The 144179-nt window shown below is 45.6% G+C and overlaps 3 protein-coding genes across 6 annotated transcripts; 2 read left to right on the forward strand and 1 right to left on the reverse strand.

Moving 5' to 3' along the window:
* Window positions 1–26580: 26580 nt before the first annotated feature.
* On the reverse strand, window positions 26581–47100 carry mettl6 (methyltransferase 6, methylcytidine). Of its 4 annotated transcripts, none has more exons than XM_085989038.1 (6): window positions 46902–47100; window positions 37005–37367; window positions 34761–34895; window positions 34003–34173; window positions 28274–28415; window positions 26581–27633 (listed from the first exon to the last, which is right to left on the reverse strand). In XM_085989038.1, exons 2-6 carry the CDS (start codon window positions 37341–37343, stop codon window positions 27476–27478), a joined length of 945 nt encoding a protein of 314 aa, XP_085845164.1. In that variant the 5' UTR covers window positions 37344–37367; window positions 46902–47100; the 3' UTR covers window positions 26581–27475. The 4 variants fall into 4 exon arrangements, with proteins under 4 accessions (XP_085845164.1, XP_085845162.1, XP_085845163.1 ...); XM_085989036.1 differs by lacking the exon at window positions 46902–47100 and adding an exon at window positions 38163–38263; XM_085989037.1 differs by lacking the exon at window positions 46902–47100 and adding an exon at window positions 37724–38149.
* On the forward strand, window positions 38276–51176 carry eaf1 (ELL associated factor 1). The gene is made up of 6 exons (XM_085989039.1): window positions 38276–38485; window positions 42855–42949; window positions 46259–46395; window positions 47876–48042; window positions 48892–49194; window positions 50123–51176. Exons 1-6 carry the CDS (start codon window positions 38383–38385, stop codon window positions 50167–50169), a joined length of 852 nt encoding a protein of 283 aa, XP_085845165.1. The 5' UTR covers window positions 38276–38382; the 3' UTR covers window positions 50170–51176.
* A 6057-nt stretch (window positions 51177–57233) lies between these two features.
* On the forward strand, window positions 57234–84151 carry mturn (maturin, neural progenitor differentiation regulator homolog (Xenopus)). Its single transcript, XM_085989040.1, has 3 exons — window positions 57234–57698; window positions 75489–75611; window positions 81910–84151. The coding sequence occupies exons 1-3, from the start codon at window positions 57537–57539 to the stop codon at window positions 82018–82020; spliced, it is 396 nt and encodes a 131-aa protein (XP_085845166.1). The 5' UTR covers window positions 57234–57536; the 3' UTR covers window positions 82021–84151.
* Window positions 84152–144179: the final 60028 nt, after the last annotated feature.

Genomic DNA, 144179 nt, shown 5'->3' on the forward strand with positions numbered 1-144179 from the left:
AGTGGTATTTTGATAGAAAGAATGAGGAGAGGAAATATAAACTAAAGGGTACAATCCTAAAGGGGGTGCATGAATAGAGAGACCTAGGGGTATACGTGCACAAATCGGTGAAGGTGGCAGGGCAGGTTGAGAAAGCAGTTAAAAACGCTTATGGGATCCTGGGCTTCATGAATAGAGGTATAGAGTATAAAAGTGTGGAAATTATGATGAACCTGCATAAAACACTGGTTCAGCCTCAACTGGAGTATTGTGTCCAATTCTGGGCACTGCACTTTAGGAAGGACGTGAAGGTCTTAGAGAGGGTGCAGAAAAGATTTATGAGAATGATTCCAGGGATGAGGGACTTCAGTTACTTGGATAGACTGGAGAAGCTGGGGTTGTTCTCCTTAGAGCAGAGAAGATTGAGAGATTTGATAGAGGTGTTCAAAATCATGAAGGGTCTGGGCAGAGTGAATAGAGAGAAACTGTTTCCATTGGCAGAAGGGTTGAGAACCAGAGGACACAGATTTAAGGTGATTGGCTAAAGAACCAAAGGCGATATAAGAAAAAACTTTTTTACTCAGCAAGCAGTTAGGATCAGAATGCACTGCCTGAAAGGGTGATGGAGGCAGGCTCAATCATGACTTTCAAAAGGGAGTTGGATAAGTACCTGAAAGAAAAAAAATTGCAGGGCTACGGGGAAAGGGCGGGGGAGTGGGATTAGCTGAAGTGCTCTTGCAGAGAGCTTGCACGAGTTTGACGGGCCGAATGACCTTCTTCTGTGCAGTAACCATTTTATGATTCTATGAAAATGGTTTTGTTGTAACAAGTTACTGTGGATTTGATATGAAGTAAATTGACCCCTGACAAATATATATCTATAAATATATTAATCTTGTGTCTGCACAAACTTCCTGTCAATTATTTCCATTATTATAGTCTCCTACATTCACATTTATAATGGAAACTTCCTATGTAAACTACAGCACCACCTCTGGCAGGAGGGCATAATTACAGTATGACAAGTTGACATAAGTGGAACATAGAATTTGATAATGGAAATATGAAAGTAAGGGAATAAATGTATGACTTTGTAATGAGGATTGAACTACATCAGTGGCCCCTGGTTCGATTATCCCCACCCTCTAACCTCACTTGGTCTTGACTCCCCGTGAGTAACTCAGTAAGATTGATTAGTGGTAGTAATCAGTAAGGAACTTTTCCAAGGAAAGCATAATCAAACTCTACAACAAGCATAAGCAGAATTCACATCCTGTTTTAATCTTACTTCTCAAGTGTTTTTTTAAAAAACATTTTTATTCGTTCATGGGATGTGGGCGTCACTGGCAAGGCCTTTATTGCCCATCCCTAACTGCCCTCGAGAAGGTGGCGCACTCTGGACCGCAGAGGGCAGTTAAAAGTCAACCACATTGCTGTGGGTCTGGAGTCACATATAGGCCAGACCGGGTAAGGACGGCAGATTTCTTTTCCCTAAAGAGACATTAGTGAACCAGATGGGTTTTTACGACAATCCGGTAGTTGAATGGTCACCATTACCGATACTAGTTTTTCATTCTAGATTTATTTAATTAATTGAATTCAAATTCCCCAGCTGCCTGTGGTGGGATTTGCACTCACATCTCCGGATCATTATTCCCAGTCTCTGGATTACTAGTTCAGTAACATAACCACTATGTTACCATACCCGCAAAGTGTCCTGGAATTAAAACCATATTAGAGTTGCTGTTTTGTAAGGCCTCACTCTTTTTATTCCTGAAATCAGTTGCGTAGAATTACAAAGAATTTATAGCACAGAAACAGGCCATTCGGCCCAACTGGTCTATGCTGGTGTTTATACTCCACACGAACCTCCTCCCACCCCTCTTCATCCATCCCGATCAGCGTAACCTTCTATTCCTTTCTCCCTCATGTGTTTATCTAGCTTCCCCTTAAATGCATCTATGCTGTTTGTCTCAACTACTCCCTGTAGTTGCAAGTTCCACATTCTTACCACTCTCTGGGTAAAGAAGTGTCTCCTAAATTTCTTATTGGATTTATTAGTGACTATCTTATATTGATGTTCCCTAGTTTTGGTCTCCCCCACAAGTGGAAACATCTTCTCTATGTCTAGTCTACTGAACCCTTTCATTATCTGAAAGGCCTCTGTCAGGCCACCCCTCAGCCTTTTCTTTTCTAGAGCTAATCCATGGAAATGCTTGCTGTAGCTTAACAAAATAGTGTGTTCTGTGATTTAGTTTCTAACCGGTGTCATGTAATATTCCTCACAGACTAAATAAACAATGTTACAAAACCAAAAGTCATACTGAATATTTCCATTACTTAATTTTGCACTTGCTGCTGCTAATGTGTAAATCATTTTAAATAATGAAACTGTTTTTGAAGTGCAAATCTGTTGGACAGTAATTTTCTTGTGTACAAGTTATTTCTAAATAGCTTATTTAGACCAGAAAATTGTCTGATACATGCTGAGCGATTCAAACAATTGACCTTACACTTTCAATGCCAAAGGATAATCTGAAAGAACGTCTCATCCCAAAGACAGCACCTCTGACATTGCAGTGCTTCCTCAGTACTGCACTGGAGTGTCAGCCTGGGTTTTGTGCTGAAGTCTCTGGAGTGGGACTTGAACCCACAACCTTCTGACTCAGAGGTAATAGTGCTACCCACTGAGAACATAAGAATTAGGAGCAGGAGTAGGAGTAGGTCATGCGGCCCCTCGAGCCATGGCTGATCTTTGACCTTAACTCCACTTTCCCGCCCGATCTCCATATCCCTTGATGTCACCCAGAGTCCAAAAATCAATCTATCTCAGCCTTGCATATACTCAACGACTGAGCATCCACAGCCCTCTGGGGCAGAGAATTCCAAAGAGTCGCAACCCTCTGAGTGAAGACATTCCTCCTGAGCCACGGCTGAGACAATGTTCACAAAATATGTTCAGAATAAATTGTCACCACAGGAGCTCCTGTTTATTCTGAACATATTTTTATTCCCAACTATCAGTACTGAGTTAAAAGAAATGGGGAATGTGAGTGATAAATCCATCCATCAGATATATTCTCTGCAGTGATCTCTAAAGGGAAACTTTTTGGCACACGTGAGGACTGGTTCATATGGACAGGCAAACATCTGAACTCCTGAGAGTGTCACTTATTTTTTTAAGAGATGTGAAGAAAATACTGAAAATGCAGGAAGTCTGAAATAAAAACAAAAAATGCTGGAAATACACAACAGGTCTGTCTGCATCTGTACAGAGAGTAGATGGGTTAATGTTTCGGCTAGTCTGCCAGAATCTGTTCCGATGAATAGTCCCTATATGAAGTGTTCACCTGTATTTTCTTTTTTCAGATGCTGAAGGACCAGATTCGCATTTAAAGCATTTCCAATATTTATGTCTGTTTTTATCCAATTTGCCTTTCCAACAAGTTCCTTAAATTTCAATTGTTTAATTGGAACCACTATCAGAGTTCAACATTGTTTTATCTGCAGAATGATGATTCCTTTGTTGTCGTCACACTTGTAGATTTTTTGACCATTTGTCCATGGGAAGGTCCAGGTATGAGTTATCCTAAAATGCACTTTTCAGTTAAAGCTTGCTTTAAGGGGACTAAATTCACAGGACAGCAGAGCTTGTAGGTGTGTATAGGTATTCAGACCGCGCATCTGAAGCCAGCGTCCTGTAGACAACAAAAGATAATTTGACATTCCTGCGACCATTTAAACCTATCGCTATTGTATTAATCTGAACTCAGCAGGGTCCATAGCCGAGTTAGGCTGGTGGACTCTCCCCTCTGGGGGCAGGGAGTTATTCAGCTTGGAATTACAGCTGACACTGGTGTCAGATTTTTTTTTTTTTTTTTTTTAAAAGGAAACAGACACTAAAAAGTCAAAAGCACAATACTGCGGATGCTGTAAGCCTGAAATAAAAACAGAAAATGCTGGAAATACTCAGCAGGTCAGGCAGCTTCTGTGGAGAGAGAAACAGAGTTAACGTTTCAGGTCGATGGCCTTTTGTCAGAACTGGAAAGAAAAGTCGGCCAGTGAAGTGATGCAAGAAGATTATAAAAGGACAGGAAGATGCAGGGCGAAAGTCCTGCTCTGGGTTGTAGGGCAGGGTGCAGCGTGATTATTCCATAAGTAAGATAACAGCAGCGTGGCATGTTCTTTATTTTATATAATTATGCAAATATACATTGTACCGATTGAAATAAGTGATTCTGAGCACATATATTGGTCTGTACGTTTCACTTTACTGTAGCGTAAAGCAGCTTACGATTCAAACTGACCAATGTCTCATTTTAGCTCAGCCCGCTTTCCAAGATATTGGAGAAACACCCTTGCAAAAGACACTAGTGTCCAGTACGGATCGCAAGGGAACGCTATTGTTACACACCTGGGTTATGCTATGATACAAGGGCAGTGAGTCAGCTCCCATAAACACACAGACTACTTGTGGGAGGAAAGGTCTGAGGCAAATTAAACCATTCCCCAACATCTCCTACCTCCTTGACACCGAGAACAAGTTACCTGGAAGGGCAATGGGGCACACAACTTAAACAAAAGGAGAAAAATAAAATAAAAAAGAAATTAAACATTTGTATTAAAAAAAAGATTGCTTTTAGTACCAGATTAATGCGTTCTTAGCATGCAAGACTCTGGAAAGAATTGTACAATCAGTCCCTAGCCTATTTTGTGTGTCCACTTTATCTTTGCTTCAAAAGTTCATAATCCCCAGTATAATTTTCAGAGAATGATTTAACAATTGGTCACTAAAATTTAAGTTCTCAGAAACTTACAAAACAGATACCCCTAAGGTTCTCGCAGTTCTTTCTTTCTTATCTAACCAAGCACACTGACCCTGTTGTACTGCACTTCTTGCAAGAAGTGGCCTTCATTGTAATGCCAACTAGGAAAGGTATTCCAGCAAGTTCTTGGCTGGTGTTTTGGTATATTTGTACACAACTGTTTCATTTTATTTCCATTGGTGTTCTGGATTTTAAACATTCCTTTCTACTTGTAAACAAAGCCCAATGTGCTTAGAATTATTGAGCAGGAATCTGTCAAAGCTCTTAAAAAAAAAGTGAAACATTTTCACTTCACTGAATGTCAACAGTGTCTTCTCTAATTGTTTCCTTTCCTCAGCCGTGGCTCAGTGGTGTTATTTGCGCTTCTTAATCAGAATGTCGTTGATTTGAGCCCCACTCCAAAGACAGATTTAATGTTTTGGGCAAGAGATACAGGGTGGATGTGAGGAAAAAAAAATTTACACAGCGAGTGGTGATGATCTGGAATTCGCTGCCAATGGAAGTGGTGGAAGTGGAGACACTCAATGTTTTCAAGGGGAGACTGGATAGCCACTTGAGGGAAATAAACTTGCAAGGCTACAGGGATAGAACAGGGGAATGGGACTGACTGTATTGCTCTACAGAGAGCCGGCACGGACTCAATGGGCCAAATGGACTCCTTCTGTGCTGTTATAACTCTATGACTCTATGGGCTGGATTTTGCCAGCCGAGATGAGTTGGGGGCGGGACTGTTGCCTTCCGGGTTCTAGTCCCGCCCCCAGCGACGTCTGACGAACAGACGCTATTTTCCCTTGATTTTCCCTGCGGGCTTGCCGGCCAATTGAGGGAAAGCCGGTGTCAGATGACGTCAGTGCATGACGCTTCATCTGCCAGTTTTCTTAAAGGGACAGGCCCCATAATTTTTTGACAGATGAATTGTCAGTGTTTGACAGCACTGAGGTGCTGTCAAACACTGTCCAAAGCTGAGCCCTTGCACCCAGGCTCACCAATGACTCTCTCCTTAGGAGAAAACAGATGGCAGCTGCATGTGAGATTGCAGAAGCCATCTGTCAATTCTTCCGACCAGATGAGGCTTCATAGAAATATCAAATCTTGTCACTTGCAGATACATATAAACAGAATAAAAATATTTCTCACTACATTCTCTCACCTGTCATACTTAGCTGTGCACAATTGCACCCATCACACTACCTCTGCAGCTGTCATTTACACACTTACACTGCAGCAGACCCACAGCTCGCCAAGCTGACCCTGGAGGGGTTTCCCGCCGTCGGGAAGCCTGCATCAGCAGGCTGAAAATGGGGAAAAGCCTCTTAACTGCCTAGCAGTTAATTGGCTGTAATCCCCTTCCCACCGCTAGGAGATGAGTCCCTGCGTGAGTCGGGGACCCGCCTCCCAGGAAGATGGTTTGGAGGCAGGTTGGGACCGCTCCCAATTTTTTCCATTTTCCCAGCAGTCCTGCCTCCAAAGGTCTGGGAAAATCCAGCCCTATGACTCTATGATCACATAATCCAGTCTGACACACTACTGCGGTACTGAGGAAGTGCTGCACTGTCAGAGGTGCTGTCTTTTGGACAAGACATTAAACTGAGTCCGTCTGCCCTGAGTCCCCGTCTGCCCTATCAGGTGGGCATAAAAAATCCCATGGCATTTTTTGAAGAGCAGAGATGTTCTCCCCGGTGTCCCAGCCAATATTTATCCCTCAACCAACATCACTAAAAACAGATTCTTTGGTCATTATCACATTGCTGTTTGTGGGAGATTGCTGTGCGCAAGTTGGCTGCCACGTTTCCCTACATTACAACAGTGACTACACTTCAAAAGTACTTCATTGGCTGTAAAGCACTTTGGAATATTCTGAGGTCATAAAAGGTGCTGTATAAAGGAAAGTTCTTCTTTCATACAGCAAAAATATGTGAAAGAACAATGATGAAGGAATCAATTATACTGCGGGTATCAGTCAAACGTTCCCGAGCCAGCCAATGAGTAGTATTTCTGGCTCCTGGGTCACACTAGCCCAGGAATAATGGAGCTCTTCTCATTCATTCTTCCACCCACTAATGAAGCTTTGCTCACTAGCTTCTGAACACTGGTTACATTTTAATATTAGTGGAAAGTCAATGGGAGTGATGATTCTCTGACAACAATATAAACACAAGCATAAACTGAAGTCCAGTGGACCACCTGGGAACACTTTAAACTTGGCTATGCATCGGCTGCAGTTATACTGCACCTGATGCGAAACCCACTTTCAGGAGGTGGCCTCACACCTCTTGCCAAACATTGTCTGCAGTCAGTTCTTCGCCAAAATCGTTTTCACACAGAATCACAGAAACCCCACAGTGCAGATAGAGGCCATTTCGGCCCATCGAGCCTGCACCGACAGATATCCCACCCGATCCCCGCAACCCCTACACCAACACATATCCCACCCTATCCCCGTAACCCCACGTATTTAATCCCCCTAACACTAAGGGTCAATTTATCATAGCCAATCAACCTAACTCGCACATCTTTGGACTGTGGGAGGAAACCGGAGCACCCGGAGGAAACCCACGCAAACACGGGGAGAATGTGCAAACTCCACACAGACAGTCGCCCGGGGCCGGATTCGAACCCGGGTCCCTGGCGCTGTGAGGCAACAGTGCTAACCACTATGCCACCATCAGTTTTGCACTGATCCAAAACAGGAAGCAGAACTGGCCTAAAAACAGAAAATGCTGGAAATACCCAGCAGGTCAGGTAGCATCTGTGGAGCGAGATACATAGTTAATGTTTCAGGTCGATGACCTTTCACATTGAATAGATTACTGCTAGTAAAGCATCACTCTTGCCCAACACTGACTTTTCTCCTTTTTTAACACTGACGATGCAATTTACTCGTGACATTTGACCTTTGAAATCTACTAAAGAAATCTTTGTGAATCCCTGACTTTTATTTGTAATTCTGTGGGTTGTGTAATAACTTAAGAGTTCTCAGTGGTAGAACTTTTGTTTCTGAGTCAGAAGGTCATGGGTTCAAGCCCCACTCCAGAAACTTGAGCACAAAATCCAGGCTGACACTTCAGTGCAGTACTGATAGAAAGGTTCTGTCTTTCGGATGAGATGTTAAATCCCGTCTTCCCTCGCAAGTGGATGTAAAAGATCCCATGGCACTACTGAAGAAAAGCAGGGGAGTTCTGGTGTCCTGAACATTATTTATCCCTCAGCTAACACCTAAAACAGATGATCTGCACATTTATGTCATTGCTGTTTGTGGGAGCTTGCTGTGCGCAAATTAGCTACTCTGTTTTCGTACATTACAGCAGTGACTACACTTCAAAAGTACTTTGTTGGCTGTAAAATGCTTTGGGACGTCCTGAGGTTGTGAAAGGTGCTGCAGAAATGCAATCTCTTTTTTTCTATCACAGCTAAACGGTGAATGGAAAATTGTGTTACATAAGCTGGTGAGCTTCCAGAATAAACATTCAGTGCCCATATGCTTTTATTGTTGTGAGGTAATAAGGTTACAAAAACTGTTTAAAATGTTTGACGTAGACCAGTATATTAGTTCAGTAGAATTCAGTACATTGGACCTGCAATGTGCTGTGCACTGGAATGGTAGAATGTAGGTTCCTTTCCCTCACCCTCATATGTAAAGTGCATGCTTCAGTGTTTTGCCAAAGGGAATGTGCCAAAAGATTAGATACTGTTCCAAAAGGTAGAAATTTTAAAAACTTGCATTTATATAGCGCCTTTCACAACCCCAGGATGTCCCAAAGCACTTTACAGCCAATGAAGTACTTTTGAAGTGTAGTCACTGTTGTGATGTAGGAAACACAGCAGCCAATTTGCGCACAGCAAGCTCCCACAAACAGAAATGCGATGACCGGATAATCTGTTTTTCAGTGATGTTGGTTGAGCGATAAATAGTGCCACGGGATCTTTTACTTTCAGCTGAGAGGGCTGAGAGGGCTGACAGGACCTCAGTTTAACGTCTTATCCAAATGACAGCATCTCAGACCGTCCAGCACTCCATCAGTACTGCACTGGAGCGTCAGCCTGCACTCAGGTTCCTGCAGTGGGATTCGAACTCACGACCTTCTGACTCAGAGTTGAGAGTGCTACCCACGGAGGCCCAGCTGACACAAATAAACAGAACTTAGTGAGAACGAGGCTGAAGTGTGCTAACTGATTCATCGCTCATCATGTCCAAACAGTGTGAAGTGGTAATAAAGAAAACAAATAGGATGCTGGGTTATATTGCCAGAGCAGTTGATTTCTTAACCCCACAGGTCATGCTGAAGCTGTACAATCCCTTGATTAAGCCGCACCTGGAATATTGCAAACAGTTCAGGTCCCTCTGGAGTAAGGCAATGTAAATAACTTGGAAGTGGGGGGAAAAAAACAAACCTCTCTAAGTTTGCAGCTGATACTAAACTGGGAGGGACTGCAAACAACAGGGGCCAGGCTGATTAAATACAGAAGGACCTGGATAGATTGGGGAGCTGCCAAGTGGCAGATGTCATTGTAATGTGGACAAATGCAAAGTCATGGCATTGGGCGAGGATAACAAACATTGGCAATGAAAGTTAAATGGTATTATTGTGCAGGACACAACACAGGAAAGGGACTTGGGGAGGTTGCGGTGTATTGGTGGATAGATTGCTAAAGAAAGAAAAAGGAAGGAAGAAATAAATGAATGAGGAGATTCACGTTCATGAAGGGCGGAAGAAATAAATGAATGATGAGATACATGCTCATGAAGGGCAAATTTAGGACTGAAATAACAAATTATTTCTTTACAAAGCAGTTGATGAACAGCTGGAACAGGAAGGAGATAAAGGCGAAGATACTGAATTAATTTAATAAACACTTAAATGGTGTAACAGGTAGATGATAGGGTTGGTTATTTTGGAAGGACGAGAGCAAATGGGCTGAACAGCTTTCTTTGTCTGAACCTATCTTGTAACAATGTGAAATATTTATAATGCAGAAAAGCTACAGGCAAGGGACTACAAATGTATTTAGATTTAACTCTGAAGCTATAATACAACTTGCTTAATAGAAACCCAATTATCTTGAGAACCATCTGTGCCGTTCAGCACCTTATCTTATCGCCAGTTACTGATACTGAAGTTCTCATTAAAGAGAACAATTTCCAAGAATTGAACGTGACCATTCCGACCCCTTAAGGCCGGCTTAGTGACATGGATACAAAGCCTCTTCTCAGCTGTTAACAAATAATCTTGGCTGGTTTGCCTACTCGTTGGCAGCTGTTAATTCTTAGCTACTAGCAATGATAAATATATTGGCAAATTGTTCTTCCCATGTTCAAATGCTTTTTTCATTTTGACATGGCATTAAAGAGGTAATTATTTCTATTACATTGAATATTAAAGTTCCTCTATAGAATAGCCAGTGAAGCTTAGTTTACAAACAAATGAAGCACCAAGTGACTGGACAGGTGACTCATGACTCAAAGTTAAATGAGTTACAGAGACCCAACATATTTGGTCATTTAGGGGGAGAAATTTGGTATTGCCCTGTTTGGGGCGCAATTATCAGCCGGCCGCAAAGTTTAGTGCCTGGCGCTAATTATTGCCCCCAGCTGCAAACTTGGCTTCTATCGCCCCTGGAGATGATTGGAGTGCTAAATCAGGCGCTACACACCTCTCTTAAGGTGCCAACGCCGAGGAGCGAGGCACTACCTCATAGCGCTGGCGGAGCTCATGTGATGTCAGTCAGCACTGGAACACAGACACACTGGTGCTGGCCAGTTCTTAAAGGGGAGGGTCGATCTTGCTCTCCATCCACACCCTGCTCATTGCAGCCTTGAATCTCGGCCTGGAGAGACCTGTACATCAAATCTGCTGGAAAGAACAATGGAGAGGCCCAGGGAAAGAGCTCAGAGTGCAGCCCCCATAGTCTCTTCTAAATCGATGCAAGGAAGATCAAATCAAAATGAACCTGCAAAGTGCTGCTCAGTACCCAAAACTCCTCCAGAATATTGAATATCTCCAGAAGTGTGTCTCTCACTCAGAATGCGTGGTGCACAAATTTCGCCGACAAAAAAAGGCAGGAAGTGGTCGCCTTTAAATAGCGCTCCCCCAGCCCCTTCCCGACTGCAAAATGCTCCCCTCAACCTGTTGTTTCTAGCGGCAGGCGGTAAGGCAGGGGGCGCCACTCAATATCCGGTCCGGGTCGCTGCACGCTTAACTGACATCACGATCTGCAGGCGCAGGAGATTGTGGCGGTCGTGTTTAGCGCCGCCGCAAAATGGCAATTTCACGAGCGGCGCAAACATCGCTGCGCCTGGACGCTATTTGCTTTGCGCCCCATTAGCGCCCTCTTAAGGCGCTAATGGGAGGCACAAACCAACCAAATTTTTCCCCCTTAATTTTTCACTCGCATCCCATTGGGTATTGTGTTTATAGCAGATGACTAGCGAAGCTTTGTGTAATACTTTGGAAATATGAAAATGTTGATAAGATTTGTAAGCAGTATTTATCATCACAGAAAACTTATACTTTTCTTCATTGCAGTAGAGTTGCTGTTCCGTGCTGCACCAATGTAGCAGTAGGCGAGCTGTGCATCAGCCAGTCAGCAGACGTGTGCACTTTGGAAAAACTGCATGTGGTGCTGCTATTGTAATTTTTGATGAGAGCTGGAGAGTAAAAGAGCACTAGGGATAGAAATTAGGCTTAGGCGATGGCTCAAAGCGGGCACTAGCCAGTCCGCAGTATTTAACGGGCTGCTGATTCGTAATTGCCCATTTTGAGCTAACATCCAAGACAAATTTTACCCACCATGCCTAGGCTGGAGTTTAATATTGGGAGGAAGGTCGACGGCTGTTTTGCAGGTATAGTAATGATGTGGCGAGAGATTTTGGCAGATTAAAATAAACCATCACATTGAGTTCACTCAACTGACAAAGTACATTAGATCATTACAGAATTAATAGCAATACTGTGATTCACTATCCCAGTATCGTTGAAAATAGCTACCACCTACGAGCCAATCCAATATATGAGATTTCTAGTTCCAAGTCAGCAGCACACTCCAGCACCAGCTAAAATGGGTCAATCTCTAGGGCCACCTTGTGAGCAACACATGTATTGCAGGGCATCAGGCATCTCAATTCAATTTGCCATATGTAACTAGTACAAGTACACGTACAATGGGATGCTTACTCCCCGTAGGGACATGTCAGCTATTCTTACAGCGCCGTGTTCAGAAAGTCAATTCAATGACATCCAGTGGCAGTGGGAGCACGATGTCCCTCAGCCGCTCCGTCCTCCTCGTCACCACGGCCTCCTCCTCACTGTTGCCGGCTCCACGTGTGGTGGCCTGCTTCTCCCGCTCACGATCTGACCTCTGGCCACCATGCCCGGCTCCCCTCCTCCCAGTCGGACTGCGAGCTTCCTGCCAAGGAGCTGCCGACCGACGTGCTGTAGCGGGTCGTCGTGGCTGCTGCTGCTGCTCGTTGCGCTGCCTCCGCCCGACTCGCCGAACACATCGTCGGGATGTAAATGCTCCGGTTGCTGCGGCCTCCTCCTCACCGTTGCCGGCTCCATGGTCCGACGGCCCGGGGCCTGCTTCTCCTGCTCACGGTCCGGCCTCTGGCCGCCATGCTCATCTCCCCTCCTCCCAGTCGGAATGCCTTCCCGCCGAGGAGCTGCCGGCCGACGTGCTCTAGCGGGTCGTCGTGGCTGCTGCTGCTGCTTGTTGCGCTGCGCTGCCTCCGCCCGACTCGCCGAACACTTCGCTCCGGTTGCGGGAGCGAGCGGCGAGAGCGGGCCACCCGAAGCAGGGAGCGCACTTAGCACCGGACCGTCTCGGCCGCCATCTTGACTTTGCATCTGGTAGTCATGTGATATTTACCTTGGGAAATCCCATCCACAAGCACGTGTGCAAGACAAGATAGTCACCCCATTGCAAGCTGGAGCTCGGGAAAGGATAATTTAAATAGTTGGAAGGTTGCATAGAAACATAGAAATTTACAGCATGGAAGGAGGCCATTTCGGCCCATCATGTCTGCGCCGGCCAACAAACAGCTATCCACCCTAATCCCACTTTGCAGCTCTTGGTCCGTAGCCCTGTAGGTTACGGCACTTCAAGTGCACATCTAAGCACTTTTTAAATGTGGTGAGGGTTTCTGCCTCTACCACCCTTTCAGGCAGTGAGTTCCAGACCCCCACCACCCTCTGGGTGAAGAAATTTCCCCTCAAATCCCCTCTAAACCTCCTACCAACTACTTTAAATCTATGCTCCCTGGCTATTGACCTCTCTGTTAGAGGAAATAGGTCCTTCCTATCCACTCTATCTAGGCCCCTCATAATTTTATACACCTCAATAAGGTCTCCCCTCAGCCTCCTCTGTTCCAAAGAAAACAAACCCAGCCTATCGAATCTTTCCTCATAGCTAAAATCCTCGTAGCTAAACTTCTCCAGTCCAGGCAACATCCTCGTAAATCTCCTCTGTACCCTCTCTAATGCAATCACATCTTTCCTGTAATGTGGTGACCAGAACTGCACGCAGTACTCTAGCTGTGGTCTAACTAGTGTTTTATACAGTTCAAGCATAACCTCCCTGCTCTTATATTCTATGCCTCGGCTAATAAAGGCAAGTATTCCGTATGCCTTCTTAACCACCTTATCTACTTGGCCTGCTACCTTCAGGGATCTGTGGACATGCACTCCATGGTCACGCGCCATGCGCGCCCGGCAGGGAGCACAAAAGCAGAAATTTACCCTTATATGCCTATCTTACCAAAATTCGAGCAGGGGCCAGGGATGGAGCGTGACCCAGTGAGCTGTCTTTTCAACATTTTGTTCATTTTCTTGTTTCTTAGCCAGGACAAAACTGTTTTTCACATTTAGGCACAGTAACAGGGGCTGCAGCCATTCTTCCATTACCTGAAGGGGCTGCTCCTCAATTTTTTGGTTAAAGCTCACCCCCGCACCACTTTATCTTTAGTTGCCCGGTGTGTAGACTGGTAAGAAAATCGAAGGCCGGGACCCAGGAGCGAGGACAAGCCCAGCAGCGAGGTCGACGCCCAGGCGTGGCGCAGCGTGGACCAGCAGCGGGGTCGGGAGGACCACACTGCAGCCTATGAAACCCAGGCAGAGAGGACCTGTGGGAAGGAGGGAGGAGGACAGTAGGAGTATGTTTGTGTGTGTGTGCTTGGCCGATGTAGCAGAGCCTGGTCTCCAATCGTCTTGGCTCCCCTTGCCATTGGACCAAGACCTTGCTCTGTCAAGCCCGTGTGGTAGCTGGTGTGCAACGGCCACCCCACGTTAAAAGAATTCACGCACAGGCATCTTCCACCCTTTAAAATGAAGTTCGGGACCTGGAACGTCAGGACCCTCATGGACAACCCCAACAGCGACAGATCGGAACGACGTACTGCTATCGTTGCCTGGGAGCGCAGACATTTCAACATAGACATCGTCGCCTAAGCGAGACCCGGTGGGCAGGGAAAGGCCAGCTCAAGGAGCAAGGCGATGGTTACACCTTCTTCTGGAAAGGCAAACCTGAAGAAGAACACCGCCTCCATTGGGTAGGCTTCGCCATAAAAAATGAGCTAGTTGAACGTCTCAGAGACTCCCCTTGTGGAATAAACGAACGCCTCATCACTCTACGGCTCACCCTAGCCCGGAACCAGCGCGCTACGGTCATCAGTGCGTACGCCCCAACACTGGAAGCCACAGACGAGACCAAAGAGGAATTCTACTCCAGCCTCGAACAATCCCTGTCCCGAGTCCCAACGGGCGACAAGCTGATCCTCCTTGGCGACTTTAATGCCAGAGTTGGAAAGGACACAGACCTGTTGGGGGGGGGGGGGGGTGATCGGCAGAGAGGGGGGGGTAGGGAAAACCAACTCCTCCTCTTGACGAAACGCTTAGAACATGGCCTTGCCATAACCAACACCTTGTTCCGTAAGAGAGACAAGTACAAGGCTTCATGGCAACACCCTCGCTCCAAGCACTGGCATCTGCTAGACTACGTCATCGTCCAAGCAAGGGACCGCAAGGACGTCCGCATCACCCGCGCCATGACAGGAGCTGACGACTGCTGGACAGACCAGGGCCTAATCCGTTCTGTCATCTCCAGCAACGTAGCCCCAAAACAGCGGCGGCAACAGAAGCAATGCTGCAGGAAAATCAATGCTGGAGCACTCACAGACCCTGCTAAGAAAACCCTATTCAGCCTGCACCTCACAACCAACCTGACGACTCCCAGTGATGCGGAGACACAGAATGTCCACAATGCCTGGTCTGCACTCAAGGCCTCCATAATCAGCACCTGTGAAGAGACGCTCGGTCACTCGACCAGGAAACACCAAGACTGGTTCGACGTGAACGACCAGGAGATCCAGGAGCTAATAAGCCACAAGCGCAAGGCATTCCTGATCTGGAAACTGTTGTCGGGACCTTTCTACCTAGGCACAATTTAGGACTCAGAACTCAGAGATTCAAACATGAAGTGCTTTATTCAAAAGGAAGGTTCTGGAGAGTACCGAACAAAGAAAACTAAACTTAACCAAGAGAACAACCCCAGCCATTTATCTGCTGTGACAGCGCCACCGCAGGTGGGAGGAGAACACCCAATACATAACATATTCCTCCCCTCTTAAATGAAATGTCCACATTATTCCTCAACAGGTAAGTTACTTTCAATGCACTCAACTAACCAAGGGTAGAGGTAGACTGCCTCAAACCCTGACTTTACCCTGGGGTTTATTCTGCCCTAGTCTTGTGGGTAAGTCACTAAGCCTACAGATCCAAGCGTCTTGGAGGCTGCCGCTCTCTGACAGGATACCGGCGGTCATCGCTGGCTTCCACAGCAGTAGGCGTTGACACAGGCCTAGAGAAGGTGGCTGTGTCAATCGAAAGTCAGGAGTTTGCACAGGTGGAAGAGTCTCTTTGACTTCCTGTGTTGGAGAAGAGCACTGTGGCAAAGGATGCTGGTTTGCGGTATCATCCGGAATCAGTTCAGGCCAACCAGCCGTTGGAGCCTCTGTGGCTGTCTCTGCTCCTAGCAAAAGTTGATCTGTGTGTCTTCTCCAGACGACGTCCTCAGCAGTCTCAGCCGTGTAAGACACAGGGCCCGTCTGCGCGATCACCGTAGCAGGAACCCATTTCGGTCCAGTGTTGTAGTTTCGAGCTAGGACGTGCTCTCCAGGATGAAACCGTCTCTCCTTGGCTCTTTTCTCTCTCTTTTCAATTTGAGCTTGTTGTTGACAATGGACAACCTGTTCTGCCCTTCGAGGTTTGAGTAAGTCAAAACTTGTCCGCAACTGCCTCTTCATCATGAGCGAAGCGGGGGAAGTTTTGGTTGTGGCATGCAGCTCGTTCCTGTAGGACAACAGGAAGCTGTTCAGACGTTGGTGGATTGAGCCCTGACCTTGCGATGCCTTCAAGGCGTGCTTCAAAGTTTGCACGAACTTTTCTGCCAGGCCGTTAGTAGAGGGATGATAGGGCGCAGACCTGATGTGTTGGACACCATTCACATGCAGGTTGGTTGCAAACTCCTGTGATACAAATTGTGGACCGTTGTCACTTACGAGTTGTTCCGGTGAGCCATAACGTCTGAACATCTCACCAAGTTTCTCAATTGTTTTCTCTGCCGTGGTAGACCTCATCACAGCGACCTCCGGCCACTTGCTACGAGCGTCCACAACCACCATAAACATCTTCTCTTCGAAAGGACCGGCAAAGTCCACATGTACTCGCTGCCACACTTCTTCAGGCCAATCCCAGGGGTGTAGGGTTGCCAGCTGTGGAACATTCCAGACCCTTTGACATGGGAAACATGTTTTGGCTTTCTCCTCAATATTTCCATCGAGACCTGGCCACCAGAAGTAGCTTCTTGCAATTTCCTTCATCCGAACCATCCCACTGTGGCCTGTATGAAGTTGTTGCAGTATAGGTTCCCTCAGAGGTGGCGGAATGATGACACAGCGTCCCCAAAAAAGACAACCTGCTGGACCGAGAGCTCATTTCTTTTTGAAACGTAAGGTTTCAAACTAGGAGAATCTCCTATAGCTCTCCCTTGAATGACATCGTCCATTACCTCAGACAGGACTGGATCATTGCGGGTGTATCTTTGCACCTGAACTGCAGTGACAGGTGCTCCCTCCACTTGTCTTAAGTAGAAGATGTCTATCTGATGAGGCTCTGGGGGAGTAACAGGCAAGGGCAGCCTCGAGAGACCGTCTGCGTTGCCGTGCAAGTCTGAGTTGCGATATTTGATGTCGTATGTGTGTCCTGACAACAGTAAAGCCCACCTTTGCATCCTGCTTGCAGCAAGAGATGGGGCCCGAAGATTGAAGTCAATGGACGGTGGTCCATCAGGAGTGTGAACCTTCTCCCAAACAGGTACTGATGAAATTTTCAAATTCCAAAAACGATTCCCAAGGCCTCGCGCTCGATCTGTGCATAGTTACTCTCAGCGTGAGTTCAAGGTGCGTGATGCGAAGGCGATAGGTTTCTCTTCCCCAGAAGGCATAATGTGGGATATGACTGCTCCCACACCATATGGTGATGCATCACATGCTAGATGCACGGGTAGCTTTGGGTCAAAGTGTGTCAGGACCTCCGACTTCAGCAATGCTTTCTTTGCTTGGGCGAAAGCTTCGCTGCACAGTTCAGTCCATTTCCATGTTTTGCCTTGACATAGCAACTGATGTAACGGCTTCAGCAATGTTGCTAAGTCTGGAATAAACATCCCATAGTAGTTAAGTAGCCCCAGAAATGAACGTAACTGGCTCACATTCTGGGGTGCTGGGGCCTCCACGATCGCCTTGACCTTTGACGGCGCCTTATGCAGGCCAGTAGTGTCAATCACATGCCCCAGGTACTCGACTGAAGACTGAAAGAATTCACATTTGTCTTTACGAACTCTGAGTCCGTACTCTTTCAGTCGCTGTAGTGTCGCATCCAAGTTCAGAAGATGATCCTCCTCATTTGTCCCAGTGACAAGGATGTCGTCCAGGTAGCACTGGATTCCTGGCAGTCCACTCAAAATCTGATCCATTGCCCTTTGGAATAGAGCAGGGGCCGACGTAATTCCAAACGGAAGGCGGCAGTACCTGTATAGCCCCTTGTGTGTCACAACTGTCAGCAGCTCCTTTGATTTGTCATCGACATGCATTTGTAGATAAGCCTGGCATAAGTCTAGTTTGCTGAACTTTTGCCCTCCGGCCAGGCCCGTAAAAAGGTCACCAATGAGGGAAAGAGGGTACTGTTCCGCAGACAGCACCAGGTTAATAGTCACTTTAAAATCCCCGCAGATTCGAACAAATCCATCCTTTTTCAGGACAGGAACAATGGGTGTGGCCCATTTGCTCACGCTCACAGGCTCCAGGACTCCATTCTCGACTAAGGCCTCCAAGTTAGCCTCAACTTTTGGCCTAATTTGCATAGGGTACAAGTCGGGCTTTGTGAAACTTCGGCTTGCTGTCCGGTTTAATGTCCAGTCTCACGCTAATCTTTTTCATGCTCCCAAGTTCCCCATTGAAGAGTTCTGCATGTTTGTTTAAAGCTGCAGTCAGACCTGACTCCCCTTTTGACATAATGCGGACTGCAGGCCAGTCCAGCGTGATTTTCTCTAGCCATGCACGTCCCAGTAGAGATGGGTAATTTCCCTTTACCACATATAGTGGCAGTTTCGCAGTCTGTCCGTTCAATTTAACGGTCACCTCAATGGCGCCTCTCATGGCCACAGGTTCACCGGTATACGTCTTTAGCACAATGTTTGTTGGCTGAAGGGTAAGATGCTTTAGCATTTTGTTGTAGACAGTGTCTGAAACAAGGGACAGAGCCGCGCCTGTGTCCACCTCCATCCGCACTGATTGTCCCTCCACCAGTGGCGACACCCAGTAGCCATTTGGACCACCTGCAACCGTCAGTATGTGCACCTCTTCCTCCTCAGAGGTGTCGCTCCCCTCTGTTTTGCTTGTTCCATCATACTGCACTGAATGAACACTCTTTTTCTTCTCTGTCCAAATACAGACATTTTGCTTTCATGTTTCCCAGCTCTGTCTGTTTTTTTTTTAAACCTCTACAGGCACGTTCAATGTGACCTTTTTTGTCACAATTTCGGCATTCCAGCTCCGTACACCAGCAGTCATTAGTGTGATGGCCCGTTTTCCCACAACGGTAACATGTGCCGTTCCACGCACCTTTAGGCTCAGACGACACCTTGTGAACTCTCCTTGTTGAACTCAACTGGTGAGCCTCCTTTTCTGCCATCTCCATGGAGACACCAACTTCAATGGCCTTTTCAAGAGTAAGGTTGTCCTTAGTAAGAAGGCGCTTCTGTGTGGCTGCACTTAGCAGACCACACACAAGTTTGTCTCTAATGGTGTCATTCAGCACCTCCTTGAACTCGCAGTGTTCAGACAACCTTTTTAAAGCAACAATAAACATTGTCACCAATTCCCCCTCCTCTTGATTCCGTTTGTGAAATCTAAATCTCTCAGCAATAACCAGATGTTTTGGTGAAAAATGTGCTCCAAGAATTTCCACTAGTTGTTTATATGTTTTAGTTCCTGGCTTATCTGGCTGTACAAGGCTGCGAAGTAAATTGAATGTCTTTGCCCCCATTATACTCAAAAAGGTAGGCACGACCTTTTCGTTTGCCACCGCATTCTCCAAAACAAAATAGTCAAAACGTTCCGTATAAGCGCTCCATTGCTCCACATTTTCATCAAAATCACCGATGTTTCCAAATATAGTAGCCAGCTCACGTTTCAAATTTTATTTTCTGTTTACTCACTGCACCTGTAACGTTAATGTGATGCTGCAATCTCTGTTCCGAATGTTTTGTAGTCGAAAACAAGAAAGTTCCCACAACGCAGATTCATCCGATCCTCGTCGCCACTTTGTTGTGTCTGTACCTTTCTACCTAGACACAATTTAGGACTCAGAACTCAGAGATTCAAACATGAAGTGCTTTATTCAAAAAGGTTCTGGAGAGTACCGAACAAAGAGAACTAAACTTAACCAAGAGAACAACCCCAACCATTTATCTGCTGTGACAGCGCCACCGCAGGTGGGAGAACACCCAATACATAACAGAAACAGCAACAGAACTTGAGAACAAGAAAGCAACTCTACAGACGCCTGAAGGCCGAAGTACAACAAAAACTTGCAACTTAAAGAACAGGTGGTGGGTGGAGAAAGCGCAGGAGATCCAGCAGCTAGCCGACAACCATGACGTGCGTGGATTCTTTAGCGTAGTCAAGACCACCTACGGTCCAAGCACCCAAGGTCCTACCCCACTGCGGGCCAAGAACGGAGAGATACTCATCAAGGACAGACAGGCAGTCAGTGCCCGCTGGAAGGAGCACTTCGAAGATCTCCGTAACCGAGACTCTGTCTTCGATGCGAGTGTCCTCAACTCCATCCCGCAGCATGCTACCCGCCACCACCTCAGCACAACCCCAGCCTGGCATGAGGTTGAAAAGGCCATCCGACAACTGAAGAACAACATGGCCTCAGGAGCAGATGGAATCCCCGCCGAGGCACTAAAACATGGCGGAAAAGCACTATTGGCGCGAACTCATTTCTCTTATTTGGAAGGAGAAGAGCATGCCAGGGGATCTCGGAGACGCCGTAATCGTGACCATCTTCAAGAAAGGTGACCTAAGTCCGATTGCGGTAATTACAGAGGAGTCTCCCTCAGGGAAAGTCATCACAAGAATCCTCCTCAATCGCCTTCTCCCAGTGGCTGAAGAGCTCCTCCCAGAGTCGCAATGCAGATTCCACCCACTAAGGGGCACAATGGACATGATCTTCACCGTGCGTTAACTATGAGAAATGCAGGGAACAGCACCAACCGCTGTACATGGCCTTCTTTGACCTCACAAACGCCTTCGACACCGTCAACCATGAGGGATTATGGAGTGTCCTCCTCAAATTCGGCTGCCCTCAAAAGTTTGTCACCATCCTCCGCCTGCTTCACGACGACATGCAAGCCGTGATCCTGACCAACGAATCCACCACAGACCCAATTCACGTACGGAGCGGGGTCAAGCAAGGCTCTGTCATCGCACCAACGTTTTTCCTCGATCTTCCTGGCTGCAATGCTCTATCGCACCCTCAGTAAGCTCCCCGCTGGAGTGGAGCTAATCTAAAGAACAAACAGGAAACTGTTCAACCTCCATCGCCTCCAGTCCAGATCCAAGGTCGTCCCATCCTTTGTCATCGAATTAGTGTGCAGACGATGCTTGCATCTGCGCACACACTGCGGTCGAACTCCAAACCATCGTCAACACCTTCACCGAAGCATACCAGAGCATGGGCCTTACACTAAACATCCGTAAGACAAAAGTCCTCTACCAACCTGCCCCCACCACAGACTACTGCTCCCCGATTATCAAAATCCATGACGAGGCTTTGGACAACGTGGACCACTTTCCATACCTCGGGAGCCTACTGTCAACAAGGGCAGACATCGATGACGAAGTCCAACACCGCCTTCAGTGTGTCAGTGCAGCCTTCAGTCGCCTGAAGAAGAGAGTGTTTGAAGACCAGGACCTCAAACCCAGCACCAAGCTCATGGTCAACAGAGCAGTAGTGATACCCGCCCTCCTGTATGCTTCAGATACATGGACCATGTACAGCAGGCACCTCAAAGCACTGGAGAGGTACCACCAATGTTGCCTCCACAAGATCCTGCAAATCCATTGGCAGGATAGGCGTACCAACGTCAGTGTTCTCGCTTTGGCCAACATCCCCAGTATCGAAGCTTTGACCACGCTCGATCAGCTCCGATGGATGGGCCACATCATCCGTGATATACCTATCAATTCATTCCATGAAAAGCGACGAGTTAAGATAGTAACTATAGGTTTTTATTGGCTAAATAACAGAGCCCACCCTCATGGGTGATCGGTTCCAACAAGGAAGAATACTAGCCAAGCGGTCACCTTTATACCTGGGCAAGCAGGCGGAGCCATGGGCGGAGTCAGCTGAGGTATGCCTAGGTATAACAGCGTGCGTGGCAAGAGGTAACCTTGTGTAGTGATAACAACAGTGTAAACAGTGATAACAACAGTGTAACAATAGTGAACGATAACAGTGGTTTACCACAGTCCGCATGCCCGATACGAGACTCCCAAAACAAGCGCTCTATTCGGAGCTCTGACACGGCAAGAGAGCCCCAGGTGGGCAAAGGAAACGCTTCAAGGACACCCTCGAAGCCTCCTTGAAAAGGTGTTAACATCCCCACCGACACCTGGGAATCCCTGGCCCAAGACCGCACAAAGTGGAGGAGAAGCATCCGGGAAGGCATCGAACACCTCGAATCTCTTCGCCGGGAGCAAGTGGAAGCCAAGCGCAAACAGCGGACGGAGCGCACGTCAACCTAAGCACCCCACCCACCCGCCTCTTTACCCACAGTCTGCCCCATCTGTGACAGGGACTGTAGGTCCTGCATTGGACTCATCAGTCACCTGAGAACTTATTTTTAGCGTGGAAGCAAGTCATCCTCGATTCCGAGGGACTGCCTAAGAAGAAGAAAATCGAAGGACCGGCTAGTGGGTCAAGATTTTCTATTAAAGTCAGAAGCTCATTATAGGAGAATGGTAGTCAAAATGATGCAAGGTCAAAGGGCAATTGATTGGTCTGCTGAGCTACAAATGTATGCTTCTTGACTGCTATTCTGATGTACGACTGGGTTACATCTTCAGTGTAAATAAACAACTAAGTTAATTGTGGGAGGGGATAGAATTAGGTCCCAAAATGAAGGGATACTTCATGCATCAACAAATATTACCTTTCAAATATATCGGTTGAACAGATCCCTCAATGCAGAAGGTATAAACCACTCTCTGAAAAGAAAAACATCCCAAACCTTCTTGTATAATGAATGTTCTCATTAAAATGGGAATGGTGGGAAAAGTTACATCATCTTTCTGATCCTTGAGCCAAACGTACGAGGTTATCATCGTAATACACAAACTGCAGTTATAAGCATTGAGTGACTAAAAGGCAGGCACGTATTTTCTGTTTTATACTTCTAGCATTACCTTGACCATCACTATTAATGAAATTGCAGCTAATTTATTTTCATTTTATTTATGGCTCTCCATTAACGTGATGGGCAAAGATGCCATCTAACACGAGCCAACCATGACCTCTACCACCTAGAAGGACAAAGGCAGCAGGCACATGGGAACACCACCCCCTCCAAGTCACACACCATCCTGACTTGGACATATATCGGCGTTCCTTCACTGCCACCTTCTCAAGGGCAACCAGAGTTGGGCAATAAATGCTGGCGTTGCCAGCGATGCCTAAATCCTGTGAATGGATGAAAAAGGGTACCACTTTCTCAATTAAGCCAGTGTTGCTAACCTTTTGACTGGGACCACTCTATAGAATGCCAGCACAGTGATATTACAGGTCTATACCTATAACTCACCACTCTTCAAAAAAAAAAAAAAAAAATCTTTCTTGGGATGTGAGCATCGCTGGCAAGGCCGGCATTTAATGCCCATCCCTAGTTGCCCTCAAGGCAGTGGTGGTGGACTGCCTTCTTGAACCACTGCAGTCCTTGTTGTGAAGGTGCTCCCACAGTGCTGTTAGGTTTGGAGTTCCAGAATTTTGACCCAGCGATAATGAATAGTGATAAATGACCAAGTCAGGATGGTGTTCCCATGCACCTGCTGCACTGGTCCTTCCAGGTGGTGGAGGTTGTGGGCTTGGGAGGTGCTGCCGAAGAAGCCTTGGCGAGTAGCTGAAGTGCATCCCATAAACAGTACACACTGTAGCCATGGTACGTGGATGGTTGAGGGAGTGGACGTTTAAATCAGTGGATGGGGTGCCAATCAACAGACTGCTATGCCCTGGATAGTGTCAAGCTTCTTTGGTGCTGCTAGAATTGCACCTGTCCAGGCAAGTGGCGAGTATTCCGTCATACTCCTGACTTGTGCTTTGTAAGTGGTGGAGAGGCTTTGGGGAGTCAGGAGGTGAGCTATTCACCACAGAATACCAAGCCTCTGACCTACTCTATTAGCCATGGCATTTATATGGCTGGTCCAGTTCAGTTTCTGGGCAACAGCGAGCCTCATACCAACGTGGCCAATTAGCAAGTAGAAGCCTGACAATTTCTCACATGGAGAAAACATAAAATATGATTGGTCCAATAGTTATGTTTGATAATTTGATTTTAATGGGGCTCTTTTACTTGCTCCATGAAGGCTGGCTGGGTTGGTTCTGCCTCTCAGTAGCATTTGTTTGTCTTCTTTTGCTGGAAGGCACAGGGAATAGAACTAAATTGCAGTTTGGTGAAGACCCCAGAGACATGTCGACCATGACTGAAGAGCCAAAGCCATGTGGTGCAACAAATCTGCACAAAGATAAAGGAAAGAGCTGCAAGTGACCCTGAGCTGCAGTGAGCACCCCTAGACTGGCCAGTTCCATTAGAAGAGACAAACATTTCAGAACTCTCTCCCAAGTAGGTATCATCACCCAGAACTCTGTCCTTTGGGAGTTCAAATGCAGAGTTAGCTTTGAATTACTGCAGAAGAGTTAGAGCATGTATAAATACAAGTTGTTGTTGTTGTTGTGCCAGGATTATGGCAGTGATTTGCCCCTTGTACCCCAATACAATTTTTCTATCTCTTTCAGTGCTTCCAGCAATCACCAGAATCAATGTCAAGGACACTTACCTCTGTCTCTAGCTGCACCTTATTACGCCACCTAGTAGCTACGAAGAAAAGCTCTACATCTCAGGAATGGCAGTGAGCTTCAGTGGTCGTTTCATGTGGAAAATCATAACTTTATGCAGCAGTAGTCTCGTCTCATTTGTAAATAAAGTGACCCAGTGGATCATGGTCAGTAAATTATTTTCAGCCAGGCAAAACAATGATTAAAGCGTCAACTGTGGGTGCTTTTCTTTTTATTTGTTCCTGGGATGTGGGCGTCGCTGGTAAGGCCAGCATTTATTGCCCACCCCTAATTGCCCTTGAGCAGGTGGTGGTGAGCCACCCTCTTGAACCGCTGCAGTCCTTGGGGTGAAGGTACTCCCACAGTGCTGTTACGGAGGGAGTTCCAGGATTTTGACGCAGCAACGACGATATATTTCCAAGTCAGGATGGTGTATAACTTGAGAAAGGAACTTGCAGGTGATGGTGGTCCCATGCACCTGCTGCCCTTGTCCTTCTAGGTGGTAGAGGTCGCAGGTTTGGGAGGTACTGCCGAAGAAGCCCAGCCTCTGATCTGCTCTTGTAGCCACAGTATTTATGTGGCTGGTAAATGGTGACCCCCAGGATGTTGATGGTGGGGGATTCGGCGATGGTAATGCCGTTGAATGTCAAAGGGCGGTAGTTAGACTCTCGCTTGTTGGAGATAGTCATTGCCTGGCACTTATGTGGCGCGAATGTTACTTGTCTCATCAGCCCAAGCTTGAATGTCATCCAGGTCTTGCTGTATTCGGGCATGGACTGCTTAATTATCTGAGGAGTTGCGAATGGAACTGAACACTGTGCAACCATCAGTGAACATCCCCACTTCTGACCTTATGATGGAGGAAAGGTCATTGATGAAGCAGCCTAGGACACTGCCCTGAGGAACTCCTGCAGCGATGTCCTGGAGCTGAGGTGATTGACCTCCAACAACCACAACCATCTTGCTTTGTGCTAGATATGACTGCAGCCAGTGGAGAGTTTTCCCTGATTCCCATTGACTTCAATTTTAGGAGGGCTCCTTGATGCCACACTCGGTCAAATGCTGCCTTGATGTTAAGGGCAGTCACTGTCACCTCACGTCTGGAATTCAACTCTTTTGTCCATGTTTGGACCAAGGCTGTAATAAGGTCTGGAGCCGAGTGGTCCTGGCGGAACCCAAACTGAGCAGGTTATTGGCAAGTGCTGCTTGATAGTACTGTCGACGACACCTTCCATCTCTTTGCTGATGATTGAAAGTAGATTGCTGGGGCGGTAATTGGCCGGATTGGATTTGTCCTGCTTTTTGTGGACAGGACATACCTGGGCAGTTTTCCACATTGTCGGGTAGATGCCAGTGTTGTAGCTGTACTGGAACAGCTTCGCTAGAGGTGCGGCTAGTTCTAGAGCACAAGTCTTCAGCATGACAGCCAGGATGTTGTCAGGGCCCGTAGCCTTTGCTGTATCCAGTGTGCACAGCCGTTTCTTGATATCACGTGGAGTGAATCGAATTGGCTGAAGACTGGCTTCTGTGATGCTAGGGACCTCAGGAGGAGGCCGATATGGATCATCCACTCGACACTTTTGGCTGAAGATGGTTGCAAATGCTTCAGCCTTATCTTTTGCGCTCGTGCGCTGGGCTCCGCCATCATTGAGGATGGGGATATTCATGGAGCCTCCTCCTCCCATTAGTTGTTTAATGATCCACCACCATTCACGACTGGATGTGGCAGGACTGCAAAGCTTTGATCTGATTATGGGATCACTTAGCTCTATCTATAGCATGCTGCTTCCGTTGTTTAGCATGCATGTAGTCCTGTGTTGCAGTTTCCCCAGGTCGGCACCTCATTATTAGGTACGCCTGGTGCTGCTCCTGGCATGCTCTTCTGTACTCCTCATTGAACCAGGTTTGGTCCCCTGACTTGATGGCAATGGTAGAGAGAGAGGTATGTCGGCCCATGAGGTTACAGATTGTGGTGGAATACAATTCTGCTCTAGCTGATGGCCCACAGCACCTCATGGATGCCCAGTTTTGAGCTGCTAGATCTGTTCTGAATCTAGCCCATTTAGCACGGTGGTAGTGCCACACAACACGATGGAGGGTGTCCTCAGTGTGAAGACGGGATTTTGTCTCCACAAAGTCTATGCGGTGGTCACTACTACCAAAGCTTGTAGCTTAAAAAGACACATATACACACATGTTCAATGGAGTCTGTTATTCTGGCAAAGTATATATGACATCTGAATTTAAGTGAGTTGAAATATACAGGTACAACACATTATAAATTGAAAAATGTAGAAAACTTATAAATCAGTAATTGTGTAAATTCAAAATTTTACAGTACAATTTACAAGTAGAGCACAGAAATATTTCATTCAAAGATGACAGGCGCCTATTTAAAAAAGGTAGTTTATTAAAACAAAGGCTAGCAAATATCAGAAGAGTTTGTAAAACCTCCAATATTAACACACTTTATAAAAGTGAAATAGATGAGGAAAGATGGAGAACTTCCTAAAATTCCAATCCGGCATCACGCAGTACAATAATTTTGTTGGTGTTTTAAAGTTTTTTGCGAATGTATGAGATCCTTCATTTTAACTCTTGTTCCCTCTGGTATCCTTAGGCCGAGATGGAAGTGTTGGCAGATAACCAACCTGCTACTATATATTCAATCAATGCTGCCCCGATTCAGCCACTAGGAAGCCCTCGATAGCAGCCCCGGAGCTCCTCTCCCCCTCAACTTTCCTTCACCCGTGTGGAGACACACTGAACCTCTGTTCAGCAACCCTCATACAGGCAGCAGCACAGCCAAGATCCCCAACTCATCCCTAGCTCTTACTGCAGATTTCCAAGGCACCATTCACAGCGCAGCTTTGGCACAGGGCTAGGAGTAGGTTACTCTGCCTGCTCTCTCTGCCAGGGTACTACACACTGCAAGGCGATCTAGAGATAAATGTCAAGACAGTATATCTTATTGTAAAAAAAAAAGAGCAGCAGTAACAGTTCAACAGGTTAAACGTATTCTGTTTCTCTCTTTGACTTCTTAAACTTGCATTGAAGAAAAACTCTTGGAACACACAGACCTTCTTTCTTATTAACAGTTTCACGGAACACATATTCATTGACCAGCACCTCATACCCAGCAGCCGTCAGGAGCTGTGCCACGTATTCTAGAGTGAAAATATACAAAATGAAAAAAGGTTTTTGAATACGGACAGAAATGGACTTCCACAGGGGATGAGAATTCCCTACAGGTAGTCATCATTTCCATGGAAACAGTGCATCTTTAATAAACAACCTTCCCACTCCAGCAGAGGATGACTAATAATTCCTGAGAAAATTGGCATTTCTATTATTGTATGCATCTCTCTATAAAATATATGTTCTGCTGCCCGTTAGTCAGGGCAACAGTGGTGGCATCATATCTCGCCTCGACCATCCTGGGGCAGGGTCGCGATATCACCTAGGAGCCCTGCTGCTGACCGTCATCCTGCAACACTTGCTGGAAGCATGTCTGGTGACAACAGGATCAACCTTGGATGTAATGCCCAGGGCCAAATAGCATGCCATGGCTCACTGTGCAGGCCCCCAGATAAACAGCCACCCGTACCAGAGGACTGCTGGTGCTCAAGTGACAGTACCCCAGTTTGAGTCGCCAACTTCAATAAAGAAAAAATGTTCAAGAAAAGTCCAAGTACAGCTTCACATGAACAAGTATTTTGTAAGCAACTACTGTACTACTTACAGCCACTGTACCAGTTGATAGTCTCTTTGAAGCAAAAGAAAAAAGTTTTAAATAACAAATCTCACCATCGGAAAAGAAGAAAGATCTTGTTCCGTCTTGCCGAACATAAAAATTTGGTCCAAGCTTATGGCCAGTTTTAAATCGGAGCATGGTGTGATCATACAGTCCGTAATCTCTAAATAGGATACATCCACCCGGTTTCAGTATCTGTCACAGACACACAAGAATCAAAATCACAGTTAGTAGGTCTTTCACAATGATGCACTGCCAAATGAACAAAGTGGGGCTACAGGAGTAATTCCCCTGTATTAGTTTAGCAGGGCACATTCTCGGTGAATTAACAGAAGGCAACACAATAAACTAAGATATAGTATGCCTAAAGCTTTACAAATAAAACTATTTACAGTAACAAAGTATTCAATTGTCTCTTCTAATTTTTATCTTTTTCTATCTATGGGGAAAGATACTTTTTGATATACCATGACAGTAGTGCTCCCCCACTGGTTTCTTCAAAGGCATCTGTTCATAATTCTTGCACAAAGTAATCCAATTAACAAAAAAAAGATATCTACTACCTCCTTCTGAACTTGCAGTTCTCCGTTCTCTCTGATCCAACCCTAACATTATTAAACCTACTGACAAGGGTGGTGCTGTTGTTGATTGGCGAACCGACCTCTACCGTGCGCAAGCTGAACGCCAACTCTCCGACACCTCCTCCGACCTCCCCTGGACCATGACCCCACTACCAAACATTAAGCCATTGTTTCCAAGACTGTCACTGACCTCATCTCCTCTGGAGATCTTCCCTCCATGGCCACCAACCTCAGTCCCCCAAACCCGCACAGCCCGCTTCTACCTCCTTCCCAAGACCCACAAACAGGACTGCCCTGGTAGACCCATCGTTTCAGCCTGTTCTTGCTCCATGGAACTTATCTCTTCCTATCTCGACTCTATTTTTTCTCCTCTTGTCCAGTCTCTTCCCACCTACATTCGTGACTCTTCCGATGCCCTCCGTCACTAACAGTTTCCAGTTTTCTGGCCCCAACCATCTCCTTTTCACTATGGATCTCCAATCCCTCTACACCTCCATCACCCACCAGGATGGCCTGAGGGCGCTTTACTTCTTCCTTGAACAGAGGCCCAACCAGTCCCCATCCACCACCACCCTCCTCCGCCTGGCTGAACTTGTTCTCACATTGAACAACTTCTCCTTTAACTCCACTCACTTCCTCCAAATTAAAGGTGTTGCTATGGGAACCCGCATGGGCCCTAGCTATGCATGCCTTTTCATGAGATATGTGGAACATTCTTTGTTCCAGTCCAACTCAGGTCCCCTCCCTCACCTCTTTTTCCAGTACATTGATGACTGTATTGATGCCGTTTCCTGCTCTTGCCCTGAACTAGAAAAGTTCATTCACTTTACTTCCAATTTCCACCCTTCCCTCACCTTCACATGGTCCATCTCCGACTCTTCCCTTCCCTGACTTCTCTGTCTCCATTTCTGGCGATAGGCTAGCAACAAACATCCACCACAAGCCCACTGACTCCCACAGCTACCTGGATTACACTTCCTCCCACCCCGCTTCCTTTAAGGACTCTATTCCATTCTCCCAGTTTCTCCTTCACCGCTGCATCTGTTCAGACGATGCCACCTTCCATACTAGTGCTTCCGATATAGAGTCAGAGTTTTACAGCACAGAAAGAGGCCCTTCGGCCCATCGTGTCTGCGCCGCCCATCCATCCCTGTCCAGTCTAATCCCATTTTCCAGCATTTGGTCCATAGCCTTGTATGCAATGGCATTTCAAGTGCTCATCCAAATGCTTCTTGAATGTTGTGAGGGTTCCTGCCTCCACCACCCTTTCAGGCATTGAGTTCCACATTCCAACCACCCTCTGGGTGAAAAAGTTCCTCCTCAAATCCCCTCTAAATCTCCTGCCCCTTACCCTGAATCTATGCCCCCTTGTTACTGACCCCCCCCACTAAGGGGAAAAGTTCCTCTTTATCTACCCTATCTATGCCCCTCATTATTTTGTACACCTCAATCAGGTCCCCCCTCAGCCTTCTCTGCTCCAAGGAAAACAACTCCAGCCTGTCCAGCCTCTCTTCATAGCTGAGGCGCTCCATCCCAGGTAACATCCTGGTGAATCTTCTCTGCACCCTCTCCAAAGCAATCACATCCTTCCTATAGTGAGGCGACCAGAACTGCACACAGTACTCCAGCTGTGGCCTCACCAGCGTTTTGTACAGCTCCATCATAACCTCCCTGCTCTTATATTCTGTGCCTCGGCTAATGAAGGCAAGTATCCCATATGCCTTTTTAACCACCTTATCTACCTGCTCCGCTGCCTTCAGGGATCTATGTACATGTACACCAAGGTCCCTCTGACCCTCTGTACTTCCTAGGGTCCTACCACTCATTGTGTATTCCCTTGCCTTATTTGTCCGTCCAAAATGCATCACCTCGCACTTTTCAGGGTTAAATTCCATTTGCCACTTTTCCGCCCATCTGACCAACCCGTTTATATCGTCCTGTAGCCGGAGGCTTTCCTCCTCGCAATTTACCACCCCACCAATTTTCGTGTCATCTGCGAACTTATTGATCATACCTTTTACATTTTCATCCAAATCATTTATGTAGATCACAAACAATAAGGGACCCAGCACCGATCCCTGAGGTACCCCACTGGACACAGGCTTCCAGTCACAAAAGCAACCTTCGACCATCACCCTCTGCCTCCTGCCACTCAGCCAGTTTAGGATCCAACGTGCCAAGGCACCCTGGATCCCATGGGCTCTTACCTTCTTGACCAGTCTCCTATGCGGGACTTTGTCAAAAGCTTTACTGAAGTCCATGTACACCACATCCACAGCATTTCCCTCATCCACCCCACTAGTCACCCCCTCGAAAAATTCGATCAGATTTGTTAGACATGATTTACCCTTGACAAAGCCATGCTGACTATCCCCGATTAATCCTTGCCTCTCCAAGTGGAGATTAATTTTGTCGCTCAGAATTTTTTCCAATAATTTCCCCACCACAGATGTTAAGACTCACTGGCCTGTAATTCCCTGGTTTATCCCTGCTACCCTTCTTGAATAATGGTACTACGTTAGCTGTTCTCCAGTCCTCTGGTACATCCCCTGTGGCCAGAGAGGTTCTGAAAATTAGTGTCAGAGCCCCTGCAATCTCCTCCCTTGCCTCCCACAGCAGCCTGGGATACATCTCGTCCGGGCCTGGGGATTTATCCACTTTTTGGCCCGCTAAAACCGCTAGCACCTCCTCCCTCTCGATGCTAATATGTTCAAGTATGTCACAGTCCCCTTGCCCGATTTCTATGTCTGCATCGTCTTTCTCCATAGTGAACACAGATGCAAAAAATTCATTTAAAACCCCGCCTACATCCTCTGGCTCTACACAGATTGCCACTTTGGTCCCTAATGGGCCCTACCCTTTCCCTGGTTATCCTCTTGCCCTTAATATACTTATAAAACATCTTAGGATTTTCCTTTATTTTGCTCGCCAGTGTTATTTCATGGCCCCTCCTCGCCCTCCTAATTTCTTTTTTAAGTATGCCCCTGCACTTTTTATACTCCTCTAGGGCTTCTTCTGTCTTTAGTCTTTTGTAACTGCCAAAAGCCCCCCTTTTATTTCTAATGCATTTTTGTATATCCCTTGTCATCCAAGGTTCCCTTTGCTTGTTGGTCCCACCCTTGACCTTTACAGGAACATGTTGGCGTTGTACTCTCTCTATTTCCCTTCTGAAAGTCTCCCACTGTTTTGATGTGGATTTTCCTATAAGCAGCTGCTCCCAGTCCACTTTGGCCAGATCCTGCCTTATCATATTAAAATCGGCCTTCCCCCAATTTAGAACCCTTATTTCCGGGCCGTCTTTGTCTTTTTCCATGACCACCTTAAATCTCACCGAATTATGGTCACTGTCGCCAAAATGCTCTCCTACTGACACTTCCACCACTTGCCCGGCTACATTCCCCAGAATTAGGTCCAGTACCGCCCCCTCTCTTGTAGGACTTTCTACATGTTGGCTCAAAAAGCTCTCCTGGATGCACTTTAAGAATTCTGCACCCTCTAAGCCTTTCACACTCTGACTGTCCCAATTTATATTGGGGAAGTTGAAATCCCCCACTATTATTACCCTATTATTTTCGCACTTCTCTGAGATTTGCCTACATATCTGTTCCTCTATCTCCCCCTGACTGTTTGGGGGCCTATAGTACACTCCCAGCAAAGTGCTTGCCCCCTTTTTGTTTTTAAGTTCTACCCATATGGCCTCATTAGAGGAACCCGCTAATATATCATCCCTCCTTACAGCAGTAATTGACTCCTTAATTAATATTGCAACACCCCCTCCCCTTTTACACCCCCCTCTGTCTCGCCTGAAGATTCTATACCCCGGAATATTGAGCTGCCAGTCCTGACCCTCCCTCAACCATGTCTCCGTGATAGCAACAATATCGTACTCCCATGTGTTCAACAACTTCAGTTCATCCACCTTATTTGCAAGACTCCTTGCATTAAAATAAATGCCTTCCAGCCCTGCCATATTCTCTTTTGCCTTCACATATGTCTTCCTTTTTCCTCAACCGAGGATTCCCCTCTACTGTGGTTGGCACTGCCCTTGACCGTGTCCGTTCCATTTCCCGCACTTCTGCTCTCGCTCCTTCCCCTCCCTCCCAGAACCACAATAGGGTTCCCCTTGTCCTCACCTTTCACCCCACCAGCCTCCACATTCAACAGATCATCCTCCGCCATTTCTGTCAACTTCAACATGATCCCACCACCAAACGCATCTTCCCCTCACCTGCCCTTTCTGCATTCTGAAGGGACTGCTCCCTTCGCGACACCCTGGTCCACTCCTCAATCACCCCCAACAGCTCTTTCCCTTCGCCAGGCACCTACCCGTGCAAGTGCAGGAGATGCAACACCTGCCCTTTTACCTCTTCCCTTCCCACTGTCCAGGGCCCCAAACACCCCTTCCAAGTGAAACAATGATTTACTTGTACTTCTTGCAATTTAATATACTGTATTTTCTGCTCACGATGCGGTCTCTTCTACATTGGGGAGACCAAATGCAGATTGGGCGACCGCTTTGTGGAACACCTCCGTTTAGTCCACAAGGATGACCCCAAGCTTCCAGTCGCCTGTCACTTTAATTCTCCACTTCACTCCCACTCTGATCTCTCTGTCCTCGGCTCTTACACTGTTCCAATGAAGCTCAACGTAAGCTCGAGGAACAGCACCTCATCTTTCGATTAGGCACTTTACAGCCTTCTGGACTCAACATTGAGTTCAATAATTTCAGACTATAACCCCTGCCCCCATTTTTCAGGCTGTTTATGATTTTGCCATCCCCATTTGCAACATTTTCTCTCTCCTGCCTCCTACCTCAGCACAGAATGTTCCTTCCTCCCCTCCCCCTTTCCCTGTCTCTGCACCTGCTTAATATCTGTTACATCTCCAGCTTTTTCCAGTTCTGATGAAGGGTCCCAGACCTGAAACGTTAACTCTGTTTCTCTCTCCACGGATGCTGCCTGGCCTGCTGAGTTTTCCAGCATTTTCTGTTGTTATCCCACAGATATCATGTTGACTTGTGCTTAAATTATAAAATGCACAACTAATTGTGAAAAGGTAACATAAGCAGTACAAAAGATACATAATTTACTTTAATTTCAAATTCACCACTTTGACAGAAAATGATTGTCAAATATTTTTTAATGTCCCCCATTTACACCACTATGAACAAGATGGCAACTTGTGTACCATTAAATACTAACTTTATAGATATTTTCTAAGGCCATCTGCATCTTGTCAGGATGAATGGCAGAGAGCACAAAGATCAATGTTACAACATCCACGGAGTCAGCTGGCACATGCTCCAGTAAATCGTCTTTTGTCAGGTCGCTCTGAAAGGCCTTGCATCGCTCAGAGTTATACAGGCGGTTTTGCTGTGAAGAAGAAACAAACATAGGAGTGGATGAGAAGGAATCGCTACAAGATGCTCCTGTCAATAGCACTCCGTCAGATACAATTAAACGATGATTAGCTTTAACATGCTTTTTTTTTAAAAGCTATTTCCATTGATGTCTAAAACAGCTGATGAATTATCTGGGGAATTTGAAGAAGTTGCTAAGCTCGACAATGCAAGTACTTAATATGACTAAATATCAACTGTGTATGTAACGGTTCATTGCTGTTTGTGGGGCCATGCTGTGTTTCCTCCATTACAACAGTGACTACACTTCAAAAGTACTTGATTGGTTGTAAAGCCTCTTTGGGATGTCTTGAAAGGCACTATATAAATGCAAGTTATATTTTTTTTGTTGTTCAAAGTTCTTACATTCACATCTATGGTACCGAGAATCCTGGCTGTATCATCTGTTGTCTGTGCAAATGATGTTTACTGCTAAAAGTACCTCTACCGTACATTTACTATCTGTTCCACTTTGAAGATCTTCAGCACAAAAGATGTAAAGACAAAAAATATCAATAAAAAAATCAAAAACAATTAATCATTTTTGCATGTACCCTGTACCTTCACAAATTCTACAGCTCGGGGAGAGAAGTCACAAGCATAAATGAAGACATTCAGATCGTCCTCTAAAAGAGGGAATAAACAGTTCCCAACTCCACAACCAGCTTCCAAGACAATCAGTTTTTGATTCTCAAACTGTAAGGAGAGAAAAACAAACAGTAATAAGAACAATTTGCGTTTTTATAGCACCTTTAATATAGTAAAACGACAAGAAAAATCCACACCCCAGGAGTAGCAGAAGAGATAACCAGTGCTCCGTTCCATTCACAACTCCTCAGAAAATAAAGCAGTCCGTGCCTGCATGCAGCAAGACCCGGACAACATTCAACTTGGGATGATAAGTGGCAAGTAACACAAGTGCCAGGCAATGACCATCTCCAACCAGAGAAAGTCTAACCACCTTCCCATGACATTCAATGACATTCCCATTGCCAAATCCCCCACCATCAACGTCTTGGGGGGGGGGGGGTCACCATTGACCAGAACCTTAACTGGACCAGCCACATAAATACTGTGGCTACAAGAGCAGGTCAGAGGCTGGGTATTCTGTGGTGAGGGACTCACCTCCTGACTCTCCAAAGCCTTTCCACCATCTGCAAGGCACAAGTCGGGAGTGTGATGGAATACTCTCCACTTGCCTGGATGAGTGCAGCTCCAACAACACTCAAGGAGCTCGACATCATCCAGGGCAAAGCAGCTCACTTGACTGGCACCCCATCCACCACCTTAATCATTCACTCCCTCCACCACCGGCGCACTGTATCTGCAGTGTGTACCGGCTACAAGATGCACTGCAGCAACTCGCCAAGGCTTCTTCGACAGCACCTCCTAAACCCGTGACCTCTACCACCTAGAAGGACAAGGGAAGCAGGCGCATGGGAACACCACCACCTCCAAGTTCCCCACCAAGTCACACACCATCCTGCCTTGGAAATAAATTGTCGTTCTTTCATCGTCGCTGGGTCAAAATCCTGGAACTCCCTACCCAACAGCACTGTGGGAGTATCTTCACCACACGGACTGCAGCGGTTCAAGAAGGTGGCTCACCACCATCTTCTCAAGGGCAATTTGGGATGGGCAATAAGTGCTGGCGTTGCCAGCGATACTCACATACCATGAATGGATTTTTTTTTAATTGAAAAGATTAGGGAAACAGGTAGAAAGGTGAAAGGGCTTCACGAGGAAGTTCCAGACAGTAAGGCAGAAGGGTCTATCACCGATGGATGAGCGGCAAAGGGAGATGCACTGGAAGTCAAAATCAGAAGACCAAAGGGCATGCGATGGGATGGGGTGCAAGGTTAGAAGGGTGGGTGGGGGGCAAGGCAGTGGAGGGATTTTAAAAGTGGTTTTGAATTCAGTGTTTTGGGGTCAGGGAGCCAGTGGGGGTCAGCAAGGACAGGGGTGATGAGCAAGTGGAACTCAGGGCAGGACAGGACACGGGCAGGGGAGTTTTGGATGAGTTGGGTTTTGTGCAGGATGGAGCATTAGAAGAGCCAAGTCTTGCAGTCACAAAAGCAAGGATAAGTTTTGCAGTGGCAGTAGGGGCTGAGGCAGGCAATGCTCTCGAGGTGGAAGTGAGCAGTCTTGGTGGTGGATAGTGGGGCTTGACGCTTAAAGCGTTGGAACAATGAGCTTGTACACCATCTGGTTCAGCCTGAGTGCGTGTCTGGGAAGGTGATGGAGTTGCAGGCAAGGGTGCGGAGTTTGTCGCGGAAGCCCCATATGATGGATTCAGTTTCCCAATGTATAATTGGAGAAAATGCAGGCTCATTTACTGCTAACTACTTGATAGGCACGCTGGTACAAGATGCTGATGGAATTAATGGTGGTAGCGAGATAAAGCTGGGTGAGGTCAACATATATATTGAAACTGGCCCCATGCCTGCAGATAATGTCTCTGGGGGCAGCATGTAAACAAAGTGGGGGGGGGGGGGGGTGACAAGGATGGGACCTCGGAATACGCTGGCGATGACTATGGGGGGGGACTGGGGGTGGAGCAGGAGGAGAAGCCATTGCTGGAGATGAGCTGTCTACAATGGGACAAGTGGGAATGGTACCAAGTGGAAGCAGCTCCCTGGAGGTGCACGATAAAGGTGAGGTGTATGGAGTCATTGAACACATTTACATCCCAAGTTTTTCTTGAACTAATGTTTTCTGCAGGTTTTCACTAGACTTGCCCATTGCTGAAATAGCAGCTAGGTAACTTACCACTAGTCTGGGTTTTCTTTATTCAATATCACTTACTTCTCTACATGCTTTCAGCTCTTCAAATTCCCTGGTTGTCCAATGCCTATCTTTGAAGAAGTTGGTGCTGTTCCTTTTGTAAAATAAATCCCAGTTCCTCTGCGCCTCTTTTTCGAGCTTCTGTTGTTTAAAATCAGACACTAAGCTCTGATCTTTTATGAGTTTTTCTGCTTCTTCAGGGGTAAGGATCCTTCCTGTGTCCCCTGTCACTTGAAAAGGCAGTTCTGATCTGGAAGGTGTTACAGTTACTACCTTATTGCTTAAAGTGCAATTGTTTACCCCTTCTGTTTGGTAGGTTTGGATAGCACAAGAACCATTTGCTTCCATATCATCTCCCATTGTGTTTGCAATATTCCAGGTGGTCTTAATGAATGCAAGAGAAAAACAAACTTTACATTGCATTGTACTGTTTTGAGTTTTAAACTGCAATCAAAGGATTCCGCTATGCAGGTTAGCTCTACATTTAAGGACAACATAGTATGAATTTTTAAAAAAAGTTGAATATATAAAATGAGATCTTTGTAGTGCAAATGCTACACATCCTTTTATCGCAGGCATCTCAAGAGTGCCTGTTATCACTGTATCAGGCAGTATGTATCTCAAAGACAGCAGTTATCAGTCCGTTTATCTAAGAGAGACAGTTGTCAGTCTATGTACCTCAAGAGTGCCAGTTATCAGTCTATGTACCTCAACAGAGTGCCAGTTATCAGTATGTGTACCTCAACAGAGTGCCAATTATCAGTCCCTGCAGCTCGGGTGCATCTCAGAGAGCCAGTTATCAGTCTGTGTATCCCGGAGAGAACCAGTTATCATTTACCTGGCAACCCAGCACCTTGGGACGTTCTACTAGTTTAAGGCGCTATATAAATAAAAGTAACAACAGAAAATGCTGGAAAAACTCAACAGGCCAGGCAACATCCCTGGAGAGAAAATAGAATCAACGTTTCGGGCATCTGCAGTATTTTGCCATCATATAAATACAAGTTGTTGTGACGCACTACCGGAGCGACTCTCATTCGCGCCGGGATAACAGCCCCAGACAGAAACCACGTTAAAATCCGTCAAGAGGCTTAACCGCTCAGAAGGATAAAACAAAACGCAAAAATAATAATTAATTAACCTCCCTCCCCCCCCCCGGGGAGCAAGAACATTTCTTACTGAACCAACGTGCCGACTCCTTGAAAAACGGCGACAGGATGAATAGGGATGTGCACGTGTACCGACGCGTCATCATCTCCGTCTACGCGTGCGCGACGGACGATGTTTACACTTTGAATTTAACGGTCGCTGCGCGCTCGGTCGGTTGCGTTTTTTTTTAACATAAATTTTTCCCCCCCCAAAAAAGCAGCCGATCGGTTGATGATTGAAGCGTTCGGCGATGAACGGCACCGCGCAGCCGGCGCTGGGCAAGGAAGAGCACGTGCTGAAACTGGGCGAGAGCTTCGAGAAACGGCCCAAGAGTTCGTTCCACACCATCCGCTGTGAGTGCGGGGGGGGGGGGAGGCGGCAACCTGCGGCCTAGGAACCGGAGGCTCGGGGAAGCGTCCGCCAGCATGATGGATGGGGACCTGCTGTGGGGAGAGAGAGTTTCCGTATTAAACAATAAAGCCTGCCAGCCACACCCTTTACCCCCCAAAGACCGCGGCGAGAGGCCCCGGTCAGGGTCGCCCCTGCACGGTTCACGGGGCCCGATATGATTGCTCTGTGACCTAGGAGCGCTGCCCATCCCACCCACCGCCTTCCTCCCGTTGCCCCCGGTTACCCGTTGGGCACCAATCCGAGCGCAGCCTCCAGCAGTGCCTCCTCCCACTGCTAGTAGCCCACCGGGCAGCAAGGACAGCGGGCTCGAAAGGGTTAATTCATGAGGCCCGGTGCAGAAACCTGTGGCTTGTGTTCCCTTGAGTTTAGACGGTTGAGGGGTGATCTGAAGACAGACTTGCATTTATAAGAACATAAGAAATAGGCGCACGAGTAGGCCATTCGGCCCTGCTCCACCATTCAGTAAGATCATGGCTAATCTACCTCAGCTCCACCTTCCCGCACTATCCCCATATTCTTTGGTTCCCTTAGTATCGATCTCTGTCTTGAATATACTCAACGACTGAGCATCCACAGCCCTCTAGGGTAGAGAATTCCAAAGATTTACAACCCTTTGAGTGAAGAAATTTCTCCTCATCTCAGTTCTAAGTGGGGAAAATGGTAGAGTCCATTATAAAAGATGTAATAGCAGAGCACTTGGAAAACAGTGACAGGATCGGACAAAGTCAACATGGATTTACAAAAGGTAAATCGTGCTTGACTAATCTACTGGAATTTTTTGAGGATGTAACTGGTAGAATAATTAAGGGAGAATCAGTGGATGTGGTATATTTGGACTTTCAGAAGGCTTTCGATAAGGTCCCGCATAAGAGATTAGCGTGTAAAGTTAAGGCACATGGGATTGGGGCAAGGTACTGACTTGGATAGAGAACTGGTTGGCAGACAGGAAGCAAAGAGTTGGAATAAACGGCTCTTTTTCCGAGTGGCAGGCAGTGACTAGTGGGGTACCGCAGGGATCGGTCCTAGGACCCCAGCTATTCACAATATATATTAATGATCTAGACGAGGGAACTAGATGTAATATCTCCAAGTTTGCAGACGACACAAAGCTGGGTGGGCGTGTGTGCTGTGAGGAGGATGCCGAGAAACTCCAGTATGATTTGGACAGGTTGGGTGATTGGGCAAAAGCATGGCAGATGCAGTATAATGTGGATAAATGTGAGGTTATCCACTTTGGTGGCAAAAACAGGAAGGCAGATTATTATCTGAACGGCAATAGATTGGGAGAAGGGGAAGTGCAACAAGACCTGGGTGTCCTTGTGCACCAGTCGCTGAAGGTAAGCATGCAGGTGCAGCAAGCGGTTAAGAAGGCAAATGGTATGTTGGCCTTCGTAGCGAGAGGGTTCGAGTACAGGAACAAGGATGTTTGCTGCAGTTGTACAGGGCCTTGGTGAGACCACATCTTGAGTATTGTGTGCAGTTTTGGTCGCCTTATCTGAGGAAGGATGTTCTTGCCATGGAAGGAGTGCAGCGAAGATTCACCAGACTGAAACCTGGGATGGCAGGAATGACGTATGAGGAGAGATTGGGTCGATTGGGCTTATACTCGGTGGAGTTTAGAAGAATGAGAGGGGATCTCATTGAAACTTATAAAATTCTAACAGGACTAGACAGACTAGATGCAGGAAGGATGTTCCCGATGGTCGGGGAGTCCAGAACCAGGGGTCACAGTCTAAGGATAAGGGGTAAGCCATTTAGGACAGAGATGAGGAGGGATTTCTTCACCCAGAGAGTGGTGAACCTGTGGAATTCTCTACCACAGAAGGCAGTGGAGGCCAATTCATTAAATATATTCAAGAAGGAGTTATAGATATATTTCTTAAGGCTAAAGGGATCAAGGGATATGGGGAGATGTCAGGGACAGGGTACTGAATTTGGATGATTAGCCATGATCTCATTGAATGGCGGAGCAGGCTCGAGGGGCTGAATAGCCTACTCCTGCTCCTATCTTCTATGTTTCTAAATGGCCTTTATATTTAATTTATACAGCACCTTTCACGACCTCGGGACGTCCCAAAGCACTTCACAGCCAATTAAGTGCTTTTTTGAAGTGTTGGAATCGCGGCATCCAATTTGCACAAACAGCAATTTGATAATAACCATAGTGATGTTGGTTGAGGGATAACATAGAAGATAGGAGCAGGAGTCGGCCATTCGGCCCCTCGAGCCTGTTCCGCCATTTAATGAGATCATGGCTGATCATCCAAATTCAGTACCCTGTCCCTGCTTTCTCCCCATCTCCCTTGATCCCTTTAGCCTTAAGAAATATATCTAACTCCTTCTTGAATATATTTAATGAATTGGCCTCAACTGCCTTCTGTGGTAGAGAATTCCACAGGTTCACCACTCTCTGGGTGAAGAAATTCCTCCTCATTGCTGTCCTAAATGGCTTACCCCTTATCTTTTGACTGTGACCCCTGGTTCTGGACTCCCCCGCCATCGGGAACATCCTTCCTGCATCTAGTCTGTCTAGTCCTGTTAGAATTTTATAAGTTTCAATAAATATTGAGAACTCCCTGTTTTTCGAAATAGTGCCATGGGATCTTTTACATCCACTTGAGAGGGCAGACGGGGCCTCGGTTTAACGTCTCATCCGAGAGGACGGCACCTCTGACAGTGCAGCACTCCCTCAGCACCGCATTGGAGTGTCAGCCTAAATTTTGTGCTCAAGCATCTCGAGTGGGGCTTGAACCCACAACCTGCTGACGCCGAAGCAAATGTGCAACTTCTGAGCCAAGGCTGACATGCTGATCTTATCAATGTGTTTAAAATGATTAAGGGATTCGATAGAGTAGATACAGAGAAACTATTTCCTCTGGTGGGGAATCCAGAACAAGGGGACACATCTTAAAATTAGAGCTCGGACATTTTGAGGTGAAATCAGGAGGTACTTTTTCATAAAAAGGGTAGTGGAAATCTGGAATTCTCTTTCCCCAAAAAAGTATGCATTGAAATTTTCAAGACTGGGATTGATAGATTTTTGTTGGGTACGGGTATCTAGGGATATGGAATAAAGGTGGGTAAATGGAGTTCAGGTGCAGATCAGCCATGATCTGATTGAATGGCGGAGCGGGCTCAAGGGGCTGAATAGCCTACTCCTGCCCTATGTAGGTACTGTGCTACATATCTGTACCATGAGTATAGAAACCCTCAAGTAGCTCTTCCTCCCTGTTGGGACCATTCTCGTAATCTTAATTACAGGGAATAGCCTGGAGTGGTTGTATTTCAGACTGATCTATGAGTGCCTTCCACCTCACCGCCAACAAACCACAGTGCAGGCTGGGGATGTGGTCTGCATTGGAGCTGTTTTGGGTTGCTCAGCTTTTTCTTAGCTATTTTCTCCCTTCCTCTCCTATGCTGAGACATTGGCTCCTTGTTGGACTACAGCTCCAAAGGCATTGCGCACCCTCTGGATCCTAAATCAACCAGGGTTCTTGTTCCCAATTGCTATCCAATGATCCTTGATGGACAAACGTATGTGTGCGCAGAATGTTGGGTGAGGACAGGGTTCGGCGTGTCTGTGATGCTATCATGGTCAAATCACTCATGGATGCTCTCTGCCCACATTCATACACAAAGAAGTATGAATAATCCAAATGTTATAAGAAGAATAATTCAGGGATGTTCCATTAAAGCTTATTTCCCTAGTATTCTTAACTCTCCCATCATTGTATTCAACTGTGCTCCGACCAAAATTGTTTCCACCCCAAGTGTATCTTGATCTGCAAAATCCAATATTTTTATTACCCTCCTGACTGATTATCCCATAAGAACATAATCATGTGAGTAAGTAGTAGTGCCAGCTACCCCGCTACCAGATGTGCTGTCACAACTGACTGCATTTGTAATGATAACTTCCTGAAAACAGGTTTATCCCCATGAAACTCCACATCCTTAACTAATCTTGAGGACTTGAAGTGGTTCAATAGTTGATGGATACTTAAACCGTCCCAACTGTTTAATGCAAGGATATACAAAAGTACTAGTTTAGGCTTTTCATTAAAGTTTAGTTGCACCACTCTGCACTAGTTGCAATATCTTCTATAGGAGTTTAAACAGAAGTACAATCAAATTGGTTAGGGCAAGTGATTCCACCAGTCTTTCTGAAAAGAAATAGCAGCACAAGATGAGAAGCAACCAGCTGCAAAACAAGTCAGGTGATTTTATTCGATAGATGCAGCCATATTTAATTTGGTAAGATGTCCACATTTTTTTTTTGGTAACTGATCTGTGCATCTCTTTTTTTGTCAGATGACTTTAAACCAGCATCCATCGATACCTCTTGTGAGGGTGAGCTACAGGTTGGCAAAGGTGACCAAGTCACCATAACTTTGCCACACATCCCAGTAAGTTTGCAATCTTTCTCATAAATACAGTTTTTGTTCTTGTGAAACCAAATCTGTTTCCACCCCAAGTGGGCCTTGTTCTGCAAAACCAATATATCAGAACTCGAACAGCTCTCTGTCAATCCCTCCAGCACCTAATCTTTCCTGCTGCCTTTTGACTATACACACCTTAAGATGCTACACAAATAAGTGCCAGATTCAGCATACACAGCTCCAAAAAAGATATTGTCAAGTGAGGTGTCCAAGGCAACGTTTACTTTATCAAATATCCTCTCGTGGCCACTGAAAATAAAGCTTCCCAAATTATAGGAAGAAGAAATGAATGTGAAAGTGTGCTGGATTCATGCTTTGGCTAGTTAGTTCAGTAGGACCCCTATCCTGTCTGAAGTTTGTAATGAGGCTTCCTCTAGAGGGTCGGTTTCAGCCAAGTTATTTGGGAGAAATTTGTCTCCCTAGTGGGTGCTATAAAATATCCGGAGGCTTTTGAGAAGGAGACAGATGCCGAGCAGTAAAAGAAATTTGGAAAAGTGAACAAAGTATGTTTGGCCCTGCACGCTGAAATTCCCTACCTAACACTCTCCATCTCCCTCGTCCTTTAAGATCATCCTTAAAACCCACCTCTTTGACCAAGCTTTTGATCACCCCTCCTAATATCTCCTGTGAAGCACCAGGGATGTTTTCTATGTTAAAAATGCTATATAAATGCAAATTGGTGTTGAAGGATACAAAGAAATATGCAGGGCTGGAGACAGTTACAGAGATAATGAGGGGCAAAGCCATAAAAGTATTTGTAAGTAAGGATGCAGATTTTGAATGATAGGGAGCCGATGGAGACTGACAATGATAGGGTGATGAACGAGCAGAATTTAGTGCGGAAAAGGATGTGGTTGCCACCAGTGTCGTGGACAGGTTGGAATTGTGAAAAGTGGAGCTCGGTAGGTCAACCAGGAGGGTTCATAGTGATAGGATGAATGGTTTGAAACTCAGCACAAATAAGCTTCCAAGGTTCAGCCTGCATTTAGCAGCCAGGGAGTAGAATGGAATAACCTGTAAAAGTATAGGAATTTTTGGCAGGAGCCAAATAGGGTGCCTTTGTTTGTGTGATGTTTAATTGTGGAGGGTCTGACACTGGACGAGCAATCTGACAGCACTGAGGTAGGCATGGAGTCGTGGATGGTGGTGACGAGGTAGAGCTAACATTTTCAAAATACATGTGGAAATTGATCCCATGCCTATGGATGATGTCTCCAAGGGCATCAGGTAAATTAGAAAAAAGCATGACCAAGGATGAGACCTTGGGATACTCCGGAGGTGATTATGTGGGGTAGGAATGAAAGAAAGAATCGCATTTATATAGTGCCTTTCATGACCCCAGAACATCCCAAAGAGCTTTACAATGAAGTACTTTTTTAAGTGTAGTCATTGTTGCAATGTTAGAAATGCTCAGCCAATTTGCACACAGCAAGGTCCCACAAACAGCAATATGATAATGACCACGGGCAGCACGGTGGCATAGTGGTTAGCACTGTTGCCTCACAGCGCCAGGGACCCGGGTTCAAATCCGGCCTCGGGTGACTGTCCGTGTGGAGTTTGCACATTCTCCCCGTGTTTGCGTGGGTTTTCTCCGGGTGCTCCGGTTTCCTCCCACAGTCCAAAGATGTGCGGGTTAGGTTGATTGGCTATGATAAATTGACCCTTAGTGTTAGGGGGATTAAATATGTGGGGTTACGGGGATAGGGTGGGATATGTGTAGGGGTTACGGGGATCGGGTGGCATATGTGTCGGTGCAGGCTCGATGGGCCGAAATGGCCTCTATCTGCACTGTGGGGTTTCTGTGATTTCTGTGACCAGATAATTTGTTTATAGGTATTGGTTGAGGGATAAATATGGCTAGGACACCTGGGAGAACTCCCCTGCTCTTCTTCAAAATAGTGCCAGGAGATATTTTACATCCACCTGAGAGGGCAGACATCTCATCCGAATGACGGCACCTCGACAGTGCTGCACTGGAGTGTTGGCCTAGATTATGTCCTCCAGTCAAGAAGCCATTGCTGGAGATGTGCTGGTTATATTGGAATAGATACTAGCAATAATGCGGGGAATGGGCTAGGGCAGTATTACTTATTATATGGCTAGAAGACAACTTGTGGACTGCCTCACCTTCACCCGAGGCCCGTGGTAGACTTGCCCTGTGTACCCCTAAGCTTTCATTTACAGGTACTCTGCTGTGGGATGTCATCAGAGCTGGGATTCAGCATAACTCTTGGTATCCAATAAGAAAAAGATAGAATGTTATTAGGCGACTGGGTAATCACAGTATCATGGAGCAAGTTAAAGGGCTCTGCTAAAACTATAGGGTCAGTGTTTTGTTGGAAACCATCAGAACCATTACTTAATGTGGGAAAATGCCTAGCCTCCACTTAGCATCTGTCCAGGCTGGTGTATTTGAAATTGGGAATTTAACATATGGGGACCTGTGGTCCCATCACTTCTTGGAGCAGCATGCTGAAGCATTAGTGAGAGTGGCTCTTGAGCATGAGCAAGTTACACTGGACTATCAGTGAAATTGTGTAAAGAAAATAATTGGTAGAGATGAAAGAAAGGAGATATTTATATATGACTTTTAGGAGTATCTGATTCAGTATTTGTCATTTCCAATTATGCTCAATCTAGTTATTTGCTACAAACTTAATTTGTATTCATTCAATAATCCCATTAATCTTTGCATTTTGGAAATATTTAGTGCTAATTCAAATTATTTTTTTACGAAAATTGAAAAACATTCTGCTTTCTGAAGTCTCCTATCTGCACTGCCGCTTAACTTTGCACTAAAGAGATGATATCAAAAAATGACGTGGCAGCCATCCAATATACTTAGGCACAAATATTTCATTCCACTATATATAAATACTAAAAAGATAGATATTGTTTGCATCAGTACTCTTCATTTGAATTAAGCAACATGGAATTATTAGCTGTTTTGCACTAAATTCCCACTTTGCTGTGTTATGGACATTGCTTGATTCAAATTATTGGATAAGTCAACACTAATCCAAAAAAACTTCAAATTATCGGGAGTAGACTAGTACACTTACTCAAGTCATCTTTTAATGCACAAAGTTTATATTTTAATACGCCTTGATCTTTCCATGTAACACATATTTACTGAAGGAGGAATTATCCAGGACCTTTGTTAGAATAGAGTAGCATGTTTGGGTACTGCACTGGTATTATTTTGCCAATTTGAACTCTCTGACACAAGACAAAGTAAAGTAAAACTACAATAATATCTGGTTTGTTGGTCACCAGGGCTCTACTCCACCAATGACCGTGTTCAAAGGGAATAAAAGACCATATCAGAAGGATTGTGTACTTATCATTAATCATGATACTGGGGAGTTTGTGCTTGAAAAACTTAGTAGCAGTATACAGGTGAAGAAAACCAGGTGAGCATACCTGTTTTAAATTGAATCCTTGCATAATAACAATTATTTGTGTGACTAATAATACAGCATTTCTGTCAATATTATACATCGTGCTGGTTATTCCATTTTTTTCTGATTTTACATTTGTATTATTAAATTTTATAATCTGACTATAAATAAAGTATATATAAATATAACAATACATTAGTATTTATGGAATCTTAGAATTTTACTGCACAGAAGGAGGCCATTTAAGCTATCGTACCCATGCCAGCTCTCAAAGAGCTATCCCATTTCCCTGCTCTGTCCCCATAGCCTTTAAATTTTTTATATAGTTCTACTAACCTATCCTTTTTTTCTTTTAGTACTCGGGTACAATGGGCTGAGTGACCGCCTTTGAAATATAAATTCAGTGATTCTTTGAAATACTCAGTTTCCAAGATTTCTGCATTTATGAAGAGGATTTGCAGATATCGGGCAGATTGCCATACCTGATTTTTATCAGAGAATACTTAATGCTCACCCACCAATTCAATTTTATGGCGGCATTTTGTTATCCAACTGTGTTTTGCAGGTGTCCTAGTCTCCCAGACAATTTTCTTTAGCCAAGCTTGCGTATAGAAAGTAATTCAGTGGACTATGTGGCTGTCGTGAGTGTTCTGCCCTCTTTTGGTGATATAAGTTGAAGACTTTTGCTGGAGACAAAAACACAGTTGAAATGAATTCAAATTGGGCCGTTCAAGTGAGAGTCCAGTGCTCTGGCGTTGCAGTTAAATTCTTTTCAGATAAAAAATAAATGGAGACTAACAGATGACTTGAATTGTAAATGTGCAGTTCATAAGAACAAATCTGAAATGGTTTGTAAATGTCTTGAGTCTTGACAAAGTTACACATTTCAACACACTATAAATCCTTGAATCTTTTCTGGTTGAAGTTTGTGTCTTCTGTTACTGCCACTGCTTTTTTTCTAACTACTGATAGTGTGGCTGTATCATGAGGTGTTTTACAGGACTGGGGAAACATTCTAATGACTGCTGATGGGTGGCAAGTTTTTCACAACAATATACTGTCCCATTGCTGGTCACTACTATCGAGTGACTGCTGGAAAATGTGATTGTGGACATTGGGTGAGGACACGAACAGGCTTGGTTATGAGGCTCCCCACAGCTAAATAGCCTCCTGACACTCGGTGCTTAGACTCAAAGATGAAGAATGGCCACTTTGAGGGCTGGTGATGCCCATGGAGCTATCCCCCAGCAAGGGTCTGTGTCTCCAGAAGGGGAATGAAGAAAATGGGCAAAATAAATAGGAAATGGGAACATTACTTCCCACCCTGATCTACTTGTTGTTCTAAAATTTTACACATGAATAACTTAGATAAATGAATTCTATTTTCTACTAAAGCTGTTTTTGAAATGGTAATGTTAAAGGATTTCTTATTGCTATGAAGTGGTTGATGTCTGACCACACCTTAATGTTTAATTACTATTAATTGTTTCAGAGCTGAAGGGAGCAGTAAAATCCAGGCTCAATTGGAGTCGCAGGTGGTGCGAAGACCTCAGCCTTCCTCACAGTTTAGAGCCCCAAATAAGCCATGTGCCGGACCAAAAACATCTCCTTCAAAGGACAACCCATCGCCTGAACCACAACTCGATGACATAAAAAGAGGTATACAAACAAAGGGTCCGTGTAGATAGGAACATGGAAGCTTTTAGGAACAGGAAAACCATTTGATGAAACAAGCCCCCAAAGCTTCTTACAAAGTTTTACCATTGACTTCACAGTTCTCTACCATTTATCTATATGCCCTGTCTACTAACCTGTTTGTCCTTCTGAAGTTGTTTACAGTCTCTTCAAAGTTAACCAAGCTCCCTATTTCTGTGCCATCTACAGATTTTGATAAGAGACCTGAGTTCAGGTCATTCATTCATATATGCTTGATAAATTGAGTTTGTTGAAGAAGTGACCAATTTGGATAGATAAAGGAATGCAGTAAATGTGTTGATGAAATTTCAGAAGGCTTTTGATGAGGTGTCTAATAAGAGACTTGTTTCAAAAATTCAAGTATATGGTATAAGAGGGAATGTAGCAGCATCGATAGAAAGTTGGTTGACATTATCTTTTTCCTCCCACTGATGGCTGTAACTACCACAGGCATTTTTTCTTTAAAAAGTATAATCTTGTTCTATTAAAAATACAGGTGATCAGAATAATGTAGCGATGATAAGGTTACTGTCCATGGATTTCAGTAGCGTGGTGCTTTGGTGCAAGGCATTGAAGGGGGAAGAGGACAGATTTTTTAATTAACTTGATCAGTAATATAGTTTTGAATTGTTGCCTTTATTTTCTTTTACAGTATTCCATCTTTCCAGCCTTCCATTCCCTAGAGGTGGAGGATTGTAGAGAATCACAGTTTTCACACAAAGTCTTAGAAAGATTGAGCTATGTTTCTTCAAAGAAAGTCAGTGAATATAAAGCTAATGTCCTACGTTAATAGTTTTTTTTCCACCCTTCTAGAACTGAGAGCTGAAGTTGATATTATTGAACAGATGAGCAGCAGCAGTAGTTCCTCAGATTCAGGAAGTTCCTCTGGCAGTGACGACAGCTCTAGCAGTGATGTGGAAAATGAAGCTCACCCCTCCTCTACACCGCCACAGCTGCAACCCCAACAGCAACCGCACTCCCAATCCCAGCCCCAGCCCCAATCCCAGCCCCAACAGCTACAGCAGCCACAACACCAGTACCAGCAGTACAGTAGCAGAAATGCTGCTACAAATGGCACCAGCAGACCAGGAAGTAATCAGCTTATGAGCACACTGAGTAAGTATGCAATGTTTAGCTGCATTCTTTATTACTTGCAGTTGTGCAAAATACCAAGTTTATGTTCCACTTTCCTCCTATTGCAATATATGTTTATGTTTGTAATAGATGCAAAGCACTGAATTATTCAATATCAAGCTAAAGTAAAAGTTTCCGATGCCCACCCGAGCATGTTTGTTTATGGCAAAGATGCCCCAAACCTGTTGGTTATTGCTCAGAATATTACCTTCTGTTTGTTGTGATTACATAGTTTTCAAAAATGTACCTAATGCCCTGAAGGGCTGCAGATGTCCCCAACTCCTATCCAAAGGCAATTTTTCCTCTCCTCTTTGAGAATATCAGCAGTGAAAGTGGACTTGTATCAAATAGCCTTATTTTTGATGTCCTATAACATCTGTGAACAATAGAACACTGACAGTTCGTAGTGGGTACATTAGTTTCCAGCTAATTCTTAGACAGCATTGGTACATGAAATGTACAGTATATAGGATAACGAAAAATCAGCTCCCTTAAGCGTTTCTTCTAATCATGTAATAGCTTATTATGGGAGTACTCCTCTGAGTCCCACATAGAAAATTTGGGCTTCTGTCGCCTTGGGTTCCCCTCCCCATTGGTAAAACTCTCCCACACTTCCCCCCACCCCCCTACCACGACTTGCCAGGTGGCCTCCGAGCTGCCTGATCTTCATGAGCCCAAATCCGGTGAGCTGCCTTCTAGATGCCCATTTCAGGTGGGCGACTGGCTGGCGGTATCCTAATGAGACCCAGCTATTAAAATGGATCTGGTGTCCTGCAGCTCCCAGGCGGGTGGCCCACCCAGGAGTTAATATTCCCCCAATAGAAGAGGATTGGCTACATAGTGAAAATAGATGTGAATAGCTACATAAAGGTTGCTTGCGTTTTAGAATAACATAAATCTTTATTTTCAGGAAATGACTTGCAATTGAGTGAATCTGGAAGTGACAGTGATGATTGAAGTCTTAAGAAAGTGGACCACTACCTCCATAATGACCTAACACGGAGATGACATTGGTGTAGACGTTTGCTGATGCATTAACTAGATTAGTGATTTACTGTAAAAACTCATTTATTGTGTTTCCTTACTGCACTTTTAATATCAGATGTGGGGTGTTGGGTGATTAATGCAGTATGTTTTATTTTAAATATATATTTAACTGCTTTTTTAAAGTTAAACTAGAAAAAAATGTTTTACTTGTATATTTTGTCAGGTATTCTAATTAATTTTCTGAAGGCTTATTGATCAGATATATTTTAAATGAACTGAATGGCAAGCTTACATATTCAGAATTGAACTGACAGCCAAGTAGAATAGGCTTCAATGCTCAATCATGTATAAAGGCAATGTTTACCTTGCATATTAATATGAATGATACAGTAGTTTATATATCAGAACAGATATCACACAGTGTAGAAACCGAACAATTCTCTGGGAAAGCCAATATCCCACAAATACAGAGGTATTTGTGAAGTGACTGCTATTCAGCTGGGTGGTTTATGATGGCTAACGGTATGAATCTTTAGTGGATACAAACCTGAACTCTGTCACTGAAGTCTTTAGTAAGGACTACAGATGTGCACCGAGGACTCTTTATGAATCAACAGCAGGATTGTTTCCTAATTTTTTTGTTTTGTTTTTATTTCCAAAAAAAGCATTTATGGGGCATAGTGATCTGAACATACAAAAACAATGTGAATGAAGTATATCTTGAGCAGTATTAGCATCTTTTTCTTCAATGGAAGAATATGTTTGAGACTGGATGCTGTGTTGACTGAGTCCCCCCCCCTCCCGCCTCTTATTGCAATGTTAGTGTTTCCATACAAAACTGGCATTTCTTACTGTTTAAGCAGTTCCGTGAAAAATCTATGTCCAGAACCATTTAAAAAAAAAAAAAAAAAAATTCTTTCAGTGAATTCATTATATATTTTTGAATTTTGTGTGTATAAAATAGAGAATGCATTACTGTTTATGTCTGATGCAATTCTGTCTTCTCCCTACTCACAATTGCTGTACATCATTCCTAGCCCTAGTGAGTGGGTGGGTTATCTGCTCCCAGACCTCTTGTCAGTAACACTCAGTAACCAGTCACTGGAGGGTGTGTGAGAGCAGCTTAGGGTGACTCATCTTTCTATTTTTGCATGACTTTCCAGCACTTCCCCTTAGCAACTCATCCCAGGTAAGGACCTCATCATGTGGGGTATATGATTTGTATCTGCATCTGTCTGAAATACCACTCAGGATTTCCAATTGAAACAGAAATGAGGTGCCAATGTGCTACTGTAACAGTCTCCATTACCTTCCAAACTGTGGCAACTAAGCCCTTTGAATATAGAAGGATTTCCATAGTAAAATAAAGTATGCAGCTAGATTTTTGTACATTTAGGGAATTAATATTTAATGTGTAAGACTGTAAGCCAGATACTGAACGCATCAGTCTGCCAAACCAAGAAGCTGTGAATTGAATAGTGTACATGTTAATGTGAAATGTCACTGGATGCATTAAGAATTTGTTATACCCTGCTAAATAGTAAATTGAGAAATAAAATAACTAATTGGGAGGAACAACCTGATTTCCCCGTAACATTGGAGGAGGTTGGGAGCAGGTTTCTTTTGTTTCTCTCCACTCACTTTCCTTTCTCTCCACATCTGATTGTTCCTTAAACCTATTTACAGTGACCATTTCATAGCCATTTTTCTCATAACCTATTCCACAATTCTATTACTCTTGAGGGGAAAGTTTAGCCTCACTTCCTCTGTGTCCCCTGTCATTTGCAGTCTTCCCTTTTCCAAAGAAAATAAACTCTACTTCCTTTATTAATAAATATCTGATAACCAGTGTCTTCGTACCCTCTCAAGGATGGTAATATTCTCCCAGTGATTAGAGGACCAGTAGATAGTACTGCTGATGGGTCTGATCAACAACTTATTTAGATTTTTACAGTCCCTCTGCCAATGTAATCCTGTACCATTTTTGCCACAGCCACTCACTGGCCTGATGGATTCATAAATTTATCCACAGTCACCCCAGATCACTTTCATAATCAGCATGCTGTAGGACTGTTGCATTTTAACGTGTACACCCCTTACCCCTCTTCTGCTTTATCTTGTGTAGCTTAATTCGGCAGCTTTTTATATGTATTTTATTCATCACAATTTAAATATTTGTATACCTAGTGCCAATGATCAATGTTAAGGAACTTCAGCTACTCAGGACTAGTATTTAAAGTATTCTCTCAAAATGAGATCAAATGGGCTAGCAAGCATTCTTCATCCAACTCTATCTTGTGTTACAGGGGGGAATTTTAACCACAAAAAATGGGTGGGTTGAGGTCGGGTGGGAGGTTAAAGTGTTAAAAAACGGAATCCTGAACCTAACCTGCCCACTTCCGGTTTTAATGTGGGGGGGTGCGGTGGAGGGTGACAGCCAACCCACTAGAAGGAGGTGGGCCACCCATTTGAATATTAGTATGAGGCTGGCTGGTTGAACCTGCCAGAATGTAATGCAAGGACTGCAGGATCCAGGAGGTAAGGGCCTTTACGCCCACCCTCAGGCCTCTGATCTCCCCCCCACGAGTCCTCTGATGACACCCCAAACTCCTTCCCGGCCAAGAGGCCTCTGATCACACGTCAACCTTCCCAGCCCCACCACGAGAACCCCGAACGCCTTCCCAGCCACCCCCTCCAGCCTTGATGCTCCTCCAGCCCCAATCTCTCCACTCCACCCCTCTGCTGCCGATGCTTCTCCGGCCCTGATCGTCCTCTGGCTCCCAATCCTACCCCCTCCCCGATGCTGCTCTGGCCCCGATCCTCCTCCAGCCCCTGACCACCCCCCACCCGATCGATCCTTCCCTCCCTCCTGCCTTCCTCTCTGGCCTAGTGCCGCAGGCCTACCCGCCCGCAGCCAGTCACCGTCTCCATCTGGCTGGCTGCGGGTGGGAAACAAAGCTTTGAAATTCTAATCAGACTCTGACGTTAAATTCGGCAGGGTCTGCGGGAAACCTGTGGACTACACTTCCTCCCACCCTGTTTCCTGTAAGGACTCTATTCCATTCTCCCAGTTTCTCTGTCTCCGCCATGTCTGTTCGGACGATGCAACCTTCCATACCAGTGCTTCCGACATGTCTTCCTTTTTCCTCAACCGAGGATTCCCCTCTACTGTGGTTGACACGGCCCTTGACCGTGTCCATTCCATTTCCCGCACTTCTGCTCTCGCCCCTCCCCTCCCTCCCAGAACCACAATAGGGTTCCCCTTGTCCTCACCTTTCACCCCACCAGCCTCCACATTCAACGGATCATCCTCCGCCACCTCCAACGTGATCCCACCACCATATGCATCTTCCCCTCACCTCCCCTTTCAGCATTCCAAAGGGACCGCTCCCTCTGCGACACCCTGGTCCACTCCTCAATCGCCCCTAACAGCTCTTCCCCTTCGCCCGGCACCTTCCCGTGCAAACGCAGGAGATGCAACACCTGCCCTTTTACCTCCCCCCTTCCCAATGTCCAGGGCCCCAAACACCCCTTCCAGGTGAAACAGCGATTTACTTGTACTTCTTGCAATTTAATATACTGTATTCGCTGCTCACGATGTGGTCTCCTCTACATTGGGGAGACCAAATGCAGATTGGGCGACCGCTTTGTGGAACACCTCCGTCCAGTCCGTAAGGGTGACCCTGAGCTTCCGGTTGCCTGTCACTTTAATTCTCCGCTTCACTCCCACTCTGATCTCTCTGTCCTCGGCCTCTTACATTGTTCCAATGAAGCTCAACGTAAGCTCGAGGAACAGCACCTCATCTTTCGATTAGGCACTTTACAGCCTTCTGGACTCAACATTGAGTTCACCAATTTCAAACTATAACCCCTGCTGTATGATTTTTGCCATCCCCATTTGCAACATTTTCTCTTTCCTGCCTCTTACCTCAGCACAGTATGTTCCTTCAATTCCTTCCTCCCCACCACCCCTCCCCTTCCCGTCTCTGCACCTGCTTAATATCTGTTACATCTCCAGCTTTTTCCAGTTAGATCGAAACATAGAAGATAGGAGCAGGAGTAGGCCATTCGGCCCCTCGAGCCTGCTCCGCCATTCAATGAGATCATGGCTGATCGTCCAAATTCAGTACCCTGTTCCTGCCTTCTCTGCATATCCCTTGATCCCCCTAGCCTTAAGAAATATATCGAACTCCTTGAATATATTTAATGAATTGGCCTCTACTGCCTTCTTTGGTAGAGAATTCCACAGGTTCACCACTCTCTGGGTGAAGAAATTCCTCCTCATCTCTGTCCTAAATGGCTTATCCCTTATCCTTAGACTGTGACCCCTGGTTCTGGACTCCCCGACCATCGGGAACATCCAGCATCTAGTCTGTCTAGTCCTGTTAGAATTTTATAAGTTTCGATGAGATCCCCTCTCATTCTTCTAAACTCCAGCAAGTACAAGCCCAATCGACCCAATCTCTCCTCATACGTCATTCCTGCCATCCCAGGTATCAGCCTGGTGAATCTTCGCTGCACTCCTTCCATGGCAAGAACATCCTTCCTCAGATAAGGCGACCAAAACTGCACACAATACTCGATGTGGTCTCACCAAGGCCCTGTACAACTGCAGCAAGACATCCTTGTTCCTGTACTCAAACCCTCTCGCTACGAAGGCCAACATACCATTTGCCTTCTTAACCGCCTGCTGTACCTGCATGCTTACCTTCAGCGACTGGTGCACAAGGACGCCCAGGTCTTGTTGCACTTCCCCTTCTCCCAATCTATTGCCATTCAGATAATCTGCCTTCCTGTTTTTGACACCAAAGTGGATAACCTCGCATTTATCCACACTATATTGCATCTGCCATGCTTCTGCCCAATCACCCAACCTGTCCAAATCATACTGGAGTTTCTCGGTATCCTCCTCACAGCACACACGCCCACCCAGCTTTGTGTTGTCTGCAAACTTGGAGATATTACATCTAGTTCCCTCATCCAGATCATTAATATATATTGTGAATAGCTGGGGTCCAAGGACCGATCCCTGCGGTACCCCACTAGTCACTGCCCGCCGCTCGGAAAAAGAGCCATTTATTCCAACTCTTCGCTTTCTGTCTGCCAACCAGTTCTCTATCTAAGTCAATACCTTGCCCCCAATCCCATGTGCCTTAATTTTACACACTAATCTCTTATGCGGGACCTTATCGAAAGCCTTTTGAAAATCCAAATACACCACACCCACTGGTTCTCCCTTACCTATTTTACCAGTTACATCCTCAAAAAATTCCAGTAGATTAGTCAAGCACGATTTACCTTTTGTAAATCCATGTTGACTTTTTCCAAGTGCTCTGCCATTACATCCTTTATAATGGACTCTAGCATTTTCCCCACTACTGATGTCAGGCTTACCGGTCTGTAATTCCCTTTTTTCTCTCTACCACCCTTTTTGAACAGTGAGGTAACATTAGCTACCCGCCAATCCATGGGTACTGTTCCAGAGTCTATCGAATTTTGGAAGATGACCCACAATGCATCTACTATTTCTAGGGCCACTTCCTTAAGTACCCTAGGATGTAGATTATCAGGCCCTAGGGATTTATCAGCCCTCAATCCCATCAATTTCCTGAACACCATTTCCCTACAAATACTGATTTCTATCAGTTCCTCCCTGTCATTAGACCCTATGTTCCCCGACATCTTTGGGAGGTTATTTGTGTCCTCCTTTGTGAAGACAGAACCAAAGTATGTATTTAATTGGTTTGCCATTTCTTTGTTCCCCATTATAATTTCCCCTGATTCTGACTGCAAGGGACCTACGCTTGACTTCACCAATCTTTTTCTCTTCACATATCTATAGAAGCTTTTACTGTCAGTTTTTATCTTCCCAGCAAGCTTACTCTCATACTCTATTTTCCCCCTCTTAATTAATCCCTTTGTCCTCCTTTGTTGAATCCTAAACTGCTCCCAATCCTCAGGTTCACTGCTTTTTCTGGCCAATTTATATGTCCTCTCCTTGGATCTTATGCTCTGATGAAGGGTCCCAGACCTGTCTGTTTCTCTCTCCACAGATGCTGCCTAGCCTGCTGAGTGTTTTCAGCATTTTCTGTTGTTATTTCAGATTTCCAGCATCTGCGGTATTTTGCTATTGTGTCTGCAGGAAACCTCCCAGGTTTCCCGTCCACTTTCTAGCCCCCACCCCCAAGATCTTGCTTTGTATCCAGAATATACACTCAAGTTGTTGATGATGTTTGAGCTATTTTCCCCACTGTTGAATTGTGGCTTGTGATCTTTGTCCACCCATCAAAGTAAGTAGATGGAAAAAGATTATGATGATGATTGTATAATTTATCCATAAGCATCTGCTCTGGTAGATCACTACATTTGTTAATAGAATATATCACTTGAGTAAATTGAATAGCATATTACCTATATATACAGTAGTAGGTTGGCACCCTAGTTGGTGTGGGACTGGAATCACATATTGGCCAAATCGGGTGACAGCATGAAGCTGTCAGATTGTCTTAAGGGCATATTGAACGAGTTGGGTTGTTTAAGACAATCCGACAGCTTTGTGAGCACTTTTAATACCAGCTTTTTATGTTTTTTAAACGGAATTCAAATTCTGGAACTGATATGGGGGGATTTGAACTTACGTTCTGTGGATTGTTAGTCCATTAACATAACCACATTTCTTGGGTTACAATAGTGACTGCAGTTCAAAAGTACTTAACTGACTCAAGCGCTTTTGCATGTCTTGTGGACGTGAAAGACGCTGTATAAATGCAAGTTCTTTCTTTACCCTTTAAAAACACAAAAAAAACGGCAAATTTAAGAAAGGTAATTCCTGGTACCAGAAAAGAGTGATTGGCCCATGGAAGGGATGTCAAGGGAAGGCAAACCCCTAGCATCACTTGGGTGGGGGAACCAAAGGGTCTTTTGGGGTGGGGGGGAATGATGGAAAAGGCCGTGCGTCGTCACTGGTCCTTAAAGCTGCGGCGCGGGACTGCGCGCGGTGCGCGCCCCCACCCAGTGCTGCGAGCATTGCGATTGGTCAGCGTCCTGTTTGCGGTGTGAGCTCGGAGGGGCGCGAGCGCCTGGTAAACCGGAGGGGAGAGCACGGCACGAAGCAGTGGCGGGGGAGGGTTGCAGTCAGCCGAGCTGCAGAAGTGCGCCACCAGGGGAGTGACGACCGATTGGAGATCGAGAGACAGATAAAACAAAAGAGCGGCGCGCGCGCCATGGGCCGCGCTCTCTTGTAGGCCGATGCGGCGGGAGGGGTCGCGGCTGAGATAACGGACGACACGCACCCCGCACCGGAGTAGTAGTAGTAGTAGTAGTCGGCGGCCGCCGCCATGGAATTCCAGCAGTTCGTCGACGTCGCGGACAAATGGTGTTACAACACCCCATTCGAGCTGATCGCCACCGAGGAGGCAGAGAGCCGCCTGGATTTCTACGCGGACCCCGGCGTCTCCTTCTACGTCCTGTGCCCAGACAGCGACTTCAGGGATAATTTCGTGAGTTGCCGAGCGGGCGGGCCCGGTTGATCCTTTCCCTCTCCCTTTTTCTCTCTCTGTTTGGCCCGGCCTTGCTGCATCCACTTGCTGCGTCATGGCGGCCGGTTCCTATGGCACCCGGGCTGGGCCGGCGACCACCTGTACCTTCCCCCTCGCCCCCCAAGCTCTTATCTCCGCATCGATTTAACGACAGCCGCCCCTTCTCCCGAGCCCTTCCCTGATGATGGCAGAAGCCCACCCAGGGCATCCCCGCCCATTGAGCCTAACCTCTTCTCCCCCAGACCAGAAACCCACCCAGGGCATCCCCCCCCCCTGTTTTTGCCCCAGATCGGGCTCCTCGAGGGGAGGTTTCAGTTATTGCTTTCGCTCCTTGGTAATGCTGCGCAACAAAGAGCAAGCGTCAGACTTTACTGCATTTTTCTTGTCTGGTTTCTGATGGGTGAATGCGGACATCTGCTGACTGAATTTTACACGGTCGAGGTTTATACCTGCGGGAGCCGGGGGCTGAGTCCACACTCCCAGTACAGGCGCAGTTATATAATGCTGCAGCTCAAGTCCCTCCCTGAGCTCCTCTTCGCGTTTTCTGTATGCAGAACAGATTGTTCAGACAGATTATCTGCCAAGACCGGTTTGGAAAGTTGCACACTTATATTTTTTTTTAATTGTAATGTCCACAGCCAACTATTTTTATATTGCAAGTTTCTAATGCGTCAAACTTAGCAACAGCTGGAGAATCCATTTTGCAGTTTAAATCGGGAATCTGAATTCATGTCCAATTCCTATCTCTTCTGTCGCCACCCTAAAAAAAGCTACTGTTGAAAGAGTTGATTTTTTATAAATTTGTCTGGAAAACTGATCGTGAATCTTGCACAATGTCATGGAGCGGTACAATCGTTGCCCACATCAAATGATTTAATTGCTATGCCCTTGTCGGTATGAGAAAATCAGATGACTTGCCTGATTCAGCATTGCCTCCACAAGCATACTCATCATAAATACGCATTAATTATTTAGGAATATTTGTTGCTTCTAACATTCCTGTAGCAAAACTTTTTTTTGTGGGGTGGGGAAGAAAATAATTTTGATCTCTTAAGACATAACAGCTCTGAAGTTTTTAATGATGTAATTATTTTACATGACACTTAAATGAGTTTCTGTCCTTAACAATACAAAAAGGTGTATGAAAGATTCCCTCCCTCCCTCCCAATCCCTAGTGGCCCAGCAAGGAGCTGAGCTGTATACATCAATAATATCCTAGGTTTAAATTCTGATAGGGCAGCGGTAGGGGGTACTAAAGTTGGCTTCAGCACCTCTAGATTAGGGAGGAGTAAATTACTTGGGGTCCCCTACTCCTGTTGGAAACATGGGTGTGGATGTTGGGCTTAGTTGTAATGCCCTCCATAGCTAGATAGCCCGTTGACGCTCACTGGGTACAAGTAAAGACTGGCTGAGATGCCCAAGAGCATCTGGGGAACAATGCTCCAGGAAAAGTCAGTGGAGTGGAGGGGACAGAATCATCAGGGGCGGGGAAGAAATGGTGTATAAGTTCAGTCACAAAGATTTGATCATTGTAGTAAAAAAATGTTTTAAAATATCTAACCTTGCTTTTGATTTGTTCATAGTTTTGGAGGTTGGCTATGAAGTCATAAGATTGGTCTATTCTGAAGAATAATAGCTTTTGTTTGCTTTCTTCAACGTTCTAGGTACCTAAACTGAGACACATTTTGCTCCACACCTAGAATCATAAAATTTTGCGCCACATACGGAAACCATTTGATCCAAAGTGCCTGTGCCGGCTCTCTGAAAGCTATCTCCTTGGTTCCATTTTCTTGCTGTTTTAAATATTTAATTTTCAAATAATTATCCATGTCCCTTTTTAAAAAAAAAGCTATAATTATGGATTCTGCTCCCATCACTGTTTGTAATAGGCCATTCCATGTTCAAACAATCCTCCTGCATAAAAAAACTTTCTGCTAACCTCTTCCATCATCCTGATTCCTGGCAACCACGTGTCTAGTTTATGAAGAAACTTTATGTTGTACCCGGATCTGGAATTTTTATTATTCACATAAGGTGATATTTCTTATCTGCATCTTCTGACGCAACAAACTATTAATGAAACTGTAGAAACATGCAATAGATGTATCGAGCAAGTTAACTACAAGCATACTTTTTTGAAAGAGGTATGTTATAATTATGCCCTATCTAAGCCCGTTGTAACTGAAGTCACTGGAATAGATGCTCTGATGATTTTCTTAACAGCAGGACTTCTTCCTTCCAGTAAATTAAAAAAAAAAAAAAAATCAAGATCACCAAATTATATTGGGATAGCCTAACTGTTTGGATTCTTGCTACAAATAAATGGCGGTTCTTGCAGTGTTGGAGAAAAAACTTGCTGTAAGTTTTTAAAAAATGATTCTGGTTAGATCTGGATTTCCGATCTGGTTTTAAAGAAAAGCTCTACTCATGTTAACCATTAATGTTTAACAGAACACTACACCAGAATTTGAAATACAAAACCAGTGACTGACTTAAATTCACTGGGAACTGTTTATCTGGTAAGTCCTCTCATGAAAATGTACTTGCTATTTCCATTCCCTTCTGTTGTGCCCCTGTTTGTGCAGAGATGGAAGATTTCACAGGTCCATGTTTGAACCTTCATTTGCTGGGAGGAGGACTGTTGGCATTTGCCTGTTGGACTTGTAGAATAAATTGGAAAAACTACACTGCTTCAACTCCATATCCTTTCCATCCCCAAGACCACTTGCATTCACTGTTGCAACGCCTGACACCTCAGCCCCTCTGCTGCTTAAAACAGAGTTATACATGCCTTTGTCATATCCAGACTAGACTACTCTAGTGCTTTCATTGGCCTCCCAATTTCCACCCTTCATAAACTCGCAACGATGCTGTATGTACCTGTATGGCACTAAATCCTGCATAACCCAGTTCTCACTGACCTAAATTGGCTCCCTGTCCCTCAGTACCTCAAGTTTAAAACCTTCATCTTTACATTCCCCCACCCCCCCCCCCCCCCATGGCCTCACCTCATCATACCTTTGCACCCCCTCTCACTCCAACAACTCCCCCAAACTTTCCTTTTCCTCTGACTCTAGCTTTCCTCCCTCTCATCCCTATAATTGGTGAAAGATACTTCAGTTGCCTGGCTCTTACTTTCCAGAATTCCCTCCTGAAACTTCTCCACACACACTCTCAAAATCAATCTCTTGAATCACCCAAGATGTTGGTCAACGCTCCTAATCTTTCTTTCCTGGCTCGGTGCCCATTTTTCATCTGCCTTCTGTAAAGCACCGTGGGATATTTTGTGTTAAAGTAGATGTAAGTGGCTGTTTGTTTCCTCGTGCTAGAAACAGCTGTGCTGTTTGCATAGCTGAGCCCACAGAAGGCAGAACAGTAAGATACCGAGTTCTTGATTTCATTTCTAAGTCTTCAGTTCTCTCCTTGGTCAAGCCTGAAAGCCAGAATTAAAATTCTACTCTGAATTGGGAATCTCACTAGTTCTCCCAGTGACTATATGGGCGAGGGAGGGACAAGAATTATGAATTAGTTTTGTCCATTAAGTGGAAGCACATGCTATCTGTTGAAGTCCTCAGTGAGTCTTTCAAACTGAAGGAAGACAGCTGACAACATAGCAAAGCTATATTGAACATGTGTTTGGAGAAAAACAGTCTTTTTCTCCCTTAGTGGGATTTGTGGCATTTATTTAAAGAACACTGTTGTAATACAGATGTTCTCGCTTGCTCTAGTTGTCTCTTTCGTTTATACGATGACAAAAGGACACTTCATTAGTGTACAGTTGGTCCATACAACATAATGCCTTGCCATGCAGTCCGAAGCTAAAGCGTTTGAGTATGTGTGTATTTTTGGGGTAATGGAGTTGCTGAAAAGATTTAGCCAAGGCCCATGTAGCACATGTGTACAGGTCACAGAATGACTGGGAGTGAATGATGCAAAGGTGATTTTCATGGAACCATAACAACATAGAAGGCGGCCATTTGGTTCACCAAGGTGCCAACTCCAAAATTAATTCCATAGCTCTGTATCTTCCTATGCTTTAAATATTTATTGATTTTTCCCTCGGAGATGCAATGGTTGTCTCAACCACTCCCTGTGACAAAATATTTCTATTGGTTTTTTTTTTACGGTGGCTGTCGAGGTCCATATGTTATATTTTCCATGTCCTGTCTGACCATTGAAGATATAATATATCACTAAAATTAGCTTAATCTCCATTTTAAACAAGATCATCTGAGTCATCGTATGAGTCTGGTTTTATGGGTCTCTTGTCACCTGGGATTGATGATTCAAGAGGGATCAGAAGAAATTTGATTGCTGTAATCCATCTATATGTTGTGGATCATTTTCTGCTCTCGGAAAGAATTCTGTGTGGGTGAGGTGAAAATTGATAATTTGGCCATCTGCTGTCGGTGTTTACTAGTTCAAGGCTACTGAGCATAACCTGACAATGCCTTAGCTCTGATGGTGCACAAACCAGGAACTGAGGGACTAGGTTCTGATTCTGGGACTTTAAAAAAAAAAAAAAAAAAAAAAACCACAACACCTCTTGAAAGGTGGCTAGGCAAGCCCTCTTTCCTGAATGAGGAGCTGATAAAATGTAATTTGGATTTTGGGCCAGTTGATGTGGCAAATGATAATTGCCACTACCCTTTTCGGTTTCAGGAACACCCTAGATGGTACAAGTAGCACTAAGAAAAAAGTCCTTTTGTTCAACACTCTCTGCTGATGACTTCTAAAAGGGGGTGACTGAACTACGTCTGTGTGCCTGGTCCAATTATCCCGAATGCTCTAATCCTGCTCCATCCTGGTCTCAACTTCCTGTGTGCAATGCCATAGGAGATTGACTAGTAAAACAAAATCATGCTTTAATCGCAAAGAAATGCTAAATGGGGAAAGAGACCACTTGACAAAGAAGGCTGATTTCTATTTTCTAACATGTTTAATATTACTCAACAATACACGGACATGATATAATGCAACATTTTCTACATTCCAAATGACATGTTCGATGCACCCACCCACTCTACCTTGATGGTTCTTTTTTGCTCCCATGGCAGACACACACAGCTGTGTTTTTTTTGGAATTTGGCATATGCTCTTCAAAATACTACTACTCTTTGATGCGAAGTCATAATTATGCACTTTTTGCCAGTCAAAGTGTCACTTGTTATTAAGATGCATTCCATGTGTCCTTCCACTAGTCTCTAGACAGTTCGAATCACCTCCTGCAGGGTTTCTCTGAATTGTTGGCTTTTACTTCCTTTACAAACCGTGGGCCTGATTTTCAGATGTAAGTTTCCACTTCTTCTGCTTTTATATTTTAATTCTAATCTTGCAGATGTTTTGAATCTACGCACAATCCAGGACACGTTTACTCTCTGAAGAAAGCAGTAAGTTTACGCATTCAAGAGTAAGCTGTGAAAGGTCCAAAAAGCTACTCTTGTGACTACTCTTTGAGCCTTAATGACCTGAGGTGTGATACAACCTGAAGAGTCCCATCATCTGTTTGTGGCATGCTCTAGAAACAGAGGACATGGCTCAAGCTTAAAAGAAAGAAGGTGCACAGTTTAAACTGAACTACTTGAGGGTAATGAACATGTGAAACAAACCACTCAGAGAGACGGATTATGTGGAAAAGCAAAATTCAAGGGAGAATGGAATAGCTATTTGTGGGAGTGGGTGATTTGAGAGGCATTATTTTTGGGGTCACCCTATTGGACCTGAGGGTCTTCCTGGTTGTGAACTTCCTCATATTTAGTGTACTCAAAGCTGTGAAAGCCAGACAGTGCATTCTTTGCTAATTAATATTCTGACTAAATGGTTTGTTGGGTTGATATGCACAGGGAGGTTAGTGAGGGTGCATAGTTCATTAATGATGATGTGTTACTAGTGTTGAGCTCAGTAGGTGAGACAGATGAGGAGTGAACCAACAAGGTGTATGTATATAGACAAATGGTAGAGGACAAACAGGCTCCAGGTATTAGGTAGGACTGAGGAGGATGAGGTCAAGATTAATGAGGAAATGTGCATGGGGAACAGTGCAGGTCATCTGAACTTTGACAGACAGTCGGTGGTACTAAAATAGAGGGAAGAGGTTTTCTGTATTTGGCACTGACTGCAGCTTAGGTTGAGAAACTTAATACATTTGCAAAAGAAATGGACAACAAAACCCAATCCAGTAATTTGAGCTCTGGCCCGTACTCCAAATAGAGCCTCAGATTCCCAACACAGGCGTAATTTGTTCCAGGAAAATGTCCAGGAATTTACAATGCTGTACAAACATCTGAGTGAGAATAACGATTTTATTCTGGATTATTTACATTTTTTATGGGACAGCAGCTCAAACCAAATTTACAATTTTTGGATCAATACAATGTGATGCTTCCTGCTATTTGCCAATTCGGGATTGGTGGCCTCCAAGACAAAATTGAGCAATTTGATTGTTTCTCTTCACTTGATAGCTGCCAGCTGAATTGCACTGTTCTATCTGTTCACATTGAGTCAGTTGGATATTTGGTTACTGAATAAGTATGTCCCCATTTTAGCCAGTCACAAATTTTTATCCTGCAGGTTGTGATGCGACAAATGTTTGTTAGATGCAAGACTTTTTATTTAAAAAAAATAAAAAAATAAAAATATTGATATTCGCACAACAGAGAGATTTAGCACTAATTGTGATTTAGCACTAATTGTGTTGTATCAGTAAAGAACAAGCTATCGCCTCTGCTATGACTTGAGGATTGGTCTGGTTTGTTTTCTGCTTTGTGCCCACCATGTGTTATGGCATGATACCCACATATAGTCTTTCTTTTACATAAATCTGTTGGGGACTTTCCACAGCTTGATCACATCTCATTGAAAATATGCAGTGGCCGCTGATAATCAAGTGCAGATTTTACTGTGAAATACTTTGATCTGTTTGTACAGATGTTCTGAAGACATCCTGAATGAACAGTTTATACATGCATATTAAAAGAAAGAACTTGCATTTATATAGCGCCTTTTATGTCCTTGGGAAGTCCCAAAGAGCTTCACAGCCAGTTAATTGCTATTGAGGTGTAGTCACCTTTTGTAGGCAAACGTTGCAGCCAATTTGAGCACCGCAAGATCCCACAAACTGCAACTGTTTTTGGTGGTGTTGGTTGAAGGGTAAAGGTCCTTTCTGTAATGACACAGCCTAAACCCCATACACTACTGTAGCTGTGGATAACTGTTTTAAATAAATGCATCAGTACTCTGCCGCTATTTATAAAACGCAAAATTCTGTTGGCTTTTTTATGGCTTTATCTACCTGCACTTGCATGGAATTATGTGAGAGTCCCTAGGTATCTTTGTCACCCTTCAATATCTTTCCATTGTGTGAATCTTTTATTCCTTATTACCCCCCCCCCCTCAGAATGTATTGTCATACAATTATCCGTATTAAATTGCACCTGCCAATCATGCCAGTGCTGGAAATCTGAAACAAAAACAAAACACTGGCAACACTCAGCAGGTCAGGCAGCCTCCTTCGGGAAAATAGTTGACATTTCGGGTATAAATACATTCTCTTACAATCCTCTTGTGTTATCAGCAAAATTTAAGATTGTGTTCCCTATGCCCAACAGTTCCAAGGAACAGGCTGGAGAGAGTACCTGTGTAGTAGTAATTTAATGAGAAATAGACAGCATGGATTTAGAAAGGTAAGTTGTGCCCAACAAATGTCCTCTGACTTCAAGAACATTACATGTAAAGTAGATTATGATAGGGTTTATCTGGGCTTCTAGAAAGCTTTTGGCAAGATCCCACATGAACATCTACGAATAAAATTAAAAGCCACAGGAATCCAGTGCAGAACACTGACTAGGTAAGAAGTTGGCTTTAAAATAAATAGCACTTGAGAGTTGTAATCATCCTCCCACTCGTTTCTAATCTGCATTAATGATCTGGAGATTGTAACCTTGGCAAACATGCCAATGACACGAAAATAAGACTTGCATGATACAGTTCTGCAGTTGAGCACAGAAGTGGCAAATTAAACTTAACAACACTTGGCTATGCAATGCTTTACATATATATCATTAAAAATCGTGTGTGTGCATACTTCCTCTCCACTTTCCTTTGGGCCTTCTTCCCCACCCCCATGCTGCTAGATCCCAACGGTGCCAGATCCTAGCACACCCCTGCCGCACACTCTAGCCGCGTTGGATCCTAGAATCTCTTCCCTCCCCTGGGAACACCTCTCATAGATACATAGATACATAGAAGATAGGAGCAGGAGTAGGCCATTCGGCCCTTCGTGCCTGCTCCGCCATTCGATGAGATCATGGCTGATCCTTTAATTCAGTATCCCGTCCCCGCCTTCTCTCCGTAACCCTTAACCCCTTTTGCCCGTAGAAATATATCTAATTCCCTCTTAAATATATTTAATGAGCTGGCGTACACTGCCCTCTGTGGCAATGAGTTCCACAGGTTCACCACTCTCTGAGTGAAGAAATTCCCCCTCATCTCTGTCCTAAATGGTTTAGCCCTTATCCTTAAATTATGTCCTCTAGTTCTGTTCTCACCCGCCAAGGGAAACATTCCTTCTGCATCCAGTCTGTCTAGACCTGTCAGAATTTTATACACTTCTATGAGGTCCCCTCTCAATCTTCTAAACTCCAGTGTGTACATCCCTAAACTACATAGTCTCTCCTCATAGGTCATTCCCGCCATTCCTGGTATCAGCCTGGTGAATCGCCGCTGCACCCCCTCCATGGCAAGAACATCCTTCCTCAGATGAGGCGACCAAAACTGTACACAGTACTCGAGGTGTGGTCTCACCAGTGCCCTGTACAGCTGCAGCAAGGTATCCCTGTTCCTGTATTCTAACCCTTTTGCTATGAAGGCCAGCATACCGTTTGCCTTCTTGACCGCCTGTTGCACCTGCATGCTCGCCTTCAGTGACTGGTGTACAAGAACACCCAGGTCTCTCTGTACTTCCCCCTCTCCCAATCTATTGCCATTTAAATAATAATTTGCCCTCCCGTTCCTGCACCCAAGGTGGATAACTTCGCACTTGTCCACATTATAGTGCATCTGCCATTTATCCGCCCAATCGCCCAGTCTGTCCAAATCGCTCTGGAGCTTCCTGGTCTCTTCCTCTGAGCCCACCCCCCCTCCTAGTTTAGTGTCGTCTGCAAATTTGGAAATGCTGCATCCGACTCCCTGATCCAGGTCATTAATGTAAATTGTGAACAGCTGGGGGCCCAGGACAGATCCCTGTGGTACCCCACTTGTTACTGCCTGCCATTCAGAAAATGAGCCGTTTATTCCAACTCTCTGTTTTCTATCTGACAGCCAGTTCCCTATCCACGCCAAAACTTTCCCCTTTATCCCATGAGCCTCAATTTTCCATGCTAATCTTTTATGTGGGACCTTATCGAAGGCCTTTTGGAAGTCCAGGTACACCACATCTACTGGCTCTCCCCCATCTATTCTACCAGTTACTCCCTCAAAAAATTCCAATAGATTAGTCAAGCACGATTTACCCTTTGTAAATCCATGTTGACTCTGTCCTATCCTGTCCCCATTTGCTAAGTGCTCCGCTATTTCATCCTTAATGATGGACTCCAGCATTTTGCCCACAACTGATGTAAGGCTTACAGGTCTGTAATTACCTGCTTTTTCCCTACCCCCCTTTTTGAATAGTGGGGTAACGTTAGCTACCCTCCAATCCATCGGCACTGTTCCCGAGTCTAATGAATTCTGAAAAATCATCCTTAGTGCATCCGCTATCTCTAGGGCCACCTCCTTCAGTACCCTAGGATGCATGTTATCAGGCCCTGGGGATTTGTCCACCTTCAATCCCTTTAGCTTCCTTAACACCATATCCTTAGAGATATTGATTTGCGTCAGTTCCTCCTTTGCCAATGTCCCTATTTTTCCCGATATCCCAGGGAGGTTTTTTGTGTCTTCGTAAAGACTGACCCAAAGTATGCATTTAGTTGATCTGCCATTTCCTTATTTCCCATTATATATTCCCCCGTATCTGACTGCAATGGACCAACTTTGGTTTTCACCAGTCTTTTCCTTTTGATATATTTATAAAAGCTTTTGGAGTTAGTTTTTATATTTTCCGCCAGCTTGTTTTCGTAAGCTATTTTGCCCCTCTTGATCATGCCCTTTGCCCTCCTTTGCTCTATCTTAAACTGTTCCCAATCTTCCGCTCTGGCGCTTTTTTTGGCTATTTTATACGCCCTATCTTTGGATTTTATGCTGTCTCTAATTTCCCCTGTTATCCACGGTTGAGTCACCTTTTTAGATTTCCTTTTATGCCAGATTGGTATAAACAATTTTTGCAATTTTGTCATTCTATCTTTAAATGTTTGCCATTGTTTATCTACCTCCAGTCCTCCCAGGAACGTTGTCCAATCAGACCTACTCAGTTCCCGTCTCATGGCATCATAATTCCCCTTGTTTAAATTCAGGACCTTAGTCTCTGAGTCAATTTCTTCGCTCTCCATTTCGAGTGAGAAATCGATCATGTTATGATCGCTCTGACCCAAGGGTCCCCGTACAACAAGATTACTGATTAGTCCCTTCTCATTGCACAGTACCCAGTCCAATATAGCCTGTTCCCGAGTTGGTTCCTCGACATATTGATCCAGATAACCATCCCTTAAACACTCAAGGAATTCCTCCTCCTCATTATTTTTACTGATTAGGCTAGTCCAATCTATATGTAAGTTAAAGTCACCTATGATGACAGCTGTGCTCTTATTGCACGCTTCTCTAATTTCCCTCGTGATGCCCTCCCTAACCTCTATTTTACTATTTGGAGGCCTATATACCACTCCTATTAATGTTTTTCGCCCCTCGCTATTTCTTAGCTCCACCCATATAGATTCTGTATTAACTGAGTTAATATCCTTCTTTTCAATTGCATTTATCCCCTCTTTTACTAGCAATGCTACCCCTCCTCCCTTTCTTTTTTGTCGATCCTTCCTAAATACTGAATACCCCTGTATGTTAAGCTCCCAGCCCTGCTCACCCTGCAACCATGTTTCCGTAATCCCAATTAGATCATAATTATTAACCTCTATTTCCACAGCTAATTCATCTACCTTGTTCCTGATGCTTCTCGCATTAAGGTATAAAACCCTCAGGCTTTTTTTATGCTCACATTTTTTATGAATTAGTTTGGCCCTTTGTTTTTTGTTCCTCACCCTTTTACCATTTATTTCTGTCTGCCTTTCACTTTCCTCTATTTCACTACATAGGTTTCTAGCCCCCTGCCATACTAGTTTAAATGCTCCCGAACTGCTTTATCAAAAATTACCCCGAGAACATCAGTTCCATCTCTGCACAGGTGTAGACCGTCCCTTTTGTATAGGTCACACCTACCACAAAACTGGTTCCAATGCCTCAAAAATTTAAAACCCTCCCTCTTACACCACTGCTCAAGCCACGTATTTAGCCTAACTATCCTGTTCTCTGTACTCTTACTAGCACGTGGCACTGGTAGTAATCCAGAGATTACTACCTTCGAGGTCCTACTTTTTAGCTTGGCTCCTAACTCCCTAAATTCTACTTGTAGGACCTCTTCCCTTTTTTTAGCTACGTCGTTGGTACCAACATGTATCACGACAACTGGCTGTTCCCCCTCCCCCTCCAGAATGTTCTGCACCCTCAGTGCTATTAAACCCAGAGACCACATTCCCAGTGCTCTCTGATCCCAGTACACCCCCAGTGCTCCCAGGCCCTGAGATCACACACCAGTGATCTCATATTCCTGGGCCTGTCCCAGTGTTTGTGGAACCCTGGGACCCCCTACCTACCACTCCCACCCCCTGGAAAAAATTTACTGCTATCCTTGGATAGCTCTACAAAAGAGCCGGCACAGGCACGATGGGCCAATTGGCCTCCTTCTGTGCTGTATCATTCTATGGTTCTAAGTGACCAGATAATCTGTTTTTGGTGGTGTTGAGGGATAAATATTGGCCAAGACAACCCCCTGCTCCTCTTTGAATAGTGTCATGGGATCTTTTACGTCCACCTGAGACAGCAGAGGGAGCCTAGGGTTAAAGTCTCCTCCGAAAGATGGCACCCCGGACAGTGCAACACTACCTCAGTACAAATGTTCCCTCTAAGGAGTGCAGGCATACAGCTGCGCATCGATCAGGAGATCCCGTGCAGGCCGCTTACCAGCTGTTGCCGCTGGCAAATATGAGCGGCCGCACAGCAATTTTAAAGGGACCGTGCACGGAAAAAAATTAGAGGGAACATTGCTCAGTACTATACTGAAGTGCCAGCCTTCGTTATATGCTCTAGTTTCTGATTTGGACAGGTTGGGTGATGCAATATAATGTGGATAAATGTGAGGTTATCCACTTTGGTGGCAAAAACAGGAAGGCAGATTATTATCTGAATGGCAATAGATTGGGAGAAGGGGAATAGATTGGGAGAAGGGAAAGTGCAACGAGACCTGGGTGTCCTTGTGCACCAGTCGCTGAAGGTAAGCATGCAGGTGCAGCAGGCGGTTAAGAAGGCAAATGATATGTTGGCCTTCGTAGTGAGAGGGTTCGAGTACAGGAACAAGGATGTCTTGCTGCAGTTATACAGGGCCTTAGTGAGACCACATCTTGAGTATTGTGTGCAGTTTTGGTCGCCTTATCTGAGGAAGGATGTTCTTGCCATGGAAGGAGTTCAGCGAAGATTCACCAGACTGATACCTGGGATGGCAGGAATGACGTATGAGGAGAGATTGGGACGATTGGGCTTGTACTCGTTGGAGTTTAGAAGAATGAGAGGGGATCTCATTGAAACTTATAAAATTCTGTCAGGACTGGACAGACTAGATGCAGGAAGGATGTTCCCGATGGCGGGGGAGTCCAGAACCAGGGGTCACAGTCTAAGGATAAGGGGTAAGCCATTTAGGCTGGAAATGAGGAGGAATTTCTTCACCCAGAGAGTGGTGAACCTGTGGAATTCTCTACCACAGAAGGCAGTAGAGGCCAATACATATTAAATATATTCAAGAAGGAGTTATATATATTTCTTAAGGCTAAAGGGATCAAGGGATATGGGGAGAAAGCAGGGACCGGGTACTGAATTTGGATGATCAGCCATGATCTCATTGAATGGCGAAGCAGGCTCGAGGGGCCGAATGGCCTACTCCTGCTCCTATCTTCTATGTTTCTATGTTTTCTGGTGTGGATTTGAGCCGACGACCTTCAGTTTCAGAGGTAAGAGTGCTACCACTGAACCAAGGCTGGCGCCTATTATAAAATACCATATCCTCCAGCTTGGCATGAGCAATGCCATGGGAGATCTGAACAAATACAAACATTGTATGTAATAAATGTGATTCTATAGAGGGAAACATTGAAAGTGATAAATCTGCCAGATCCTTTGTGTCCAGGCAATGTGACGCTTTAAGCGCCAAGGGCATATAGCCAGAACAGGAGGATACAAGTCTTTGGAGGTTATGCTAGGCTCTGCAATATACTGATCAGGCCACACTTGTGGTATTCTGTTCATTTCTGGTTACCATATATCACAAAAAAAATGTAAGCATTGAGGAGGCCGCAAAGAGGGTGTAACCTGAGACGAGATTACAGAAGCTGAAGATCGCTAGCTTAGAAAGAAGTGTATTGACCCTGATCCCCAATGTTTCCAGACCCTGGAACCCCCCTCCGCTGCTCTTGTGGCATCCTCCTCAGTGCTTCCAACCCGAGCATCTAATCTTTTATTCCCACACCGTGGCACCTCCCTCCTTCCTGGTATTCTGACACCAGGACCATTCTCCCACTACTACTAGACCCCTGGAACACACTGCAGTGCTCCCACTGAATATTTCATGACCCCTCCACCACCACAATCAGTCCCAGACCCTAGGACTCATCTCCTAATACTCGTACCCCACGATTCTCACCCAATACACTTCATTCCTCACTGCTTCCAGACCTATGTACTCCTCTTGCATACTCTGAGTCCCTACCAGTGCATTCGACTGTATTTCCCAGTTTGCTGGAAACAATCCCACCGGACATCCCCACTTCCTTACGCAATCCCTGTCCTCTGACTTCGTAAACCGTGATTGCAAAAGGACACTTATTGAAAATGTTACCTTTTTTATATTTTAATACTTTCAATACCTGGAATTAAAATGCCCTTTTCTTATCAGTGAGAGCACTAGTACACTTACTATTATTCCGCTGGCTGTTGATGACCTCTCTTCCTGGATATGAACTTTGAAAAGTTAGCTATACCTAGAATGGCTACATCACAGGAGGAGGCCATTCGGCCCGTCGAGCCCGTGCCGACTCTCTGCAAGAGCACTACTTGTTGTATCATCTTGTTGATTTACATGGGTCTCTGGTTGATAGAATTAATTAAGAGTATTTGCCAATCTAGGCAATTGATTGTTTTGCTTTGGGAACAAATAGCTCGCTGAAACCATTAGTTGCCAGCAGTTAGCAAACTGAATGGTTAGTTGAAAATTTCTCATTATGTTGTGCCTTTGCTGGCCAGGGAAAATGAAAAGTCTATTCTATTTGTGATGTGGAAATCTCACGGGCCAGTAAGCAGAGGATTTTATTCAATGCTGTCTGTGGTGGAGCTGTTTGGAGTAACTTTACGTGCTTTCACAGAGCTCTGCTGTCCTGAACAGATCACGATTAAGTGTTTGTGTTTCAACCTGGCCTGTTCACTTGAGTTCACAAATTCCCACTTCCAGATTCAGCACTGCTTTGTTATAGTCCTATTAGTATGTGAAGGAAGGATGTTGGATTACCTGGCCTGAGTGTGGTCTTCACTCTGCAATTGTCCATAGAAATTCAACAGTTTGGTTCAACCTGAGCCAGTGGCTGGGAGGGAGCTGGAATCGTGGCGAGGGTAGAGAGTTTGTGGTGGGGTCCAAAGTTGGTGGCTTCAGCTTTCCCAATGTTTAACTGAATGAAAGAAATTACAGCTCATCTGACAACTGGTTATTGGGAAAGCAGTCTGACAGTACAGAGGCTGTGAAAAGGCAAATCTGGATCTCATCGTACATGTGGAAGCTGACCTCATTTTTGTGGATGATGTTGCCAAAGGGTATCATGTAGAAGAAGCCAAAGGATAGCGTGTAGATGAAGGAGTGGGCCGTGACTGCACTAAGCTGCCTGTGTGGGAGAGCATGGTGGTAGGAGTAGGGGTTGAGTTAAGGCTGCTCTTAAGGACTTTAACCTCGTTAATGTTTCGCAAAATCCTAGATCCACATGACGTATCCATTCACTATCCACCAACCTGTATAGCACACAATGAGCACTATAAAAATGCAAGTTGTTGTTGAAGTTCATTTGTTTCCTTGTATAATGTAATTTCACTGTGTAGCCAACCTCTAGGTTGAGTGGATATGTCTCAATTTTGTAAAACTTCACTTGTGCTACATTTTCTGGCTCAGTTCTAGAAATTGATAGGCAGCCCAATTTTTCTTTATTGATTATGTAATCCTGCCATAGCATGGTTTGCTGAGTCACAAATGAGTACACTATTGCAAGGGGCCACACAAGAACCTTTGTATTGCTTTTTGTAAGTAAACACAGAGCTCTCATTGATATATTGGTCTCCCTCCAGCAGCACTAAGATCATTCCCTTACTCTGACAAAAAGTTACTTTAAAAAAAAAACTTCTGTGTAGGGTAGTTGAAAAGATTGGCAAAGTCATTGGAAAGAAAAATCGGGCAGGGTGTATCACGGGTGGCCAATTTGCTACTGCCTGTTTTGCACCCCTGTCAAAGTTGAATTTTATCCCCACTGACTCTATATTCAGACAGTACTGCAATTTGAAAGATTATGGATTTTTTTTAAAAACAGGTAGAGTAGTCAAGGTTCTCACTGAAGCTGCAAACAATCTCCTGATAATTCATTTGGGTAAAAGCACTGTACTAACCACTAGGTAGGTCCCAGGTGAGATGTTGGCTGGGACAGTGATCCGGGGGGCAGGGGGGCTACAATTGGCCTTGGACTAAGGAATAGAGAATGCCATGTTCATGATTACAATCTTCTGATACTTGCTGGAAGCATGTATGTTGGATGAGGACAAGAACAGGTTCTATAATGACCCTTCTGCAGTTGAATAGCTCGCTGACTTACTTTCTGAATTCCTGAATAATGCTGACTTGGAGGAGCTGGCTGGCTGCAAGCACCCCTTGAACTCTACATGAACATGAGACATTGTTTCTGAAGTTAAGAAAGTGATGGGCCGGGGAAGGGAAGAAGTGTATGCTCATTTCAGGGGTTTGTTCATCTGAAGTACCAGTATCTGTACAGATATACAGTAGTGGGTAACTTTCAAAGCAGGTCCTATGAAGTTATCTCTGGGTTTTCAGAAAATTCCATAAAATTTACCAATTTCTACAAAATGCTGTAAACTGTAAAATAATCCTTATACTTAATCTTCTAACTCCCCCCCCCCCCCCCCCACTTTATATTAAGCTTACTTTCCAAACTCTTCAAAATGACGACTCCTGTCAAAACAGGATCTGCTTTGTTCTCGCCCTGTCACCTGGCATGCACTGACCGAGCAGCTCCATGCACTGACCGAGCAGCTCCATGCACTGACCGAGCAGCTCCATGCACTGACCGAGCAGCTCCATGCACTGACCGAGCAGCTCCATGCACTGCACCAGTCAAGATTAGGCACCTATTTTAGTTGACTCTTCTTTCTCTTGTTCCCCCTTCTCCCTAACCCGTAGTTATTGCGATTGTATAATAACGCAGGCCATGGGACCTTCTAGGTCAATACTACTCCACTTTGAAGTACATTTATCCACCGAATCGTGGTTTGAAAGACTTGAGAGTTTTTGTCTTTCCTCTACAGCCCTTCTCTAGTAATGGGTCTTCAACAGCTGAAAGACTGGGGTAAAGAATAGTTCTCCAACCTCTGCCATTACTTAAGTAAATGGGGAGAGGGAAGAGAGAGAAAAACTCCCAGAGAAATACAAGGCACCTTATTGGAGCAGGATTCCAAATGGCTGTAGTCTCTAATTGATGTTATTCACTTTTTAAAGTCTGGCCTTTAATTAGCCTGATTCTAGACACAAAAAGGCTTCGAGGGGTATAGGGAGAGAGCGGGAATATGGTATTGAGATCGAGGATCAGCCATGGTCATATTGAATGGCGGAGCAGGCTCGAAGGGCCGAATGGCCTACTCCAGCTCCTATGTTTCTATGATCATCTACCAAGACCAATTGATTTCAAGAATGCAGAGTAATTTCATGCATTGTGCATTCCATTGTTTAAATGCTCCTGTCCTTATTAAATAGTGCATCCTCTGATTATTGTGAGTGATACTACAGGAGATCTGCAGCAATGATTTAAAAAAAAAAAAAAAATCTTGCTTCTGTCGCATTTGATCACAGTTTGTTACAAATAGAAAAACATGTTTTTAAAAGAGCTCTGACCTGGAGCCCAAAACTTGCAAGCACTGTACTTGCCTCTAATGCACCATAGAAATTTACAAGCAGCTACAATTACCTGAATTCCCACATTGAGCACTTGCGCAGTGGCCTTAACAGAATGGGCCAGGTTAGCAGCTAAACATTACTCATGTTCCAGACTACATGTGAGCCACATCATGGGGAAATCTACTAGTTATTTAAAAGATTATGCGTAGACAGGGTAACTAGAAATGAGGCAATCACAAATGGTTATATGAAAGACTGCAGTGAAGTACATAGCATTGAAATTAGTAAAATGTATTGTTCGCTTAAATAATGCATGTTTTTTCCTCCTAACTCAATCTCTTCAGCACGTGTGGAGTGAAAGTGAAGACTGCCTACCATTCCTACAATTGGTACAAGAGTACATCTTATCCTGTGGGAAGAAGACCCTCTCTGAAGTACTGGAAAAAGTCTTCAAGTCATTCAAACCTGTAAGTGCCAAATGTTAGTATTTTAAAAAAACTATAGAATTAACTATTTGACCCAAACCCTGCAGTTTATTGTCCATCTTTTAAACATGATATGTGCAGACTGAAATATATTTAGGGTTTTCAGCTCTCTGCCCTGATAGTTGCTTAAAAGGAATCTGATTGTATTCAGGCCAAATATCTCTTCCATCCCCTTGCAGTTACCATCAATTGTTTATCAGAACTGAAACAGTTCTTATTACTCTACTCTAATTGATGAACTGTTGATGTTTGGAGGTGGAACCTAGATGCTGCAGTGGATTAGACACCAGCCTTTTCACCTATAGTACTTTGGTTCCAATTCAATCCAGATAGTGTGCACCCTGTTCAGGATCACATGAATTTAATTTGAGCAGATTCAACTTGGTTCCTAACGGATATGGGGCCCATACACAGCTGTCTGTAATTTTACATTTATTTGGCACTGAATTACTAATCTCCCACAGATCAAAGGATGGCTGGATTGGGAAATGGAAAAAATGTCAGTGGTACAGTGCTAGAAACTTTTGAGGCCCTTTTGAGGTTGTTGGGGCAGATGAGAAAGAACTTATCCTGCACTGAACCTGACACGGTAGTGCTTAACCATAACTTGGGTGTCTGAAATGGACATTGTTCAATCCTTGGCATGTCATCCAGCTGAGGTAGTGCTGCTGTAGTATGGTGCAAGGACCTCTACCTGGTTGCGATTGAATGATAACTGTTTGACTCCTTTTCCAATCTCCTCCATGACTGTGGGCCCACTACCAAAAATCAAGCCATTTTTGAACTCGCTGATGTTATGTCTTGCGGAGATCCTCCTTCCCCCAGTTTCCAACCTTGTTGCTTCTAAACTTTATCACTATCTGTTTGTAGCTGCTCCAAAAGATTCACAATCAGAACTGTCTCAACAGACCCATAATTTCTGTTTGCTTCTTTTCCACAAAACTTGTAACTACTCTTTTTTTTCTTCTCCCTCCTCTTGTCCTATCTCTACCTACCTACATCTATGATTCTTCTCATAGTCTCCACCACTTTGACTGTTTCAGGTTCTCTGGAGCCAATCTTCTTCTCTTGACCATGGACATCCAGTCCTTCCCTGTCCACTCCCTTCCCCAGGATGATCTCTGGGCCCTCTGCCTCTTCCTTGCGCAGCACTCCTACCAGTCCCCATTTACTACCAGCCTGCTCTGCTTTGTGCCCTCAACAGTTTCTCCCTTTTAATTCCACTGACTTTCTCCTGATAAAATATGTTAATAGCATGTGCATGGATCCCTCCCAGCTATACTTGTCTTTCCACTCACACCCCTTCTATGATCTCATCCTCTGTTGCATGGATTTTATAATTTAGGCATGCTGTTTGTCAGGTAAATGGGATAGGATTGAAATTTATCCACAGAATCAGGATATCCCTATTACAGCACAGTAGTTGCAACGGCAAGGTGAAGGCTTTTGTTTGGGCATGTTGATATTTGTTGTCACGGATGTAGTGGATGCTAACTTAAAATTATTTGGTGGAGGGATGGGAGGAGCTGTCAGTAGATTTCAGGGAAGAGGGGGCGAGGGAGATACCCTTTGCTGTATTGCAAGCCCGGTTATGATTTTACTACAAGTACAAGGTGGTGGAAGATTCCCCCATCCCTCCCCGCCTCTTGTATTTATAGTGGACGTGTTTATTTGCAACACCAAAAACTCTGATTGTTCCACTTGGATGATAAGTGCTGATTGGCCCTCTTGGAGGACAAGACACACCTGGGAATGTGTAATTAGATCCTCCCTGCCTACATAATCAGTTACTTTGCAAAGTGTAATTCGAGCCATTCTGACTGCCTGCTCCAGACAGAACCAAGCTCATTTGAAACAGACCGGGCTCACCCTCGCGAGTTAAGACCTTCTTCCACATGCAAACAAGTTCCCGCCCCCACCGCCCAAGTTCCTGACTCTTTTTCCCCCCCCCCCCCAACCCCCGCCACAAAAAGTTCTTGAGCTCCTCCCAGCACCACCTCCTCCCCCAAGCTCAAGTTCCTGCTGACCTTCTCTTTCATAACCCCACACCTGGCCCAAGTTCCGGATCTCCCTCCACTCAAGTTCCTGACCTTCTCCCCGTGCCCAAGTTCCTGACCTTCTCCCCCTGCCCAAGTTCCTGACCACCTCTCTTCCCACCCCAGCTTCCTGACCTCCTCCCCCTGCCCAAGTTCCTGACCTTCTCCCCCTGCCCAAGTTCCTGACCTTCTCCCCCTGCCCAAGTTCCTGACCACCACTCTTCCCACCCCAGCTTCCTGACCTCCTCCCCCTGCCCAAGTTCCTGACCTTCTCCCCCTGCCCAAGTTCCTGACCACCTCTCTTCCCACCCCAGCTTCCTGACCTCCTCCCCCTGCCCAAGTTCCTGACCACCACTCTTCCCACCCCAGCTTCCTGACCTCCTCCCCCTGCCCAAGTTCCTGACCTTCTCCCCCTGCCCAAGTTCCTGACCACCTCTCTTCCCACCCCAGCTTCCTGACCTTCTCCCCCTGCCCAAGTTCCTGACCACCTCTCTTCCCACCCCAGCTTCCTGACCTTCTCCCCCTGCCCAAGTTCCTGACCACCACTCTTCCCACCCCAGCTTCCTGACCTCCTCCCCCTGCCCAAGTTCCTGACCTTCTCCCCCTGCCCAAGTTCCTGACCACCTCTCTTCCCACCCCAGCTTCCTGACCTTCTCCCCTGCCCAAGTTCCTCTCCCCCTCCCCCCCCCCCCCCCCCCCCCCCCCCCGACCTGATCACGTTCTCGCTCTCGTCATCCCTTTCAGACCTGGATCCATCACCACTGTGCTATCTGTACTCTCTCCCCCTCCCCCCGATTTCCTGACCTCCCTTCGCGCCCCCCCCCCCCTGCGATTTTCTCTCTCCCCGATTCTCTCTCTCTCTCTCCTCCCTTACCCCTCTCTGTGTGTCTTCCCATCTCTCTCTCTCTCTCTCTCCCCCTACCCCCACTGAGTCCCCCTCTCTCCCCTGACGATCCGATCTTCTCTTCCCTTTCCCCCCCCCCCCCCCGGGCAAGCACCGATGCGCAAAAAGAGGCGGTGCCGACTGCGCGCACGTGCAGAAGGATACACAAATGTTCGTGCAGATAATCACTCTGATTTGTAATTGGTGTGGTTGAACTAGATGGTTAACATAAGAAATAGTAGCAGGGGTAGGCCATTTGGCCCCTTGAGCCTGCTCCGCCATACAATAAGATCATGGCTAATCTGATCTTGGCCTCAATTCCACTTCCCTGCCTGCTCCCCATAACCCTCGACTCCCCTGTAGCTCAAATACCTGTCCATCTCCAGCTTGAATATAGTCACTGGCCCAGCCTCCACAGCTCTCTGGGGTAGAGAATTCCAAAGATTTGCGACCCTCTGAGCGAAGAAATTCCTCCTCATCTCCGTCTTAACTGGGTGATTCCTTATCCTGAAACTATACCCTCTAGTTCTAGATTCCCCCACAAGGGGAAACATCCTCTCCGCATCTACCCTGTCAAGCCCCCTCAGAATCTTATGTTTCAATAAGATCACCTCTCATTCTTCTAAACTCCAATGAGTATAGGCCCAACCTGCTCAACTTTTCCTCATAAGACAGCCCTTTCATCTCAGGAATCAACCTCGTGAACCTTTGCTGAACTGCCTCCAATGCAAGTATATCCCTCCTTAAATAAGGAGACCAAAACTGTACGCAGCACTCCAGGTGTGGTCTCACTGACACCCTGTACAGTTGTAGCAAGACTTCCCTACTTTTATACTCCATTCCCCTTGCAATAAAGGCCAACATTCCATTTACCTTCCTCAGAATGAACAATGAACCTTTGCGTATTGTCTTAAACACCAGTGTTGATGAAATGCACTTATCGCCAATGTTCCCTGTAAGCTGCGCTTTGTTCTGCGTGGCCTGTTTGTCAGTGCGTGGTGCCTTTAAATTTCTGCACATGCACAGTATTTACATTGGTGAAGCCGGTTAGCCTGCGTGGGACCTTTCCCATTGCTGCGCGGCTGCACAGCTTAGAGGGAAAATTGCTTGTAGCATGCTTTTTATTGTACTTTTTACAACCAATACAATATTACGCTTTTCAGCAATTCTGAACAGAGTTGGGAATCTCCATCAGGTTCATGTTTTAAATGATGAGTCCTAACTATTTTTGGGAGAGCAAGGGAAAAGTAGGGAGGAGAGCTGATTTGGCACAATTGCTGTGAAACGCCCCAAGATGTTGACAATTATAGTACAAGGCATGCTGTTTTCTTGCAAATTATCTCATATTTCACAGACCTAACTTATTCAAATCGCCATTCAATTTTGTTTTAAAAGAACTGTTTCTGTTGTGATGCATTATTCCTCTTGCGGAATGATTCTGAAATGGATTGGGTTTTGAGCTAGTTGTGAACAGGTTTGTGGTCGCTGCAGTGGTTGGTGTTCCCTAATACTAGGAACTTTCTTCAGGAAATTCTAACTCGGCTGTCAGGCTCCAAAGAAAGAGTTGGATGAGAAATATTTTTTTTTTTAAACCCTGCATGTACAGCAGCACTGACTGTTGACTTCTTTCACATGAGTAGAGGAAGTCAGTATTTCGAGGTGCACAAGAAAACTCTCTCAAAGTATTTTTAGTAACTGCTGTACAATTTCCCAGAAATTCTGAAAACAGAACGAGAACAAATGAGGTAAGAAGTGACAGTTTCATCAGTTCGATTAATTGTGCCTAAAGAACACGATGTGCTTTGGCATTAGAGGAAAGGAGCTTGAATGCACGCCACAATAGAGAGACGGAGTTAAAATCGGATATGGTACAGAATATTTAGAGTGCGCAACTGAGGCATAAACTGTAACTGGACTATACTTGTGAGATGGCCAACTAATTAAAGTAGCGACGTGAGGTTAAAGAAAATCATTACAGCTCCAGTTGCATTGTGCAAAAGGTACATTTGATTATATCCTCCCGCCTCCCCCTAATCAGAGAACTATATGTGGAACAGATGTTCAAAGTCTCTTAAAACAAAACACTCTTATTTGGGCAACCTACATTAATAAAGCACAAAAGAATAAGTGCTGAATAAATGCAGGGCCAAAATTTGTCAAAAAATGTACGTGGCCTGATGTTTGTGCTTTTTCAGTTACTGATTGAAATCTTGTTTTTAATCTTAAAGTACATGCGTTTCTAGCGCCCTCATGAAATTTGATCAAAAGAAAAATCACAGCTCCCATGCTGGCTCAGTGCAGTGAGCCCAGGAAAGCCCCAGTTTCACTCCATGTTCTGTGCTCAGCAAGCTGATCTCAGCTGAACCCAGCATCACTGGGCTAGGAGCAGGAACCCTGGTTAATTTTCTCTCTTTCCCTCCCCACTCACTCCTCCCTCTCTCCCCCAGTTTGTACATGATCTTAATATGAAACTTCAAAAAAAAAATTGGCAATTGATCTGCTGTGATGGGGTTTTGTAATACGCCATTGCATCCTGGGATGCTAAGTAGCTTGCCTTATTGTAGTGCACTACATCTGATGGGGGATCATGGAAAAGGAATACAGTGAAGGATTTGTGCGCAGTGTATTAATGTTGTGAGGATGTCTGCATAATTTTAATTATTTGAGGATTTACCAACTGGTTCAGAAGAGTTTTGGCCTGATTGGTTAAATGATGTGATTCAAAGCTGTTGCATGACGGCAATACAATTTTAATGGTCACTTTTCATTCTAAATGAGCAGCAGTGCTGAGAAAGGGTTGTATGAGCACGCGCAGATGGTTGCCACAGTGATGGGTAGGCCACTGCGCGCCAGGATGAGTTTGCCTTTTATTTGGTTTCAGCTGTGCAGTGTGAGCATGCTTTGTTTGCGGTGCTGACACTGCAGAAAGCTCAGCAATTATGGGGCGAGTTGCTACAGTTACAGCTGACTTGCTGTCGCTGAGAGCAGGTGCATAGCTGCAGCTTCTCCCTCCCAGCAACGACCGCTGGCTTGTGGGGAAACTTTCTTGCTTGGTAGGTTATCTTGAGTACATGGAATAAATGTCGTGTCCCACGTAACATCCACTTGGTTCTCTCGTGGAATAAGTCACGTCCCACGTACATACGTAAGACCATCATGTACTATTGCCTGTGTTAGGTGTATATAGCATGCTTTTATTAAATGCCTTTTTTGATAACTCTGCTCAAACACTACTTTCTGCTGCTTTTTATATTTTATGTGTTTTGAGGTGGGTGAGGGGATCAACATTTGCTCAAGTTTCTACTTTGTTCGATTCCCTTTTTGTGGTTGGGTTGACTAACTCAGAATTTCATTCACACAGTTGCTGGGTCTTCCCGACGTAGATGATGATGCATTTGAAGATTACAATGCCGACGTCGAAGAGGAGGAGCCTGAAGCGGACAGCCAGCATATGAGCGTCAGTCAACAGTAAATGTGCGCAAAGAAAAGTCAGCTTGTGTGAAGTTCAGTCATTTTATTGATGGATGACCCACATTCACCCTTCCCTCCCCGATACCTAAATAGCCTTTTATTTGCATCAAGTTGAAACAGCATTCCTAAACCTTATCTAGTTTGTTCTATACGTCTCTTTAACTGTTCATCATTTTGTCAAACTGTAAGGAGGTGTGAAATTTTTGGCATCGAGGTGAATGTACTAAACTGGCTTTTGAGGGGAAAAATCCGCTGTTTGGATCGATCTGTATTGGGTATGTAAAGCTGCTTTAATTTCAGGTTAGGTTTTTTAGTTGGGCTTTTATTTAACAAAAGATGGTTTTTAAAATAAAATGGATTGATGTAATCCACATTTCAATTAATATGGCTTTCGAGCAATACCCAGTGATTGTCCTGCTAAAATGCACATTGCCGTAAGGATTGTTCACTGGGAAACTTTTATTAATAGGTTGCTCCATAGAATGACATAGATTTTACAGCACAGAAATGGGCCATTCAGCCCAACTGGTCTGTGCCAGAGTTTATGCTCCACAAGAGCCTCCTCCCACCCTACTTCATCTAACCCCATCAGCATATCCTTCCATTTATTTTGGCATAATTTGAATTTCAAATACCCATCTTGATTACATTTTTTTTAAAGGATATTGATTGTGGGTATTTAACTGAAGTCGCGCGATAATGACATTGTTCCGAAGCAACCAGTTGTGGCGAGTCTGGAGAGTAACTGTTTAGTACAGGCTTCACTTTTTAAGTTCCATCAGGTAATTTTACAGTGATTGCTTCACTTAAAATATCCTCGAGGACACTTTAATTAAAATGCAACACTGACAGAACTGACATCTGCTTGCATCAACTTGTTACATTGTAAAAGCAAAAGAATGTGCTGTTGTGTAGAAGCTTGAGGGCATTAAATACTGTTTTCTGCTACTGCTGTATGTACTGCAGGTACTGTATACTGTACTGCATTCATTATTGCTTGGCTTTTAATGCATTGCAGTTTGTTGGGTACTTTACTGATTACTTCCTATGCATCTTAGATCAAACATTTACAGCTATAACATTCCCAGTTGTAGAGCAAAAATAGCACAGACTTTAGCTCTTCATTAATGTGTGTTAATAGAAGGAGCTGTAAACTTGCCTTTAGTGGGGGGGGGGGGGGAATTTAGTAACATGCGTATGAAAGAATTAAAAAAAAAAAGTAATGCTCATTGAATAATGGATGGGTTATTCAATATGTTGTAAGTGGTATTGTACTGTACCTGGCCTGTGGACCTCTTGTACTATATCTGTGTGTATACTGTAGAACAGAATGCCTTGTGTAATCCTAGAACATTTGAGGTAGCAGAAAATCTTAATGTTTTAAAATGCTCTTCTAATGAGCTGAGGATTTGAAGCAGGTCGGGGCATTCCTTTGCCTGTGGTCGGAGAGTCTGTTCCTTTATTCACTTGAGTAAGTAAGGCCATGAGCAAGAGTGCCGTTTAATGTAAATGTTCTGTTCTACAGTATATGTACTGTACAGATAATTGAAGTAAAAGCTTGGTCTGTACTTTGTGTGAACAGTACCCAGTGTTTTAATATGTTACGTGACAGTTGAGCATCTGATTTTGTTCGTCCCGAAGGAGGGAGGGAGGGAGCCTACTGTTCACAGCTGTTGAATTACCTCTCTCTCTCTTAAATGCATGACTGGTTGATACAGGAGGTATTTTAATTTTGGTAGTTTATAAAAATTACTTTATAGTTGATGTGTCATAGTCTGTTACAACCTGCAACACTTCATTTATAGATACCTCAATGCTTTTGTTGACCTAGCAGCCTGAATTTAAAAAATGGTTTAAAAACAAATTGGTCAGATTTCTCTATTATAAATTAGCCTCATAATACTGTTTGAAATTATATTAGATTTAATAAAAGATAATAGTATTAATGAAATTGGTGTTCTCTCCTTTTGGATTGATTTAAAGCATTACATTTGTGCATTTAGACTGAATTTGTAAAGCAAATGTGTTTGTTTTTAATAGTTATGAAAGATAACTTGGATAGGTGAACAAAAGGATACTGTACTTTAACATGCTCAACACTAAACATGCTGAAAATAAATTATTCAAACATTGCTATCTCGGTACCCTTAATATGTAAAGTTTTAATTCAAATGAGTCATCTGAAATGCTTTTTAAAATTCCTCGCTACTGTTCAGTGAACAGCTGTAAAACACTGACAAAAATGAATGAGGGATTTACTTTCAGGACATTTATTTTAATTTTGAGAGACCTGAAGAAATTTGCTGTCTGCCATAATAAATGAACAGCAAAAAGAAACTGATCGAGAAACAATTTAACTGAGTGCTTGTGCAATAGAGTCATGGACTTTACCCAGCCCATCCCACGAGCTGTTCTGCACAGTATCTCCTTTCCCTCCAGGTACATCGAACAAAACCGAAGACTGTCTCTAACCTTGCAGCTTAACCTATTCACCCAACGTTGCCTGATCTTTCAGTGGTTCTAGAATCTCAGTAACTATCATGTTCCATGGTGTATTCTGTCTGTATCTATCTGTCTAACCCTACCCTATTCCATTCCTAGTCAGATTATTTATTTATATATAAAGGAATTAATCAACACTTCATTGTGCTAACTGTTCTTGCTGGGAGGCTATTCCATTAATCTACTGCTGTGAAGGCTGGACAATTTCCATCTAATGTTTAATTTTGCTGATTTTTACTTTATATACAAAAATAAATGACTCCTACCCCCATCCCCCAAGTTTTTCCTGCCCTGAAGCCACCAGTGTCTGATTAGGTCCACGGTTGACTGCTGTCGTTCAGTGCATTGTTTAAAATACTTCCCTCCATGCTGTCGTCTTTCTACATAGTTATTGGGAAAAGATGGATGTAAAAGTCAAACTTCTTGCCCCAGTGGAGACTTGCCATCTCTCATCTTCCCTCTGGACTGCCTTGGTGACTTAGCTAATGGTAAGGACTCAATTGTATCCCAGAGAAATTTTATTTTAAAAGGAGTCCAGACTCTGGACCAACTAAGGAGCCAGTCTGGATCTGTTGCTGCCAGAAAATTGTATGAGCAGGCAGAACATTGCGAAGGACTAGTTGGCAGGAATAATCAAATCTTTATGGAACAATGAATAGGGTGTACCTGTCAGTGCCAAACGAGGATGGCTGGCAAAAATTAGGAAAGTACCAGATGGTACCAAGATAGTGGATAAGGATTCACCACTAGAATTTGGTCGCACTTCATTTTCGCTGTGTATAGAACCAATAGTGTTATAATCCCAGTCAATACAGGGTGTGCTCGTCAGAGGTACTTTCCCATTCTTGGGGGCTCCCAGCTGCTTCAGTTTGGTGATGTGATCTCCAAGCTTCTTGATTATCTGGACTTGTTCATCCAAGCTGTAGTGAGTCTCCAAGAAGTCACAGAAAATGAGGGTGAGTGCCCCCAGTGGACAGTTTGGATAAGGAGGCTGGACACCAACAAACCAGCTAAATGACCACAACTGAAATACTGAAAATTGAGAACTTAGAAAGTTACTAAGTATCTCATGCAGGTAAGTGATTTTTAAAAAAATATTTCATTCACTCTCGGAATGTGGGTGTCAGTGGCAAGGCCGGCATTTATTGCTCATCCCTCGTCGCCCCTGAGAAGTGGTTGGCCTGCTTTTTGATTCAACTGAGCGGCTTGCTCGGCCACTTAAGAGTCAACCACCTTGGCGTGGGTCTGGAGTCACATATAGGCCAGATCGGGTGAGGATGGCAGGTTTCCTTCCCTGAGAGACATTAGTGCACCAGTTGTGTTTTTTTTTACAACAATCTAGGTCACTTTTACTGATACCAGCTTTTTATTTCCAGATTTATTAAACCGAATTCAAATTCTGAAACTGCCATGATGGGATTTGAGCTTGCGTTCTCTGGATTAATCAATCCTCCAGTAACAGTCACTACCGTACCGTGAATGTTTTATTGATTGGGGGGAGTGCTTTATTGATTTTGGGTGGGGCTAATGTCTTATAAGATAGGATCCCCTTTACATACAACTTGGCAGCAGGAAAGGTCATATGCACTGTTCTGAGAGATGATGTTGCCACAATAAAATGTCCCTTGCACTTCCGATATAACCCTTGTGGAACATAGGAACGGCAGTAGGCTATTCAGCCCCTTGAACCTGTTCCGCCATTCAATGATGTGGAGATGCCGGAGTTGGACTGGGGTGGACAAATGTAAGAAGTCACACAACACCAGGTTATAGTCCAACAGCTTTATTTGAAATCACAAGCTTTCGGAGCGCTGCTCCTTCTTCAGGTGAAGTGGAGAAATGCATAAAGACACAGCTTATATAGTCAGAGAATCATGTCAGATGTTTACAGGTAACCTTTCCAACTGCCATTTATCTCACCTCGGCAGAGAGATAATCACAGCAGTTAAAGGTGTGAATGGTGTCCAAACAGGTCAGTCAGGGAAACATTACATCAGTTTGGACACCATTCACACCTTTGACTGCTGTGATTATCTCTCTGCCGAGGTGTGATAAATGGCAGTTGGAAAGGTTACCTGTAAACATCTGACATGATTCTCTGACTATATAAGCTGTGTCTTTATGCATTTCTCCACTTCACCTGAAGAAGGAGCAGCGCTCCGAAAGCTTGTGATTTCAAATAAAGCTGTTGGACTATAACCTGGTGTTGTGTGACTTCTTACATTTGGCCATTCAATGAGATCATGGCTGATCTGCGACCTAACTCCATATACCCACCTTTGGCCCATATCCCTTAATATCTTTGGTTAACAAAAAGCTATCAATCTCCGATTTAAAATTAACAATTGCTCTATTTGTGGAAGAGTTCCAAACTTCTACCACCCTATGTGTGTAGAAGTGTTTCATCATTTCATTCCTTTTTAGACCATGTCTCCTAGTTCTAGAATACCCAACCAGCAGAAATAGTTTCTCTCTACCCTATATGTTCCCCTTAATATCTTGAAAATTTTGATCAGATCACCCCTTAACCTTCTAAATTCTAGGGAATACAACCCTAATTTGTGTAATCTCCTTGTAGCTTAAGACATCTGGGTATCATTCTGGTAAACCTACGCTGTACTCCCTCCAAGGCCAATATATCCTTCCTAAGGTGTGGTGCCCAGAACTGCTCACAGGTGTGATCTAAATGGGGTTTTGTATAGCTGCAGCATAACTTCGACCCCCTTGTACTCTCGATATAAAGGCTAGCATCCATTAGCCTTTTTGATTATTTTTCTGTACCTGTTCATGTGATTGTTTTGCCAGGGGAGAAAAAAAATGGCACTAGTGAGAGGTCACTAACACTGGTGAGGGTGTAAGGATGAAGAACTTTTTTGTCTGTTTATTCTGGTCAATCTTGTGAGTGTGTTACGCATTCTTCACTTGAAAAACAAACACTATTTTGTGGCGACTCCCATTTTTCATGCTGTATGATTTTGCCATCCCCATTTGCAACATTTCCTCTTTCCTGCCTCTAAGCACAGTATGTTCTTTCAATTCCTCTCTCTTTCCCCCTCCACCTCCCTGTCTCTGCACCTGCTTAATATCTGTTACATCTCCAGCTTTTTCCAGTTCTGATGAAGGGTCCCAGACCTGAAATGTTAACTGCTTCTCTCTCCACGGATGCTGTCTGGTCTGCTAAGTGTTTCCAGCTTTTTCTGTTATTTCAGATTCCAGCATCCGCAGTATTTTGCTATTTTGCGGGTGTTTTGGGCAAATTTGGAATGGAGGCTTTTTAACTAAAAAGGGAATTTAAGGTAAAATTTGGTTTTGAAAATGAGTTCAAAGCTTCTACAGGCAGTAGCCATCCTGGAGCACTTTTGTCTAAGTGATGATTTTTCATGGGTCTGGCCAATGAATGGGTTATTCAACCACTGGGAACCTAAGTCATATTACATGCTATCTTGCATTTTTTTTTATTCATTCATGGGATGTGGCCGTCGCTCGCAAGGTCAGCATTTATTGCCCATCCCAAATTGCCCTCGAGAAGGTGGTGGTGAGCTGCCTTCTTGACCTGCTGCGGTCCGTGTGGTGAAGGTACTCCCACAGTGCTGTTAGGGAGGGAGTTCCAGGATTTTGACCCAGCGATGAAGAAGGAACAGCGATATACGTCCAAGTCAGGATGGTGTGTGACTTGGAGGGGAACTAGGAGGTGGTGGTGTTCCCATGAGCCTGCTGCCCATGTCCTAGGCGGTAGAGGTCGCAGGTTTGGGAGATGCTGTTGAAGAAACCTTGGCGAGTTGTTGCAGTGCATCTTGTAGATGGCACACACTGCAGCCACGGTGTGCCAGTGGTGAAGGGAGTGAACGTTTAAGGTGGTGGATGGGGTGCCAATCAAACGAGCTGCTTTGTCTTGGATGGTGTCGAGCGTCTTGAGTGTTATTGGAACTGCACTCATCCAGGCAAGTGGAGAGTATTCCTTCTGCCTTGTAGATGGTGGAAAGGCTGGTGAGACACTCGCCGCAGAATACCCAGCTTATGACCTGCTATTGTTGGCACAGCATTTGAGTGGCTGATCCAGTTAAGTTTCTGGTCAATGGTGACCCTCAGGATGTTGGTGGGGGATTCAGCGATGGTAATGCCGTTGAATGTCACGGGGCACTGGTTAGACTCTCGCTTGTTGGAGATAGTCATTACCTGGCACTTGTGTGGCATGAATGTTACCTGCCACTTATCAGCCCAAGCCTGAATGTCATCCATGTCTTGCTGCATGCGGGCATGGACTGCTTCATTATCTGAGGAGTTGCGAATGGCACTGAACACTGTGCAGTCATCAGCAAACATACCCATTTCTGACCATATGTTGGAGGGAAGGTCATTGATAAAGCAGCTGAAGATGGTTGGGCCTAGGACACTGCCCTGAGGAACTCCTTCCGCGATGACCTGGGGCTGTGATGATTGACCTTCAACCACCACAACCATCTTTCTTTGTGCTAGGTATGACTCCAGCCAGTGGAGTGTTTTCCCCCTGATTCCCTTTGACTTCAGTTTTGCTAACATAGAAACATAGAAGATAGGAGCAGGAGTAGGCCATTTGGCCCCTCAAGCCTGCTCCGCCATTCAATGAGATCATGGCTGATCGTCCAAATTCAGGACCCTGTTCCTGTCTTCTCTCCATATCCCTTGATCCCTTTAGCCTTAAGAAATATATCCAACTCCTCCTTGAGTATATTTAATAAATTGGCCTCTACTGCCGCCTTTGGTAGAGAATTCCACAGGTTCACCACACTCTGGGTGAAGAAATTCCTCCTCATCTCTATCCTAAATGGCTTACCCCTTATCCTTAGACTGTGACCCCTGGTTCTGGACTCCCCGACCATCGGGAACATCCTTCCAGCATCTAGTCTGTCTAGTCCTGTTAGAATTTTGTAAGTTTCGATGAGATCCCCTCTCATTCTTCTAAACTCCAGCGAGTACAAGCCCAATCGACCCAATCTCTCCTCATACGTCATTCCTGCCATCCCAGGTATCAGCCTGGTGAATCTTCGCTGCAGTCCTTCCATGGCAAGAACATCCTTCCTCAGATAAGGTGACCAAAACTGCACACAATACTCCAGATGTGGTCTCACCAAGGCCCTGTACAACTGCAGCAAGACATCCTTGTTCCTGTACTCAAACCCTCGCAACAAAGGCCAACATACCATTTGCCTTCTTAACCACCTGCTGCACCTGCATGCTTACCTTCAGCGACTGGTGCACAAGGACGCCCAGGTCTCGTTGCACTTCCCCTTCTCCCAATCTATTGCCATTCAAATAATAATCTGCCTTCCTGTTTTTGACACCAAAGTGAATAACCTCGCATTTATCCACGTTATATTGCATCTGCCATGCTTCTGCCCAATCACCCAACCTGTCCAAATCATACTGGAGTTTCTCGGTATCCTCCTCACAGCACACACGCCCACCCAGCTTTGTGTCATCTGCAAACTTGGAGATATTACATCTAGTTCCCTCATCCAGATCATTATATATTGTGAATAGATGGGGGCCAAGGACCGATCCCTGCGGTCCCCCACTAGTCACTGCCTGCCACTCGGAAAAAGAGCCGTTTATTCCAACTCTTTGCTTCCTGTCTGCCAACCAGTTCTCTATCTAAATCAATACTTTGCCCCTAATCCCATGTGCCTTAATTTTACATGCTAATCTCTTATGCAGGACCTTATCGAAACCCTTTTGAAAATCCAAATATACCACACCCACTGGTTCTCCCTTATCTATTTTACTAGTTACATCCTCAAAAAATTCCAGTAGATTAGTCGAGCACGATTTACCTTTTGTAAATCCATGTTGACTTTGGCCGATCCGGTCACTTTTTTCCAAGTGCTCTGCCATTACATCCTTTATAATGGACTCTAGCATTTTCCCCACTACTGATGTCAGGCTTACCGGTCTGTAATTCCCCGTTTTCTCTCTACCACCCTTTTTGAACAGTGGGGTAACATTAGCTGCCCGCCAATCCATGGGTACTGTTCCAGAGTCTATCGAATTTTGGAAGATGACCAGCAATGCATCTACTATTTCTAGGGCCACTTCCTTAAGTACCCTAGGATGTAGATTATCAGGTCCTGAGGATTTATCAGCCGTCAATCCCATCAATTTCCCTAACACCATTTCCCTACAAATACTGATTTCTATCAGTTCCTCCCTGTCATTAGACCCTATGTTCCCCGACATCTTTGGGAGGTTATTTGTGTCCTCCTTTGTGAAGACAGAACCAAAGTATGTATTTAATTGGTCTGCCATTTCTTTGTTCCCCATTATAAATTCCCCTGATTCTGACTGCAAGGGATCTACGCTTGACTTCACATATCTATAAAAGCTTTTACAGTCAGTTTTTATGTTCCCTGCAAGCTTACTCTCGTACTCTATTTTCTCCCTCTTAATTAATCCCTTTTTCCTCCTTTGTTGAATCCTAAACTGCTCCCAATCCTCAGGTTTACTGCTTTTTCTGGCCAATTTATATGTCCTCTCCTTGGATCTTATGCTATCCCTAATTTCCCTCATTAGCCACGGTTGACTAGAGCTCTCGGTCAAATGCTGCCTTGATGTCAAGATCAGTCACTCTCATAGAAACATAGGAGCAGGAGTAGGCCATTCGGCCCCTCGAACCTGCTCTGCCATTCAATGAGATCATGGCTGATCATCCAAATTCAGTACCCTGTCCCTGCCTTCTCCCCATATCCCTTGATCCCTTTAGCCTTAAGAAATATATCCAACTCCTTCTTGAATATATTTAATGAACTGGCCTCCACCGCCCTCTGTGGCAGAGAATTCCACAGGTTCACCACTCTCTGGGTGAAGAAATTCCCCCTCATCTCCGTCCTAAATGGCTTACCCCTTATCCTTAGACTATGACCCCTAGTTCTGGACTCCCCGGCCATCGGGAACATCCTTCCTGCATCTAGTCTGTCCAGCCCTGACAGAATGTTATAGGTTTCGATGAGATCCCCTCTCAATCTTCTAAACTCCAGTGAGTACAAGCCCAATCGACACAATCTCTCCTCATACGTCATTCCTGCCATCCCAGGTATCAGCCTGGTGAATCTTCGCTGTATGTATTTAATTGGTCGGCCATTTCTTTGTTCCCCATTATAAATTCCCCTGATTCTGACTGTAAGGGACCTACGCTTGACTTCACCAATCTTTTTTTCTTCACATATCTATAAAAGCTTTTACAGTCAGTTTTTATGTTCCCTGCAAGCTTATTTTCATAATCTATTTTCCCCTTCTTAATTAATCCCTTTGTCCTCCTTTGCTGAATGCTAAACTGCTCCCAATCCTCAGGTTTGCTGCTTTTATTGGCCAATTTATATGTCCTCTCTTTGGATCTTATGTTATCCTTAATTTCCCTTGTTAGCAACAGTTGTGTCACCTTTTTTGATTTATTTTTATGCGAAACTGGGATAAACAAATTCTGTAGTTCATCCATGCGATCTTTGAATGTTTCCATTGCCTATCCACCATCAACCCTTTGAGTGGCATTACCCAATCAATCCTACCCAACTCGCATCTCATACCATCATAGTTCCCTTTATTTCTATTCAGGACCTTAGTCTCTGAGTCAACTACTTCACTCTCCATCTTAATGAAGAATTCTATCATATGATCGCTCTGACCCAAGAGGCCTCGCACAACAAGATTGCTAATGAATCCTTTCTCATTGCATAATAACCAGTCTAAGATGGCCTGATCCCTAGTTGGTTCCTCGACATATTGGTCCAGGAAACCATCCCGTATACACTCCAGGAATTCCTCCTCTACAGTATTGTTACTAATTTGGTTAGCCCAATCTATAGGTAGATTAAAGTCACCCATGATGACTGCTGTGCCCTTATTGCACGCTTCTCTAATTTCTCTTTTAATGCCATCCCCAACCTCTGCTTTACTGTTTGGGGGTCTATACATCACTCCCACTAATGTTTTCTGCCCTTTGGTATTTCTCAGTTCTACCCATACAGATTCCACATCATCACAGCTAATATCTTTCCTTACAATTGTGTTAATCCCCTCTTTAACCAGCAATGCTACCCCACCTCCTTTTCCTTTTTGCCTATCTTTCCTGAATATTGAATACCCCTGGATGTTGAGTTCCCAGCCTTGGTCCCCCTGGAGCCATGTTTCCGTAATTCCAATTCAATCATATATTCATTTACCTCTATTTGCGCTGCTAATTCATCCACCTTATTACGAATGCTCCTTGCATTAAAGCACAAAGCCTTCAGGCTTGTTTTTTTAACGCTCTTAGACCTTTTAGAATTATTATTTACTGTGGCCATGTTTGTTTTAAACCCTTGATTTCTCTGATTGCCACCTTTGTTTTTCTCCTTCCTGTCTTTTGCTTCTATCCTTGTTTCCCTTTCCTTTGTCTCCCTGCTCAGGTTCCCAACCCCCTGCCATTTTAGTTTAAACCCTCCCCCACAGCACTAGCAAACACTCCCCTAAGGACATCGGTCCCGGTCCTGCCCAGGTGCAGACCGTCCAGTTTGTACTGGTCCCACCTCCCCCAGTACCGGTTCCAATGTCCTAGGAATTTGAATCCCTCCCCCTTGCACCATTCCTCTAGCCACGTATTCATTTGAAGTATCCTTCTATTTCTACTCTGACTAGCACGTGGCAGCAATCCTGAGATTACTACCTTTGAGGTCTTATTTTTTAATTTTCCTCCTAACTCCCTATATTCAGCTTTTAGGACCTCATCCCGTTCTTTACCTATATCGTTGGTACCTATATGCACCACGACAATTGGCTGTTCACCCTCCCTTTCCAAAATTTTCTGCAGCTTCTCCGAGACATCCTTGACCCTTGCACCAGGGAGGCAACACACCATCCTGGAGTCTCGTTTGCTGCCACAGAAACACCTATCTATTCCCCTTACAATAGAATCCCCTATCACTATAGCTCTACCCCTCTTTTTCCTCCCGTCCTGTGCAGCAGAACCACCCCGGTGCCAGGAGGTTGGCTGCTGCTGCCTTCCCCTGTTAAACCCTCTCACCTCACCTCTAGAATTCAGCGCCTTTGTCCATGTTTGGACCAAGGCTTTAATGAGGTCGGGAGCTGAGTGGTCTTGGCGGAACCCAAACTGGGCATCCATGAGCAAGATTTTTTAGGATGTCCCAAGGCACGTCGCAACCAATGAATTAATTTTGAAAATGTAGAAAGCTGTTCTGTAGGCAAACATTGCAGCCTGTGTATTCTGTTGATTATAAGAGATTAATGCTCTGTTACATCACTGACCCACTGCCATTTTACTAGTTCTGTTATTGCTGCATTGTGCCCTATTCATTCTACAGGGTAGATTCAAGAACAGCACACACGTGAATCACTGCATAGTTGCTAATCTGGTGGTGGTGCCATCTAATGTCTGGGGAAATTTGTGTTATAATTCACATCATACCTCCACCCCTCTACTTGTATTCTTAGCAAAAAAAAAGCATTTTTTTAAGTAGACCACATGTATGATCTGAAACCTGCAACTTTAGGTATGGCATAGTATAACACCACACTGTTAGACCATATTGTTCTGGTTAAGACCAGTGGTGAAATTTATATTCAGGAATTGTAATTATGCAGAAGCAAAATACAACAAATATAATGCTTGACTTACACAGTTCTTTAAACTGTCCTAAAAATAAGTCCAAAATCTTGGTGAACTTTCTGGAAATTTTTAACTAAATCTTTGAACATGCTGTGGGGGCTTCAGCTATACTAAGTCTCTTCAACTGCTCCACCTTGAAATTGGCAAATTGAGATACTTGCTCCATTCCAAAGAATAGCTTCACCGCTGCACATCAAACCAGTTTTCTTGAATGATGTACAAAATCTTGTTATTAATCTATTCCAGCCTTCAAGCAGATGAGAGTCTCTTGTCCGTCTGTCTATTAGTTGTTTGCTCATGAAACCTCCCCAGGATCTTAAAAGAAATCCCACTGACATTTCATTTTACAACAGTTCCAGCAATCTCAGATAGGTTCTATCTAACACAGCAAACCTGCACACATTAACACTTCAAAAATGAAGCTGTTTGTTAAACAAACTTGGTCTCATTAGTTTCTGATTAAGCAGTCCCACCAACAGAGGTGGGGTGTTTCCCTTTGAAACTGATTACAGTATTTGTGTATTGTCTTCCTGCCCTGACACAGACAAAGGAGCTAGCTGAAGTTAATTTTTAAATTTTGTAATTTGTACAGTCCAACAATGCTAAAAGAAGCAGGCCAGGAAATCAGTCCAACCAAATAGTGACATGATGAAAAATACTACCCACACAAGCTACAGTCGAACCTCACTATAAGGAAACCCGTCGGGGCCGACAGTAAAGATTGTTATATCAGGGTGTTCACTATAGTCAGGTTTGGCGATTTGCTGCATCAGAAAAATGAAGAAACAAACAATTTGAATTGCACAGCATTTTCTGTTTAAAAACTGCTTCATATTATCTGTGCTTTTCTCAAGGCACGCTGTTCTATCTTGTTAATCAGACCAAAAAATGAATTTGAGATTAGGGTATGTGGTGACCTATGTTACTGAACTAGTAACCCACAGGACAACTAGGGATGGATGCTAAATACTGGCTTGCCAGTGTCACCCACATCCCAAGAGCAAATAAAAAAATAGCAGTTTAGGTAACCACATCATGAAGAGAATAAAGGTTTGCAATTCTTAAAAAAAAGTAAGAACTTGCATTTATAGAGCACCTTTCACAACCTCGGGACGTCCCAAAGTGCTTCACAGCCTTTGAAAGTGTAGTCACTGTTGTAATGTAGGAAACGCAGCAACCAATTTGCGAACAGCAAGGTCCCATAAACGGCAATGAAATAAATGATCAGATAGTTAGTTGTCTTTAGTGGTGTTGGTTGAGTTAAATATTGGCCAGGACACTCCCCTACTCTTCGTCAAATACTGTCGTGTCATGGGATCTTTTGGATCCACCTGAGAGGGCAGACAGGACCTCAATTTAACATCTCATATGAAAGACAGCACCTCAGACAGTGCAGTGCTCCCTCAGTACTGAAGGGTCAGCCTAGATTATGCACTGAAATCTCCGGAGTGTGCTTGGAACCCACAACCTTTTGACTCTTGAGGCGAGAGTTATACCCTGAGCCAAGGCTGACCAGTTTACTGTTGAGCAACACTCGTATGTATAAAGAGCACATTTTCAAAAAGATTCTTTACACAAGGGGAAGAATAAGGAATCCTCTTTTTAATTTATAACCATTCCAATCATTTTGTTTACTTTATTCTATTTTCAGAGAAAGACCTATGCTCAAAAATAAGCTCTGCAGATGTGCTAGTTTGATATGATCACATTGTTCACATCCTGCATCTGCGGTTGTGATAGGAAACAGTTGCAAAATAGCTGATTAGGACAGACCATGACAAATAGGATGTTAAAAAAAAAAGTTGACTAGTGACTTGTCATAGGAACAGGAGTAGGCCATTCAGCCCCTCGAGCCGTTTCTGCCATTCAATTAGATCATGGCTGATACGTGTCAACTCAATTTACCCACCTTAATTCCGTAACCCTTAATACCTTTGCCTAATAAAAGTCTATAAATCTGTTTTTAAATTTCCAATTGACCTAACCTCAACAGCTTTTTGGGGGGGAGAATTCCAGAATTCCATTAACCTTTGAGTCAAGTTTTGGGCACTCCTCCACATACTCAAGTAATTTCCAATGGTGCATGTTTCGCATGTTTGTGTTCTTACTGTACTGCGTCTCTCCACTACAAACCCATATGTGTGGTCTCATTACACTCGCTCCATGTTAAAGGTGCTGTATAGACGCATGTTGCTGTTGACGGCACTTTGCAGCAACTGGTCATTGAGGACCAGTTGCACCATTGATCTGCCCATTGACCTTTCCAAAATGAGAATCAGCCACTGCTTTCAGAGGCTTCCTTTCTATCGCTGTTAATCTTTTAGCGATGCTTCACCCTTACTTTATAGCTGTGAAAGGTTTCAAATTCACCAAGAATTCCACGTCTATCCACTGGAGGGCTCCAAAGGGTCTTTTTAAATATAAGGGGCGTTATTTTGGCCAAGAGGTGAAAACGGGTGCTGTGCCTGTTTGAAAGTCTGGATTTAACACACAATTTTAGTCCTAATTATTGATTACCATAATTTGAACCACCCTGGAGGTGCTAAGCCAGACACATGCAGGTTTAGCACTCAAGTGCTGATTAGACGCAATCTTCGTGCAGCAGTATATGTGGGCTCCTCGCACCCACTTCCACTGAAGGTGTGAAGTGTGCCACAGCGGCACGTTGCAGGATGGCTCGGGGACCAAGGGAGAGGGCGCACAGGATCTCTGACGCGGCACTGGAGGTCCTGGTGGAGGAGGTCCAGAGGAGGAGGGATGTCCTGTACCCGCAGGGGGGAAGGACGCCACCTCGCCCTCCAGTCCCTCTCTCCCGCAGCAGACGGTGCTGCTTTTCATGGCCTTATGTCCTCCTCCCATTCCTCGTCCAGATCAAGGAGGACCCCTGGCAAGATGCCCATGACTAAGCACTCCCTTTCTCCTGGTGACTCCTATAAGATCTTACTCACTTACTCATTTTAGAAGAAGTCCTCAGAGACTTTGCAGAAGGGGGAAGAAAATGTTCAGCTCAACAGTATCCTTGCTGCTCGATATTTAGATAGTGGGGCACAGATAGCGTTTACCAACCCTTGAGGATTGTCCTGCTATCTCCAGGAATTAAAGATTAACCTCCTGAAATAAAAATCCATTAAAAAAATTGTGTGCTCTTCTTTCATTTTCTTTGAACACTTTCATTTATTATAAAAAATATTAGATACAGGGTGGAAAAGGCTGTTTGATTGGGCAGGGCAGCTGGAGGCAGGAGGTCATCTGATGAAAGCTCCAGAAATATGTCCAACCAGAGTTTGCAACCCTATTCCCCTGATGATTTCCCCTTCCCTCTTGGATAAGCCCACAGCTTCCCTCTGTGCCTCTCTTGACATCCTACCAAGGGCCCATCGAGGCACTCGTCGCTGCCGCCTTACGAGCAGCAACTCCAATTGTCCTATCCTACTCTCTCACTGACCTTCCCACCCAGCGCGCCCACTGGGGGCAAATCTTGCCAATCTCCTCCTGGTCCAACTCACCCCTCCCAGCACTGACCCTGTGGATGCTGGCAATGGGTCAGCCATCACCGACCCTCTCCACATCTCCCTCCAGAATGTCCGTTCACTTGTGAACAAGGTCCTTGCCATCCATAAGCTTATTGTGGATGATTCCATCGACATCATGGCCCTAACGGAAACTTGGCTGAGGGGTGATGACACCTTACCCTTAAATGAAGCCTCCCCGCCTGGCTATACCTTCCACCACTTGCCCCATTCAGACTGCCGTGGTGGTGGTGTGGCTCTCATCACCAAATCACACCTTGATCTGTTCCCCTACTCCTCCGGCACTTTCTCCTCCTTTGAGCATCTCACCTTATTCTACCCCTCTCACCTCTCACTTAAAATTCTCGTTCTCTGATGCCCACCCAAGTACCATAAAACCGTTATTAGCGAGATATCTTCACTATTCTCCTCCCTCAGCCTCTGCACTGAGCGATTTCTCATTTCAACCTCCATCTCAATTCATCATGCTCTCTCTCCTCTGAGTTCACTAGCCTCCTATCCTCCCTTAATCTCTCCCTCCATGTAAACTCCCCAACCCATATTCACGGCCACCCCCTCGACCTTGCCATCTCTCATGGCCTCACTATTCCCATCATGTCAATCGCAGATAAGGCCATCTCTGACCACTTCCTCATATCGCTCTCCACCCACATCCTCCCCCACCCCCACCAACCCTACTTCCTTCTGTGTCCGCCCCTGGAAAAAACTCTCTCCCAACCCTTACAACTGCACTTATGAAATCTCAACTGTCTAGCCTCTGGCCCTCCATTCACCTTAACATTTCTCCAGCTACCGATCGGCTCAACCACACCCTCAACACCACTTTTGATGCCCTAGTCCATTTTAAAACAATTACTCTCTCTCACCCTGGCCGCTCCCTCTGGTACGGCTCTCATCTTCGCTCCCTTAAGTCCAAGGGATGCAGACTTGAACGGATATGGCGGACGACTGGTTTAGCCATTCACCGCCAGATCTGGCTGGACCACATAAAGCATTATCGGGCCCTGCTCTCGTCTGCCAAAATTGCTCATTATTCCAGAATCATTCTGGAATGCAAAGATAAACCCTAATCTATTCTCCACTGCTAACCATCTTCTTAAACCCCTCTCCCCTGTCTCCTCCACCCTCACCCCTGACAACAAATGTGAGGAGCTCATGGACTTCTTTGTCTCTAAGATTGAGATCATCCTTTCAGCTGCCTCTGCCACTTCCCTTCCTTCCACTAGCCCACTGGGCCGAACTTCCTCTAAGGTTTTCCCCTGCCCTAGTCCTGAACTCACATCTTCAGTTTCTCTCCGATATCCACTCATGACCTCTCCGTGCTCATCTTGTCCATGAGACCCACTTCCTGCTCCGTCGACCCTATTCCCACCAAACTACTGACCACCCAACTTCCGTTTCTGGCTCCCATGTTAGCCGACATTGTTAACGGTTCTCTCTCCTCAGGTACTGTCCCCCTCTCCCTCAAATCTGCCGTCATCACCCCTCTCCTCAAAAAACCAACCCTTGATCCCACCGTCTTTGCAAACTACCGCCCCATCTCCAACCTCCCTTTCCTCCCCAAAGTCCTTGAATGTGTTTTCACCTCCCAAATCCGTGCCCATCTTTCTTGCAACTCCATGTTTGAATCCCTCCAATCAGGTTTCCAACCTTGCCACAGTACCGAAACGGCTCTCATCAAAGTCACAAATGGCATCCTTTATGGCTGCGACACATGTAAACTATTCCACCTCGTCCTTCTTGACTTGTCTGCAGCCCTTGTCCCATTCACCCATCACCCTTGTGCTCGCTGACCTACATTGGCTCCCGGTTAAGCTACGCCTCTGTTTCAAAATTCTCATCCTTGTTTTCAAATCCTTCCATGGCCTCGCCCCTCCCTATCTCTGGCAGCCCCACAACCCCCCGAGATATCTGCACTCCTCTAATTCTGCCCTCTTGAGCATCCCTAATTATAATCACTCAACCATTGCTGGCCGTGCCTTCTGTTGCCTGGGTCCTAAGCTCTGGAATTCCCTGCCTAAACCTCTCCGCCTCTCTACCTCTCTTTCCTCCTTTAAGGCACTCCCTAAAACCTACCTCTTTGACCAAGCTTTTGTTCATCTGCTTTAATTTCTCCTTATGTGGCTCGGTGTCAAATTTTTTGTCTTGTAATACTCTTAAGAGATGGGTCATTTCAGATGAAGCACCTTAGGATGTTTCACTACGTTAAAGGTGCTATATAAATACAAGTTGTTGTTGGTGTGTAGAGCTGACAACATCAAATGGTAGAAATGATATATAAGAGTGGAGCAGATTACAACCTATTGAAATACAGAGCTGGGTTTGTTTCTAAGAATGACATGACCTCAGGAGGTCCCAAAGCAATTTACAATCAATGAAGTACTTCTGAAGTGTAGTCACTGTTGTAATGTAGGGAAACGCGGAAGCCAATTTGCCCACAGCAAGGTCCCACAAACAGCAATGAGATAAATATCCAGATCATCTGTTTTAGTGATGTTGGTTGAGGGATGGATATTGGGCAGGATAGCAGGGAGAACTCCCCTGCTATTCTTCGAAATAGTGCCGTGGGATCTTTTACGTCCATCTGAGAGGGCAGACGGGGCATCGGTGTAACATCTCAGCTGAAGAAGCTGATACAGGTTTGAGATCACATTCTTATTGAGACACCATCTCCTTACACACTGTTTCTTATTGAGGTTCAGGTAACTCACACTCGTACACCAGTTTCAAGTGTGAGAAATTGTGTGTGATTGAGGTAGATTCTGAATAACTTGGCCCCAATTCTATTAATATTAAGTAACAAATTATTATATTTCACACACAATTAGTATTAGCTTCACAGCACAGAGTAAATCAAATTTCAGCAGTTTGAATGGTCTCAGTTTAGAACTTATGCCAAAAATTCCTTCTAAAAGGGGTGTGTTGTATGGTCTAACAAGGCACTGTGCCATTTTATATATAGAGGTGCACAACAAAATGATCTTTAAAAGTCAATGCCATTGCATGCCTGATAAGTCTGCAACAAAATCTATTTTTATTATTGTTGTAGTAAAATGTAAGAATACAATCTGCGAACAGCATTATAAAAATTCAGAGACCCTTCACTACTTGTTTATTTCTCCTGACATTTCGTCTGTTGTCAGTTGAGCAGCAATTGAGTGACTGTCCTTCAAACTTCATATGCCCAATCCTCCCCTCCTCCGAGTTGGAGACCATGCCTTTTTAATTCATGTCTGTCGGATATTTCATATTAAATGAACATAATAAGCACATTCCCAAATCATCCACCACAGTTATGTTTGTCTGTCCTCTTGTCACAGTTACTTTGTTGACAATATCATGACAATATCAACATGTCACTTATAGCAATATGATTGATAGATACAAGATCACTCTAAACCCTGGATGGTTAACCATCAAAAAACAGCTATGTTTTCACTGCCCTTTGAAATTATGGCTGCATTTCAATCTGTTAAATGCTCTGAAAATGGTTTACAATTTAAATTTTCTATTCACAGGCCCCAGAAATTTTAATTGCCCTCAAAGAACTTTGTAAATTGAAATTGAAATGCGATACTTGTCTGAATGATGTTTCCTACATAACCTGGTAACAATACAAGGCTTTATCCAGGTTGGTCATCCACTCTATTATTTCTGGTCTCCTGAACTTGAGTCACCAGAGCTCTTTCCAATCAGATGGGCCTTCTAAAGACTTCCTGGCAGTGTTGTTCTGGCCATCCACCTATAGGGTGTAAATCTGACCCTTGACTCGGGGTTGCCAACTCTGGTTGGACATATTCCTGGAGGATTCATCACATGACCTCCTGCCTCTAACTGCCCCGCCCCCACACTCTCGCCATTGGTCGCCCGACATGTCTATTCTCATGGTGCGCAGCCTTCCTACGCCTATCGGAAATTGAATAGACTCTTCATTACCCGATTTGATGATTCTTGACTGTCAGCCAAACAACCATTTTTCCCCATGTGTAATATTTTTAGAACTAGTAAACAAAAGTGTTTAAAGAAAACTTTTTTAAACCACAATTTTTTTATTGCCCCCTATGATTTTTCTCCCAGGTTGCACGCAGCAGTGTCCGGGATATTAGGCTTCAATTCCTGGAGACTCCACGGCAATCCTGGAGGGTTGGCAACTCTACCCTTGACTGCATTTTATTTTCAACAGCATTTCCCAGCCCCGTGACCTCTATCACCAAGAAAGACAAGAGTTGTGAGACCATAGGAACACCATTTCTCCTCCTAGTTACGCGCCATTCTGACTTAGACATATACCACCGTTCCTTCATCATCGCTGGGTCACTACCCTGGAAATCCTTCCCTAACACCATCACCACAAGGACTGAAGCGGTTCAAGGAGAAGGCTCACCACCACCATAGGGTAACTAGGGATGGAAAGTCAAACTGGCTTTGCCAACATCGCCCACATCCTGAGAACAGATTTTTTAAAATCTGCTTTATGCTAGATATATAGCCCCTGCTTTTTTCACATTTGCTTTAGTTTAACATTTCTAATAAACAAAACTACTGTAATTATTGTGCAACTGAAGCAACACCAGTTAAGCTAATGGAAGCTATGGAACGTGAAAACCATAGACAGTATTGTTTACTCAATCTGGTAAAGTGCTGACAGTGGACGCCAACCTACTCCTGTTAAAAAGTGTGGCATACACTAATTAACAGCTTTCTGTGTTGGAACTTGAAAAGTCATAAGAATAGAGGGCATGAAATGGCAGCTGGGAGCCCTCTTTTGCAGGATGTCAACACTGTTCACTGCAGCTGTCTTTACATACTGTGGCTGACACGAAAGTGCTTACTTAGGCTGGAAAACAAAAGAAAAGGACACTATTCTCTTTCTAAAAATTACCACCACCCTTCAGATGTTAATGTAGTGCTGCTCCTGCCAGTCATATGGTCTCTATTATTTCTCTTTTGCAAGTTTACTAGTCTTGCACACAGGGTGTCAAAACCCAAGTGTAGTCTTCAAGTGAAGCGGGGTTAGAGGCTGGGGGATAATTGGACCAGGGTGCACCAGTCTAATTCAATCCTTATTTTAAAGTCATGCATTCTACCCTTATTTTTATGCATTTCCATTATAAATTCCTCTGTCCACATTTATAATGGCAACTGTCTATGTAAACTTGTCATGTTGTAATTACATCCTCTCACCAGTGGTGGTGCTGAAGAGCTTCCTGTCAGTGGTGGAGCTACAGTGCCTCCACTGGCAGTTGAGTGTAATTACAGCCATGAAAATTTTACATAGGCAGTTTCCTTTTTAAATTGGGGAAAAGGAACTTATAATGGAAAATGTGCGCAGACCTAGATGGTCAACCATGACAAGGCAATAAATCAATCAAACCTTTTAAAAAAAACAAATCTTATATTACTACTGTATCATTTGTGAACATTATACAATGCATACAAAGATTATTTTGGTTTAAGGCTGGTACAGGTCCAATATACAGAGCACACTGAACGTATGACAAGTATACCATGTAGTTTTTTGGTACTCACCTCTAGGATATATATGGCAACTATGTCTTGCCAGAGGCCAGAATATAAATTCTTCCTGAGAAGAAGGTTCTTCCTGAGAACATCTAGCATGACCGGGTATTACTCCACATTGGCTGACAACAGGCCAGTCAGCTTAACGTTGGCGGTGGGGAAACTTTTAGAAACAAAAATTCAAGACAAAATTAAATGGCATTTGGAAAATTATGGGCTAATAAATGAAAGTCGGCACAAATTTGTTAAAAACAAATCGTGTTTGACTAACTTGATCGAATTCTTTGATGAAGTAACGGAGAGGGTTGATAAGAGTTTACAGTTGTTGTGTATATGGACATTTTGTGGTAAACCACTGTTATTGTATCCTACTGTTATCGTTATTGCATATTGTTACCTCTGGTTGGCGCTGTGTACCAATGCATGCCTCAGCTGGCTCCGCCCACATGACCAGGTATAAAGGTGGGTGTTTCGGCAACCCACTTCCTTCTTGGAACCAGTTGGCCACGAGAGGCATGCTCTGTTCTTTAGTTAATAAAAACCTCTTCATTACTTTCCTAATTCATCGCCTTTTATGGAGTAATTGATAAGTGTATCACATTTAAAAGGTGTTTGACAAAGTATCACATAATAGACTTGTTAGTAAAGTTAAAGCCCATGGGATTAAAGGGACAGTGGCAGCACGGAGACAAAATTGACGAAGGGACAGAAAGCAGAAAGTAGTGGTGAAAGGTTGCTTTACAGACTGGAGGAAGGTATACAGTGGTGTCCCCCAGGGTTCGGTATTAGGACCACTGGTCTTTTTGATATATATTAATGATCTTGACTTGGGTATACAGGACATAATTTCAAAATTTGCAGATGACACAAAACTCGGAAATGTAGTAAATATTCGGGAGGATAGTAATTGACTTCAGGAGGACATAGACAGACTGCTGAAATGGGTAGACACATGGCAGATGCAATTTAACGCAGAGAAGTGTGAAGTTAAACATTTTGATTGGAAGTATGAGGAGAATCAATAGAGGAGGTGCAGGAGCAGAGAGACCTGGGTGTTGTATGTGCACATATCTTTGAAGGTGGCAAAGTTGAGAAGGCTGTTAAAAAAGCATATGGGATCCTTTAATTTATTAATAGAGGGCACCAGACTTTAGGAAGGATGCCAAGCCCTTGGAGAAGCTGCAGAAGAGATTTACTAGAAAGGTACCACGGATGAGGGATTTCAATTATGTGGAGAGACTGGAGAGCATAGAAGAATAGAATCATAGAATTGTTACAGCACAGAAGGAGGCCATTCAGCCCGACGAGCCCATGCCGGCTCTCTGCAAGAGCACTTCAGCTAGTCCCACTCCCCCGCCCTTTCCCCGTAGTCCTGCAATCCTTTTCCTTCAGGTACTTATCCAACTCCCTTTTGAAAGTCATGATTGAATCTGCCTCCACCACCCTTTCAGGCAGTGCATTCCAGATCCTAACCACTCGCTGAGTAAAAAAGTTTTTCCTCATATCGCCTTTGGTTCTTCTGCCAATCACCTTAAATCTGTGTCCTCTGGTTCTCGACCCTTCCACCAATGGGAACAGTTTCTCTCTATCTACTCTGTCTAGACCCCTCAAGATTTTGAACACCTCTATCAAATTTCCTCTCAATCTTCTCTGCTCTAAGGAGAACAACCCCAGCTTCTCCAGTCTATCCATACAACTGTAATCCCTCATCTCTGGAATCATTCTCATAAATCTTTTCTGCACCCTCTCTAAGGCCTTCACATCCTTCCTAAAGTGCGGTGCCCAGAATTGGACACAATACTCCAGTTGAGGCTGAACCAGTGTTTTATACAGGTTCATCATAATTTCCACGAAGCCCAGGATCCCATAAGCTTTTTCAACTGCTTTCTCAACCTGCCCTGCCACCTTCAATGATTTGTGCACATATACCCCCAGGTCTCTCTGTTCATGCACCCCCTTTAGGATTGTACCCTTTAGTTTTTATTTCCTCTCTTCAGACTTTCTAACAAAATGTATCACTTTGCACTTTTCTGTGTTAAATTTCATCTGCCATGTGTCCACCCAATCCACCAGCCTGTCTGTGTCCTCTTGAAGTCTATCACTATTCTTCTCACTGTTCACTATACTTCCAAGTTTTGTGTCATCTGCAGATTTTGAAATTGTGCCCTGTGCACCCACATCGAAGTCATTAATATATATCAAGAAAAGCAGTGGTCTTGGAACCGACCCCTAGGGAACACCACTGTATACCTTCCTCCAGTCCGAAAAACAACCATTCACCACTACTCTCTGTTTCCTGTCACTTCGCCAATTTCGTATCCATGCTGCCACTGTTTCTTTTATTCCATTAGCTTCAACTTTGCTGGCAAGCCTATTATGTGGCACTTTGTCGAACGCCTTTTGGAAATCCATGTACACCATGTCAACCGCATTGCCCTCATCAACCATCTCTGTTACCTCATCAAAAAACTCGATCAAGTTAGTTAAATACAAATAAAAACAGAAAATTCTGGAGATACTCAGCAGGTCAGGCAGCATCTGTGAAGCGAGAAACAGAGTTAACGTTTCAGGTCGAGACCTTTCGTCAGAACTGGAAAAAAGCAGGAAATGGAACAGATTTTTAAGCAAGTGTAGGGGCTGGGAAAGGGGTTAAATACAATTTGCCTTTAACAAATCCATGCTGGCTTTCCTTAATTAATCCACACTTGTCCAAGTGACTGTTAATTTTGTCCCTGAATATTGTTTCTAAAAGCTTCCCCACTACCGAGGTTAAACTGATTGGCCTGTAGTTGCTGGGTTTATCTTGACACCCTTTTTTGAACAAGGGTGTAACATTTGCAATTCTCCAGTCCTCTGGCACCACCCCAATTTCTAAGGAGGATTGGAAGATTATGGCCAGTACCTCCACGATTTCTTCCTCCACTTCCCTCAGCGTCCTAGGATGCATCCCATCCGGTCCTGGCGACTTATCTACTTTAAGTACAGCCAGCCTTTCAAGTACATCCTCTTTATCAATTTTTATCCCATCCAGTATCTCCTCTACCTCCTCCTTCACTATGTCTATGGCAGCATCTTCTTCCTTGGTGAAGACAGAGGCAAAGTACTCATTTATCACCTCAGTCATACCCTCTATGCGTAGGTCTCCTTTTTGGTCCCTAATCAGCCCCACCCCTCCTCTTACTACCTCTTTACTATTTATATGCCTATAGAAGACTTTTGGATTACCTTTTATGTTAGCTGCCATTCTATTCTCATACCCTCTCTTATTTTCTTTTTCGCTTCTCCTCTGAACTTTCTATATTTCTCAGATGTATTCTCAACCTGACATCTGCCATACGCACTCTTTTTTTGCTTCATCTTACTCTCTGGGCTCGATTTTCCAAGCCCCGAGGAGGCGGGTTTGGAGGCGGGAGTGGTGGGAAAATTGCAGAATTGGGGGGCAGGAACCCATTCCGCCCCCAACCCGCCTCCGTGCCAATGTCCCAGGAGGCGGGTACCCGACCTGAGCTGGGAGCCGCCTCCCCGAGGCGGGAAGGGGATTAGTGCCAATTAACTGCCTGTTAACAGGTAGTTAACAGGCAGTTTTTTGCCTAATCCCTACTTTTAGCCCTGAAGTGTGGGCTGTCCGACGGCTCTGAACCACGCCAAGTTAACGAGGCGGACCGTCGGTCTGCAGGGGTTGGAGGGGTCGAGATGTCCGTTGTGCAGGTGAGTGATGGGTGCAGGTGTTCAGAGGTAAGTGTGTGAGGTAAGTGTAAAGTGTTTTAATAAGTTTTACTTACCTTTACTTTCTCCTGCAGGCTTCCTTCCTTCAGTTCTCGGGAGTCCCTCAGCTCACCGGCACAGAAAGCAGAATGGCCGCTGAACTGTCAAAAGCTGCAGCCTCTGCTTTCTGGTCTGGAGAGCTCTCTAACTGAGTCTGAGTAGAAGGACTCAAGTTAGAAGACAGATTGTCAGTGTTTGACAGCTTCACAGAGCTGTCAAACACTGATTTTTCATCTGTCAATAGATAAAAATTGGCCTGCTGAGCCCGCTGGGCCGGCTTAACAAGGTGAATCAAGGGAAAATAGAGTGGGTTGGCCACAAGTCGATGGATGCGGGACTACAACCCAAAAAGTGGGAGTCCTGCCTCCAAAAGCTCCCCATTGACAAAATCGAGCCCTCTATCTCTTTCGTCATCCAGGGAGCCCTGACTTTAGTTGCCCTACCTTTCCCCCTAGTGGGAATGTACCTCAACTGTACCTGAACTATTTCCTCTTTAAAGGCAGCCCATTGTTCCATTGCAGTTTGGTCTGCCAATCTTTGATTCCAATTTACCCGGGCCAGATCCGTTCTCATCCCACTGAAATTGGCATTCCTCCAGTTAAACCTTTTAACTCTAGATTGCTCCCTGTCCTTTTCTATAGCTAATCTAAACCTTATAATACTATGATCACTGTTCCCTAAATGTTCAGCTACTGACACTTGCTCCACTTGACCTATCTCATAACCCGATCCAGCAATGCCTCCTTCCTCATTGGGCCGGAAGCGTACCGATCAACAATATTCTCCTGAACACACTTCAGAAATTCTTTCCCCTCTCTGCCCTTTAGACTATTACTATCCTAGTCTATGTTAGGATAGTTGAAGTCCCCCATTGTCACTACTCTATAGTTCTTGCATATCTCTGTAATTTTGCTGCAAATTTGCTCCTCCATATTTTTCCCACTAGTTGATGGTCTATAGAATGGTTTAAAGCAAAGGTTTGGCACCTGCAAGTAATCCTTGATGAAATAAACGATGCCTTGTTGGATCTGCAGCAGTGAGGAGACCACCCACGAGTCAACCCACCAGGTTTACCTGGCAGGGTTTAGGAGGTGACACCGAAATGCTCGAAAAATCATGAGGGCCTCTCAAAATAGGCTTACAGAGGCTCTTAACGAGCATTTAATGATCTTAAGTAGCGGTATGGCCAGCTGGAGGCAGGACCATTTCCCAACCTCCAAAACTGGCACCGACAAAATCCTGCAGAGGTGGGTTCCAAACCCGCCCTCATTGTTTCTGATTTTCCCGCCTTTCCCGCCTCCAAATCCGCCTCCTCCGACGTCAGAAAATCGCCCCCTAGAAGACACAAATTTAAGATGATTGGCAAAAGAACCAAAGATGAATTGAGCAAATATTTCTTTACACAGCTAATTTTTGTGATCTGGAATGCACTGCCTGAAAGGGAGTTGCACTGCCTGAAAGCGAATTCAAAAGAGAATTGGATAAATACTTGAAAGGAAAATTTACAGGGCTACGGAGAAAGAGCAAGAGTCTAGACTCACGTGAAGCTTGTTAATTTTGTATTCATGCCCTCTAGTTCTGCAATCGTGATTATAGACACATTGGGGGTGAAATTGGACTCGGTAACGGCCATTTTTTGGGTGTTAATAGGTCCCTTAAGGTTCCAAAGTGGCATCCTAACATCCGCCGGAAGTAGAGCAGGTAGATCAGGACGTCTATCAGCAAGCAATGCTGATTTGACACCAGCGCTGCCATTTTGGAGCTCCATGCACCAGCCTATGCCCTCTTGTAACCGCCCACATCTGAACACATGTTCAATGGCATGAAGGACCCCCCCACCAGCGCTGTTTAAAGGAATCATCAACTACTTACAGGTTAGTTGCTGGTTTATTTCTTCTGGCTGTTGCTGCAGTTCTACATGTTTTGGGTGCTTTCTATAGTTGTTTAAAGTTTCAAAAGTCTACAGGGAGTGATCTGGCTGGTGCTGATGTACTTTTTTGGTAACTTAAAAGCTTGTGCACAAACCAGTTGTTTCCAGACATGGGTGGCCTAGTAGGCCTTCCTCTTGGCATTGAGCATGACTGGGAGAATGAGCAGAGGCCACGCAGAGCAGGACAAGCTGCTAGAAGAGGGTGGAGGAGGAGCAGGGGGAGAAGGGCTCTCAGCAGGAGGCCATATCTGCCCAGGGTGTTTACGGAGTAATTCCCCGACCTGAACCTCAGCGTCTGCATTTCACTAAGGAGGTCATCACTGAAATCTGTCAACTGCTACAGCCACAATTCTAACCTCAGAGCGGGGCAACGATCACATTGCCAGTGTAGGTGACCGTGGCGATGAACTTTTATGCATCTGGCTCCTTCCAGGCTGCTATGAGAGATATTGACAACATCTCGGAGCTTGCAGTGCACTGCTGCATAAGGGAGGTCACTGAGGCTCTCTATTCAAAGAGAGATAACTTCATTTCATTCCCTCTTGCCAGAGAGAAGCAGCTTGAGCTAGCACGAGGGTTTGCAAGGATCGCAGGATTCCCATGGTGCACGGTGCTATTGACTGCACGCGCCGTTCTTTACATGCGCCTAATGTCAGATCTGCCATGTACCTGAACCGAAAAGGATTCCACTCCCTCAACGTGCAGCTGGTGTGTGACCATAGGCAGCGCATCTTGCAGGTCAATGCCTGGTATCCTAGCAGCAGTCACGATGCATTTATTGTGCATGAGTCCTCTGTGCCTGCTGCATTTCAACCACCACGGCAAACCAAAGGGTGGCTTCTGGGTGACAAGGGCTATCTGCTGACCACATGACTCATGACTCTGGTTCACAACCCACGCACATGTGCGCAGCAGGCATACAACAAGAGCCATGCTGCCACAAGTAATCTGATAGAGCAGACCATTGGTGTCCTGAAGCAATGATTCCACTGCCTGGACCGCTCTAGAGGAGTCCTGCACTACTCGGCTGAGCAGGTCTCAAGATTTGTTGTGGTCTGCTGCATGCTGCACAACCTTGCCATCATGAGGGAGCAGCCTTTGCCACCACCTATAAAGTGAAAAGCTGAGGAGCAGGAGCATGAGGAGGTGAAAGAGGAGGAGGCAGAGGTGGAAGCAGAGGAGGATGAAGAGGAGGAACAGAAAAGGAGGCTGCCATCTAGATAGCCCCTTGCTGACTGGGCTGTACATGAACAACTAATTCAAGAGCGATACCAGTAACCTCAACCCCAATTCTCCTTTCACCAACCGTCCCACACTCCTTACCTTACCTCTGTCACTCAACATCACATTGTCCTCTTGCCCACAATGCAAAAATAAACGGCAGCACAAAATTTGCATTCCAATCCAAATTTATAAATGAAATCATGCCTGTCATCCGTGTGCCTTTGCCTGACCTAGTGCTCCTACGCAGTGCTACCCCAGTGGCTGCAGCATGGCTGGTGGAAGGCTGCTGACTTTGTGTGGGAGACTGCAGATGGTCTTGAAGGATGACCTCGAGCAGCTATGGGCCTAGAAGGCCCAGCTTCAAACCACACCACCTCAGCATGGATGGCAGCAGTCTGTGCTGGCTGGCTGGCAGGCAACAGCAAGGGCACTGGCGGAGTGGCAGGGGTGCGAGCATGAATGCTGTCAGCCAGAGAGAGAACAACACTGCTACTCTCCCGTGGCGGCGCCTCAGCAATCCTAGTGAACTGTTGGAGAACAGATTACTGGACTGCTGTGAAACCCTTTTGACCACTGGTATCCAGAGCCATGTTCACAGCAGTCTGAGCTTCCACTGCAGCACTCAGATGTTGGGTGGCTACTGCTTGTGTTGCAATGGAAGCTGAGACATTGGCCATCAGATGCTGCATCATGGTTGGATCCACAAATTCCATGCTGTAAAGTATGGGCTCCAAGCTCTGCGCAAACCCTGTGCCAAGTTGGTGCCAGACTCCTCCAGGCTCCGTGACATTGCAGGCTTTCTGGCAGGCTTCCCAATGCACCAAGCATTTCAATGTGTACACCCATCTGCCTTTTTCTGTAGCCTGGCCCATCAAAGTCCTCCTCTGATTCCTCTGCAGCAGAACCATTTTGCAACCTCACCCTCTGGCAAGCTGGCACCTGAGCTTTCCTTTCCCCCTGCCCAGGCTGCAACATACTTGTGCCCGGTGTCTCACCACATGCAGATCCCGCCTCTCTGCTATCCTCTAAATTATGCGCAGTGTCAGTATCTGAGCTGGTGTCTGCGAGTCTGAAATCAAGTGATGGTGTGTCTGCATCTTTATTGTCTTCTTGGTCTTCCTCCACTGCCTGGGCAGGTTGCAGTTCTTGGGTATCTGAAATGAAAAAGGGATAAGGGCTGGGTTATGCTGAGGGGAGAAGAGAAAGTAAGAAGTGCATGCTTACACCATCTGCAGTGTGTAGGTCAGAAGACAGTTAGGGATGAAGGAGAAGTGGGATGTGAGAGGAGAATTAGGTATGATGATGCCGTCATCTTCAAAGGCTTCAGCCCCACTGGTGGCCACGGCCCCAGCAATGGCCAGCACTGTCTCCTCCATGGGGGTTAGAACATGCAGGCATGCCTCTCCTCCTCCGGTTAGTTCGTGCTGCCTCCGGTTGTGCACCAACTTCTCCTACAAAGAGAGGGAAGTGTGTCAGTGAGTATCGTGCAATCTGTTTGGGTGATGTGGCTGTCATGGTTGTCAATGTGTGGAAGCTGTGATATGTGGGTGTGAGGCTTGCTACAGTGCTAAGTGTGTGAGGGTGAGGTGAAGCATATGAACGTTAGATATGAGTCCTGATTGATAGAGATTGTTGGTAGGTGAGTGATGGGGATGTGGTGAATTGATCAGTGACTGAGGCTTGTGGTGCAGTTGGTAGCATATGACATTTGAAGATGCATTCACTGACCTTGACCACTCGTGTGAGATCATTAAACTCTTGCGACACTGCGTCCAGGTCCTTGGGTCTGCACTCCTGGTATTAACCTCCGTGGCTCTCTGTTCCCACTGCCTTCTCATCATGTATCGGCAAAGCCTCCCACCAACCTAAGGCTACAGGACATCTCTCCTCCTTTCCACCTCCTCCAACAAGACCTCCAGTGTCCGAAAACTTGGGGGCCTACTCTCTGCCATGGTCAGCCATTCTTCTCTCTTTCCCAGGTCAGATTCAGTTGCAGGATGACTCCTTGCACTTATTCCAGCCAGAATGCACCGCCCCTTTAAAAGGTGCAGGCTAGCTTTAAGTAGTGTGGGCTGTCTTTAAGTTGTATAAGTTACTAATGATATTGGGCCCCTGCTGATACATGCAGCCAATGAACAGTGCAGGGAGCACTGGCTGTACGCAGAAATCTTTATAATTAGCAGACAGCATGAATTGGCGTGTTGCCTGCATTCTGCTTAACAGGCACGGGTTAATTATGCATCACGATCCCCGCACCCATTTTCTGGGGCTAACCAATTTATAGCCTAATCCTTCTCATCATTTCAAAGGCCTAAATCATGTCCCCCTCAATCTTCTTTTCATTAATGAAATTAGGTTCAAGTCTATGTGAAAGGCAGTTAATTGGCACCATAAGGGTATGGTAGCGTAATGGTTATGTTACTGGACTAGTAATGCCAAGGCCTAGACTAATAATCCACATGAAACATGAGTTCAAATCCCACCATGGCAGTTTGTGAATTTGAATTCAGTTAATTAAATGAACAGCTATTATCATTAATGGTGATGATGAAGCTCTCAGATTGTTGTAAAACCCCAACTATTGCCCTTTAGGGAAGGAAACCTGGCCTACATATGACTCTAGAGTCACAGCAATGTGATTGACTCTTAACTGCCCTCTGAAATGGCCCAACAAACCACTCAGTTGTGACCACTACAAAAAGTTACAAGTTACATTAAGAATAAAACCAGATGGACCACCCAGCATCGCAATAAAGTCAACCCTGCAAAGTCCTCCTCACTAACACCTGGGGACTTGTACCAAAATTGGGAGAGCTGTCCCACAGACTAGTCAAGCTCATATAGTCTACAGAATCATACCTATCAGCCAATGTCCCAAATTTTCCATCACCATCCTTGGGTATGTCCTGTCCCACTGGCAGAACCGACTCACTAGAGGTGGCAGCACAGTGGCATACAGTTGTGAGGTAGTGCCCCTGTGTCTTCAACATTGGCTCCAGACTCCACAAAGTCTCATGGCATCAAGGAAACCTCCTGCTGATTACCACCTACTGCCCTCATTCAGTTGATGAATAAGTAATCCTCCATGTTGACCACCACTTGGAAGAAGCAACGGCACAGAATGTACTCTGGGTGGGGGACTTCAATGTACATCACTGAGAGTGGTTCATTAGCATCACTATTGACCAAGAAGGCGGAGTCCTGAAGGACATAGCTGCCAGACTGGGATTGCGGCAGGTGGTGAGAGAACCAATATGAGGGGAAAACCTACTTGACCTCGTCCTCACTAATCTACCTGTCGCAGATGCATCTGTCCATGACAGTATTGTGACCACTGCACAGTCCTTGTGGAAACAAAGTCTCATATTCACACTGAGGACAACCTCCATTGTGTTGTGTGGCGCTACCACCATGCTAAATGGGTTAGATTCAGAACAGATTTAGCAGCTTAAAACTGGGCATTCATGAGGTGTGTTGGGCCATCAGCAACAACAACTTGCATATATATAGCGCCTTTAACGTAGTAAAACATCCCAAGGCTCTTAACAAGAACTTTATCAATAAAAAATTGTTGACACCGAGTCACAGAAGGAGATATCAGCACAGATGACCAAAAGCTTGGTCAAAGAGATAGGTTTTAGGGAGCATTTTAAAGGAGCAGAAATAGGTACAGAGTGGAGAGGTTTAGGGAGCAAATTCCAGAGCTTAGGGCCAAGGCAGCTGAAAGCACGGCTGCCAATAGTGGAGCAATTAAAATCTGGGATGCGCAAGATGCCAGAATTGGAGGCTTGTAGGGCTGGAGGAGGTTATATAGATGGAGATAGAGGCCATAGAGGGATTTGAAAACAAGGCTGAGGATTTTAAAATTGAGGTGTTGTTGGGCTGGGAGCTAGTGTAGGTCAGCAAGCATGGGGTGATGGGTGAATGAGGCTTGGTGCGAGTTAAGATACGGGGAGCAGAGTTTTGGATGGGAACACGTTATGTAGGATGGACGATGGGAAGCCTGCCAGGTGAGCATTGGAATAGTCAAGTCTACAGGTAACAAAGGCATGGCTGAGCATTTCAGCAGCAGATGAGCTGAGGCAGGGTCAGAGTCGGACGATGTTATGGAGGTGGAAGTAGACAGTCTTGGTGATGGAGGGGATATGTGGTCAGAAGCTCATTTCGGGGTCAAACACAACACCAAGCTTGTGAATGATCTGGCTCAGCTTCAGACAGTTACCAGGGAGAGGGATAGAAACTGTGGTGTATGTGCCTTTAAGAGCAATTATGGTGTATGTGCCTTTAAGAGCCCCAGGTGTGCGTAATGCCGGTAATTGCCACTTGGGCTATATAAGCCTGTGTATTGTGTATATCCTTTAGAAACCCCCCCCCCCCCCAGACTTGCTTAGTAAATACCTATGAACCAACTCCTGTCTTCAGTGTCTTTATCTACACACGGACACTACAGTGGCGACGAAGTGGAAACGGACTTACCTGCAATTCGGCAGCACCTCAAGGACATCGATTCCTCCAGCATCCAGAAGACTCAAGGAAGTAAGAGAAACTGTGGTTTCACCAGCTGGCCAAGCTGGTGACAGGTACTGCGCTAATCCTTCCTGGGCGTCAGGCTGGAGCTCCAGCGGCAGGCTCTACAGCTGAGACAGGGAGCGAAATCGGAGGCAAGCAATAACGGACTGGGAGGGTGCACTCGAGAGACGGCCGACGCGGCAAGCAGGTCAGCGTTTAGACCTCCGTCGGGAACGAGTCTCCAACAGTGAATAAACGGAAACCACAGTAAAACAGCGTTGTTATCGGTAGCAGCGGCGGGAAAGCGCAGGAAGCGCCATATCGTTGCTACAGAGGGAAAAAAAGCGCGGGAAGCGCCATATCTTTTCTGAAATGCCTAAATCTGGTAATATTGAGGCTTTTGATGGCGAAATAGAAGATTGGACCACATACGTGGAAAGAGTAGAGGTTTATTGCACTGCAAATGGAATAACAGATGAAAAAAAAGCTTCAGTACTTCTGAACTTAATGGGCGCAAAGACATACGGGCTGTTACGAAATTTAATCACTCCAGCCAAACCAAAGGACAAGACTTTTAAAGAAATTGTTGATACCCTGCAGGAGCATTTAAACCCAACACCGCTGCTGATAGCGGAACGATTCAAGTTCTTCAAGAGAAATCAACACAAGAATGAAAGTAACGCTGATTACCTAAACGAATTAAGAAAGCTATCAAAGTACTGCCAATTCGGATCGGAGCAGGACTATCGGATTATCTTCGAGACAAATTTGTTTGTGGCCTCTTAAGTGAAGGAACACAAAAAAGACTGCTTTCTGAAAAAGATTTAACATTGGACAAAGCTTTCAGTATGGCTGTATCATACGAAGCAGCAGCAAAAGGAGCTGCAGAGATACAACAAGAGACACAGGACTTCGGCACCCATAAAATGACACAGGAGTTCGGAAGATGTTATCGCTGCGGCAGATCCACCCATAACCAGAGGGACTGCTGGTTCAAGGGCAAAGCATGCAGGCAATGTGGTAAGATTGGACACATTGCACGGGTATGCCAATCTGGACAAAATAAATCCACTGACAGAAAACAAAAAATCAATAAAGAAAAGTACAGGAAGGTACAAATGATGACGGACAATAGCTCCGAAGACCAGAATAGCGATAGCGACTCCGGAAACAAGAGACTAAGCTGTCTCAAATTACATAATGTACTTGCCAAAGAGGATTACCAAACCATTTGGGTTACCCTCACAATAGCAGGGTCCCCAGTTAAAATGGAGCTAGATACAGGATCAGCTCTAACCGTAATAAATCGACGAGATTACGAGAGGCTATTTTCGCATATACCTCTAAAAGACACATCCATTATCTTAAAAACATATACGGGGCAGAAAGTCTACCCCAAAGGAAAAATAAGGGTGCCTGTGGTATACAACGGCAAAGAAATACAAAAGTTGTATTTATACATTCTACAAGATGGTGGTCCACCGTTGTTGGGACGTGAATGGATAAGGAAGATACGTTTAGACTGGCACTCCATTCAGGCACTGACGGTGACCAGTAAGGAAAAAAACAATGATGACATCATACCTGAACGATTAAAAGACATCTTGGCCAACGCCAAAGAAGTGTTTCAAGAGAAACTAGGAACCTTGAAAGGCATCACCGCCTCAATAAAAGTGGAAGATACAGCAATTCCAAAATTTTTTAAGGCAAGACCGGTGCCATACGCAATACGTCCGGCAGTCGAGGCAGAGCTGAAGAATTTGGAAAAGGCAGGCGTATTATCCAAAATAGATTGGAGCGAATGGGCAACACCCATCGTTCCAGTCATGAAAAAAACATTGAAAAATAACTCTGAGGAACAGAAAAAAATTCACATCTGTGGGGACTTTAAGGTGACTGTAAACCCGGTCCTTCACACGGTACAGTATCCTCTTCCGAGGATAGAAGATATTTTCGCCTCACTATCCGGAGGGAAACGTTTCACAAAAATTGACTTGGCACAAGCATATCTACAAATGGAGGTTGAGGAGACCTCTAAAAAGTATCTCACAATAAACACACACAAAGGCCTGTACCAGTACAATCGACTGGTTTTTGGAATAGCATCAGCTCCAGCTATCTGGCAAAGAGCTATGGAGCAAGTCCTGCAAGGGATTCCGGGGACTCAATGCTACCTAGACGACATCCTTATAACAGGAGAAAACGACAACGAGCACCTTGCCAATTTGGAGCAGGTGCTCACTAGGCTGAAAGAACGGGGCCTACGAGCAAATCGCCCCAAGTGTGAATTTTTCCAAAATCAGATATCATATTGTGGCCACATAATTAATAAGGAAGGGTTGCATAAGTCACCTGAAAAAATTGAAGCAGTTATAAAAGCCCCAGCACCTGAAAATGTTTCACAATTAAGGTCATTCCTGGGATTAATAAATTACTATCATAAATCTTTACCGAACTTATCAACTATTCTACACCCTCTTAATGATCTTCTACAGACAGGAGTGATTTGGAAATGGAACGAAGACTGTAAACGTGCCTTCCATAAATGTAAAGACTTAATCACATCCGAGAAAATTTTGGCTCATTACAACCCATCACTACCAATCAGACTGGCGTGTGATGCATCCCCTTACGGCATAGGAGCGGTATTGTCCCATAGATTCCCTGATGGCTCGGAACGGCCGATAGCTTTTGCGTCACGCTCATTGAACTCAGCTGAGCGTAACTATGCCCAGATAGACAGGGAAGCACTCAGCCTGGTATGGGGAGTGAAGAAATTCAACCATTACCTACACGGACAAAAATTTACCTTGCTGACTGACCATCAACCCCTCATCTCCATATTCAACCCTAAAAAAGGTGTCCCCATTATGACGGCACAAAGACTACAGAGGTGGTCCCTTTTTCTAGGGGCACACCAATACAACATTGAATACAAAGGGTCAAAACAGCATGGGAATGCTGACGGTTTATCACGCCTACCGTTGCCAACGATAGAAGAGGCACCTACAGTAGACCCAGTAGAGATATTCCACTCTACCATAGTGGAATGTCTACCGGTGACAAATTCTGCCATTGAAAGGGAGACAAGAAATGACCCTACTCTCTCACGGGTCTACGATTTAACAGTGAAGGGATGGCCAGCAAATGGCGAACCACTGTTGCCAGCATTCTCGCAAAGAAGAGAACAGCTGTCAGTGTGCCGAGGAACCTTGATGTGTGGATCCAGAGTGGTAATTCCACCCAAACTCCAGGATAAAGTGCTAAAGGAGCTTCACGAGGGGCATCTGGGTGGAGTGAAAATGAAGAACCTAGCTAGGGCGTTTGTATGGTGGCCAGGTATCAATGGAGACATCGAAGAAATGACCAAAAGCTGCCTAGGATGCCAGAAGGTCCAAAACGCTCCACCACAAGCCCCTCTACATCCATGGGAGTGGCCCTCATCTCCCTGGCAAAGGGTGCACATCGACTTTGCTGGTCCATTTATGGACTCAATGTTCCTAATCGCGGTTGATGCACACTCCAAGTGGCCGGAGGTAATAAAGATGTCCTCCACCACCACGGAAAAAACCATCACAGTATTAAGGACCATATTTGCCAGGAATGGGCTGCCGGAGCAGATATGTTCTGATAATGGACCGCAATTTGTGTCCGAAGAATTCAGGAAGTTCTTAAAGAACAATGGGGTAAAGCACTACACGTCCGCCCCATACCATCCCGCCACCAATGGATTGGCTGAAAGGTTTGTCCAGACCTTCAAGAAGACCATCAAGGCCATGGGTAATGAAGACATAAAACTTCAGCACAAGGTGGATAACTTCTTATTTGCATATAGGAATGCAACGCATATGGTTACTAACCAAACTCCCGCCATGATGTTCTACAATAGAAACCTAAGATGCCAGCTGGATTTGGTCAAGCCCAACATCCGAAGGGATGTGGAGAACCGGCAGTTTCAGGGCATGAATGAAAGGCCAACTAGGGCCTTCCAGATAGGCCAACCGGTTTTGGCCCGGGACTACCGTACCGAGAAATGGCAGCCTGGAACTATCTGCACACGATTAGGACCACTGATGTATACCGTGGACATCGGAGACAGCATAATAAGGCGCCATGCTGACCAAATCATCAAGTCATCCGAAAAGGGACAACCTACACCACCACTCTATACATCTAACGATGAAGTAGAGATACCCATATCTACCTCCGATCCGGTGATACTGGAGCCCGATGAACCCGACACTGGCCTTCAAGCCGAATCAGCCTTGCCAGAAGAACCTACTACACCACCAGAAACTACTACACCCCCGAGGCGTTATCCGGACCGAGTCAGGAAGCCTCCTGAGAGACTAACTTATAATTAATTAATACAGCAATGTATATTATTTTGCATATAACATGTAATTAATAATTACTTAAAATATGATGTACTAGTTAGCTAGAAGGGGAGGAATTGTGGTGTATGTGCCTTTAAGAGCCCCAGGTGTGCGTAATGCCGGTAATTGCCACTTGGGCTATATAAGCCTGTGTATTGTGTATATCCTTTAGAAACCCCCCCCCCCCAGACTTGCTTAGTAAATACCTATGAACCAACTCCTGTCTTCAGTGTCTTTATCTACACACGGACACTACAGAAACAGTGGTCAGGGAACGTAATTTATGACAGGAACTAAATACAATGGGGGAAAAATTCGGTTGCTTTGCGCCTCCCGTTACCGCTCTCAGAGAGCGCTAATGGGTCATAAAGCAACTAGCGCCCGGGCGCGGCGATGTTTGCGCCGGCCGCGAAATTGACCAGACTTTTGTGGCGGCGCTAAACACTACCGCCACGATCTCCTGCGCCCGCAGATCGTGACGTCAGTCGAGCGTGCAATGCCCCGGTAGCGCCCCGGACCGGATATTGAGTGGCGCCCCCTGCCTTACCGCCTGCCGCTAGCAACGACAGGTTGAGGGGAGCATTTTGCAGTCAGGAAGGGACTGGGGGAGCGCTATTTAAAGGCGACCGCTTCCTGCCTTTTTTTGTTGGTGACATTTTTGCACCACGCATTCTGAGAGAGAGAGAGAAAGAGAGAGAGAGAGAGACTTCTGGAGAGATTCAACGCTGTGTGAAGGAGTTTTGGGTACTGAGCAGCACTTTGCAGGTTCATTTTGATTTGTCCTTCCTTGCATCGATTTAGAAGAGACTGTGGGGGCTGCACTCTGAGCTCTTTCCCTGGGCCTCTCCATTGTTCTTTCCAGCAGAATTGATGTACAGGTCTCTCCAGGCCGAGATTCAAAGCTGCAATGAGCAGGGTGTGGATGGAGAGCAAGATCGACCCTCCCCTTTGTTCCATTGCAGATTGACATCATATGAGCTTCGCCAGTGCTCTGAGGTAGCGCCTCGCTCCTCGGCCTTTGCACCTTAAGAGAGGTGTGTAGCGCCCGATTTAGTGCTCCAATCACCTCCAGGGGCGATAGAAGCCAAGTTTGCAGTCGGAGGCGATAATTAGCGCCATGCACTAAACTTTGTGCCCAGCCGATAATTGTGCCCCAAATGGGGAGATACTGAATTTCTTCCCCCATGGGGGAAAATTTCGGTATTGTCCATTTTGGGGCATTAACATCGCCTGGGCGCTAACTTTAGCACATGGCGCTAATTAGTGCCGGCAAATGCGAAATTGAGTTTTAGTGCCCCAAGAGGGAAGTGGAGCGCTAAATCAAGCACTGCACACTTCTCTTAGGGCGTTAATGTCGCAGAGCGGGGTGCTACCTTCAGAGCGCTAATCAAGTTCCGGCGCTGTCAATTAGAGAGTCCTCAGACAAACCGGCGCCTTCCAGTTCATAAAGGGGAGGTTCAATCATGCTGCACAGCCTCACTGTGATCATTGCGGCCTGTGAACTGGGCCTGCAAGGAGCTGCAAGCCTTCATTCAAGCAACCAATGGCTGATCAGAGGCCCAGAGACAGAGAGAGCCGGTTCAGCGACCACACCTTGGAGGCTCTGGTCGCGGCCGTGGTACGCCAATGGGCAGTGCTCTTCCTCGACGCTGGCAGGAGGCCATTGCCACAGGCCTTTAGGAGGATGTGGAGGGAAATCACCCAGAAGTGTGTTCCCCAGAACTCCCACCCAGTGCCAGAAGAAATTCAACAACCTCACTTGGGTGGTCAGGGTGAGTAGATGCTTCAAAAACCTCCACATCCCCAACACTCACCCACCAACTATGCCCACCTACTAAAAGTGACATGCACGTCTCACGCCTAGCATACATTGACAGCCATTCAACTAAGGTAGGCACATATGCCAAACACACAGCTGCACACTCACTCACACGCTTTCCTTTTCCCTGCAGGCCCAGCTTGCTCACAACAGGAGGGAGCAGTAAGAACAGGAGGAGGTGAGGCGGACCTGCACCCCCCTTACAGACCTGGAGGAGCAAGTGGGCCGCATCATTGCCGCCCAGGTCATGGGAACTGTGGCCGTTGGAGACGTCGACCCCCTTGGGGACAACAATGGTATGTTCATCACCTCGCCCTCTTCTCTCATACCACTTCCCCCTCACATCACAAACCTTTCCCACTTTCCACCTAAGTCTACTGTCTCCATTCCTTGCTCTCTTCCTGCCCCACCTCCCCTGACCTTAACCCCACTCTTGTGCCTTTAGGCTTTCAGATAATCAGCCACCACATGACTAGCCTGTCCCTCAGCCTCCCAGTGGCAGCGATGCAGGAGAGGAGGAGGAAGAACAAGCCAGAGCCTCACTGCCTGTGTCTCCCGAAGGCGCTAGGTCCGATAATGGGGCGACGCGATCGCTGGAGGGAAGCCCAGTACATGGCTCTGATGTGGGTGAAGCTCCGGGACCCAGCGGGCTGCAGCAACACCACGGGGAAAGGGAAGCTCGAGGCCATCTCCCCGGAGGGTTAGTTCACGTACAAGTTCTGCTGCACAGGACTCAGATGAAGACCTCGATGTGGAGGCGATGACCACATGGGCGATGGGCATGCACACCGAGCTCATGGGTGCAATGTTAAGGGTGCCTGAGAGCATGGATGCACTGGCTAGGAGCTTGGAGGAGTCAGGCTCCAACATTGCACTCATCTCTGTGCACACCATTGAGCCCATCCTTGGCAGTTTTCAAAGGATGGTCAACTCGCAGAGAGACTGTCGGGACCCAGACCTCATGCTGCATGTCATGGGTGAGGTGACAGCAGCTATTGCAGCACAGGCTGAAGCAACGCAACGGCTTAGTGTTGTAATGGAGTCAGTGGTTGCTTGCATGCAATCTCAGACTGCTCTCATGCAATCTCAGATGGATGCCACGCAAGCGCTGACTGCTGCCATCTTTGCTGGGTTGCCCACAGTCCACTGGGGATCTCACGGTGCCACAGCAGGCCAGCAATCTGTGCTCGAGCAGGTTGCTCCGGATGCTGAGGGTATGCCCCAGGGGAGTGGCAGTGTGTCGGTCGAGCAGGAAGCTGCTGTCCTCTCTCAGGCTGACAGCATTCCTGCTCCCACCACTGCCACTCTGCCATTGCACTTGTCACAGCCTGTAACCCAGCCATCCCAGACTGCTGCCGTCCATGCTGAGGTGGTGCAGTCTGTAGCCGGGCCTTTCAGGCCCAGAGCTAGTCGAGGGCGTCTTGCAAGGCCATCTGCAGTCTCTGGCTCATAGAGTCATAGAGTTATATGGCACAGAAAGAGGCCCATCGTGTCCGCGCCGGCCATCAAGACCTATCTATTCTAATCCCATTTTCCAACACTTGGTCCATAGCCTTGTATGCTATGGCATTTCAAGTGCTCATCTAAATGCTTCTTGAATGTTGTGAGGGTTCCTGCCTCTACCACCCTTTCAGGCAGTGAGTTCTAGATTCCAACCACCCTCTGGGTGACAAAGTTTTTCCTCAAATCCCCTCTAAACCTCCTGCCCCTTACCTTGAAACTATGCCCCCTGGTTATTGCCCCCTCTATTAAGGGGAAAAGTTCCTTTCTATCTACCCTATCTATGCCCTCATAAGTTTGTGCACCTCAATCAGGTCCCCCCTCAGCCTTCTCTGCTCTAAGGAAAACAACCCCAGCCTGTCCAGTCTCTCTTCATAGCTGAAGCGCTCCAGCCCAGGTAACATCCTGGTGAATCTCCTCTGCACCTCTCCAATGCAATCACATCCTTCCTATAGTGTGGCGACCAGAACTGCACACAGTATTCCAGCTGTGGCCTAACTAGCATTTTGTACAGCTCCATCATAACCTCCCTGCTCTTATATTCTATGCCTCGGCTAATGAAGGCAAGTATCCCAAATGCCTTTTTAAACACCTTGGCCTAGAAATTCAGTTGCGTGCGCCAGCCGTTAGCGCCTTAGGAGGAGTAGATCTCGAGCGCTAGGCACTTAGCGGCCGGGCGCAGCGCGGTCTGCGCCTACGCCCAACTTCAGTAGACATTTAGCGCCGGCGCAAAGTGTTTGCGCGCGCTCAGCTGCGCGCGCAGATTATGACGTCATTTCCTCGTGCAACGCCCTTTGTGCGCCCCAATCCGGAACTTCAGTCGCGCCCGCCCAATGTGGGCGTGGCGGTCCTAAGAACTGTGAACTGGAACGCAGCAGAGGCCATGTGGGCCGCGGGGAGCGCAAATTAAAGGGCACTTACCCTGAACTATAAAGGCCAGCCATTTTGCAGCAATCACTGTTGTGCAACGGATTTATGGACAGAGACCAAGGAAGAGAGCTTACTGCTTTGGCCCAACATAGGAGAGGTATTTTTGGCTTCAGGCCAGAGCTTGGCAATTCGCCTTCATTGTGAGGTCATTGTTTGCCAGTATATTATGGGGGCTGCATGGGGTGCCAACCCTCAGTTTCAGCATTATGTGCGAAGGGCTCGCAGACGCTGTGTAAGAGGGGCAGCCCTGGCTAGACGCAGAGGGGGCAACAGGCGTCGGCAACGTAGGCCTTACCCACTCAGGAAATACCGCCAGCAGGTCTCCTATCTCAACATGCCTGCCGCGCAGTGTGTTAGGAGGCTGCGCTTCAGAAGGGAGGTGGTTGCAGAGATCTGCCAGCTGCTTCACAGAGATCTGCGTCCACAGCTGAGGTGCAGGACGTCTCTGTCGGTGGAAGTGAAGGTCACGGTGGCTCTGAACTTCTATGCAAGCGGCTCCTTCCAAGCCGCTGCTGGAGACATTGCTAACATATCCCAGTTCGCCGTGCATTGCTGCATCCGCCAGGTGACCAATGCCCTTTTCAGAAGGAGACACCAATTCATCTCCTTCCCCATGACCCTGGAGAAGCAGCAGCAGCGTGCAGTGGGATTTGCAAGAATAGCGGGCTTCCCCATGGTGCAGGGCGCCATTGACTGCACGCATGTGGCTTTGCGGGCACCTATCGACAATGCCGAGGATTACCGCAACCGGAAGGGCTACCATTCCCTCAATGTACAGCTGGTGTGTGACCACAGGCAGCGCATCCTAGCTGTCAATGCCCGCTTTCCAGGCAGCAGCACGATGCATTTATCCTGCGACAGACTACTGTGGCTGACATGTTCCAGGCACAGCCTCCCCCAAGAGGATGGCTTATCGGGGACAAAGGCTATCCTTTGTGTACCTGGCTCATGACCCCGCTCCGCGCGCCCAGGACCCCTGCTGAGGAGGCATACAACGAAAGCCATCAAGCCACTAGGAACATCATAGAACAAACGATTGGCGTCCTCAAGCAACGGTTCCGCTGCCTGGATCGTTCCGGCGGATCTCTGCAGTATTCGCCGGAGAGAGTCTCCCAGGTCGTGGTCGTTTGCTGCATGCTGCACAACCTGGCTATCCGCAGGACTCAGGCACTGCCACCTCACGCTGGAGCACCACCTCAGGAGGAGGAGCAGGAGGAGCATGAGGAGGAGGAGGAGGAGGAGGAGGAGGAGTACCAGCCCAGGAGGGAGGCACAAGGTCCAAGGGCCGCCCGTCGGCGGCTTATTGAACGTCACTTCTAGGCCCCCTGTCAGGGAATGGCTTGTGGCAATGAAGGGACCTGAATGCAGCCGCTCCGCAAGCCCTCAGCCGGTTAAGGCAACAACCACTTCAAACATCAAACATGGACAAGCTGAATAAATAAAATGCTTTATTGAACAAACTCAGGGCCCTTCCCACATGAAACCCAAAAACAGACAACACCCCCAAAAAACAGTCACACACATGACTCACTCCCACAACCTGGGGAGGAATAACAAAACATTTCCACAAAAATGGCCTTCATCCTCGGCCTTACAAAAACAACCATCCCCATAAACAAAACAACCATCCCCATATAAAAACAACCATCCCCATATAAAAACACATTTGCCCACACCCTCTACTTTGTGGCCCGCGAGGGCGATTCCTTGACCAGCCTTTTGCGGCCCCTGGCCGCCCTGCTGCTCCTCCTCAAAGTGTGCCCAGTGGCTGCTGCAAGGCTGGGGGAAGGCTCCTGAGGGGCACATGGCGTGACGGCAGATGCCCTTGGGGGTCGGCCTAGACGAGCTCTGGCCCTCGAGGGGCCGGCTGGTGACTGCTGCAGCTGTGGCTGGGCAGCAGCAGTCTCTCCAGCAGCTCGTCGCAGCTCCACTGGGGGAGTGGCAGTGGCGGCTGCAGGAATGGGGGCAAGCTGGCTGATGGCAGGCGCTCGCTGCTCGCCTGAGACACTGGCACTCGCCCGGGCCAGCACTGCAGCATGCGCAGCAATCTGCTGAAGGACAGACCGCTGTGCTGCTGCAGTGCGGCGGGTGCCCTGGCGATGCCTGGCTGACACAGCGAGTGTGGCAGCAGTGAGTGCCCGTACTGCCCTGGTCTGTGCCCGCATCAGACCAGCCAGTGACTGCACGGCACCACTGATCACCTGGCCACTCGCTGCGTGAGCTGCCCCGAATTCCACCCAACTCGCTGCCTGTGCTGCCCCGAATTCGGCCCGACTCGAGGCCTGTTCTGCCCCGAATTCGGCCCGACTCGCGGCCTGTTCTGCCCCGAATTCGGCCCGACTCGCGGCCTGTGCTGCCCCGAATTCGGACCGACTCGCGGCGTGTGCTGCTTCGAATTGCTCGAAACTCCTGGCCTGTGAGGCGCCGAAATCGGCCACACTATGAGCCAGGGACTCGATGGCCTCAGGCAACCGTGCCACAACCCCCATGAACTCGGTGTGCCGGCGATCCGAGTCCACGGACATTTGATCGAGGAGGCGCACCTCCTTGGCGAGGACCGTCTCCGGACTGGAGGCCGGACTCTCCCTCTGGGGAGAAGGCCGCCGAGCTGCCCGACCCTTCCCGCGTTGCTGGATGCCACTGGGCCCAGCAACTACACTCCCCTGCGACCCTTCCCCCCTCTGGGAAGAAGGCCGCCGAGCTGCCCGACACTTCCCGCGTTGCTGCACGCCACTGGGCACAGGAGCTACACTCCCCTGCGACACTTCCCCCTGGCTCTCCTCCAGGGAAGACGTGTCCCCTCCATTGGCATCCCCTGGCGCGGCAGAGGGTTCCCCTGATGGGCCGCCTTCCTCTTCCTCTTCCTCCTCCTCCTCCTCCTCTTCCGAGGGGCTGTTAGTGGCAGCTTCAGGGACCTCCTCCTCACCATTTGAAAGCAGGAAGGCACAAGAGTAGCTTTAGAGTGAGGAGAGGGCGTCAGCGAGGGAGGCATGAATGGTGGCATTCAGCGCATTGGTCGGACAGTGACAAAGGATGTAGATCTGAAGCGCAAGTGGGACAAGAGAGGTCCAAAAGGTGATGTCCTTACCATTGGTGCCCAGAACAGGGTCGGCATCTCCAGATGCAACGGGGCCAATCACCCGGGCACCCATGAGGCTACCCACGCGCTCTTCAAGGTCACTGAGCTGCTGGATCTGGGGACGGCCTCCCCCAGTCACAGTCCGGCTCTTCTGATTGTGTGCCAGCTTGGCCTGCAAGAGAAAGGACGGCCTCTAAGTACAGTGTGGTGCCCTGATCTTGTGTGCACTGCCTCCCATGGTCGAATAGCTTGGCCAGTGTGGTGCCCTGATCTTGTGTGCACTGCCTCCCATGGTCGAATAGCTTGGCCAGTGTGTAAAGTGCAGAATGTGCAATTGATGTTCACGCCAGTCCCATAGCTGCTGGATGAGGGCTGGCCATTAGGGCTTTTAGGTCCCTTTGCCCATAATGTGAGGTGCACATGCAAGGATGAGGAGGACACTGGAAAGGGGACTCACCCTGACAATCCTTGTGAGGTCATTGAACTTTTTCCGGCATTGGACACCGGTCCTGGGGACCTCGCTGTTGGATGTGACCCTGTGGGCGACCTCCCTCCAGGCTTTCCTGTAGACGCTGGTGGCAGGCTTCTTGCCACTGTCCGGGAACAAGAGTTTGCGTCTCCTCTCCAAAGCCCTAACCAGCACCCTCAAATCATGGCCAGTGAAGCGCTGCGCTCGTTCACGGGCCTTCTGCATCTTTCCCGGCGCTATTTCTGTTCAGCAGCAGTGTTTAGGCCTAGCTGGAGGGCTGCAGTGTCCAGGGCGTGGCAGCAGACGAACTCGACCCTTCCCCCTTTAAGAGCTGGCCGGCGCCAGGGTGCCTGCTGTCAATCAAGAAATGACCGCACCTGCGCTGCGCCCGGCCTCGGCGGTTTAGCTCAGCACCGCCGGCTTTGCGCCTAAAGATAGTTGTGTAACGCCAGTTTTAGCGCTCGAGCAAACTCTTAGGGTGAAGCTACTGAATATCAGCGAAGTGGCCTCGACTTTGCGCCGGGCGCAAACTTTAGCGGCCGCCCGACTTTTCCGCCCCAAAAGTGGCTATACTGAATTTCTAGGCCCTTATCTACCTGTCCTGCTGCCTTCAGGGATCTATGTACATGCACACCAAGATCCCACTGATCCTCTGTCCTTCCTAGGATCCTACCATTCATTGTGTATTCCCTTGCCTTGTTAGTCCTCCCAAAATGCATCACCTCACACTTTTCAGGGATGTGGCTCCCAGACTCAGCAGCCTTCCACCTGCCTTGCTGCAGCCACTGGGGCCACATTATGGAGGAGCATAGGGTGGGAAGGGGGGAACTCAAGGGGGAAGGGAAATCATAGAAGAAGGGGGAGTAAAGAATACTTTATTAGCAAATGGGGGTAGTGTGTGTTAATAAATTGATGTGTTTGTAAATATATTGTTGTGTTTCTTTATGAATAGTTGTGTTTCATAAGAGAGAGTTGTGTTCGATAATAAATTGTTAATTTGGCATTGCACATTTTGTGATGTTTCTCATTTGACCTTTGCCCCGTGATAGGGGCTGCGAGCTGGATGTAATGATGTGGTTGTGCTGCACAAACGCCATGTGATATATTATTTATTGGAAGCGCTGTCTAATGAGGCGCTTACGCACGGCCCTTGCAGAAGCAACACTGAGTGGCTCCCTCCTCCGTTGCTGTTGCTCCTCCTCCTCTTCATGCTCCTCCTCCACCTCCTCCTCCTCTCCCTCTTCCTCCTCCTGAGGTGGACCTGCAATCCCTGTTGGCAATGGCTGGGCCCTCAGAATGGCCAGGTTGGGCAGCATGCAGCACACAACAATGAAAACGGAGACTCGGTCAGGGTAGTACTGCAGGGCTCCTCCAGATTGGTCAAGGCAGCGGAACCATTGCTTTAGCATGCCGATAGTCTGTTCAATCAGGTTCCTGGTGGCGCTATGGCTGTCATTGTATGTGTGCTGAGGAGTAGTGTTGGGGTTGTGGAGAGGTGTCATCAGCCAGGTGGCGAGTGGATAACCCTTGTCTCCGAGCAGCCAGCCGCGAGCCTCATGTGGTGGGTGGAACAGTGCTGGGACACCGGTCTGTTGCAGGATGAATGCATCGTGACTGCTGCCAGGATAGCGGGCATTGACGGCGAGGATGCGCTGTCTGTGGTTGCACACCAACTGAACGTTCAGAGAGTGGTAGCCTTTGCAGTTGCAGAACGCCTCTGCATTGTGATGAGGTGCCCGCAATGCCACGTGGGTGCCGTCAATGGCACCCTGAACCATGGGGAAGCCCGCTATCATTGCAAAGCCACATGAGCGTTCATCCTGTTTCTCCCTGGTCATGGGGAATGAGATGTATTCCCTTCTTCTGTAGAGAGCGACTGTTACCTCCCGGATGCAGCAATGGATGGCAAACTGCAAAATGTTTGCAATATCCCCTGTTGAAGCCTGGAAGGAGCCACTGGCATAGAAATTGAGAGCGACTGTGACCTTAACTGCCACTGAGAGAGACATCCTGGTCCTGAGCTGAGGCTGGAGGTCTGGCTGCAGGAGGAGGAAAAGCTCTGTGACCACCTCCTTGCTGAAGCGGAGCCTTCTAAGGCACGGCCCCTCTGAGAAATGAATGTAGGAGAAGTGCTCCTGGAATACCCTGGGAGGGTAATGCCTCCTGTTGAGAGCCCTGTTGGCCCTCCTCCCTCTGGCTACTTTTTGCAATCTTTCTCTCTGCCTCCGCTGCCTCCGACGGTGACGCTGGAGGGCAAGGTCCAGTGCCAGTACAGCCCCCATTAAATGATGGAAATGTTGGGCTATCAAATGTAGCCCAAATGAAAGTGATAATTTTTTCTCAGCCAGAATACTCCTTCAAGTTGAAAACGGTCAAATGGGTCAAAACGCCTGTCTGCTTGTGTCAAACTGACAAGGCAGCATTGTTTGCCAATAAAGAAACCCCGGAAGTTGACCCCTTTATATAGCACTCCTCCAGCGCTCATCTGACTACAAACCGCCTCCTGTACCTGTTGTTGCTAACGGCAGGCGCTCAGGCAGGGGATGAGAGTGAATTTCTGAGCTGGGGCGCTGCGCACCTGGATGATGTCATGATCTCTGGGCGCAGGAGATCGTGGCGCTAGTGGTTACCGCCACCGCAAACCTCCAGCTCAATTTCGCGGGTGTCGGTACTAGTGCCGCGCCCGGTCGCAAATCCGGCAGCGCCCCATTGGCGCCCCTGGGAGGCGCAAAGGCACCCAATTTCTCCCCCAATGGCTTCAGTCATTTAGTTGAAGGATTTATATTTAACAGCAGCAGCGGAATTATATTCCATCACAATCTGTAACCTCATGGCCCAGCTTATCCCTCACTCTACCATTACCATCAAGCTAGGCGACCAACCCTGGTTCAATGAGGAGTGTAGAAGAGCATTCCAGGACCAGCATCAGGTGTACCTGAAAATGAGGTGTCAGACTGGTGAAGCTACAACACAGGACTACATGCATGCTAAACAGCGGAAGCAGCATGCTATAGACAGAGCTAAGCGATCCCACAACCAACGGATCAGATCAAAGTTCTGCAGTTCTGCCACATTCAGTCGTGAATGGCGGTGGACAATAAAACAACTAATGGGAGGAGGAGGTTCCATGAGCATCTCCATCCTCAATGATGGCGGAGCCCAGCACATGAGTGCAAAAGACAAGGCTGAAGCATTTGCAACCAACTTCAGCCAAAAGTACCGAGTGGATGTTCCATCTCAGCCTCCTCCAGAGGTCCATGCCATCACAGAAGCCAGTCTTCAGCTAATTCAATTCACTCCACGTGATATCAAGAAATAGCTGAGTGCGCTGGATACAGCAAAGGCTATGGGCCCTGAAAACATCCTGGCTGTAGTGCTGAAGACCTGTGCTCCAGAACTAGTCACACCTCTAGCCAAGCTGTTCCAGTACAGCTACAACACTGGCATCTACCCAACAAAGTGGAAAATTGCCCGGGTATGTCCTATCCACAAAAAGCAGGACAAATCTAATCCAGCCAATTACCACCCCATCAGCCTACTCTCAATCATCAGCAAACTGATGGAAAATGCCTTGACAGTGCTATCAAACAGCATTTACTTACCAATCACCTTCTCACTGATGCTCAGTTTGGGTTCCGCCATGACCACTCAGCTCCAGACCTTATTAGAGCCTTGGTCCAAACATGGACAAAAGAGCTGAATTCCAGAGGTGAGTGTGACTGCCCTTGACATCAAGGCAGCATTTGACCGAGTGTGGCACCAAGGAGCCCTCGTAAAATTGAAGTCAATGTGAATCAGGAGGAAAATTACCTACCACAAAGGAAGATGGTTGTGATTGTTGGAGGCCAATCATCTCAGCCCCAGGATATTGCTGCAGTAGTTCCTCAGGGCAGTGTCCTCGGCCCAACCATCTTCAGCTGCTTCATCAATGACCTTCCCTCCATCAAAAGGTCAGAAGTGGGGATGTTCGCTGATGATTGGACAGTGTTCAGTTCCATTCGCAATTCCTCAAATAATGAAGCAGTTCATGCCCGCATGCAGCATGACACAAAACCCAGGCTTGAGCTGATAAGTGGCAGGTAACATTCGCGGCACACAAGTGCCAGGCAATGACTATCTCCAACAAGAGAGAGTCTAACCACCTCCCCTTAACATTCAATGGCATTACCATCATCGAATCCCCCACCATCAACATACAGGCGGTCACCATTAAGCAGAAACTCAACTGAACCAGCCACGTAAATACTGTGGCTACAAGAGCAGGACAGAGGTTGGGCATTCTGTGGTGAGTGACTCACCTCCTAACTCTCCAAAGGCCTTTCCACCACCTACAAACCTTGACACCATCCAAGACAAAGCAGTCGATTTGATTGGCACCCCATCCACCACCTTAAACATCCACTCCCTCCACCACCGGTGCACCGTGGCTGCAGTGTGTACCATCTACAAGATTCACTGCAGCAACTCGCTAAGGCTACTTCGCCAGCACCTCCCAAACACATAATCTCTACCACCTAGAAGGACAAGGGCAGCAGGCACATGGGAATACCACCACCTCCAAGTTCCCTCCAAGTCACACACCATCCTGACTTGGAAATATATAGCCGTTCCTTCATTGTCGCTGTGTCAAAATCCTGGAACCCCCTACCCAACAGCACTGTGGGAGTACCTTCACCACATGAGAACATAAGAACATAAGACGTAGGAGCAGGAGTAGGTCATTTGGCCCCTCGAGCCTGCTCCGCCATTCAATAAGATCATGGCTAATCTGATCTTGGCCTCAACTCCACTTCCCTGCCCGCTCCCCATAACCCTTGACTCACTTATCGTTCAAAAATCTGTCCATCTCCACCTTAAATATATTCAATGACCCAGCCTCCACAGCTCTCTGGGGAAGAGAATTCCAAAGATTCACGACCCTCTGAGAGAAGAAATTCCTCCTCATTTCTGATTTAAATGGGCAACCCCTTATTCTGAAAGTATGCCCCCTAGTTCCAGATTCCCCCACGAGGGGAAACATCCTCTCTGCATCTACCCTGTCAAGCCCCTTCAGAATCTTATATGTTTCAATAAGATCCCCTCTCATTCTTCTAAACTCCAATGAGTATAGGCCCAACCTGCTCAACCTTTCTTCATAAGACAACCCCTTCATCTCCAGAATCAACCTCGTGAACCTTCTCTGAACTGCCTCCAATGCGAGTATATCCTTCCTTAAATGGACTTCAGCGGTTTAAGAAGGTGGCTCACCACCACCTTCTCAAGGGAAATTAGGGATGGGCAATATGCAGGCCGTGCCAGCAACGCCCACATCCCACGATATAGCCCATTGTATCCTGGCATAATCTCATCAAGATAGATATCACTAAGAGTTCAATAGAAGTATGATAAATATTTTGTGTCACCATGTTACAGTAGGTAAATACGGCTTCACCTTTGGTCATAGTCTCCAATTGTTCAAAATAAATTGCCAAGGAGTTACATGGTTTGGAAATGGGAACTGTGTGATGCAATGGGTTATATATGGTCCCTTCACTCCTGGGATATTGGCGGAAATTCAGCCCAGAGTGATGGGATGAAAGTTTCTTTGGCCAGCTGACCATTGGGATCTTATGTGAAAAGAATTCAGGCAGTCCCTGTCTAATGGGCATGAGCCGACAGCACACATTTGCCTTTAACTGGCACTAATTGGAAATGCTACTTAGGACAGTTGATGTGGCAAATGGGAAAAATTCCACACTGGTAGGAGGCGCTCTTCTGAGGTTTGGGCCAGGGCACATTGTTGGAACAGAGTAGAGGGAGTTCTATGCTTCACGTAGTGTTGCTGTGCTATATCTGAGCTGGAAGTATTTTGATGCTGACACTGTGATATCTGAAGTGGACAGTGTTCCATTCCTCAGCGCTAATATCCTAATACCAAGCTCGATAATCACAAAAAAATGGGATGTCGCGTAAGTATTTAAATTAACATCAATGATGTACAAGAATATTTTTTGTTCTTTCCCGACACAATTCACTTAAGTTGTGTCAGAATTGGTGAACAAATTGGCGTCAAATTCTAAATCATCAGTAAAAACCGTAGGAGGGTGGAAAACACTGAGCACCACGACTGTGAAACAGGAATGGTGTGGTGTTTATATTCTTGGTTCGATCGACACTCGAGGACTGGAATAAAGGACAAACTTGATGAGTGTCTCTATTGTGTCGCAAATAGAAAATGCCAGCAGAAAAGGTCGAATGTCCCTTTTATGTGTCTCTGGAAATGACCCGACCAGCTCAAGGTTGGGCAATATCGCACACAGCATTTATAAGCTATTAATGTTATTTATTGATTGCTAATGCAGTCTGGATAGATGGGTTTGGTAGTCTCTGGCAAATCACTCCAGGAGTAAAATGAGGGGACTCTCCTCTTTCCCCTTGTGTAAGAGTGATATTGGCATGTCTTAGTGAGTCGAGAAGATGCCCGGCCTGTCAAGCAATCTTTTCGTTGAATTCACAAAGAAATTCCACCATCGTAGCTTTAGCTGGTCAGATTGTGGCCTCCCACCATGCTTTGTCAAGGACATTGAGCTGTGAAGGCTGCAGAGGTGTCCAGGTCAGATTCCTTCAAATAGTAACGCTTTAAAAAAAAATCGGCAAAGGCTTAATTAATTCTGCACTGCGGAGCTGCCAGCTGATTAAATCTCTGCAGTAAGTTAGCCAACCTGCTGTTTACATTGTTGGTATGCTAAAGATCGTATGGCTTATTTCAGTGATTGCAGCAGCACTGTTTATTGAACCTTAAAATGCCCTCAACCTTCCTAAGGAACCAATCAGGTGGTCTGATGAAGTAATAAAGCAATACAGAACTATGAGACTGAATTTACTGCTGCACAGGATCAGACATGAAGTTTTGCTCCTCACCTCCAGGAAACTGGGACCATCTGGATTCAGAAAATGATCCCAAGATAATTGAATATGTTTTTTTTTTAAAGAAATTTCTAAGGAAAACCATAGCCTTGTGAGAATATATCAAACTTACATTTTTCAGTAATTTCATCAGTTCCACGCTGGTAATTAGAAACCTATTGATTTTTCACTTTCGCCACATTGTGTCACCACTAAGCAATCCCAGCCACAATATAGCATGGTTTGAATGCAGAATGAGCCTCACTTTGTACTATCCCAACAACGTACAATAGTCAAAACCTTAAAGAGCTACTCTCTGCTTGAACACAAAAATCTAGGCAGACACTGCAGTGCAGCACTGAGCGAGTGCTGCATTGTCGGAGGTGCTGTCTTTTGGATGAGACGTTAAACTGAGGCCCCGTCTGCCTTCTCAGGTGGATGTAAAAGATCCCATGACATTATTCGAAGATGAGCAGGGGAGTTGGCCCCGGTGTCCTGGCCAATATTTATTCCTCAATCAACATCACTAAAAACAGATGATCTGGTCATTATCACATTGCTATTTGTGGGAACTTGTTGTACATAAATTGGCTACTGCCTTTCCTACATTACAACAGTGACTAAACTTCAAAAGTACTTAATTGGCTGCAAAGCACTTTAGGACATCCTGAGGCCATGAAAGGCGCTATTTAAATGCAAGCCTTCTTTTCTTTTTCAGCTGCACCAGTGTGAATTTTGTATCATATTCCACCCATCACATTCTATGGCCCAGAGGTTCAGACACAGGGAGCAATCTGTGCGCATGAACCATGCTGGGACCAGTGTCCTGGCGAGTCGTATGACTAGGGCGGTAGAGAGGGTTTTAAACTAAATATTGGGGGCATGGGATCAAATTTGGGAAGATGTGGTAATTCAAAGATTAGAGACAAGGCAATAGAGAAAGGTATTAATATGGGAAATGATAAACAGACTGTGACAGGAAGGGGTAGAGAGTACAAATCTAAGAGTAACTCAACAGATAAGGCTAGAGGTTACAAAAATAATAAAAGGACAAAACTAAAGGCTCTGCATCTGAATGCACGTAGCATTCAAAACAAAACAGATGAACTGATAGTGCAAATAGCAATAAATAAATATGATCTGATAGCCATTACAGAAACATGGCTGCAGGATGACACAGATTGGGATCTGAATATTGAAGGGTACATGCCATTTAGGAAGGACAGGAAGGCGGGAAAAGGTGGAGGGGTGGCTCTGTTAATTAATGATGGTGTTAGCACAATAGAGAGGGATGACTGAAGTTCAGGAAACCAGGATGTAGAAGCGGTTTGGGTTGAGATGAGAAATAATAAAGGTAAGAAGTCACTTGTGAGAGTGGTGTACAGGCCCCCTAACAGTAATCACATGGTAGGATGGAGTATAAAGGAAGAAAAAATGGGAGCTTGTAAGAAGGGTACGGCAATAATCATGGGGGATTTTAATCTGCATATAGACTGGAAAAATCAGATGGGCAAAGGTAGCATAGATGAGGAGTTCATGGAATGTTATCGGGATAATTTCTTACAGCAGTACGTCCCGGAACCAATCAGAGAGGCAACCAGAGAGCAGGCTATACCAGACCTGGTATGGTGCAACGAGATAGGATTAATTAATGACCTCATAGTGAAGGCGCCCCTAGGTAGCAGGGATCATAATATGATTGTTACTCTGATCTCTCCCTGTATTGTTCTCTCTCTCTCTCATTGTTACTCTGATCTCTCCCTGTATTGTTCTCTCTCTCTCTCATTGTTACTCTGATCTCTCCCTGTATTGTTCTCTCTCTCTCTCTCACTGCTACTCTGATCTCTCCCTGTATTGTTCTCTCTCATTGTTACTCTGATCTCTCCCTTTATTATTCTCTCTCTCTCTCATTGTTACTTTGATCTCTCCCTCTATTTTTTTCTCTCTCTTTGATACTCTGATCCATCCATGTATGGTTCTCTCTCTCATTGTTACTCTGACCTCTCCCTGTATTGTTCTCTCTCTCTCATTGTTACTCTGATCTCTCCCTGTAGTGTCTCACTATCTCTCATTGTTACTCTGAACTCTCCCTGTATTCTTATCTCTCTCTCTCTCGTTGTTAATCTGAACTCTCCCTGTATTGTTCTCTCTCTCTCTCTCACTGTTACTCTGATCTCTCCCTGTATTGTTCTCTCTCTCTCATTGTTACTCTGATCTCTCCCTGTATTGATCTGTCTCTCTCATTGTTGCTCTGATTTCTCCCTATATTGTTCTCTCTCTCTCATTGTTACTCTGTGATCTCTCCCTTTATTATTCTCTCTCTCTCATTGGTACCCTGATCTCTCCCTGTATTGTCCTCTCTCTCTCATTGTTACTCTGATCTCTCCCTTTATTATTCTCTCTCTCTCATTGTTACTCTGATCTCTCCCTGTATTGTTCTCTGTCTCTCTCTCATTGTTACTCTGCTCTCACCCTGTAGTGCTCTCTCTCTCTTTCATTGTTACTCTGATTTCTCCCTGTATTTTTCTCTCACTCTCATTGTTACCCTGACTTCTCCCTGTATTGTTCTCTCTCTATCAATGTTACTCTGATCTCTCCCTCTAACATTCTCTCTCTCTCTCATTGTTACTCTGATCTCTCCCTGTATTTTTCTCTCTGTCTCATTGTTACTCTGATCTCTCCCTGCCTTGTTCTCTCTCTCTGTCTCATTGTTACTCTGATCTCGTCCTGTATTGTTCCCTCTCTCTCATTGTTACTCTGATCTCTCCCTGTATTCTTCTCTCTCATTCTCTCTCATTGTTATTCGGATCTCTTGCTTTATTTTTCTTTCCCTCTCAATCATTGTTACTCTGATCTCTCCCTGTATTGTTCTCCCTCTCCCCCTCATTGTTACTCTGTTCTCTCCCTGTATTGTTTTCTTTCTCTCTCATTGTTACTCTGATCTCTCCCTGTATTGTTCTCTCTCTCTCATTGTTACTCTGATCTCTCCCTGTTTTCTTCTCCCTCATTCGCTCTCATTGTTACACTGATCTCTCCCTGTACTGATCTCTCTCTCTCTCATTGTTACTCCGCTCTCTCCCTGTATTGTTCTCTCTCTCCCTCATTGTTACTCTGATCTCCCCCTGTATTGCTCACTATCTCTCTCTCACTGTTACTCTGATCGCTCCCTGTATTGTTCTCTCTCTCTCATTGTTACTCTGATCTCTCCCTGTATTGTTCTCTCTCTCTCATTGATACTCTGATCTCTCCTTTTATTGATCTCTCTCGCTCATTGTTGCTCTGATCTCTCCCTGTATTATTTTCTCTCTCTCTCATGGTTACGCTGATCTCTCCCTGTAATGTTCTCTCTCACTCTCTCCTTGTTACTCTGATCTCTCCCTGTATTGATTTCTCCCCCTCTTTGATACTCTGGTCTCTCCCTGTATTGTTCTCTCTCTCTCTCTCATTATTACTCTGATCTCTCCCTGTATTGTTTTCTGTCTCTCTCTCATTGTTACACTGATTTCTCCCTGTATTGTTCTCACTCTCTCTTTGTTACTCTGATCTCTCCCTGTATTGTTCTCTCTCTGTTTTATTGTTACTCTGATCTCTCCTTGTATTTTTCTCTCTCTCTCTCTCTCTCTCTCTCTCGTTGTTACTCTGAACTCTCCCTGTATTATTCTCTCTCTCTCTCTCGTTGTTACTCCGATCTCGCCCTGTATTGTTTGCTCTCTCTCTCCCACTCATTGTTGCTCTGAACACTGCCTGTATTGTTCTATCTCTCTCTCTATCTCCCATTGTAACTCTGATCTTTCCCTGTTTAGTTCTCTCTCTCTCTCTCTCTCATTGTTACTCTGATCCCTCCTTTTATTGTTCTCTCTCTTTCTCATTGTTACTCTGATTTCTCCCTGTATTGCTCTCATGCTCCCTCTCTCTTTGTTACTCTGATCTCCCCCTGTCATGTTCTCTCTCTCTGTCATTGTTACTCTGATCTCTCCCTGTAGTGTTCTCTCTCCCTTATTGTTACTCTGATCTCTCCCTGAATTGTTCTCTCTCTCTTTCATTGTTACTCTGATCTCTCCCTGTATTGTTCTCTCTCTCTCTCTCTCTCTCTGTCATTGTTAATCTCATCTCTGCATGTGTTGTTCTCTCTTTCTCCCTCCCATTGTTATTCTGATCTGTCCATATATTATTCTCTCTCTCTCTCATTGTTACTCTGAACTCTCCCTGTTTTGTTCTCTCTCTCTCATTGTTACTCAGATCTCTCCCTGTATTGTTCTCTTTCTCTGATTGTTACTCTGACCTTTCCCTGTATTGTTGTTGCTCTCTCTCGCATTGTTACTCTGATCTCTCCTTTTATTGTTCTATCTCTCTCTCTCATTGTTACTCTGATCTCTCCCTGTATTGCTCTCATGCTCTCTCTCTCTCTTTGTTACTCTGATCGCCCCCTGTAATGTTCTCTCTCTCTCTCATTGTTACTCTGATCTCTCCCAATATTGTACTCTTCCTCTCTCTTAGTTACTCTGATCTCTCTATGTCTTGTTCTTTCTCTCTCTCTCTCTTATTGTTACTCTGATCTCTCCTTGTATTATTCTCTCTCTCTCTCATTGTTATTCTGATATCTCCCTGTATTATTCTCTCTCTCTCTCTCTCATTGTTATTCTGATCTCTCCCTGCATTGTTCTCTCTCTCTCTCTCTCATTGTTACTCTGATCTCTCCCTGTATTGTTTGCTTTCTCTCTCCCTCACTCATTGTTACTCTGAACTCTGCCTGTATTGTTCTCTCTCTCAATCATTGTTACTCTTATCTCTCCCTGTACGGTTCTCGCTCTTTCTCATTGTTACTCTGATTTCTCCCTGTATTGTTCTCTTTCTCTCATTGTTACTCTGATCTCTCCCTGTATTGTTCTCTATCTCATTCATTGTTACTCTGATCTCCCCTATTTTGTTCTTTGTCTCTCTCTCTCTTTGTAACTCTGATCTCTCCCTGTATTGTTCGCTCTCTCATTGTTACTCTGATCTCTCCCTGTATTGTTCTCTCTCCCTCATTGTTACTCTGATCTCTCCCTGTATTGTTCACTATCTCTCTCATTTGTACTCTGATCTCTCCCTGTATTGTTCCCTCTCTCCCTGTCATTGTTTCTCTGATCTCTTCCTGTATTGTTTGCTCTCTCTCTCTCATTGTTACTCTGATCTCTCCCTGTATTGTTCTCTCTCTCTCATTATTACTCTGATCTCACCCTGTATTGTTCTCGCTCTCTCATTGTTACTCTGATCTCTCCCTTTATTGATCTCTTTTTCTCATTGTTGCTCTGATCTCTCCCTGTATTATTTTCTCTCTCTTTCATTGTTACTCTTATATCTCCCTGTATAGTTCTATCTCTCTCCTTGTTACTCCGATCTCTCCCTCTATTGATTTCTCTCCCTCTTTGAGTCTCTGATCTCTCTATTACTCTGATCTCTCCCTGTATTGTTCTCTGTCTCTCTCTCATTGTTACTCTGATCTCTCCCTGTATCATTCTCTCTCTCTTTCATTGTTACCTTGATCTCTCCCTGTAATGTTCTCTCTCTCTCTCATTGTTACTCTGATCTCTCCTTGTAATGTTCTCTCTCTCTCATTGTTACTCTGATCTCTCCCTGTATTGTTCTCACTCTCTTGTTGTTACTCTGATCTCCCCCTGTATTGTTCTCTCTCTGTTTCATTGTTACTCTGATCTCTCCTTGTATTTTTCTCTCTCTCTCTCTCTCTCTCTCGGTGTTACTCTGAACTCTCCCTGTATTATTCTCTCTCCCTCTCGTTGTTACTCCGATCTCACCCTGTATTGTTTGCTCTCTCTCTCCCACTCATTGTTGCTCTGAACTCTGCCTGTATTGTTCTCTCTCTCTCTCTCTTTCTCTTTGTTACTCTGATCTCTCCCTGTATTATTCTCTCTCTCTCATTGTTGCTGTGATCTTTCCCTGTTTAGTTCTCTCTCTCTCTCTCTCTCATTGTTACTCTGATCCCTCCTTTTATTGTTATCTCTCTCTCTCATTGTTACTCTGATCCCTCCCTGTATTGCTCTCATGCTCTCTCTCTTTGTTACTCTGATCTCCCCCGTCATGTTCTCTCTCTCTGTCATTGTTACTCTGATCTCTCCCTGTAGTGTTCTCTCTCTCTCATTGTTAATCTGATCTCTCCCAATATTGTACTCTCTCTCTCTCTTTGTTACTCTGATCTCTCTCCATCTTGTTCTCTCTCGCTCTCTGATTGTTACTCAGATCACTCCCTGTATTGTTCTCTCTCCCTCTCCCTCTCTCTCCTTGTTACTCTGATCTCTCCCTCTATTGACGTCTCTACCTCTTTGATACTCTGAACTCTCCCTGTATTGTTCTCTCTCTCTCATTGTTAGTCTGTTCTCTCCCTACATTGTTCTCTCTCTCCTTGTTACTCTGATCTCTCTCTGTATTTCTCGCTCTCTCATTGTAACTCTGATCTCTCCCTGTATTGTTCTCTCTCTCTCTCATTGTTACTCTGATCTCTCCCTGTATTGTTCTCTCTCTCTCTCATTGTTACTCTGATCTCTCCCTGTATTGTTCTCTCTCTCTCTCGTTGTTACTCTGATCTCTCCCTTTATTGTCCTCTCTCTCTCATTGGTACTCTGATCTCTCCCTGTATTGTTCTCTCTCTCACTCTCATTGTTATTCTGATCTCTCCCTGTGTTGTTCTCTCTCTCTTTCATTGTTACTCTGATCTCTCCCTGAATAGTTCTCTCTCCCTCCTTGTTACTCTGATCTCTCCCTCTATTGATTTCTCTCCCTCTTTGATACTCTGATCTCTCCCTGTTTTGTTCTCTCTCTGCTTGTTACTCTGATCTCTCTCTATATTTCTCTCTCTCTCTCGCACACATTCTAACTCCGATCTCTCCCTGTATTGTTCTCTCTCTCTCTCATTGTTACTCTGATCTCTCCCTGTGTTGTTCTCTCTCTCTTTCATTGTTACTCTGATCTCTCCCTGTAATGTTCTCTCTCCATTGTTGTTAATCTGATCTATCCCTGTAACGGTCTCTCTCTCTCTCTTTGTTACTCTGATCTCTCCCTGTATTGTTCTCTCTCTCTCATTGTTACTCTGATCTCTCCCTGAATTGCTCTCTCTCTCTTTCATTGTTACTCTGATTTCTCCTTGTATTGTTCTCTCTCTCTCTCTCATTGTTAACCTGATCTCTCCCTGTATTGTTCTCTATTTCTCCCTCCCATTGTTATTCTGATCTGTCCATGTATTGTTCTCTCTCTCTCATTGTTACTCTGATCTCTCTCTGTATTTTTCTCTCTCCCTCATTGTTACTCTATGATCTCTCCCTCTATTTTTCGCACTCTTTCATTTTTACTCTGATCTCTCTCTGCATTGTTCTCTCTCTCTCTCTCTCTCATTGTTACTCTGATCTCTCCCTGTAATGTTCTCTCTCTCTCATTTTTACTCTGATCTCTCCCTGTATTATTTTCTCTCTTTCATTGTTACCCTGATCTCTCCCTGTAGAGTTCTCTCTCTCTCTCCACTTGTTACTCTGATCTCTCTCTGAATTGTTCTCTCTCTCTCTCATTGTTACTCTGATCTCTCCATGTATTGCTCTCTCCCTCTCTCTCAATTTTACTCTGATCTCTCCCTGTTTTGTTCTCTCTCTCTCTCATTGTTACTCTGATCTCTCCCTGTATTGTTCTCTCTCTCTCTCATTGTTACTCTGATCTCTCCCTGTATTGTTCTCTCTCTCTTTTATTGTTACTCTGATCTCTCCCTGTATTGTTCTCTCTCTCTCTCATTGTTACTCTGATCTCTCCCTGTATTGTTCTCTCTCTATAATTTTTACTCTGTGTTCTCTCTCTGTATTGTTCTCTCTCTCTTTTATTGTTACTCTGATCTCTCCCTGTAATGTTCTCTCTCTCTTTTATTGTTACTCTGATCTCTCCCTGTAATGTTCTCTCTCTCTCTCATTGTTACTCTGATCTCTCGCTGTATTGTTCTCTCTCTCCTTCTTACTCTGAGCTGTCACTGTATTGTTTTTTCTCTCTGTATCTCATTATAACTCTGATCTCTCCCTGTAGTTTTCTCTGTCTCTCTCTCATTGTTACTCTGATCTCTCCCTGTATTGTTCTCTCTCTCTTTCATTTTTACTCTGCTCTCTCCCTGTATTGTTCCCTCTCTCTCATTGTTACTCTGATCTCTCACTTTATTGATCTCTCAATCTCTCATTGTTACTCTGATCTCTCCCTGTATTGTTCTCTATCTCTCTCATTGTTACTCTGATCTCTCCTTGTATTTGTCCCTCTCTCTCTCTCTCATTGTTACTCTGATCTCTCCCTGTATTGTTCTCTCTCTCTCTCTCTCTCTCTCATTGTTACTCTGATCTCTCCATGTATTGTTCTCTCTCTCGCTCTCTCTCTCATTGTTTACCTGACCTCTCCCCGTATTGTTATCTCTCTCTCTCCTTGTTACTCTGATCTCTCCCTGTATGTCAGGGCGAGGCTGGTTCTGGACCCAAGTGCAGACAGACGAGGCGAGAAGCAGGTATGCAATCATAAATAAAATTACTTTACTAGAATCACACAGGTAAACAGTTACAAACATAGGAGCTCAAGACAAGCTACCACTAGACAAACGGCTTGTCATGACTGAGCGCAGAGGGAAGAAACCACAGAACTTAAATACAAGCAAAAACAGGTGAAACCAATAAACCTGATAAAAGGCAGTTAAGTAAACTAGTAACAATTTAGCAAAAGGAAACAAACAAGTGAAGGTGCCATCTAGGGGTTACTGAGGGAACTAACCGGCACCCTCATAGGACCCCCTCCCCTAGGAACAGCTCCTGATGTTCCTCCTGGATGATCAGGGCGGCGACGGCGAAAATCCCTGATGAGTTCAGGATCCAAAATGTCCCGGGCCGGCACCCAGGAACGCTCTTCAGGACCATAACCCTCCCAGTCGACCAGGTATTGAATGCTCCTCCTAACCCGGCGACTATCAAGGAGGCGACAGACAGTGTAGGCTTGCTGACCGTCAATCATGCGGGGCGGGGTGGGAGTTCTGGAAGCAGGAACCAAGGGACTGGTAAGTACCGGCTTGAGGTGAGAGACGTGAAACGTGGGATGTATCTTCATCGACCGAGGAAGGAGGAGCCGGTAGGCCACAGGGTTTACTTTTTCCAAAATCCTTAAAGGTCCGATGAACCGGGGAGCCAACTTGCGGGACTCCACATGGAGCGGAAGATTCCGGGTAGACAGCCAGACCTTCTGTCCGGTCCAGAACCGAGGAGTTGGGCGGCGGTGTCGGTCAGCCTGCACTTTCTGCCGAGAAGAAGCGAGCTGCAAGGCGGATTGGACCCTCCTCCAGGTACGGCGGCAGCGTTGGACAAACCCCTGGGCAGCCGGGACTCCTACCTCCCTCTCCTGTTCAGGGAAGAGTGGCGGTTGGAAGCCATATTGACATTCGAAAGGTGAGAGGCCAGTGGAGGAGCTCTGAAGGGTATTGTGTGCGTACTCCGCCCAGACCAGATACTTGCTCCAGGTGGAAGGATTGGAGGACACAAAGCTTCTTAGCACCCTCTCCAGATCTTGGTTGGTTCTCTCAGCCTGGCCGTTAGACTGTGGGTGGAACCCAGAGGAGAGACTGACGGAAGCGCCCAGGAGGGGAAAAAAAGCCTTCCAGAACCTGGATGAGAACTGGGGACCACGGTCAGAGATGACATCCAGGGGCAAGCCATGGAGGCGGAAGACATGCTGGACAACCAGCTGGGCAGTCTCTCTGGCAGAGGGAAGCTTGACAAGAGGGACGAAGTGAGCAGCCTTGGAAAAGCGATCGACCACAACTAGGATGGTAGTGAATCCCTCAGATGGAGGTAGCCCGGTGATGAAATCCAGGGCGATATGAGACCAGGGACGGCTGGGGATGGGCAAGGGATGCAGGAGACCAAGCGGAGGTTGTCGGGATGTCTTGTTCTGGGCACAGACGGGACAAGCGGAGACAAAGGCCCGGGTGTCGGCTTCAATAGAGGGCCACCAGAACCTCCTCTTAAGGAACTCGAGAGTCCGACGGATCCCAGGATGACCAGTCAATCGAGAAGAGTGCCCCCATTGAAGGACCTGGGCGCGCACCTGACTGGGGACATAAAGGCTATTAGGAGGGCCTCCTCCAGGGTCAGCCTCCTGATGTTGGGCCCCTTGCACCACAGTCTCAATCTCCCATGCGACGGGAGCAACGATGCAGGAACTGGGGATGATAGGTTCCGGGGTCCGGTCCTTCTCCGAGGGGTCAAACTGGCGAGAAAGGGCATCCAGTTTGAGGTTCTTAGACCCTGGGCGGTAAGACAGGAGAAAGTTGAACCTGTTAAAGACGAGGGCCCACCTGGCCTGCCGAGGGTTGAGGCGCTTGGCGTCCTGGATATATGTCAGATTTTTATGGTCGGTCCAGACGACAAAAGGATGCTCTGCTCCCTCCAACCAGTGTCTCCACTCCTCCAAGGCCAACTTAACTGCCAAGAG

Source organism: Somniosus microcephalus, chromosome 5 (assembly GCF_052327205.1).
Source record: "Somniosus microcephalus isolate GS21.2 chromosome 5, FLI_Smic_1.0, whole genome shotgun sequence".
In the NCBI taxonomy this organism is placed as follows: domain Eukaryota; kingdom Metazoa; phylum Chordata; class Chondrichthyes; order Squaliformes; family Somniosidae; genus Somniosus; species Somniosus microcephalus.

Coding starts and splice junctions, on each gene's coding strand:
- eaf1 (XM_085989039.1), top strand. CDS start 38,383: ATGAACGGCACCGCGCAGCCGGCGCTGGGCAAGGAAGAGCACGTGCTG. Junction 38,486..42,854: donor TTCGTTCCACACCATCCGCT/GTGAGTGCGGGG, acceptor TTTTTTTGTCAG/ATGACTTTAAACCAGCATCC. Junction 49,195..50,122: donor TCAGCTTATGAGCACACTGA/GTAAGTATGCAA, acceptor CTTTATTTTCAG/GAAATGACTTGCAATTGAGT.
- mturn (XM_085989040.1), top strand. CDS start 57,537: ATGGAATTCCAGCAGTTCGTCGACGTCGCGGACAAATGGTGTTACAAC. Junction 57,699..75,488: donor GCGACTTCAGGGATAATTTC/GTGAGTTGCCGA, acceptor CAATCTCTTCAG/CACGTGTGGAGTGAAAGTGA. Junction 75,612..81,909: donor TCTTCAAGTCATTCAAACCT/GTAAGTGCCAAA, acceptor TCATTCACACAG/TTGCTGGGTCTTCCCGACGT.
- mettl6 (XM_085989035.1), bottom strand. CDS start 37,406: ATGCAATGTAAAGTTTGTTTTTCTCTTGCATTCATTAAGACCACCTGG. Junction 28,416..34,002: donor CCTTAGAAAATATCTATAAA/GTTAGTATTTAA, acceptor TGTCTGTGACAG/ATACTGAAACCGGGTGGATG. Junction 27,634..28,273: donor ATCTTTCTTCTTTTCCGATG/GTGAGATTTGTT, acceptor TTTTCACTCTAG/AATACGTGGCACAGCTCCTG.